We start from the raw sequence: 138,551 nt of genomic DNA, 5'->3' as shown, positions 1-138,551 counted from the left end.
TCGTCCTGTGGGATCTGTCTTCCCTCTCGGGGCTTTACCGGTAAGAACGACACAGTAACAGCGGCTCTTTCATGGGGACGAGGACATACAGACAGACTAGAGTGGCACAGTGTCAGGCAGGTTCTGGGCTAAGCAAATGAGCATTCCCTCTCTGCCCTCGGGGATGGGTAGGCCTCGGTTGAAGACCTGGAGAATGGGTTTGCTGGAGGCAGGGCAGGGAAGGCAGGCTCCGAACGCTCCCTCGGTCGTCCCGGCCCCCTCCCCGCCCCAGCCCTCTGTCAGTCTCCCGGCGACACGTCTCAGAGTACCAGAGCTTGCCAGGCCCCCTGGGACCGGGCCTCATCTCCTTGAATTACAGATGGGGACACAGGGGCCCAGAAGGGGAAAGGACGTGACCGTGGTTGTGTGGTAACTTGGATAAAGGCAGGAACACCCCAGGCCTGACCCTTCTTGGCCTCAGGCCCGTCTGTGGAAAGGGGATGATGGTGGCTTCCCGCCGGGATGGGGCCTGGGCTCCCAGAACTAACGTGTGCAAAGGGCCCCCCACGTAGTAGGTGCTCAGGAAAGGGCTGAGCCTTCTGCTTATCGCGGTCATGCTCACGCACACAGCTGTGGTTAGGAGCGCAGTCTCCGGCGCCACCCAGACCCAGGCCGAATTCCCGGCTCTGCCACTGCTGCTGTGTGACCTTGGGTGAGCGGCTTGGTGTCTCTGAACCTGGGTCTGTTCTGTGAAGTAGGGAAAGCCCCAGCTCCTACTGCCCAGGGCTGCTGGGAGTGTGGAGGGAGGTAATGACTGTGCCATCAGGCTGCCGGCCCCCTCGGCAGCTGTCGTCCTCAACCGCTTGCCAGCCTGTGCCCCTCGCCCCACACCCTGCCATCCGTGCCCACACCCTGCCCCTCCCGCCAAGCTGCGGCCTTGGCCTCTCCTGCCTCCTGGTGACGGCCTGGGCGCCCAGGGCCCTTCACCGAGCCGAGGCTGCCTGTTCCTCCTGGCTCAGTTCCAATTCCAATGGAGGGTCTCAGTTCCACTTGGACACCGTGTCTCCCATAGAGCCCAGGACCATCACACTGGTCAGGGGCCCCGCAGTCTCCACTGCATTATTCAAACGAGGCCCCCTGCATGTTTCCACAGCCCCATCAGAAGTCCTCCTGGGGGCAGAAGGAAGGAGACAGGACTGCGAGGTTAGGAGTGCCACCATGCACCTTATTCATTCAGCCCACAGAACCTTCTCCCCAGGGCGAGGCGCCATTTTCTAACCTCAGCGTCCCTGCACCTGTAGTTCCCCTGCCTGGGACGCCCTTCTCCTTTAGCTCCAGCTGGGACTGGAAAGCGGGCGGCCTAGGTCCGCGCCCTGAACCACTCCAGGGTCCCTCTGGAAGAACATGCATGCGGAGGGACGGCATGGGCTGAGCAGAGCCTTAGGGAAGAGAGGTCGGCTCTCATGGGGCAGAACACGCTCCACTGAAGGTAAAGGCTGAGGCTCAAACAACATTCCCAGGCCCCACCTCGACCCCCACCTGGGCTCCAGGCTCCCAGCTGCTCAGCTCCTCCCAACAGTTCCATCAGAGTCCCAGAATCCTGCCCCATCGGCCAGGCTTGAGTCACCTGCAACCCTGAGCCCACCACGGCCGTCAGGGGCATGGGCACCTGACTGGCCAGGCCTGAGTTGTGGACAGGAAGAGGCGCTTGTCTTAACGGGGGGAAAGACAGCCTCAGCGGGGCGGGGAGGCTGGGGAGGCTGAGAGGAAAGCCGGAGGGAGGAAGGAAGCCGGGCACCAGGGATGGGAGAGGGAGGCGGGGCAGGAAAAGATCCGTCCCCTTCAACCCCAGCCAACTTCTACTCAGGCACGAGCACAGAAGCCGGATGTCAGGGGACAGACGCTGCTGGGCTGTGTGACCTCAGGTAAGTCACACCATGTCCCCGAGGCTCAGCTTTCTCATCTGTAAGATGGGGGCAATAGTGGCACCGAACCCTTGCGCTGTTACGGGAGAGTTAAGGGGCTTAAGCCCTTAGTTAAGGGCAGTTGATATTTTTATCCTCGTCCTTCCAAGTTCACCTTTCAATCCCTGCGCGCCGGGTGACCCTGGCTCAGCACCAGACAGGTGGCAAAACCCCTTTCTAGCCATCATCCGCGGGGGAGCCCCCAGGCCCTGGGAGGCACCGCAGACTCCGTCTCCCAAGGCGACAGAAAAGGCCCGGCTGCTGGACCGCCTGCCCGAGGCCCCCAGCTGGTCACAACCCGAGTCCCTTCCATCACAGCAGCTGTTGGAATTGGATAAAGATGGGGAGGGAACAGCTCCTTGCCTGTTTCCCCTCCAGCCGCAGAAGACACCAGAACGATCGCTCCCCAGGGAAGTCCGCGCCAGAGAAGCTGTTAAGAGTAATTCTCACCTCGCCCCCCGCGGGGCCTGTATTTCCCCCCCCCCACCCCCCACCCCCCACCCCCCACCCCGGGGACCCTGCGCGGTTCGCGGGGTCCCTGTCCCACACCGCCGCCCCGTGGCGGCCTCGGGGACTGCAGGCGGCGGGCGCCCAGCCGACGTGGCCCCGGGCGGAGCACCGGCACCCCCTCCCCGCCGGGCGCCCCGGCCGCCGGTCCGCTGGGTCTCCGAGGCTTGAGTCCCGCTCTCCGCCTTCTCTGCGCCACCAAACCTCCCCGCAGCCGTCCTGCCGCCCTGCCACCAACACCCAGCGGGCGCCTGCACGAGGTCTCGGGTGCTCCTCCACCGCCGCGGGGCAGGGCTCGTCCGCCGGTTCCACCCGGGCGCGCACATCCAAGCTCCGGAGGTGAAGGCAACTTCCAAGGTCTCGGAGCGGCACGGGGCGCGGAGAGGACGCAGTCAGGATCTGAGCCCAGGTGTGACTTTGTCCCCGTATTTTGTGTGGGGTACCAGAGTTTGCAAAGTGCTTTCCAGAGACACTCTCCAGCCCAGCGTCGCCCCCACTGTGCCCCACACCCCCGCCGCCCAGCCGTCCGGATCAGACTCGCGGGCTGTGCTTTCCAGAACCGCCGCCCGGACCCCGCAAAGACCACTCGACGCGTGGCTCATCGGAGTTGAGACGGCTGTAAATGTAAAACACACGCCTGATTTCAAGGACTTAGTGTGTTGTTAAAAAAAAAAAAAAATTAAAATAAAATAAATAAATTTTAAAAAAGCATGCAAGGGGCCCAACTCCTGATTTCCGCCCAGGTCCTCGCTGAGCCCGGAGCCTGCCAAGATTCTCTCTCTCCGGCCCCCTCTCCACGCGCCCCCCCGCCCCCCGCGTCTGCCCCTCTTCCTGCTTAAGCTCTTTCTCTCTCTTAAAGAATAAATAAGTAAATAAATACTCCAAAACATGTGTCTTGGAAAGGGTCTCATTCTTCTCGAAAAAAAAAAAAGCGAAATATCTCCAGTAACTTTTTATTACCGATTACATGTTGAAAATGATATTTTAGATACCTCGGGTTAAATACAATGCATAACTAAAGTATTTTAATGTATGTATTAAGTATATTTATTGACTGTATTTTGCTCTTAGGGGCACCTGGGTGTCTCGGTTAAGCTTCCGACTTCCGCTCAGGTCATGACCGTGGGGCTTGATCTCACGAAGCGTGAGATCATGACCTGAGCCGAAACCAAGAGTCGGGTGCTCAACAGACTGAGCCAGCCAGGCGCCCTTCTTTCTACTTTTTTATGTAATAGGTAGAAAATTTAAAAGGACAAATGCAGGTGCTGTTTGAGGTCACATATTTCCACAAGATAGCTCTGGATTAGGTAGACAAAAAGTGCCCATTTCTGCCCCCCCAACCCCCTCCCAGGCGTCTGGCAGCCCTGAATTGTAACAAATCTTTCAAGGGATGCGGGGGACCACCAAAGTCTGAGTTTAAGCTCCAGGAAGGCCTCTGGCGGGTTCACCGTGATATTTCTCAGACTCTTGTATGGGGCCTGGCACTAAGTAAGGGCTCGCTAAATATTTGCCGAATTCTCACCGAATCCTCCTAGTAAGTAAAGGAGATGAGACACTTTACCAAATAGTAATTGTGGGGTTCTGTGCACCAGCCAGAAACCCAGCATTGACTTCTATGTACTAAGAGGAAAGATGGCCCATATATATTGCTAAAGAACATTATCTATGGAATCCCATCAAACAAGCTATTTTTTTAAGTTTATATATTTATTTTGAGAGAGAAAGAGCGTGAGCAGGGGAGGGACAGAGAAAGAGGGAGAGAGAGAATCCCAACCAGGGTCCCCTCTGTCAGCGCGCAGCCCAATGACGTGGGGCTCGATCCCACGAACCATCGTGAGATCATGGCCTGTGCCAAAATCAAGAGTCAGCCACTCAACCCACTGAGCCACCCACAGGCGTCCCCAAAATATTTTTATATGAAGGAGAGATGACCTGATCTCTTCCACAAAGTGCAAAGAAAATGAGATACAGTAGGAACCTACAGATGGAGACTTAATTGACCAATTACACCCTGACAGGTTTTGTTAAGATTCCTGACTTAAACAAATGGAAAAAAAAATGACATTTGATAATGTTAGGGAATTGTCATTATAGGATGGTAATGGGGTTTGGATTTTTTTTTTTTAAGTTCTTGTAGAGATACATCTTCAGGGGCTCCTGGGTGGCTCAGTCGGTTAAGCGTCCGACTTCCGGCTCAGGTCATGATCTCGCCGTTGGTGGGTTCGAGCCCCACATTGGGCTCCGTGCTGACAGCACGGAGCCTGCTTGGGATTCCCTCTCTCCTTCTCTCTCTGGCCCTCTCCTGCTCACATTCTCTCTCTCTCTCTCTCAAAATAAATAAACTTAAAAAAATTTTTTAAAAAGAGATACATCTTCAAATGTTTAGGGATTGATTTATATGTATGTGGGATTTGCCTCAAAATAATATGGGATGGGAGAGCTAAAATCGTTTGATGTGGTATATGTCTAAGCAGGTCGGTGGGTACAAGGAGGTTCACTTTATGTGACTGTGTACTTCTGTAGTTGTTGAAAAGTTTCTATAATATAAATACTTATAAACTAAGAAATCGGGTCACCTCTCACTAAGCCAACTAGTAGTAGTTTGTTTGGAGGCAAATAAATTGTCCTTCTTTGGAAAAAGATCAAAATCAAAAGACTTTTCACTCTATTAATAACAGACAAATGAGGCTTCAAGGCAAAAGCATAATTATTTTTTAATGTTTATTTATTTCGAGGCAGAGAGAGAGAGAGGGCTCATGCATGAGGGAGGGAGGGAGGGGCAGAGAGAGAGGAAGAGAGAATCCCAAGCAGGCTCCAGGCTGACAGCAAGCCTATCACACAGGGCTCGATCTCATGACCTGTGAGATCATGACCTGAGCCGAAATCAAGAATCAGATGCTTACCTGACCAAGCCACCCAGGCGCCCCAAGGCAAAGGCATTATTAGAAACAAAGAAGGAATATATAACTCCAAGAAGATTGAACAGTTCTAAACTCATACACCTGGCAACATAACCTCCAAACACATAAAGCAAAACAAGGAGAAATTGGCAAACCCACTATTCACAATTAGTGATTTTATCTCAACACTTTCGATGACTGATCTGTCAAAAAGAGAAAAGAATCACTAAGGATACAGAAGATATAAACAAGACAGACAGCCAGTATCATTAGTAATCAGGGAAACATAAATTAAAGCCACAATGAGTTGGAATTTTACTCCCACTAGCTTGGCAAAAATTATAAAGTCAACCAGTTCCGCATTTGGCAAAGGCATGGCTCAGTGAGGACGCTCACCCACTTTGGGTAGGAGTCAAAACTGGTTCAATCTCCTTGGAAAATAGGTTAGCCTTGCAGAGGGGCAGAGAGAGAGAGAGAGAGGAGAGAGAGAGACTCTCAAGCAGGCTCTGAGCTGTCAGTGCAGAGCCCTACACGGGGGCTCGAGCTCACGCACCCACGAGATGGCGCCCTGCGCCGAAATCAAGAGTCAGACACTGAACCGACTGAGCCACCCAGGCGCGCCTGGATTGTTCTTTAAATTGTTTACCTTTTGCATGCGTGTCTTACCATAAAAACGCTACGCCTGTATATTTGCATATACCACATCTGTATGTAAGGGCACAAGAGGTTGGAAGGAGACCCCAGACTGTTCACAGTAACTTTGCCTATAGAGTGTTGGGGGGGGGGGGGGGAGGATGGGCAAGCAGAGAATTCATGCTTGCTTCAAATATTTCTGGATCGTTTGCAGTTTTTTCCAGAAAGCAATTGTGAAGACACAATTAAAGCAAACGAAGCAAAAGAAAACCCAAATAACGTTACCACGAGTGGGGGAGAAAACGGGGCACCGGGGCATTTTAGGAGGCTGACTGGTGGGTTTGGGAAGGGCTCGCCGCTGTCTGGCGAGTCACGTGATTTCCTGAAGGCTCCGTTTCCTTCTCTGTAAAATGGGCCTCCTGCGGTCCCGTCTCATGGGTCATGGGGTCTCTGAGGGACTGGGATGCGATGGGATGGGTGTAGGGCTGGGCTCAGCCCTGGGCACAGGAAACGCTCCTAAGCGGGGGGTGGGGGATGGGGGTGGGGGGGCAGGCGTGTTTGGGAGTCTAGCAGAGGGGATGGAGGGCAGGACTGGGAACGCACTTTCAGCTGGGAGGTGCGGAAGGCTTCTGAGGGAGGTGATGTGTGTGTGCCAGGCCCTGGGGACCCGGGGAGAACGTGCAGATGGGACACGAGAACGGTGTATCTGGCTGGAGGACGGGGGTGGGGGGGGGGGGAGTGAGGAGGAGGGGCTTATACAGGTCCGGGGATGGGGGCAGGGCTGGGGGATGAGGTGGGAGGGGAGAAGCTTTCCTTAGGCCCAGGCAGAAAGGAGCGTGAGGGCTAACGGAGGCTTCCTGGGGAACCAGAGAAATCATGCAAATATATGCAAAAGACCCTGCACGTGAGCCCGGCTGGTGGCTGGTGGGAAGAGGCCCCAGCTGGCGATTTTGTTCCCGAAGTGTGGTCCCGGGCCACCTGTGACAGAATCACCTGGGGAACGCATCCTGGTCCCCTGCCACCCCCAGACCTACAGCTTCCATCCCCCGGGGGGGGGGGGGCTGCAGCCCAGGAGCCCACGTGTCTAAGGAGCTCCCCAGGTGATTATTTACTTTCGCATTCATTTATTGAGCAAGCACACGGTCATGCATTATAATTATAGCCCCTCGGAATATATGCGCCTCGTAATGCATGATGTAAACATTCAAACAGAAAAGTGAGTCTCCTCATTCTCCGCCCCGTGCCCAGAGGCAAGCACCAGGACTGTTCCCCTGTGTCCTTCTGGAGGCTACTCTTCACACTCCCATTTGATCCCCTCCCTGAGCCCCCACTTCCTCATCTGTATCGGGTGGCAGTGGCTCCCGGATCTCAGGGCAGCAATGCTGTGGGTCAGGAGTCTCGCGCAATGGAGAAGATCAGACTCTTCAATGCGCGCTGGTTTCCTTCCCGAAGAAAAGGCTGTATCTGGAGCAGAGGTGATGGGAACAGGGAGATTTTTTCCAACATAAGCTGGCCAGGCTTGGGGCCGATGGGTGTGAGTTCAGGGTGGGAAGGGGGGGCTTGTTAACTCTCCCTGCTCTCAGGCAGAGATCTCTCTCCGCTGGGGTTTTGGGTGCTCCGGGGCCTGGGAGGGCAGCTGTGACCCCCGGCAAAGACGCACCCACTCCCCTTTGGCATTCAGGGCCCCCCAAGGTGGGAGGGGAGCCCAGTAACATCTCCACGTTCACTCTGGGTCTCTCTGAATCAGCCTTCACTTTCTTTTTCTTTTCTTTTCTTTCTTTTTTTTTTTTTTTAACGTTTATTTTTGAGAGAGAGTGAGAGACAGAGCACCAGCGGGAGAGGAGCAGACACACACACACACACACACACACACACACAGAATTCAAAGCAGGCTCCAGGCTCTGAACTGTCAGCACAGAGCCCAACGCGGGGCTTGAACCCACGAACTGTGAGATCATGACCTGAGCTGAAGTCTGACGCTTAACCGACTGAGCCACCCGGGTGCCCCTAAGCAAATTTATTTTAAAAGGAAACTCTCTTGGGGTGCCTGGGTGGCTCAGCAAAGCCTCGCTACTTTAGTCCAGCACGTAATTCAGCCGGGGCCTGCACCTCTCCAAGGCAGGGCGCTCACCAACCCTCAGGGCCACCTGTTCGAGTGACACGACGCCCCAGAAGCATTCCTGGTTTCCCTATTCTAAGTGACCCCGTTCAAGGCACTTCTAGGGGTCGCAGGCTCAGGCCCGAAGGTTTCGGACAGGGACAGTCAGGGCTCGTCTTCTCTCAGTGAGCTGCCCCGCGTCCGCGGGAAGCTTGGCACCGAGGAGTGCCCCAGCCCTCCCCCTCCCCCCCTCCGCGTGACCCCGAGCGGGAGGCACCGCGGCGTCCCGGATGCAGCACCCGCAGCGGCCACACGAGGGCAGCAGGCGAGCGCCCTCCACGCCGCCCGCCGCCTGAGTTCTAGCCCGGGGCCTGTGCCTGGACTCTTCAGAGAGCAAAAGCCTCAGGGAGAGGACTTGGGCCTGGGTCTGGCTGTTACTACCTGCTCTGGGCAGGTCACCTCATCCGGGGAGCCTCAGTTTCCCCATCTATCAAATGGACTAGGCTGCCTCCAGGGGACTTTTTTTGACCCTGGCAATCCCTCAGTGAACGTTAGTAACAAACGGAGAGGGGCTCTGTGCCTTGGTGTCCGGGCTCAGACGGTGGGGTCCTGCCTCCAACAGACAGAAGCCTCTTATCCCCAGGTGGAGAAAAGCTGGGAGACGGAGGGAAGTCCCTTGAGGTCACACCTGACCCGAAGCCCCGCCCGGGGCCTGTGGGAATCCCCAGGTACAGATGAGGAACCCGAGCCCCCAAAGGGGAAGCGATGTGCCTGTGCTCTCACACTGAGGACAGGGCAGAGGTGTGCCTCTGTCTCTGACCAGTGCTCCCTGGACCTTTAAGGGACGTTTAAGTCCATTCTGCACACAGAGGGACGAGGGAGAGGCTCCAGAGGCCCCGTGGGAGGTCCTGGACTCAGGGGACAGCCCCCCTTCACAACCTCTGCAGTGTCGGCCCTGCCGCCCAGCACCTGCCTCCCACCTGGTCCCCTTCCAGCTGCCTCCTCATGGCCAGCCTAACACAAGCCCCTTCCATCCCCCGCAAGAGGGAGGACAAAGCTGGGGGCGCCTTTCAAAGCCCCGAGGCATGGCCCCTCTCACGCGCACAGCACAGCAGCTACAGGAGGCAAACGAAGATACTAAGGCTCAGAGTAGCTCAGAGGCAGGCCAGGACTTGAACCTCCCTGTCTGCAGGCCTGTCTACACCATCCAGCTGTCATACCTCAGGGCAGGAGAGAAAAGGCAGAGGGGATATTTGCCGAGCCCCTAACCACAAGCCTGGCCCTGCCCTGGAGTGCTTGCCTTACTGGGTGCTCCGGTCCCCGTGGGACACAACACCAGCACCTGTCCCACTTACAGACGAGGATGGGGCCATGGCCACTACGAGTGAGCAGGCTGGAACCATATGACCCGGGTCAGCCTGGCTGACACCTGGCACTGAGCCTAGGGTCTGCCCTGTCTCCTGGGCAGGGGCCCAGCGGGCTGCTTCCCCATGTGGCCTCAGATGGGGCACAGTAGGGGAACAGGTTTCTAGAGTGGCCTGGGTGAGTCAGAACACCTCCCGTGCCTCAGTTTCCCCAGGCCTACCCACTCACAATGCAAAAAGTACCAAAGAGAGCCTCCCAGCTGACCCGGGGTAGCATGTTCCAGACAGTGCCAGGGTTGGGGGAGAGCATCAAAGGCCAACCCTCCAGTACCCCCCCCCCCAGGTTATGGGGGGCGGGAGGGAAGGCCACAGAGGGGACAGCCAGGGCCACCAGCATCAAGGACCATGGGGAGGGGCGCAGAGGATGAGAGGCTGGTGGCATGGTGGCGACAGCTGCGGTCCCCCCCCCCCCCGCCACCCTGCCCTTAGACCCAGGCAGTGCCCAGCCTTGGCAGAGGTGGTAAAAAATGTGATCCCGGTCTGCAGGGACCGCCCTGGTCAGAGAAATGTGTCAGCGGGAAGGCTAGAGATTCCTCCCCCTCTTCATCATCACCGCCATCATCATCATCATCATCATGGACTTCCAAGAATTTCAAAGAATTTCCTCCCCTGGCCCCAGTTCAAGGCCACACTATGGAAGCAGAAGTGCTGGGTGAGAAGCCCTCTGGAGCCCCCCCACCCCCACCCCCGCTGCGGTGGGTGGAGCAGGGGGAATCCTGAAGCTCATCGCGTGATTTTCTGCTTGGGAGTCAGGGAGACTTCTCAGAGGGAGTGGCCTTTCCCCCGAGCTTTTTCTTTTTTTTTTTTAACGTTTATTTATTTTTGAGACAGAGAGAGACAGAGCATGAACAGGGGAGGAGCAGAGAGAGGGAGACACAGAATCTGAAACAGGCTCCAGGCTCTGAGCTGTCAGCACAGAGCCCACGCGGGGGCTCTAACTCACGGACCATGAGATCATGACCTGAGCGAGCCACCCAGGCACCCCCCCCCCCCGCCTGGAGCTTTTTTTAATGTTTATTTATTTTCAGGACTGGGGGGGGGGGTGGAGATAGAGAATCAGAGTCGGGGAGAGGCAGAGAGAGAGGGAGACATAGAATCGGAAGCAGGCTCCGGGCTCCGAGCCATCCGCCCAGAGCCCGACGCGGGGCTCGAACCCACGAAGCACGGGATCATGACCTGGGCTGCAGTCAGACGCGCAACCGACTGAGCCACACCCAGGCGGCCCCTCTGGGCTTTTAGAAACGGGTCGTATGGTTGCACTCGCATGTGGTACCCAGAGGAGGCAAATTTGTAGAGACAGAAAGAAGGGTGGCGGCCCCTGGCTGGGGGGGACGGGTTAGTGTTCGGTGGGCACGGAGTTTCAGTACGGGAAGACGGTGATGGTGACAGGGGCACGGCAGAGTGAATGAATGTATTTAGTGCCACTCAAAAATGGCTAAAATAGGGGCGCCTGGGTGTCTCAGTCGGTTAAGCATCCGACTTCCGCTCAGGTCATGATCTCACGGTCCGTGGGTTTGAGCCCTGCATCCGGCTCTGTGCTGACAGCTCGGAGCCTGGAGCCTGCTTCGGATTCTGGGTCTCCCTCTCTCTCTGCCCCTACCCCTGCTTGCACTCTCTCTCTCTCTTTCTCAAAAATGAATAAACATTCAAAAAAATTTTTTTAAATGGCTAAAATGACAACTTCATTAAAAAAAATTTTTTTTGATGTTTATTTTTGAGAGAGACAGAGGTGAATGGGGGAGGGGCAGAGAGAGAGGGAGACACTGAATCTAAAACAGGCTTCATGCTCTGAGCTGTCAGCACCGAGCCCGACTCAAGGCTCGAACTCCCGACCCGTGAGATCATGGCCTGAGCAGAGGTCAGACACTCAACCGACTGAGCCACCCAGGCACCCCAAATTGTTTTCATTTAAAAAAAAAACAAAACAAATTGCAGGAAATCAGGCAGGCAGAGCAGAGCAGTTTTGAGCAACTTCTCAAAGTTGTAGAAGAGGAGGGAGAGTGTGTCCCCAAGAGGCAAGGGGACTGAATTGGGAGCACAGAGTGCAAAAGGGGAAGGAAATGGGGCGCTGACGGGGGACAGGCAGGCAGGGCACGGCTAGCACACTCCAGACTCCCTTGTCACTGTCATGCAATGTCCCAGCACCTCCCAACCCATCCGAGACCCCGACCATCCCAACACAGAGTCACGCTGGGCAAGACACTCCATGCTCCCGAGAGCACGGTCATGGTAACTCAGGGAGTCTTAGAGTCCTCCTGCCCCTACCCCAGCTGTCACGCACACCCTTGGCCTCTGGGAAAACCCTCGGTCCTGTCCTCTGCTAAAAACCTTCTGGGACCCCCCATAGTCTGCAAGATATGACCCAGAGGCTTTGTTCTGGCATTTAAAGCTCCTGGCCCCTGGCCCCAGCTGACCTCTCCCGCCACCCCGCGAGGGCCAATGGGCCCCACCACGCGCAGGACCCTATGCTCGCCCTGTGGGCACCCACGACCACCTCGAGGAGCAGCAGACTCACGGGAGCCCACGTCCTGCCGTTCCTTCCCTCCCTCCTTTGACTCTGGCCTTCCTGCCTCTAGGAATGGCCCCTCCCACCCTCCAAGGCCGACCTTGCCCCCACTTCTGGGTGCCTCCTTCGACTTCCCCCAAGGCCCCGTGACCTTCCACTGGGCAGAGCCGGCTCCCCACAAACTCCAGGCTCTTCCTGGTGCCAGCGCCCAGTAGGGGCTCCGGCACAATCTGCCGAGAGGTCTGTTTAAAGCGGGCTCCCTGTCCGCCCTCTTAACTCAGTGGGAGCAAGTGGGGCTGGCAGAGAGTTCAGAGTCTGGAACCCTGGGTTCCTGCCCTGTCCAGATTTGCTGTGTGACCTCAGGCAAGTGTCTCCCTTCTCTGGGCTTTGGTTACAACCTTCTAGGAAATGTAGCCTCCTGAGTAGTCAGTGCCAGGGAACACGTTCGGTCACAGAGTAGTAGAGGTGGGGCCGAGGGCGTCATCAGAGCCATGATCTGAGGGTGGGGCTCAGGTGGTGAGACAGCCAAAGTCACCACCGCCACAGGGGAGTTTTCTGGGTGCTCACCCCCACCCCCCAACCCAGAGCTATGCTCGGCGCTTAGCTGAGGCTGCCCTGCCCTGCCGGAATGTCAGGGAGGGGCCAGAGCTTTGTCCCTACCACCAACACCACCTTCATCGTCATCATGCCCAACTCCATCATCATCAAGAAGTTCAAAGAATTTCCTTCTCTTCAGGGCATCTCTGGCCAGAGACGAGCCAGCTCTCTGTATACATAGAGGGCTGGACGAGAAGACCTTCCCAGGCCACTGGAATTGGGGCTAAAGGGAAGCGCCTGTGTCCCTGTCCTCCTCAGGCATGCGAGCGAGGGAGGGGACCCCGCTTTACTGACCAGGTGCTGGGCTTTCTCTCCATAAGCTTCCAGGAAGGATTCTCTGCCCATCTTACGGACGGGAAAACTGAGGCTCGGAGAGGTCAAGCTTGCACAGTTGTAAGTGCACGAGGTGGGGCTTAAACCCAAGTCCTCTTGCCTTCTGTTCGCTCACCGCGATGCTGCTGGGAATGTAGAAAAAGCGAGAGAACCTGCCTCTGAGAGCTGCTCCTTCCACATCCCCGAGCGTCCATCCCCCCTGCCCGTGACCCGGTGTGCTGGGAGGCCGGGGCAGTGCGGCAAAGAGCCAGGCTCTGGGGCCTCAATGCCCGGGTTCACATCTAGCTCTGTCTCTTACCCGCCCCGTGAACTTGAGCCCCAGCCCCCAGGCTGGCCGCAGGGCTAAGCGGGTCAGTGTGTGGAGAACGATTAGAACAGAGTCAGGTACACAGCGGGCCCTTGAGAAGCATCAGCTGACAGAATTCTCTTTTTCCAGCCGGGCAAACACCTCCTCGTCCTTCAGTATCTTCCTGACCACCCTCCGGGGCCCAGCCCAGGGCTAGCCCCTGCACGCCCTCAGGTCTGCTGCTGGTTGAATAGGCGACTCCACGTCAGTTTCCTCCTCCCACTACTGCTGGCCATCTCCTCACCTCCCAGGACTTTGTGGAATCTTCCCTGACCTCCTGCTGCCCCATCTCACAACTCCCTGAACCTAGATTCTCCCCAGTCTGCATCCCTCTACCCTTCAAGCACAGGGTGAGGCTCCTCCTATAATCTCTCGACCACACTGCACACCTCCTGGCCTCAGTCCTGCTCTCTAGGAGCCTGGAGTCCTGACCTGCCCCACCCACCGGCTCTGTGATGTTGGGCAAGACTCTGCCCGTCTCTGAGCCCGGGGCGGGGGGATGTCAGCTGTACGAGGGGGAAGAGAACCCACGCCTCAGTGGATGGCTCTGGGTATTAAAAAGAGAGGGTGGGGAACTCTTCGTAAACTGTAGAGGCCGGTGCACTTTGGAGATCTGTATTAGGGGGTGCTAGATGCTAGATTAGGGGGGTGCTGGGATATCATTCCACCATGGGTTAGTTAGAAACCCACCCCCCCCTCAGAAGAACTAAGCTGAATGTCCCAGCTGAGTGGGAGGGAGGCTTGTGTCCCGTGGCCTGGGACCCAGAAGGCCTGGGGTGAATTCATTCCGCCCCTGGCCTGAGTCCTTGCTCTGGGCCAAGACATGTGCCAAGCATTGGGACCAGGTGAAGCCACAGTCTGCGTCCCACAAGAGCAGGGAGCCTTATAGGGCAACAGTTCTGGTAACCCTTCCCTACCGGCCAGTGTGAACCGGGAAGCCGGGGCAGGGAGGCATGACTGCTGTGGAGGGCAGAGTGTGGGGGATCCTAGAGGACTTCCCAGAGGAAGTGGCCCCAGGACCAGACTTGGCAGGAAGCCCCTGCTACACGGAGTGAACCTGACTGGTAGGAGCCTCCAATGCCCCCAGCACTCCTTGGTAAACTCTAGAAAAGCTTCAGAAGGAGGCAAATTAAGTCTTGAAAGAAACTGCCATGATCCAATCGGAAAATAATTTCGTTAATTTAGTTAAAGAACCACTTAATTGCATTTCTTTCCAAATCCATGCCTACTCAAAAAGCTAGTGAATCCAGCGTCTGCTACATTTAAAGTAAACTCCCAAATCATCCAAGGAAGGGGCCAGTTGAGTCAAGCCCCTGGTAAACCTAGCCCAGAATCATTCCAGTCCTATGACTGCTCATTCAATCGGCTTATCCTTTTTTTTTTTTTTTAATAAAGTATAATTCAGGCAAACAATAGTACACTTCGGTCAAATAACCAGAAAGTTCAGGATGAAGCATGGCCGGCACCAGTTGAATGAGAAATCCGTCACGCCTGCTGGCCAGCTGGGGCTGGCACTGTGTGGTGACAGGGCCGATAGGAAGGTCATGAGCCATGAATGTGAGCTAGACGTTGGCTCCCCACCGCACCCCAGCCTTGTAAGCTCAGGGTGTCATTCTCCGGCTCTGAGTCTCAGTGGCCATATCTGCAAAATGGGGAGGCTGCCATGAGGATTAAATCAGGAGACCAAGAAGGATGCCCTACCAGAGGACAACCCTTCTCTCCTGCCCTCCTCCACCCTGGGCCGCCTATGAGAGGCACTTACAAACTGGACACCCGCGGAGCCGCTCTCTGTAAGACGGACCCTTAAACTTTGAATTGCATGTAATTTTTTGGAATGGAAAATCTTTGCACGTGGATCAAAGTCTGAAAGTTACCAAAAGGGGTACGGTAAAAGTTTCCGTCCCGTGTCTTGCCCCCAGCCCCCCACTTCCTCTCCTGGAGGGGACGGCCACTCAACAGCTTCTGACACGGCCGGCCAGAGACACACGCGTCTGATAGAAACAGAAGAAGATGATGTGCGTTCTTTCTTCTCCCTGCCTTTTTCCATAAAGAGACACCGACGCAGCACAATACTTTGCGTAGCCCTTTCCCCATTTGTAAACAAAGAGCTTCCTCGTTTATGTGACTTCCTTATGGTCCCTTGGATTAATGTTCTATGATTTACTTTCTCAGCCCTTTTACTGATGGACAAAAGGTATTTCCAACCCCCCCCCCCACACACACAAACACACAGACTCTGCTATGAATAACGCTTTCGATAGGCCATTTCCCTCCTGCGCGATTATACTTGTAAGATAAATACCTAGATTTGGAATTCCGAGGGCAAAGGAAATGTGCAGTTGTCAATTTGGTAGATGTTACCCTCCTTAGAGGCTGTTCTCATTTACTCTCCCACAAATGAAGGTGCCAGTTCCCCCCGAGACTTGCCGTCAGCGTGTTCCCAAAATGTTGTAACTTTCCTCACCTGCCGGCTGAGTGTGGAATCTCTGTGTAAATTTTAATTTGCATTTCTCCTATTTTGTTTTTTTCTTTTTCTTTTTTTTTTCAACATTTATTTTTGGGACAGAGAGAGACAGAGCATGAACGGGGGAGGGGCAGAGAGAGAGGGAGACACAGAATCGGAAACAGGCTCCAGGCTCTGAGCCATCAGCCCAGAGCCCGACGCGGGGCTCGAACTCACGGACCGCGAGATCGTGACCTGGCTGAAGTCGGACGCTTAACCGACTGCGCCACCCAGGCGCCCCAACATTTCTCCTATTTTGAATGAGGCAGCAGTCTTGACCTGGGTTTCGGAGACCTTTGTATTTCCTTTTCTGCAAATAGTCTGTCTGTATTCTTATTTTCTTATTGATTTCTAGGTGTTCTTTATATATGAAGGACAGCATGATTTGCACATTTTTTTTCCCCTTCTGGAGGGCTGGACTAGGTGGCCTTTCTCCTTTCTAGGGCAAGAGCTAATGACCCCCAGGTCTATCTCCATCCGTTTTTCTTAGGCATTTGAGGGTAGGGACCATACCTGGGTGCAACATCCAGGCCTCACAGTGCGCTGAACACTAATCTCCAGACTCCTATCCCAGTGCTGTCTGTACTCCTCACTCTGTAATAAGCCTGCATATTCTAAGTATGTGATGGGCCAAACCACACCCTCTCTTCCTCCTTCCCAAAGACACACATTTGTGAGAATATGTCCATGGTGAGGAATGGAGTCTTCGACTACAGCCCAAGTCACACCTCAGGCCTCATTCGTACGGTGGGCTCATTCCACTGCCTTTAGTCCCCGTGGCAAACTCCTACACATACTTGAAGGCCCAGATCCAGTGACGCTTCCTCTGGGAAGACTTCCATGACTCCCATATCTTTTTCTCTTATGGTTCTATACACCTTGTTTGTGTCTATAGTTAGCAGAGCAAGAACTGTGTTTTCTCCCTTTATCTGTCGTCTCAAATCTCCTGACATGGATTACCAAATGACTCATCAAAGAAAGGCAGGTTTCTTCACCATTTTGGGCCTTAGTTTTCCTCATTTGAAAAGGGAGATCAGGGGCACCTGGCTCAGTTGGTTAAGCACCTGACTTGGGTCATGATCTCATGGTCCGTGAGTTGAGCCTGCATTAGGCACTTTGATGGCAGCCTGAAGCCTGCTTGGGATTCTCTCTCTCCTCTCTCTCTCCCCCTCCCCCTCCTTGCTTGTGCGCTTTCTGTCTCTCTCTCTCTCAAAAATAAATAAATGTTAAAAAAAAAAAAAGAATAGACTTAGGCTGTGATTATCAATGGATGTTAAAATCACTGGGTCAGATGTTGATGGGTAACTTTATAAGAGACAACAAGGCTAACAACACCTAAAGCCGCCGATCAACGTTACCATCACTACAAAGTAGAAGAAAGAGCCCGATAGCACAGCTCTTATGCACCAGGAAGCTCCTATGCAGAGCTCTTATGCACCAGGAAGAAGATGACGTCATCTGTGGAATATTCTTGATAAAATAATTGTATCCAAATCCAATCAAGCCTCCAGCCTCAAAGTCCACATTTCAATGACCAGTTTCTAGGAAATATGGGGGATAGTGGAACATGTTAAAAGACACCACAGGGATGCAATCAAGCAACTCCAGACTGGGAAACTCAGTCTGGAATGTTATTCAGCCATGAAAAGGAAGGAAGTACGGACAACATGCTATGTGGTTGAAACTTGAAAACATGATGCTAAGGGAAGCCAGACACAAAAGGTCTCATACTGTATGATCTCATTTATAGGAACTATTTCCCATAGGCAAAAGACAAAAGTAGATCAGTGGTCCCCGGGGACTAGGGGAGGGCAGAAATGGGGAGTGACTACCAGTGGGTAAGGGGGTTTCTCTTTGGGGTGATAAAAATGTTAGAGAATTAGGTGGTGGTAATGGCTGCAAACCATGTGACTCTACAAAAAGCCACCAAATTGTACGCTTTAAAATGGTTCATTTTGGGGCGCCTGGGTGGCTCAGTTGGTTAAGCATCCAACTTTAGCTCAGGTCATGATCTCACGGTTCGTGGGTTCGAGCCCCGCGTCGGGCTCTGTGCCGACAGCTCGGAGCCTGGAGCCTGCTTCGGATTCTGCGTCTCCCTCTCTCTCTGCCCCTCCCCCACTCACGCTCTGTCTCTCTCTGTCTCAAAAATAAATAAAAACATTAAAAAAAATTAAAAAAAATTAAAATGGTTCATTTTATGGTATGTAAATTATAGTGCAACGAAAGAGAGAGAGAAAGAGAAATGTAAGAGATATATCAACCAGATATAATAGGTAGTAGGCCTTCGGTGGCTCGTGATTCAAACAAACCAACTAGAAAAAGACTTTTTTCTTAAAGTGTTTCGTATTGGGGCGCCTGGGTGGCGCAGTCGGTTGAGCGTCCGACTTCAGCCAGGTCACGATCTCGCGGTCCGTGAGTTCGAGCCCCGCGTCGGGCTCTGGGCTGATGGCTCAGAGCCTGGAGCCTGTTTCCGATTCTGTGTCTCCCTCTCTCTCTGCTCCTCCCCCGTCCATGCTCTGTCTCTCTCTGTCCCAAAAATAAATAAACGTTGAAAAAAAAAAAGTGTTTCGTATTTATTGTGGGGGAGGGGAGGGGAGAGAGAGAGGGAGGGGCAGAGAGAGGAAATCCCAAGCGGGCTCCACGTGGTCAGTACGGAGCCCAACAGGACACGGGGCTCAAACTCATGGACCATGAGGTTATGACCTGAGCCGAGATCAAGAATCGGGCACTTCACCAACTGAGCCGCCCAGGCGCCCCAGGAAAAAGACGTTTTGGAGGCACATTAGGGAATTTGAACAGGGACTGCCTCTTAAATAATTTGATGAAAAAAACGGTGTTACTATTGCTAGGTGTAGGGAGGGTATTATGTGTGTGGGTTGTTGTTTTACAAACTCTTCATCTGTTAGAGGTAATTACTGAAGTATTTATAGGTGAAATAATACATCTGGAATTCCCTTTAACAAAATGTAGGTGAGGGATGGATGAAACAAGAGTGGGAAATATTGGTGTTTGTTGAAAACGAGTGCTGGGTGCATGGGTTTGTTACACTATATTCCCTCAACCGTTCAGTATTATTTAAAATATCTAGGGGCGCCTGGCTGGCAGTGAGGCATGAGACGCTTGATCTCAGGGTCATGAGTTCGAGCCCCATATTGGGTGCAGAGATTACTTAAAAATAAATAAATAAATAAATAAATAAATAAATAAATACACTTTAAAGAAATAAAATAGAATACCTATAATAAAAGGCAAAGCAATAAAGGGGTCGGCTTTTGCTTTCTTCTTTATGTTTTATGGGTCTCTCCAATTTTCTATAATAACTATATATTGCCTTTATAATCAGAAAAATATATTCAGGCTACAACTAATCAACGAGGCTGAGTTAGCTGACCTCTCAACTTTGGAGCTTGGTCTCTGGAAAGCTCTATCTTCCCTGGGTCCCACCAGTGTGAGTCAGCCTCAAAGTCTCCCAGGCAGGAGGGAAGGACCCACCCACAGGGAGGAAGGAGGGCATGCTGAGACTCTGTGGTTCCCTGTCACAGTGTTTCTCCTCTTAAAGCCCAAGGATGGACAAACCCTCTCCGTGGCTCCCTTTAGCCCAACTGAGGCTGGTAGCCCTTTTAGCCTGGTGGCTAATCAGGAGGGTGCTTAAAAGTGCCCCTTGGCCTTGAAAGAGAGAAGGCATTTCTGACCTTGAGAAACAACCTCTCAGACCTTGGTTTCCTCATCTTGTATCATGAGGAAAATAGTAATTCCTATTATTCAGCGCTATTGCAAGGATTACGTGAAAGGGGCTTATCCTAGATTCTAGTAAGTGCTCAATTAATGAGAACGTTTTATGAAATAAAGGAGCTTTGGGGAACCCGGGTGGCTCCGTTGGTTAAGCGTCCGACTTTGGCTCAGGTCATTAGCTCACGGTTTGTGGGCTCGAGCCCCGCATCGGGCTCTGCGCTGACAGCTTACAGCCTGGAGCCTGCTTCGGATTCTGTGTCTCCCTCTCTCTGCCCCTCTCCTGCTCATACTCTGTCTCTGTCTCAAAAATAAATAATAAACACTAAAATAAAGGAGCTTTATAAAAGTGATATAAGCCCATTAGAAGAAAATGCAGGAAAATAGAAGGATGAAAAAGAAGCCTCATAGTGCCCCCACCCAGAGAGAACCACAGCGAGAATTTCTTTCCAGGCTCTTTCCTGTGCGTGAGATTGTGTTCTGCGTTTAAGCGCAACTGTAATCCTGCTGTCAACACATTTACATCCTGCTTTTCTTCTTGTAATAGTATAACACATTTCCTCATATTATTATAAGGTGTTTGTAAACATCCCTTTTAATGGCTGTGTAATATTCCACTGTGTGTTTGTGCTGGTCACCCCTGCCCTGGGGTTTTGGACACCTACACTTATTTCCAATTTTCACCATTATAAAGAACACCACAATAAATAAATAAATAAAGCAAGCAAGCTATAGGAACACGTCGATGAACATGTATTCTGAATGACTTCCTTAGGTAGATTTTCAGAAACAGAATTGCTCAGGGTGCCTGGGTGGCTCAGGTCGTGATCTCACGGTTGGTGGGTTCAAATCCCCCGTGACGGGCAGCTCACAGCCTGGAGCTTGCTTTAGATTCTGTGTCTCCCCCTCTCTGCCCCTCCCCCACTCTCTCTCTCTTTCTCTCTCCCAAAAGATAATACACATTAAAAGAAAAAAGAAAAGAAAAGAAATGGGATTGCTGGGTCCAAAGGTGAGCACATTTTTAAAGCTCTGGATAGGCGAGGCTGGATCGCCTTTTCAAAGAAGCGGTGCCCTTTCTTTTCGCCACAGCCGGCAGGTTGGCGTTTCCAATACAGAACTTTGCCAAATATAAGCAATCTCGCATGATATAAAGTAGATGAAAACAGTTTTCTGACCACAGGTGTCAGATGCCCGATTACCTTTTCCTAACCCCCAAGGGCTGGAATCACATTTCTTGGTTACTCACCATACACCCCCCATTCTGGTTTCCTTGGCGGAAGGGGTCGGAGGAAGGGTCCTGGGGAAGCACCCAGAGGGGGGTACAAAGAGAAGAAAACACTCGGGGGAGCAGAGACTCCCTCTGTCCCTCGGACGTCACTCCTTACTTCCAGTGATTTGAACCTGGAACCTGCGGACCTAACAGTCCCTGTAAACCCGGGGTGGTGGTGGAGGGGTGGGGGTTGGGGGGGGGGCACTAGGGATCCCCGCTCTTTCCAGGCTTCTCAAAGGGACCCTCGCTTTGGAAAAGTAGTACCTCCCCTTTCAGCCCGCCCACCCCCGCGGGAGCACTCGGAGGCTCCCTTTGGTCGGTGCGGCCGGTGGCTGGGGGCTCCGCCCACGTGGGGCGTGCGGGGCGGGAGGAGTGTCCCCGGCAGCTCACCCCGCAAGCACGACAATCACCACCGCCTGGGGCCGGGAAGCCGGGGCGTGGCCTGGAAGCCGGGGCGGGGCCGGGAAGCCGGGGGCGGGGCTGGGAGGGTGGCGTCACGGCCCCGCCCCCGGCCGGCTCCCTCCTTCCTGCGAGGCGCCGCCGCCGAGTCCTCACCTGGAGGGACAGGTGTGCTCATCTCGCGTCTCGGGAGGCCGGCCAGCGAGTGTCAGGTGAGCGTTAGCAGGAGCCCCGGCTGGGGGCTGGGAGGAGGGTCCGGGGCGGGGGGTCCTCACCGGACGCAGAGGAGAGCCTGGTCAAAGCAGGCTGGTCAGAGAGTCGGAGCTGTGCGTGGGTCTGGGGAGGCGCCGGTTGCCCCCAAACTCCTGCGATGCCTCTTGGCTAGAGTCACGTTGTACTGAACATGTAGGCTTTGGAGGGATTGGAAGGAGAGGAAGTTGAAGTGGAAAACAGCAGGTTTCCAAGTATTTCAGCCACAAAGCTATCATTTTTTTGGACCTGGTATCTTTTCTTCGTTTGAAAAGTAAGGCGCATGGATTGACTGTTGGGCAAATGGAGCAAAGTAGGAAAGAAATCAGCCGTGGTCCTAACACACGCACGAAACGACTGTGGATATTGCGGTGTATTTTCCTCCAGCGTCTTGTTTGTGTGCACGATCGTGTGACTATAATTTTATCACACTGTATTTACAATTTTTGTGTCTTGCTTTTCTCCTCTTTACATTGTGTCATGAGCATTTTCTCGTGTTGTTATTAGTCATCTGTGTGTGTGTAATCATTATTTTTAATGGCTGCATAATGTTACATTTGAGGGAGGGGCCGTGGCTGGGTGCTCCTCTGAACCCTTGCAGGAAGGATTTGAGGGGGAGACGGGGAAGTGTCAGAGGAAAACACGGGCTCTGGCTCAGGCCAACCTCCACCTCCAACACTGGGATCTCGAGAATGATCTTTGCATCAGTTTCCACATCAGGGAACTGGATTAAGTGAGCTAATTTATGTAGAAAGCCTCCCACATCATCCCCATGGTTCTGGAAGAAAAAGGGTCCACATGTTTGTGAGTTTGGAGGAGGGATTTGGGCCAGCCAGAGCTGCTGAGGGAGTAGACGAAGAGCTGAGGACAGGCTCCCCAGAATGGAGATGTCTCTGGGTCTGGGGCCGATGGGCTCATATCCGCTGTGTGGGGGCCAGGCACAGACAGGACCCTAAGGCAGGGCTGTGACCTCCAGGCTCCTAGAAGGGTTCAACCCCTTGGGATAAGCTTCCGGAAGGGCTTTGAAGTGAGAGGACTGGAAGAAAAGTAGGAGGGGAGGGTGAAGGTGGAGCTTAGGAACCAACCCCTGGTACAGATAAAGAAACTGAGGTTCAGAGAACAGGGGATCTGTTCAGGATGCACACAGGAAGCAGTAACAGAGTAGGTGTAGACCCAGGGCTCCTAACCCCCACCCTCACCCCCCCCCCCCCCCCGCCCCAGGGATCTCTGCAACAGAGACTACGGGATGCTGGGGGAAGGAGGAGGTCAGGGTTGAGTCATCACTGCCCTTGGACTAGGCTAAGGTATGCCTAGAGAAAACAGAAGTCTGTTCTTTGGCCTCCGTTTCCTCATCTGTGAAATGGGATAATAACTCCCCCCCCACCCCCACCCCCCCCCTCCTAGTACCCACTGCCAAGCTTGTCCATTGACGGGTAGCCAGGGCCTCCTTCCATTTTTAGGGCCTGTTCAATCTCTGGTCATACACCCCCCCCCCCGACCCCCTCATCTTCATGGCCCCCTGGCCATCTTCAGAGGGGGATCTGGGTACCTGTCAGCTGAATCTGGTGAGTACCTGTGGCCACATCTTGGTTAGGATGAGAAATTCCGTACCTCATCTGTTTCTAGGCCCGAGAGATTTTGCTCTGTGTTTCTAATTTGGCCTTCCTGGAACGTCCCCCTACAGCATGCGACTGCATGGTGGGAGTTTCCCACGTGCTAAAAAAATCTTGTAGTGAGGGTCCCCGACCCTCTGAAGCCACCTCTTTCTGCCCAGCCTGTCACTCTAGGACAGTAATAAGGCTGTCAGCCTCCCCTAGCAATTTTAGCAGTCTCCGTCTTAACCCTGGTCACACTGATTTCTAATGACTTCTTTTGGGTTCTGGGTCTCCTACAACTGATGCACTTCCCTAGGGCACAGCCCACCCCAAGGCCCAGGCCAGTCCCAGCTCTGTTCCCTGCGACTGCATCAGTAATAACTGTATCTGTCATTCAGGTGCCAGACTCCGGGCTGCAGGCTTTATGTGCATCAACTCTCGTAATCCAATGGACCTTCCATGTCTTTCTTTTCTTTTTTTTTTTAAGCTTATTTATTTTTGAGAGACCGGCGGAGCAAGTGGGGGAGGGGCAGAGAGAGAGGGAGACACAGAATCCGAAGCAGAATCCAGGCTCCGAGCCGTCAGCACGGAGCCCAAGGCGGGCCGAGCTCAAGAACAACTGTGAGATCATGACCTGAGCCGAAGTCAGCCGCTTAACCGACTGAGCCACTCAGGTGCCCCTCATGTGCGCATTGTAAAACATACATGAAAATAGAATATTTGGAAAGCTAAGATTGGAAACTTAAATAAGAATACAAATTCTGATCTTTCTTCCCACACCCCAGTAGATTGCCTAGGGAACTTCCTGGGCGCTGGCATCTACTTTGGAGACAGCTCCGTCAGTGGTCACCAGAATCCCCTGGAAGCTTTTCAGCGTAGGTGAGCAGACTCACGGTGTCCTGAAGAGGAAGGGGACCCGTTCATCGGGGCCTCAGATCCATGCAGGTTCCTGTTGGCGTGCCCCGTGGGAAACGAAGGCTGAGTGGGGTACAGTCCCTAAGGCAGGGTGAGGCCCCGGGGTGGGTCTGAAGGGTAAATTGGAGTCCTTCCTAACCTTTGTGAATATTAAATCACGTTCTGGGGGCGCCTGGGTGGCTCAGTCGGTTGAGTGTCTGACTTCGGCTCAGGTCATGATCTCACAGTCTGTGGGTTCGAGCCCCGCATCGGGCTCCGTGCTGACAGCCCAGAGCCTGGAGCCTGTTTTGGATTCTGTGTCTCCCTCTCTCTCTCTGACCCTCCCTCGTTCATGCCCTGTCTCTCTCTGTCTCAAAATAAATAAATGTTAATTAAAAAAATTTTTTTAAATCATGTTCTGGTACACTCTCTCAGTCTCAGGTTTCTACCTGTAAAACAGGCGGGGTGATCTCCCGCTCATAGGCTGGCTGTAGAATCAAGCACGAGCCAATGAAAAGTGCCTATTGTGGTGCCTCCCGGTCCAGCAAATTCGAGTTCCCTCCCTCTCTCCCTCTTCTTCCTTTCTGTGTGCAGAACTCCAAGCTGTTCTGAGCAAAACCGGTGGATAAATCCCATATTTAGCTGCTTGCGATTAAAGACCCTTCGTGCCTCCGTCTCCCTCATCAACCTTCTCCCCCCGGGGAGGGGGATCCTGGGTGCCATTTGACTGGTCTCCCTACGGTGGCGCCCCCCCCCCAGCTTCAAATGTCTGAGATTCCTACCGTAGCGTCGGGTTGGCTCGGGCTGTTCCTCTCCACCCTCCAAATCTCCCCACCTTCGAGCCCCTCCTCCTTCTCCCTTCCCCAGGGGCAACTCCCCAATTTCTCCAGGGAAGGGGCTTGGTGGGCAATCTGGTTAGAAGAGGCCTCAGGGACTTTTCTGGATGTTCATGCATGTAGCACTTCGCATAAAGTTAGAAACTCCCCCGTTGTGCATTTCACAGGATGCCCTCCCCGGGTGCAGGGTGAGAGGGGTGGCCGGCCACCCCGTGGTGCCACCCCCCCCCCCCACTGACCCCAGGCCACGTGGACGTGACCTGTGGTGCTCACTATCTAGCAGGTCCTCTCCGGGATCCTTCATCCATCTTTTTTCCTGCGTATACCCAGCTGCCCCAGGATTGTCAATTGAAGGCGAGCAGGACTCGGTGTGGATCTCTCAGGCCCCGTGAGGAGTAGGCATCAGGAAGTGTTTGTGGACAGACGTGTGACATGGTGAGATGATGAGTCGCCCCAGCTATGCTGAGTCGAGAAGTGTTGCTGTGGGAATTGGGATCATTAGCCGTGGCAGTCATCGTAATTCCCGCGGCCCAGTTAATGAGTGGTTGTGCGTCCCAGAGATGGGATTCCTTGGATTCCCAGAGGATGGAAGGAGCACGTTTTGGAGAGAACCGGCCACAGTGCGAACGGGGAGGTCGTGTTGAGCCGAGGGGCAGCGAGGTGACAGGCCGAGTTGAAGGAAGGATATAGACAGAGGCGGGAGAGCAGGGGTGGGGAGAGGTGAAGCCGGTGGCCCTTCGGTGATGCTGGGGTGCCTGTGCCTATAGCGACCGGCGTTCCCAGCTCCTCTGGGAGTTGATGCCCCCAACAAAGACCAGCAGCACAGGGAACACTGAGAGAGGCTTTGCCCCGGCGGAGGGGGGGCGGGAACAAGAGCCCACCCCAAGAAGGGGTGGACGGGGTGGGGAGGAACCACAGGATAAGTAAGGCCTGTCCCTAAGGGAAGGCTGTCAGGCATCGGCTGGCCCAGGGATGGAAAGTGCCAGGCCCTCGCCTCCACTCCTACAACCACACACCCACAGCAGAATTTGCTCATTGTACAAGTATTTATGGGGCACCCATTACCAATTGGACACCCACAGGAGCATATGAGAGGATTTCTCTCTCCTGGAGCTTATGTGTAAGGGCATTCAAAATAAACAAGTTAATGTTTTCAGCCTGTGGTAAGTGCCATAAAGAAAATAAGATGGGGACGCCTGGGTGGCTCAGGCGGTTGAGAGTACGACTTGGGCTCAGGTCATGATCTCGCAGTTAATGAGTTCGAGGCCCGCGTCGGGGGCTGTTCGAGGGCTGACGCTCGGAGCCCTGGAGCCCGCTTTGGATTCTGTGTCTCCCTCTCTCCCTGCCCTCCCCCGCTCACACTCTGTGTCTGTCTCTCAAAATAAATAAATAAATAAACATAAAAAATTAATAAACAAAAAAAAAAAGAAAATAAAAGAAAGCAGGATGATCCAGTAGGAAGAGGCAGAGGGGAAGGAGGCCTGCTTAAGATTGTGTGGTCAGGGCACCTGGCTGGCTCACCCGGTAGAGCACGTGAGTCTTGATCTCGGGTTGTGAGTTCGAGCCCCTTGTTGGGTGTGGAACCTACTAAAAGACGGTGTAGTCAAAGAAGGCGTCTCCGAGGAGGTAACTTTTGAGTTGTGACTTGAACGCCAGTCATTGTGTTCAAGCCATTGAAGATCTGGGGGGAGATAATTCTAGGCAGGAGGAATGGCAAATGCAAAGGCCTTGAGGCCTTTGAAATGCAAGAAGAAATGAAAAAAGATAGTTTGAGATGAGGTCCGAGAGGCAGGCCGGGGCCAGATCATAGCAGGCCTGGGAAAGAACGTTGGATCGCACGCTAAGGACAGAAAATACTAGTGTATTTTCGGTAGCCGAGGGGTGTGATCTCCCAGGTAACAGACCACTGCAGTATCCGAGTGAAGGATGTAGACAGTGAGAGGTGACTGGGTTCAGAGTACAGTTGGGAGGTGTTGCTGATGGGATGTGTACAATGTTTTAAATATGGGAGTGGTGGGGGGAGAAAACCCTTTCCCTCTGAGCCCACATGTGTGTGACCTCGGGATCTTCCTCAACAGAGTGCCCCAGATGTGGAATGTGTAGACCTTCCCCATCCAGTCCAGCCCTTAGTTTATAGATGGGGAGACTGAAGAAAGGGCCTTAGAGCTCTCCTTGTCCAGCCCCTCAGAGAGGGGCTGCGAATTCTCCAAATTCCTGCTGAAATCCGGTGGCTGAGCTGGGACTCAAATGTGGGCTTCCTGGCCCCGGGTCCAGGCCTCTTGCTACCGTACCCGGCTGCCTCACCACCGAAGCTGGAGGAGGAGGAGGAGGGAGGAACCACTGCCGGAGAAAGACCAGGCATGGCGATGTGGTGAGATCACCAGGAGAAGCATCTAGAGCCAGTGGAGTCTGGAGAGGCCCGGGCCAAGTCCCTTGCAGCTGCCCTGAGAGCAGTCAGAGGTGGGCGGAACATCATGGAAGAGTCTGGGGGCAAGCTGCCAAGGCCTCGCTGGGCGAGAAGAATGCACCAGGGCAGCATTTTCAGGCTGGCAAGCTGGAGGAAGACCCCTTGGAGCCTGTGGTGGGTCATCGACCCTCGGGGGTCTTGGGAGAGGCACAAGTAGCAGCTAAGAAGAGGAAGACTCAGAAAACGCCCTGCAGGGGCATCTGAGAGCCAAGGCCATAGGTGAAGACGCAGGGTGGGCAAGGCCAGTGGCTCACCTGGGCCCCCCTGCACGTGCATACCTCCGGCCCACCTCCACTCAAGGGGACGACGGGGAGGGCAAGGGAAGAAGAAGCCGGAGGTGATGCAGCCTGTGTGCTAGAAGTCCGAGTCAGGTGGTCTGGATTTCCCTCCCTGCCCACTCCTCACAACATTTTCAACATCTTCCTCTCCCTCAGGGCCTCTTCTGGGCTAACTTGCCTGTGCATCATCATCTGTATTATCCCCATTTTACAAATGAGACTCAGAGGTTAAGGAACTTTCCTAGGGGCACACGGTTCAAAAGGAGCGAAGTCAGAATTCGAGGCCAGCTTCTTAACCACAGTGGGCTTCCGTCTTGGGCTACCTTTGTGACTTCGAGCGAGGCTCCCTGGGGCTCATTTTCCGCCTGTAGAATGATCGAGCTGGAATCAAGGAGCCCCCTCGGGCTCCTGTGGCTCTTGGTGGGGCCCAGAATTGCTTTTCTAGGAGAGGGGCTCAAGAGTCTGATGGAGGGGCCGGGGACTCGTCTCCGCCCCGTGTTCTCCACCAGCTTGGGAGAAGTGGTTAGGGGCGCAGATTCTGCCGGTCTACTTCCTCTGCTGAGGATGGACGTGTAGGTTGGATGACTCAATGCGGGTAATGTGTCCTATAGAGTGCCTGGCACACAGTAGGTGCTCAATATGTGTAGCTCTTGTTTTGTCAGAGAGAGTGAAGGCTGTCTCTTCACAGACTATTCATTCGCTCATTCAGCAAATATTCATTCACACCTCCTGTGTGCCAGACGCTATTCTTTTTTTTTTTTTTAATTTTTTTTAATGTTTTATTTTATTTTTGAAAGAGACAGAGCGTGAGCCGGGGAGGGGCAGAGAGCGAGGGAGACACAGAATCGGAAGCAAGCTCCAGGCTCTGAACTGTCAGCATAGAGCCTGATGCGGGGCTTGAACTCACAAACTATCAGATCATGACCTGAGCTGAAATCGGCCGCTTAACCGACTGAGCCACCCAGGCGCCCCGCCAGAGACACTATTCTTAATTTTTTTTTTTCAACGTTTATTTATTTTTGGGACAGAGAGAGACAGAGCATGAACGGGGGAGGGGCAGAGAGAGAGGGAGACACAGAATCGGAAACAGGCTCCAGGCTCCGAGCCATCAGCCCAGAGCCCGACGCGGGGCTCGAACTCACGGACCGCGAGATCGTGACCTGGCTGAAGTCGGACGCTTAACCGACTGCGCCACCCAGGCGCCCCCAGAGACGCTATTCTTGATACTGGTGACCAGTGGTGTCCCCAAAATAGCAATAATGTCCTGCCTTCATGTAGCTTTTATTCTAGAAGGAGACTCAGACCAAAAAAAAAAAAAAAAAAATTCAAGTAAGTATCATGTAGAATACGTTATAGAGAGATATGTTATATAGAGAATATGTTAGAGAAATGATACATAGAGAATATATTAGAGAGAGATAAGTGCCAGGAAAAAATGAAGCAGAGAAAGGGGGAAGCAGTGCCCTAGTGGGGTCAGGATCTTCAGTTAGGAGGACTGGAAGATCTCTCTGTGAAGGGGGTGAAAGCCAAGACCTCAGGGAGGTGAGGGAATGAGCCATGTGGGTGTCTGAGGGAAAAGCATCCCAGGCAGCAGGAACAGCCAGGGCTAAGGCCTCGGCACAGATTGCATAGGGCCATTTGAAGGACCTTCCCTGATGTTTAGTAAACCCCAGGGTGCCCACAGTCAAGACTCAGATTACAGATCCCTTTGGTAGGACTGAAAACTTCCCCCCCATCTCTGGTTTCTTCTGCAATATTGCTTTGTGGTCTGGCAGTTCCAGGGCATTCCTTGAGATCCCCAGCCCGGTGCTCCAGGGTGTCAAGGAAACAGTAGGGTCAGATTGGGAGAGTGCTGGGGAGTCTCTCCTCCTGACCCCAGTGCAGAGCAGCCAAACTCCAGGGTGGGGCCCATGTGAGCTGGGACCTATGGTTCAAGGTTGATTGCATCTTCTGGGTGAGTGAGTGGGTGTGCAGGGAGCGGACTGGGGTGAACTCAAGCGGGCCACACCTTGGGTGTTACGTCCCAGGAGGAATCATTGAGAACCTAGTATGAAGACAGAAGTCAGGCCCAGAGGCTGCTAGAACTCCGTAAGCTTTCTCCCCCCCCCCTTGGAACTGCCTCCATTCCTCCACTCAGTTTTGTGTCACATCTCAGTTTCTCCTTAGAGCTGAGCTGCAAAGCTCTTTAGAAGGACCCTGGGGGGCTAGTCTTCTAGGAGTTTAGGAAAGAGGAGAACTGGGGCCCACACATAGGTAATCAGAGTCTGCGTGTGGGCGGTGGGTGGAGACAGCAGGAGAAAGCCTTGGAGCAGGCCTTAGGGGACAAGTAGATCTTAAGACTGGGTGGCCCAGGAAACTGACCAGGATCCTTCCGTGGGGGGTGGGGGTGTGACAAGATTGGACAGGGAAACTGGGACTTTGTGGTTAACGCGTGCCCTTAGGCAAGCACTGTTAAGAGCCTCAGATGCGGGCTCTGTGCTCTGTGCTGTGTAAACTCAGGGAAAGAATAGAGTAGGATTTAATCTGTTGTTGTCTGAGAGGTTAACCACCTCCCCCAGGGCCAGGTGCTTCGTGGATGCTAAAGCCGGACCAGTCCCTTCCTGGAGAGGGAGGCCATAATTGGGAAGCAGAGCCCAGGTCGGAGGGGTGGGCGGTGACACAGGGGTGCATTCCACCCTTGCTCAGTACTTCCAAGGGCCCTCTGCCTGGGGCCCCAGGCCTGGGCACCTTGTGTCACTTTAGGAGAACCTGCAGCCCCATGGGGCTGGCATCCTTGGACACTGGAAACAGAGCCTCTGGATTCAGGGTTGGCGAGATTGAGATGAGAACAGATGACAAAGGGCATTGGTATGTATCACAGGGTGGTGGCTGGCCTCTAGGACAGGGTCACACTTGGGGACTTCTAGGGGATGAAGGAAGTCATAAAAATGGATACAACAGACTCACGTGAGGAAACGAGATGGGGGCTGCTGCCTCGGCCAGCTGAGTGTGGTCACAGCCCGGTGTGAGTTTGGACCCAGAGTTGCCCGTTTTCCCAGGGCTTCAAGAGAAATAGGGAATATGGATCTGTAACATGAAATCGGCCTATTTACAATACTGGTTATCAATGAACAAAACAGTATAAATAACAAAGAAACACCGTGCAAGTCCAGCAAAGCCCACCACCTTCCCTGGTGACCCCCTGCTCTGGCAAAGGGTGCGTTGAGGTCAGGTCCTCAGCTGACTGCTGATCTCCCCTGGGAGAAGGTTTGTTGTCACTTTCCTGCTCTCGGAAATGACCTCATGATAGACTCAGTCTTCCAGGGACATCGGGAGAACAGAGCTGTCTCTTTGGCTGTGCTGTGTGGTCCTGAGCAAACCCCTCCCCTCTCTGGGTCCCATTTCCTGCTGTGTGATAGAGAAGAACCTGGTCTGCCGGGCTCCCACCAGTTTGGACAGTGTGTGACTAAGTCCCTCAGGCTTGAGGGAAGATGCAGTTATTATAGAAGTGACTCTTCCCCGGGAACCATGCTTCCGGGATTGGCTACAGTGCACTCTGGCATTTTGCGTGTCCGCAATCACAGTTGTGCCTGTGAATGGATGTGTGTCATAATTTGGAGCTGTGCATGGCGCAGTGTCAATATCGTCTTAATAACTTTGCCCTAGAACCTTTCATTGGCTACCCTGGAAGCTGGTGAGAAGCCTTAATTAATTCTCCCAGGGACCTGGGGAGCAGGGTCTTCTTCCTGATTTGCAGATATGGAACCCCAAGCCCAGAGTTGGGAGGTGCCTTAGCTAACCTTGCACCACTGGCGCCCCTGACTCAAGTGTTAGTTCCGCGGCAGTGTGTGGGGTTCCTCATGAAACCAGTGAGACCAGGATTAGGGTTTGGGGGTCTGTTTTGTACCCATCACAGTTTGAGCTGCTGGAAAAGCAGGGAGGGAGACGGAAAAGGTCTTTGCCTTTGATCTTTCTATGGGTGGTGGTGGTGGTGGTGAGGATAGCTGAGCCCTGGCTACCTCCCTGGGTCTTTTGTCAACATCCCTATCTCTTGCTGTCCTGCCAAATCATTGACCCCTGAATTAACCTGGACTGTGTCCTCTGCAGTCCTCAGAGCCCCCGAAACATTCTCCTCTGGTTTGAGAGGAGAGAGAACCGAGCAGGTGGAAGAGGAGGCTCTGGGTCTAGAAAACCCCAGCTTTTCGTGCGCCCGCCTCCTCCCCACCCCCACCCAGCGTTTTCCACCTGTGCCCCAGACTGGATCAGGGTGTCGGTGTCTGTGTGTTCGCCGGCCCCACACGTAAGACCGCCTTCCCGCAACGCGCTCCTCGCCAGGCTGGGGGACTGTGTTTCCCTGCCGCGCCCCCCTCCCCCCACCAGCGTCCCCGGGAGCCGAGGGCGCGGGCCCTTTAAATCCTCCGGGGCGGCGGCGGCGGGCCGGGGATGACATCAGCGGTCGGGCCCGGGGCTCAATGGGAGCCGGCGGGCGCGCGCCGGGCGGGAGCGCGCGAGCCGGCGGCGGGGGCGGGCGGGCAGGAGGGCCCGGAGGAGGGAGGTGGCGGCGGCGGCGGCGGCGGCGAGAACCTAGAGCCAGAGCCCGGCCGGGGCCGAGCGGAGCGGAGCGCGGCGGCGGCGGCGGCGGCGGCGGCTGGGCCGGGAGAGGCTGGCGCGCCGGGCGGCTCCGCGAATCCTCCGGCATCCGCCCCGGCGGGCCGCCCCCGCCCGCGGCAGCCCCCAGAGCAGCGGCCCGGTACCGGCGCCTTCCCGGCGGGGTAAATATTGGGGGGCCGCGGGCCCGCGGAGGGGCGCAAACCCGGGGGGAAACGGGGCTCCCTCCGCCTCTTTGTTTTTGCGCGAGAGGGAGGGGAGGGGAGGGCGGACACACGCGCGTTCGCACTCGGGTACGGGGAGGGGGGGGCAGCCCGGGCGCCGCCCGCTCGGCCCGGCGAGGACAAAGGCGCGGCTGGGGACGAGGAGGAGGAGGGTGACTATTATTTTGCAGGCTTAACCGGGGGAGGCCCCCCCAGTCTGGCCCGCCTCCCCCTCCCCCAGCTGGACCCTTCAAGGCCCCAGCCGGCCGAGAGGCCACCCCGGGCTGGGATTGGGGGGACGCTGCCGGGGGGAGGGGGAGGTCCGGGACTAGGGTGCTGGGGCCACCCTAGACTGTTGATACTGTTGATTCGGGCTTCTCGGCCAAACCCTGGGCTTCTGTGTGTTTCACTGGACAATCAGCAGCGCCTCCCCCCTTCTCTCCCGGCTCGGGGCTCCGGACCTGGGGGTCAGCGAGGCTGCTCCCGTGTGTTGGATGGGGGTGCTCGGGGTGGGGGGGGGCGCCTGGGGGCCCTGAGGTGATGGGGTGTGTGGTCACTCAGCCACAGATTCTGTTTTCCTTTGTGGCGAGAAAGAAAGGGGTGGGGGTTATTTATCAGATCGCATTCTCCCGTTTCTGCTGGGAGAAATCCATGTTTTGCGAGTCTCCGTGGACACAAACTATGTTTTGTCCGGGTCTCTCTAGAGAGAGGATTCCCAAGCTCCTCTTCACGCCCAAACTCAAAGTGGGGTGAGCCCCCTCCCCAACTTTTCCCTTAGTTCTCTTGCTTGTGTTCTCAGCACAACCTTCCTGGGCACAGCCTTCCTCAGGGAGAAGGATTTGGGGAGAAGGCGATCCAGAGTGTCTGAAGTTACGCCCAGCGAATGCCTGTTTGGGGGCTCCTTTGCCTTACTGTCTAGAGCGTCCCTCCAATTTTTATTTTAATGGTCCAGTGATAAGGGCTCTGGCTGGGGGTGAGGGGGTATCAGAGAGTAAGAAAACTGTCCATGTGCTCTGCTGCTTGGTAGTTTGTGTAATTTTTGTTTAACCAGCTGAAACTCCGGATTTGCGTCTGCCTTTTTTTTTTTTTTTTTCTTTTTCACTTCGTTTTTTCCACCCCCCTCCCACCCCCCCCCCCCATGGGAGAATCGGCAAAGAACTGGAAAGCTTCTCCTTTTCCTGACTCTATCCTTTCTCCTTTCCTCTGGGCGGCTCTTTAGGGGACAGTGCTGGGACAGTCTAGGCTCTCTCTGGGGCCCTGCCCCCCGCCCCGGGTCTGGGTGGCTAGCGCCCAGCCGTGGTTTCCTGCAGGGCTGTTGTTTGCACCCTCTCTTCTTCCCTTCTCTGCCCACAGCCCGGTGAGTGGGGAGGGGCTGGGGGGTCATGTGCAGTGTATTTATGTAATTTATGTAAGACACCCAGACGGAGGGCGCGGGTATTTATATAACCTGGCGTGGGTATTTATGTAATATAGGATGCGGGTATATTTATGTTTCTCTCCTAACCTGCGGCTTTCCTGGCTGCCATGTGTGGTCTCTGAATTGGCGTTGGCAGAAAACGGACTGGGGGGGCAGTGTTTGTGTATGTACACACCCGTGACCCCCCCCCCCGTACCCTCCCCCTCTGTGCGGTTCATGGTGTGCGTCTGCTTTTCTTTCTTCCTTTGGTGGGTACACACAGGTCGGTGTGTATGTGAAATGTGAGTTTTCTGCAAATGTGGAGAGTGTTCCGCTGGCAGCCGTGGCACCTCAGCCGGGACTGGCCAGGCGTGTGGGCAGAGGCCCTTGGTTGAGAGCCCAGAGTTTGGCTGGCATGGGGTGGAGGCTACTTCCTTGTGGCCACCGGGGGAAGGGCCAGTGGCGGCTCCCTGGGAGTTAGGTGCCAGGGCTGGATGTGTCTCCTGGGCAGGAGCTGTTGGCTTCTGGCCTCTGCGGGGCCAGAGAGCTCCAGCCTGGCCATCTGTGAACTAGATCTCGCCCATCTCCCCTCCCAGGTGGGTCTGGCTTTGGGGATAGCGTTTGGCATAGGAAAGAGGCAGGGCTGCTGTGCCTGGTACAGCTGCTTTTCCGTCTTCCTGCTTTGCTTCCCAGGCCTGGCAGGAAATCAGTCCTGATTGTGTCAGGTGGGGCAGCGGGAACCCCGTCTGGGTCCGAGGTGAGGAGACTGCCACCAAGTTGCTGCTGGGGAGTGTGGGGCAGGTGATGTGGCCTCCCTAGTTCCCTGTCTGCAAAGGGAGACCCCCCCCCCATATGAACACTCTGAGACGTTAGGGATCCCCCGTCTTTCTCCCCATTTGATAGTTCACCATCCCCTCTCCCCTAACTGTAGAAACCATCTCCTGGCCTTTGAGTTTCTTCTTCTGCAGGCCAGGATCCTGGAGGGCACAGGGATGGCCCCTGTGTCTCATGGGCTTGGGCACAGGATGGGGCACAGGAAGGAGGGGAGCTGCTCACATCAGCATCCTTCCCTCAGACCTCTCCTCCCACCCCAGAGGCCAGTGGCTAAAAACCTGGCTTTGGTTGCCTCAGTTGCTCTGTGGGGCCCTCTGGGGAGACCCTCCTTCTAGTCTTGAAGGAAGCCAACCCCAAACTGTCCATCCCCAAAAATACGTGCAGCGAGACCTGTGTGAGGTGCTTGGTGTTGTGGGAGAGGGAGGTGACTGGGTGTTCTGGCGGCCCCCTTTCCTGGCTGCCCCCTGAGTTGGGGAGGAGGCCCCTCTCCAGCAGGGCACACTGCACACTGGCAAGTTCTGGCCTCTGGAAAGACCAGGCCAGGCCGTGGAGGCCTCGTGTCCGGTTCCTGGCACTAGAAGCAGAGAAGGTTAGGGGTGGGGGCCGGGGTTAGGGTTCACCTTGTCCTTCCGTCCCTGGAGGTTGGAACTTGCCGGTGGTTGCCATGGTAGCACCCCCAGAACGAGCAGCTCCTGTGTCCCCCCTCCCCCATCACCCCCTTTGTCTTTGATTTTCCTTTCAGGGTCTTGGCCCTTTGTGACTGGCCCGCACCTGAGAGGCTCTTATTGGAGGGTCCCCAGATGCATGTCCCCCGAGGAGATGCTTGCTTGGCTCTTTCCTCCCGGGCCTTATCTCCACTTCCGCCTTCTGCCTGGCCACCCTGACATGTGTTCTCAGCCCGCCTCCGCTATTGCTCACACGTGGAGGCCATCAGGCCACCTGACACCTGGATGCCCTCGGGCAAAGCCAGGCCAACTCTCTTCCTGTGCAGTGGGAGGGAGAATGTTGGTCTCCCGAGTTCCTCGTGTCTTTCCCTGGCCTTTGGTGGGGGATCTGGTGGGGTCTAGCGGCCTAGGCTCCCTTCCCGGCTCCCCGCTTCCCTGACCCGTGTGTCTCTGCTTCCCTCCGCAGCGAGAGTGAGTCATGGAGCTGCGTGTGGGGAACAAGTACCGCCTGGGACGGAAGATCGGGAGTGGGTCCTTTGGAGACATCTACCTGGGTAAGTGTCTCTGGTTCCGGCCTAGTGGTTTTGGGGCCCTGGGGACAGCGCCGGGGACAAGCAGGAGGGAATGTGGCAGGTCTTCAGGCTCTGAAGCCAGAACTTGGCCTCAGGCCTCCCGTGGCATGTTTGGGCCATTTTGTCCCCAGGGCCATCCCAGGTAAGGAGGGAAGCAGCAGGTTGTGGGGGAGGCAGGCCAGGGGGCTCCTCACGCAGTCAGGGTGGGGTGGGGTGCCCACCTGCTGCAGGCTGGGCAGAAGAGGGTATTTTTAGCTCTGGTTTCCAGCTGCAGTTGACCTGGGTCTCCAGCCGGGCGTGGGAAAGGCCGGGCTGGGGTAGCACCCCTGTTTCTTGCCTCCTGGGAGAAGGATGCTAATAGGCAGAGGAGGCCTGGGCCCCCTCCCTCTGCTTGGGGGGCCCCCTGGAATTCAGCCCAGGCGGGCTTCGGAATGACAATGACGCAGGCTCTCCCGGTAACCTCTGGGTGGGGGTGGGGGGTAGGGGTCTGGCCATAGCGTTCTGGATCTTTCTCTCCGATGTGCTTCCTGTTGAAAGTGAGTTTGTTCCCGTGTTGTCATTTGAAACGAATCGCTCACCCCGTTCCCTGACCTGGCAGAAGAGGGTCTGGAGGGGAGATACTGTGTGGGTAACCTTGAATGGGAGTTGTTAGAGCAGGGTGGCCAGCCCCTGGGGTTTATCCTCATTCCTGTCCCTCTTTTCCTCCTTGGAAAAGCAAGGTAAATAATTTCTGTCCTGGGCAGAGAAAAGAAAGCATCAAGGCAGTGTGCTGTGCTCATCGGTTCTGAACTTGGGGAGGAGGGGGTTTCTCTCACCCAGTGGTCTGGGTCTCTGCCCTCTTGGGGTACGGACTCCTTCTTGGTGAGCTGCTGCCTCCCCCATCGGAGGGGACAGGGAGGGGACGTTCTCTGAGCATGTAGTTGGTTCTGGGCAGGGTCCTAGTTGAATGTGGTCGCCCCGCACAGCAGCAGCCTCTAGAGCCGTGCTGTCCCTTCCGCACACATCAAGAAGCAGGTGCAGTACCATTGATGGCAGTACCTGGCCATCAAATTGGCCACCCAGGGTTTCTCTTGAACACTAGAAAAGGCAGTCTTTATACCCCACATGAGCGAGAGGGTGTGACAGAACATGAGGGGAAGACGTCAGACAGACCCGAGTTCCAGACCTGGCTTTGTGCAGCTGCAGGAAAGTCGTGTGGCTGCTCTGTGCCTCAGTGTCCCCATACGGGAAGTTTGTGTGATGTTGAGGCCTGGCTGACCAAGAGCAAAAGGCACGGGGAGTAGTTTTTGGCACACGTGCACATCTGCTTCTAGGAAGCATCCAATCCAGGGCCTTCTCTTTGCAGAAGGGAACAGAATGGGGAGAGGCAGGCCAAGGTCATTTCAGAAAGCTAGTGTCCCTGGTCCATGTGGTGGGACCTCCCTGGGGGCAGGACTTCCTGTTTATCTAGTTTATTTTAAAAACCAGACCCAGATTTGCTTCTCTTTGGACAGGCCCTGATGTAAATTCTACCAGGGTGCTTCTCGTATGCCCTTGAACAGGTGATGACCTCTGCCAGCCTTGGCTCCCCTGTCAGTAGAACGGGGTCATGAGGCCCGCAGGGTGGTGAGAAGTCACGAGATCAGAGTGTGCACAACGCCTGCACGTGTCGGCCCAGCGGTAGTGTTTTTATGTTGCCCCCCCCCCCCCCCCGCCAGCCCTCCGTCTTTTTTGGGATTTGCTACTGTCCAAAGGATTTGGGTCCCCTTCGGCCTGAGTGGAGGTGGGGAGCCCGTTCTGCCCTGAGCAGCTGCCCTGTCCAGCCTTTGCTGGGTGCTCAGGCCGAGGGGGTCCTGGCATGACGCCGCATCCTGCTCATTCCTGGGCTCCTGCTAGTGTGGGGACAGTGGCGATTGTAGGGCCTCCCCGGCTGGCCTCGCTGGCTCCCTTTGTTCAGAGCTCTGGCTGCATTCTTGTCGCTGGTGCCTGTGCCAGGGCCTGACTCCAGATGGCCTCTGCAGGTGGGGTTGGGTGCGGCCTCCAGGCCCTGCTTTCCAGGATCACCCGAAGGCGAGTGCTTTGTGGATATGGCTTCGAGGCCTGCAGCTTCTCTTCCGGTCCCGCCTCCAAGTATCACAAGGGGACAACCAGGAGAGTGGGACCAGCTTTGTCAGGGCCTCAGGTCAGCTACACGGGGTCCAGAAGTGGCCGAGACTGTGCCCACTCTACCACCACTGGCTGTGCGCCCTTGAGAACTCCCTATGCCTCTTAGTCTCTGCTCCTCGGTTCTCAATGGCGAGGGGACGGTGCTCCCCAACAGGTGCTTGTGGGGGTGCTTTCTTCTGCACTTCCAGTCCAGCCAGGTCCCTGATTATACATGTGAGTCTGTGCTGGGGAGAATGAGCCCCCACGTGAGGTTGGTCACCCCCTCTCCCCACCCAGGACTTCCCCAGGCCCCAGATCCTAGGGCTGGCCGGCTCCAAGCCCTTCTCCGTGTCCCAAGTTTGTTTTCCAGACTGGCCCATCCCCCAACAGGGCCACTCTATCCAACTGCTGGGTCACCTCCACCACCCCTGCTCTGGCAGTGTTCACTTAGAATTCTCCTCCATTGCCTCCACAGAAGGTGAGCGGTGTTCATCCAGGACAGGGCTGCCTCAGTGGTCCAGGGCTCACTGTGTATGTGTCTGTCGATTGAACGACTGAGCTGCTAGACAGTTGGAGTAGAGAAAAAAAAAAGAGTCTTTGGGGACTAACATTTAAATCCTGGCTCTGCCCCCAGCTAGACCTATGACCTCGGGCCAGTTACGTCACCTTACTGAGCCTCAGTAGCCGAACGAAGGGAGCTCAGAGACAAGGCTTGCAGCTTCCTGATAGAACCCAGAGGCAGCAAAAGGGGCCTTGTGGTGGTGGGAGCCTTTGGGGGCAGGCAGCTGTGGTGGCTTTCCAGCACTCTGCAGGGACACGAAGCCTTGGCCTAGGAGCGAGGTCCGTGTCCTGGGGAAGCGAGCGTGGCATTTAGTCTTTGACCTTTGGTGTTTTAGTTTCTGTGGGTGTCAAGGAGAGATACAAACAGTAGTCCTTGTGGGACTGCAGGAGAGTTCAAAGGAATAAAGGGCTCCTTCCCCTCTCCCTCCTGCACACATCTGCTGAATCATAAGAGGCCCCACTTCCAAAGTGTCAAGGTCTCTGCCTCCTGCCTGGCTGGGACCACAGTCAGCTCTTGCCTGGACAGTTAGTTGGAGCGGCTCCTTCTGGGGCTCCCTCGCCCCTCACATGCCCTTCCAGTCCTTTCTAATATGACGGTGGGTCCGAACGAGGCCGGGGGGAGTACAGATTTATTTGTCCCACAGGAGACATTTGGCAAGATCTGGGGACATTTTTGATCGTTTCAACTCGGGGAAGAGGAGGGTACCGCTGGCAGCTGGTGGGTGGAGGTCAGAGATGCTGCTGACGGCGCAGCAATGCACAGGACAGTCCCCACAGCAAAGAACTGCTGGGCCTCAGGTGTCAGTGGGAAGGCCGAGAAAGCCTGTAATAAAGGCATTCATACCTGGCCTGCAGAGTCTCAGGCTCATGGCCAGGATCTTAGCCTGGCATTTGAGACCCTTCTGATCTCTCCCTTGCTCACCTCTTCCCGTGTCTTCTTCAGCTACCTCAAGCTCTGGCTGCACCAAACGACTCAGAGTTCGCTGCACCCCACTCCCGTCTGGCCTTTGCAGGTGCTGTGACCTCCCTCTGGCACAGTCCCGCTCATGCATCGGGAGCCCTGGCGGCCTTTCCTCCCACTGGCCTGCGCGTGGTTAGGACCCATGTGGGCTCACCTCTGAAGCCCGGGGGCCGGTACTTACCAAACCCAACTTTTGTTGAGCACTTACTGCGTGCCGGGCACTCAAAACACCCTCTCCCGTGCCACATCCTTACTGTCCCCCAGACACGTGTGTGGCTGTCCCCAGCGATGACTGTTGCTATGCCAGAAGCGCTTTACAGTTTGCAAAGTACTTTTTCTCCCGTGGCTCCCTGGATTTGGTCCTCTGTGTTCTTTTTCATTTTAATTTCATTTTACGGGGTTCAAAAATGAAACGACACAAAACCAAAAACCAAAACACAAAAGCATGCGAAGTGAAAGAAGCCAGTCACAAAAGATGGCACGTCGTGTGATTTCACTTACACGAAACGTCCAGAATAGGCACATCCATAGACACAAAGGAGATGAGTGGTTTTGCCCAGAGCTGGGGTTTGGGGGAGATGTGGAGCGAGTACTGAGGGGTACTGGTGTTCGGGGTGAACTTGTGAATATGCTAAAAAACCACTGCATTGTATACTTCAGAAGTGATTGGAAGTGTGTGAATTCTGTTCCAACACAGGTGTTGGGAAAAGTGACCACGAGGAACCTGGTGTCCAGTGCGGTGTCCTTCACCCTTCCGGGGCTAGGGGTCGGCGTAGCCCTGTAGCCCTCCCGGGTCCTTACTGGTTTCTCACGCTTCTTTGCAGTGTTCTCTTACGTAGATACAACCAAACACAGATAGGGACAATTTCCCCACCTTTCTTTGTTTGTTTGTTTTTAAACTGGAAAGAGCAGAGAAGACATACTACTCTGTACTTTGCTTTTTCACTTCCTGTATCTTTGAGATCTGTCGGCTTGGGCACAGAGAGAGCTTCCTCATTCTTTTTCCATTGTATTCTGGGTTATTGGGGGGCCCTTCTTTCTTTAACCCGTGGCCAGAATGATGGCCATCTGGGCCGTGTCCACGTTTTGTTGTTGGAAACAGCTCACCACGGACAGCCTCGTCCCGGGCCTCTTTTGCACTCGCCAGGGTGTGGAGTGCACTCCCGAAGCGGGAGCGGGGATGCACCTGGGGCACAGTGCCCACCGCCCCACAGCTCTGCCGGGACAGCGCACGCGTCTTACTGTTGTGGCATTGCCACCGGGCAGAGGTGGGAGTGCTTTTTCAGGACCATGTGCGTTTCTCTTATAAGGGGGCTGAGCATCTTTTCATAAGAGTACGCCATTTTTATATGAATGGTTTCCTCCTCTCCAAGTGTGTGTTCAGATTCTTTACACTATTTCCTTTGAGCCTTGAGTCTTTTTCCTACTGATGCGTAGGAGCTCGTTAACGTAGTAGGGCCACCAGCTCTTTGCCGCTGCGAAGAGTTACAAGTATGTATTTCTTAGGACTTTGTTGCTGGTATTTTTGCCACAGAGAAGGGATTCCCTTTCTGGATGGGACAGAGCCCCCCCCCCCCTTTTTTTTAATGGCCTTCGGATTTTAAATCAGGGATTAAAAGGCTTGCCTACCCCAAAGTTAGAAGGCAGTTCTCTCTTCTATTCCTCTAACGTCTCATTGTTTTCTTTTTTTTTTTAACTTTTTAATATTTTTTTTTGTTTTTAAGTAATCTCTACACCCGAAGTGGGGCTTGAACTTACAACCCCGAGATCAAGAGTCACATGCTCCACTGACTGAGCCAGCCAGGCACCCCTCGATGTTTTCTTTTTATTAAGCGTCGAGTAGGCACAAAGGAATACGTACAACAGATATGCATGGTATTGGGCACCCTTCCCCTCGGGGGAGGACGCGCCTGTCATCTTGCAGGCCCCTGGCAACCCACTGTATCCCCTCCTCTGCTTTCCCCTCGCAGAGCGAACCACTGACAATTGAAATCGTTCCCTCTTGCGAAAGAGTTTTATCACGTTTGTATCCCTAGACCTGACACTGCTCAGCACTGCACGTTTTGAACTGTGCCTGCCTTGTGCTGTCTTCCTCTTTTTTCAGTTGAGGTGAAATGCACATAAGAAAATCAACCGTTTTTAAAGTACACAGTTAAGTGGCCGGTGGGACGTTCCCAGTGTCGTGCCGCAACCACCATTCCCACCTAGTCCCGAAACATTTTCATCACCCCAAAAGAAAACCCTGTACCCATTAAGTAGGTACTCCCTCTTTCCCCCTCCCCCGACCCCTGGCAGGCACCAATCTACTTCCTGTCTCCGCAGATTGACCTATTCTGGACATTTCCGATAACGGAATCATGCAATATTTACGCTTTTGCGTCTGGCCTCTTGACGTAGCGTGTTTGTAAGGTTCATTAGCGTTGCAGCGTGAGTCCGGCCTTCGTCCCCTTTTTGGGCGGGTTAACATCCCACCGCGTGGAGAGATGCATTCAGTGTGTCCACGGGTTCGGTGCTGGGCACTGGGTTGTGTTCACGTTGGGTTCCTGTGAATGGTGCCGCCCCTTGCTCTCCTGTACTGAGTGTGAAGATGCCGGGAGCCGCCCGCCAGCCTTTCCTCTGCACTGCCCTGCGGCATTCCTCTCTCTGAGACTGCGTCCTGACTTGGCCGTTCTGAGGTTGGACCTTTGGCTGGTTTGGTGGTGTGCACATTCTTGTCCTCCTGGGGGCTCACATGTTTCTGGAGGGCACACACTCAGGAGTGGGCTTGCTTGGGCGAGGGTTTGTGTGTGTTCAACTTTACTAGATGAAGAAATGTCAACCTGGTTTTCAAAGTGGCTATGCTTGGGTGCCTGGCTGATTGAGTCGGTAGAGCATACAGCTCTCGATCTCAGGGTCGTGAGTTCAAGCCCCACATTGGGTGTAGAGATTACTTTAAAAAAAAAATGGGGGGGGGCCGCCTGGGTGGCTCAGTTGGTTAAGCGTCCGACTTTGGCTCAGGTCATGATCTCATGGTTTGTGGGTTCCAGCCCCACGTGGGCTCTGTGCTGATAGCTCAGAGCCTGGAGCCTGCTTCGGATTCTGTGTTTCCCTCTCTCTCTACCCCTCCCCTGCTCATGCTCTGTCTCTATCTCTCAAAAATAAATTAAAATGTTTAAAAAATTAAAAAAAAAAAAAAAAGGCTGGGGCGCCCTGGTGGTTCAGTCACTTGAGCATCTGGCTCTTGGTTTCAGTTCAGACGGTGATCTCATGATTTGTGAGTTCAAGCCCCACGTCAGGCTCAACGCTGACAGCCAGGAGCCTGCTTGGGATTCTCTCGTTCCTCCCCTCTCAAAATAAACTTGAAAACAAAGTTGGGGGGGGGGGCAAAGTGGCTATGCTCACCTACACCCCCCACCTTTTTCTTTTTTCTACACACTTTTGCTTCACTTGGGCTTTCTCCTGGTGTGCGGTGTGAACTATGGTGACTTTTCTCAGACGGCCAGCCGGCTCCTCCTTTCCCCTGACTTGAGACTCAGACCTTCCCTCACCCTAAATTCTTCTCGTGGTAGTGTTCTCCTCTGGACTTTCTGCTCGTTTGTGTCTTAAGACTACACTGTTTCAGTGGTTGCAGCTACAGTTATAGTGGCCCATCTCTCAAGTCTAGCCCCCAGACCTCTAGCTCAGTCCACTCAGTATTGGAGCTGGGGAAACTGAGGCAAGGCACAATTTGGATTTGGGTCTTTGTTGAGACAGAGCCTTGCCCTGCCCGCTTCTCTCCTTCCCACACTGACATCCCACTGACCTCACTCCTCTCCGGCTCAGTGGCTCCCATTCACCAGGATAAAATTCCTTTTACGTGACACGTCTCCCTTTACATCTGGCCTTCCCGCTGCGCCGGCCTGTGGCTCTGTGACATGTCTGTAGTTCTTCCCATCCCTCCCCTCACACATGCTGCCTTTCTTGCTCTCTGCAGTCGCCTAAGCTGGGCTGGTTCCTGCCCCTGTGCCCGCAGCCCCTCCACTTCCCTTGGATGCGGTGCTGGGCCCTTTGCCACCATTCCGGCCTCCCCCGAGGGGTGCTGAACTGCTCCGGGGCAAACACGAGTTAGCCCTGGCCCGGGGCCACCTGCCTGGCCCAGCGTGACCTGGGTCCCTTGTGCTCCTCCCCCGCCCCTGGCAGGTGCCAACATCGCCTCTGGTGAAGAAGTTGCCATCAAGCTAGAGTGTGTGAAAACGAAGCACCCGCAGCTGCACATTGAGAGCAAGTTCTACAAGATGATGCAGGGGGGAGGTGAGAGCTGTCGGGGCCTGGGGGCGGAGCGTGAGGAACTGGGCATGAATATGCGCATGCGTTCACAGGAGGGCCTACCCTGACCCCCCCCCCCCCTCTGGCCCTCAGTGGGAATCCCGTCCATCAAGTGGTGCGGAGCCGAAGGTGACTACAACGTGATGGTCATGGAGCTGCTGGGGCCCAGCCTGGAGGACCTCTTCAACTTCTGCTCCCGCAAGTTCAGCCTCAAGACGGTGCTGCTCCTGGCCGACCAGATGGTGAGCCCCCACCTCCCCTCCCAAGCCAGGGACCGTGGGCTCTGCTGGGCTTGCAGCTGCCCTCCCAACCGCTGCGTCCCCACCGTGCCACTGGGCACAGGGTGCCAGCTCTGCCTGCTGCCTCTGGAGGCTGCCACAGCGGGAGGCAGTGACAGGGCCATAGGACAGGCTTGGTTCCTGGACCGGGACCAGGGGTCCTTGACCATTGGCTATAGAATGGAGGAGGGCGTTAAATGCAGATTCCCGGTCCCACTCCAGAAATCCTGGGTTGGGCTCTTGGGGTAGGACTCTGCTCTCGGGTGATTCTAAAACTAGTGATCATACAGACCTGGGTCCCGCCCCGCTGTGGTGACTGTAGGAGGCCGCTAAGCCTCTCGGAGCCTCAGTCGTCTCAGATGAGAGTCTCCCCTTGGCTGGGTTGTTCGTTGTGGGGTCACATGGGACTCCACACAGTGCCTGGACCAGAGCAGATGCCTACTGATGAGCTCTCCTTGGGTCCTGACGCCCTGTTAAACTCAGGGGAGGAAAACTCTTTAAAAATATAAAAGCACAGAATTTTGGACTCTTATTTTATTTTTAAATTAGCTCTGCGCCCAACGTGGGGCTCAAACTCACGACGCTGAGATCAAGAGTCGCACACTCTGCTGAGTAAGCCAGCCAGGTGCCTCAAAAGCGTAGCATGTTGGACCCGGAATGATACACAGACCTCTTATTAGGCAGGGGTCAGGGTCTGCGGCTGACCTACCGAAAGTCTGCAGGCACCTGCAATTTTGGTCTAAATGTGTGTGTGCAGAGGAGAGTCGTCAGGTTCTCACGGGATGTGACACTCAATAAAGGCTTAGGAAATACTCAGCCATGCCAAGGGAAGCTGTGGATTTTCAGAAGCCTGAGGTCCAGAGAGGGGACTGACTAGCCAGAGGGTGTATCGTACGCGTGTAAGTCAACTTACCTTTCTGACCTGATGTTTAAAGGAAGAGAAGAGTCTGTGTGTCTGCCTGACTTGGGTGTCCTTTGCAAGCTGGGGGACAAATCCTGTCTTTTAGACTCCACCTCTGTCACCACTGTCGAGGCTTCATTGGCTCTTCTCCCTCTCCCCCCTTCCCCCGTCATTTGGTTGCCAGAACACCCTTCGAAATGCTTCTCTGACTCTGGCTTCAGGCAGCAAAGGCTTCCATGGGGGCCCAGATGCCTTTCCAGGTTTCATTTCCTGTCTTGCTCTCTTTCCCCATCTCACAACAACCTCGGTGAACTCCTCTTTCAGAATTTCTGTATCACTTCCTCCAGGAAGCCTTCTCTGACTTGCCCCTGGAAATCGTCTTACATAGTCGCAGACAGATCTTTCTCCCCTACCCGGGGCAGGGACCATGGATGTGTTTTCTGTCCCTGCCACCCCAGTCCTCCGCCCCCAATCCGGGGCCTGGCGCAGAGTGCTTGGTGAAGGCCCTTCCGTGGACCGCTTGCTGAATGATTTGCTGTCCCCTCCCCAGATCAGCCGCATCGAGTACATCCACTCCAAGAACTTCATACACCGCGACGTCAAGCCCGACAACTTCCTCATGGGGTTGGGGAAGAAGGGCAACCTGGTGTACATCATCGACTTTGGCCTGGCCAAGAAATACCGGGACGCCCGCACCCACCAGCATATCCCCTACCGGGAAAACAAGAACTTGACTGGCACTGCCCGCTATGCCTCCATCAACACCCATCTGGGCATCGGTGAGTGTCCGAGGCCCAAGAGCAGTGTGCACCCATGGGCTGCTGGCCGGGACCCTGGCTTTCTGTGGCCTGGATTTACCCCTCACCACCATCCCCCTCCCCCCACCCCGGCCTTTTTTTAAGTTTATTTATTTATTTATTATTTTTTTTTTTTTTTAATTTTTTTTTCAACGTTTATTTATTTTTTTTGGGACAGAGAGAGACAGAGCATGAACGGGGGAGGGGCAGAGAGAGAGGGAGACACAGAATCGGAAACAGGCTCCAGGCTCTGAGCCATCAGCCCAGAGCCTGACGCGGGGCTCGAACTCACGGACCGCGAGATCGTGACCTGGCTGAAGTCGGACGCTTAACCGACTGCGCCACCCAGGCGCCCCTAAGTTTATTTATTTTGAGAGAGAGATTGAATCCCAACTAGGCTCCGTGCCATCAGCGCAGAGCCAGATGCAGGGCTCGAACTCACAGACTGCGGGATCGTGACCTGAGCTGAAATAAGAGTTGGACGCTTAACCAACTGAGCCACCCAGGCACGCAGTTCCCCCAATTTTTGCCCCAAAGTCAGGTCTTCCCCTTAAGAAGAAGAACTGTGGCGTAGCGAGCGCCTGAACGTGCCTTTTTCATCCCCACGGCAGCCTTGGAGAACGGGTGGGGACGGTCCCCTTTTACAGTGTGGGGAGCGCGGGCTCACAGGTGCAGCACAGGTTGCTTTAGGCTGTGCAGCTTGGTACGAAAGCTGGATTTGATCTCAGCCCTGGGTGATGCCACGCTTGTGCCCTGCCCGCAGAGTGGGCTGGCGGGGAGGTACCAGGGTACCCGTTATACATAGTTACTGATTGAATAAGTACCTGGGCTGGAGAAACTGCCCTTTTCTTTCCTTTTTTTTTTTTTTAATGTTTATTTGGGTTGGGGGGCAGTGTGTGTGAGTTGGGGAGGGACAGAGAGAGAGAGGGAGACAAAGGATCTGAAGCAGGCTGCGTGCCAACAGCAGAGAGCTCAGACCATGAAGCGCGAGATCATGGCCCGAGCCGAAGCCAGATGCGCCCCCAAACTGCCCTTTTCTGCAGAAGCGTTAATAACCTGCACCTGTTTGTGTTGGGGTTGCAGCAAGTGAGCGTGAGGGGGTGCAGGGGCGGTGCCCCCCCTGTTGAGGAGGGTGTCCTGGAGGAGGGGATCCCGGCCCAGGCGGACCCTGCCCCTCACCCCGTCCTCGATTCCATGCAGAGCAAAGCCGTCGAGACGACCTGGAGAGTCTGGGCTACGTGCTCATGTACTTCAACCTGGGCTCCCTGCCCTGGCAGGGCCTCAAAGCGGCCACCAAGCGCCAGAAGTACGAGCGCATCAGCGAGAAGAAGATGTCGACGCCCATCGAGGTCCTCTGCAAAGGCTACCCCTGTGAGTAGCCCAGGTGGGGAAGCGGCCAGCCTGGGGACCCCCCGAAGGCCTCTCGGAGGGGAAGACAAGGCCGCGCAGCCCACACCGGACCGCTGCTGCGCCCCCGCGCCAGAACCGTTAATCGCATGCGCTCTGTCGCTGCTCGGGCCTCCTCTCCGGCCTCTTCTCGCAAGGGCTGCGTGTTAGGAAAAGCTAGTTCGGCCTTACCCCGGGAGCCTCCTTGGCTACCCGCATAGAACATGTCCCTTCTGACGCTTCTCCCCAAACGTGTGGGGTGTTACCCGCCCCTCGAGCAGTTCTGTGCGACACCAGCTGGGTGTCCTCTAGTGTAGCTCCGTTCGGCCGCCGTCCGCCTGGAGGTTCAGGGCTTGATCCCACGGGCTGTCCTCCTCCTCCCACCTCAGATGCCACTGACAAGTCCAGGTTGCCACCTGCGCCGTGTGTCTGAGGTTCCCACGCCCTGCTCTTCGGCTGGGATTAATTTGCTAGGGCGGCTCGTAGGAGCCCGGGAAACTTACCTCGTCCGCCACTTTATTAAAGGCTGTGCCGAAGGGTGTGGACGAACAGCCAGAGGAAGGGGTTCATAGGACGAGGTGTGGGAGGGGCCCGAGCACAGGGGCTTCTGTCCCCAGGGAGTCTACGTGTGTCACCCTCCTGTATGTGGATGCGTCCACCTGGAAGCTGCCCAGACCCCACACCGTTGGGGTTTTTACGGAGGCTTCCTCACGTGGGCATAAACAGTCACTGACTCTGTTTCCAGCCCCCTCCCTTCTAGAGAAGTGTTTGGGGAGATGGGCGTGAAAATTCTAAGCTTTCTAATCGTGGCTTGGTCTTCCCGGTGGCCAGCTCCCATCCATCCAGGAGCCGCCGGGAGCCCGCCCAGAGTCGCCTCATCCGGAACAAAAGATTCTCCTAGTGCTCTTAGCGTTTAGGGCTTCCCCGGGGTTTTAGGAATCCTGTGCCAGGAACCGGGGGCAGAGCCCAGTGTACGTTATGTTTTCTGTTCTCTCACGAGGGGCTCTCCCCACCCCTGCTGTGGGCAGGAGGAGGTGGAAGTTCTCCCCCTGTGGCTTAGCGCACGTTGGGAGGTCCCATTGATTGGGCTCTTGGCTGTCCGTTGGGCTTGACAGCTCTTGGTCTGCTATCTGCAAGGCTCCCAGAATGGTCGGCAGGAGCAGGCAGAGCGGTGACCTGAGGCCCTGTGGGGCCTGCTCACCGCGGGGGGACGCTCGCCCCTAACACACGCCTCCTCGGTCTTCGGAGGCTCTGCCCGCGGGCAGGGACGGGTTTTAGTGCCACCCGGACGCCCGGAGTTCTGCTCTGGTGCCATCTTGCTCCCCCCCCCCCCCCCCCCCGCCTTAGGTGGAAAGTATTTGTGGGGACGGTGGGTGGGTGGGACGACACAGGCTGCTGGGCCGCCCGGGAGCCCGGGCCTCACCTTTTCTGTGCCTTGTGACCCCCGCCAGCCGAGTTCTCAACATACCTCAACTTCTGCCGCTCGCTGCGGTTCGACGACAAGCCCGACTACTCCTACCTGCGCCAGCTCTTCCGCAACCTCTTCCACAGGCAGGGCTTCTCCTACGACTACGTCTTCGACTGGAACATGCTCAAATTCGTGAGTCACGTGGAGGCCAAGGCGGGCTTGGGGGACTGGACGGGGAAGGCCCTGACTCACGAGGCCAAAGTGACCCAGTGGCGGGCGGGGCTCCCGAAAAACGGGAGCTATGAGCTGGACAGCGCAAGCGACCTCGCTGGGGTCCTGGAGTCCCCGCGGCCCCCCCGCTCCGGCCTCATCTGTGCTGACAGCACGTGCCGCTGTGGTCAGCAGGGCCCGGGCAGGGCTCCACCTCCCACCAGACCCAAGAGGACCTGGCTGGGCCTCGAGTCCCTCCTGGGTGCTCTCGGTGGGGCGTGGGTGGCGCTGGCGGGCCCCCCCGCTGTCCTCATTGTCGCCTACACCACCCTGCTCTTGTTCTGCACGTCCCAGGCGGCTGCCTTCACCGTGGCCCCTCTGGCCAGCCTGGACCCATTCATTGTGGTTTCTTTCTTCCTGGTCATGGGACCCTGGGTGTTGCTAGGCGGTTGCTCTGTCTCCCTCTCTTAAGGGTCTTGGGGGTAGGGTGGGGAGAAGCGTGCGCCAGCCATGCCCCGGAGCTCCGGAATCTGTGAAATTGTGTGTCTTGTTTCACATCTCTTCTGGAAAAGGGGGCTTCCTCGAGCCAGGCTCAGCCCCGTGACAGCGAAGCTATTGCACTGCCCTGCCCCCGCCCCTGTCCCTGTGCCGGGCCCACGTACCCACCCTCTTACTGGTAAGGACCCTCTGAGGCCTGGCCTTTCCAAGATTTACCGCTTGGCTGGGCAAGCACAAGAGGCTGAGCCTCTGCTGTGCTCTCTGTCCCTTCCAGGTGCCCGGCGCCCCTGGGCACCCAGGGCCCTCCAGATAGGCCCGTGGAGGAGGTGGAGGAGCTGCCCCCCCAAAACTACTGGCCCGTGGTCTGGACTCCAGGGCCCCAGTTCTGACGTCACCAGGTGTGTCTGAGCCCATCGGGGCCAGGCCTGAGGAGGTGTCCCTTGGCGTGGTGGGGTGCGGTGGAGAGGGGGTGGTGGAGAAGGCCCTGCCGGGAGCTTCTTGGGGATGAATCAGCAGCTGCCTGACGAACAGAGCCTGAAGGAGGGATGATGTTCACCCGCCCCGGAGGGCCTGGTGGGAACGGGCGCCGGGAGCGGCTTCAGCAAGACCCTGACGGTGGCCTCTGTATCGAACCTGAACTCATTAAACGCCCCCCACCTGTACTGCGCTCCATCCTGGTGTGCCTGTCCTTTCGTGGCGGATCCCCTCGGCTCGCTCTGCCAGACGCTCAGGACGCGAGGCCTTATTCTCTTGGACGCTGGGGTCGGCACTGGGTCTCGCGCCCCTCTTCTCTCTGGGTCTCAGGCAGTGGCCTGGGACCGTTCCCTGAGGAGTTCGACAGAGGTCGGGCAGAGAACAGCGGTCTCACAGGCCAAGGGACCCGAGGGGTAGGGGTGGGAGATGGGCAGTGGGGCACCTTACAACCCAGACCTTGCAGCCGGGAGTGTGGCCGAGGGCCGGCTCTTCTCGCCGGAGGGCGTTGCTCAAGGCATCTGGCCGCCGGGCACTCACTCATCTTTGTGGAAAGGCATTCCTGGGTCTGGTTCGGGGATGGGCTCGGCCCTTCCTCTCCGTGTAGCTCCAAGAACGGGTTTTACATTGTCTAGGCTTGTGCCAGGCAGTATGGTAGCCCCTGGCTCCGTGTGGCTGATTTTTAATGAATTAAAACGAAAGCTGAAAATGTAGTCCCTCAGTTGCATTTGCTACATTTCAAGCCCTCTGGAGCCACAAGCGGCTGGTCAGTGGCTACCATATCCAGCAAGGTGGACGTGAACCTTTCCGTCATCACAGAAAGCTCTGCTCTAGATGGCTCCTCACAGAACCTCTCGTGGGACCATCTGGCTGGCAACATCTCACGTCAAGCCAGGCCAAGAGCACCCTCCCCGCTCACTGCTGCCACTCCGAGCCCTTCCTGGGGTCCCTTTAGAGGCAAGCTCTCGAGTCGGAAGCTGAGCAGAGGTGCCAGCAGCCTTACTCTGCACCGATCTCTGACTCGGCCTGGGCTGGATCAGCGGGCCCCTTTGACGCCGTCACCGTGGTGAACTCGACCGTCTTCACCTGCCCTTTGGCGGAAGCATCTGCAGACCTGTGACGGGGACCTTCCGTGCCTTCACCTCAAGGCCAGGCCCCCCGGTGCCGTTACCAGCACCTACCTGCAGACCGGACACCGTGCTGGGCACAGAGGGCCACGGGAAGGATCTTGCCCTTGACTGAGAGCTTCTCTCCCTGAAGTGGCCGCCTCGTTCAGCATCAGGGCCCTGGAATCCCTGGATACCTGGAGCCTGGGACATTGCTCTCAGCACACAGAGCCGCTGTGTTCCAAGGTCCAACCAGCAGGCCAGGAGGATACTCCATATAGCCAAGGACAGGGGTCCACACGACAGGGCTGGATGCTTGTGTGACTTTGATGTTGACCTTTTGTGTTTTCTGTGGGCAAATAAAAGCCAAGAAACCTCCCCGGTGTGCATTTCTTGAGGCATCACTGGTTAGGTGGAAACGTGGAGAATAGCTCCTCCTGCTTCGGGCCTGGCCTTGACCCGAGACCGCTGGGGTCACAAAGGGCAGGGTCTCCAGCCCTCTGCTCAGTCGGTCGCCCCAAGGCTGTGCCCCTCTGAAGGGACCACTTGACTTCATCAGCCTCAGTTCCCCCAGGCAGGGGATGAACACATCCCTAGCCTGCCCTCAGGAGGTTTCCTGAGCGGTGCTGCGGCTCTTCTCACAGGCTTCCTCTCGTTCTGGCTGAGTTGCTCTCAGCCAGCTTGTCGCTGAGTGGGCAGGAGCCCGGGAGTGGAGAGGGGGTGGAGACTGGGAGTCAGGAGGTTGAACCCTGGTGGTTCCAGGCCTGCCGGCACAGGCCTGTGGGCGGGCGGGCTGGGCATGCGCATCCCTAAAATGTCCTACAAGGTCCTCTGGGGTGCGGAGCGCAGAGCAGAGCCGGGTGGCAGAGGCCTGGATTCAGATCCCGGCTCTACCCTGAGCTGTGACCCCACGTAGGTCATCAGAACTGCTTGGGCCTCAGTTCCTCACTAGGATTCAGGGATCATTCTGATCCCTAGTCCCTACCTCTTGGAGTTGCTTCAAGGCCGCGGCCGTCCCCAGCCGTCATTTCCCAAGGACAGCAGGGCCTTCTCGGCCATTTCCCTGGGAGAGACACGGGGTTGCAGGAGCCTGCACCCCGTGGCCTGTGAGCAGGCCCCCCCACTCAGCCTGCAGCTCTCTTCTCCACAGATGCGGCCCCCCTCCTGCCAGCCCCCTGCCCTTCCCTGTGGACGACCCCAGGACCAACTAGGTAACGCGGCCGGGTGCCGCTCCCACGCCGGGCTCCTTTCTCTGGGCCTTTCTCCTTTCCTCCTGCACTGGGCGGGGGCAGCAGCTGGAGGGCAGGCCCTGGGGGCTCATGTTCCCCCTTCTGCCCCAGCCTGCCTGTTGGGCCTCTATTTCTTCTATGGGGCATCTAGCCCGTTCTTTCTCGAGCTCCCCCTGAGCTCTTGTCTTGTCCCAGGGCCGGCAGCATCTGTGTGAGTCCCTGGGCCTCCCCCACAGCACCTGCCAAAAGTCACTGCCAGGTCCAGGGACAGGGGAAGAAGAGCCTTTGACAAGATCCCCTGGCTGGCGCCCTGGTCCAAGTGCTGGCCCTGCCTTTAGCTAGCCTGTTACTCCTTCTCTGGGTCTCTGAACACCTGCTCTGCTCTGTTTGGAAACCTGGAGGGGCCAAGGGCTTCTGAACACAGTAGGGGCCCAGGTTGGGAGGGCCAAGGAGTGCCCTTGGTCTTTGTGGGGCATTAGCCCTCTCGGCTCTGCTTCGGCCCCATGAGACCAGGGCAGAGTGACCTCCCTCTGCTTCTCAGACCCAGCTTCCTCCTCCTTGCGGGCGGTCGTGTGGCTTCGTTTCTCTGTACTGTGTGATCGCGGGTCATTCCCAGGCTTCTCGGGCTTCCTGCCTGGTGGGGAGGAGGTTGGACCAGAGGGTTTCTGAGCTGCGTCTCCCCCAGGTGCCTGCCTGGCCTCCTTCCCTGTGCTCTGCCCTGCGTGAGTGCCGGATCTCAGAGCACCCTGAGCTCACAGGGGCTGACCAAGTCTCATCTCCTCCCCACAGGGCGCAGCCCGGAACCCCGAGGACGTGGACCGGGAGCGGCGAGAACACGAGCGCGAGGAGAGGATGGGGCAGCTCCGGGGGTCCGCCACCCGGGCCCTGCCCCCTGGCCCGCCCACGGGGGCCACCGCCAACCGGCTCCGCCCTGCTGCCGAGCCTGTGGCTTCCACCCCAGCCTCCCGCATCCAGCAAGCTGGTGAGCGGGGACCTTTGTGTGGTGGGCCGGACCCGGGGGGTGCCGGGGGCACCCGGGGACCCGGACACTGAGGGTGGCTTCCCCCCGCCTCACCCTCTAGGCAATACTTCTCCCAGAGCGATCTCACGAGTCGACCGAGAGAGGAAGGTGAGCATGAGGCTACACAGGGGTGCGCCCGCCAACGTCTCCTCCTCCGACCTCACTGGGCGGCAAGAGGTCTCCCGGATTTCAGCCTCACAGGTGAGCCGCCCTCTCTGCAGTCCTCCTGCACCTCACCACTACGCCACAGGGCCTTGGCCTGGTGGGAGTCCGGGCCCGGGCTTCTGTTCTCCCCCCTGCGATAACCTTGGAGCAGCCCCTTTTGTTGAGCAGGGACTTGGCTTCCTTTAATCACTCTGAGGTCAGCTTAGCCCCACTGACCAAAGTAGACTGAGGCTCAGAGAAGTAGGTCGCCCCAGCAGGTGGTGGAGCTGGGATCCTGCCTTCACTACCGGGGCCCGGCCTGGGTGGGCAGCAGGGGAGCTCACAGAGCAGGGGCTCGTGGTCCCTGCCATCAGGAAGCCTCCCTCGGGTCAGGGTCAGCACAGGAGTGAGAGGTGGGCAGATCCCGTCTGGTGGCCTCACTCAGGACCATGTTTGGACTGGGAAGGTTAGGAAGGGGCAGTCCGCGGTGGCCCAGGGAAGGTGTCTCGGCAGAGTGGGGCAGGATACCTCCTCTGGTCCTTTTGTCTGCCGTGGGAGGGGCTCGGTGCGCCGCGAGCTGGGAGTCTGGTGCCTTGCCTCTCTAGGCAATGTTCTTGGCTACAAAGCAGCTACATCCTAAGGTTGTTGAGATCACACAGCCCTGCCCTTTGCTCCAGGGGCAGGGGCTGGGGCCGGGGCGGGGGCCGGGGTGCGTGGAACTCCACAATGGGAAGAGATTTGCCAGGTTACCATTACTAGCAGCTGATCTCCTCCCCCCGCTGTGCCTCTCCTCCCAAAGACAAGCGTGCCATTTGACCATCTCGGGAAGTGAGGAGGAACCGCCATCCGACCAGTATTTGCTTAGGTGAGTCCGTATCTGCTGTGGATGCAGCCCAGCCAGGTCTAGAAACGCCCCTGGCCCCAGGAGGAGACGAATCTATGTTGTGGGGTACGGCGGGGAGTGGCAGGGACCCCTAAAACCAAGAGCTCTCAAGAGAATTTAAAACCTCGGAGCCACTTGATTCAGGCTTTCAGTAGGCCCGGCCCACACCAGCTAATTTCTGCCAGAAAACTCTTTGCCGTTAGGCCGGTCATCCATCTGCCCACCCCGCCTCCCCTGCCCGCCTCTTTGCCCTAAAGTTGTCCGGAAAGTTAGTTCCTAGCAGAGAGAGTCTCCGGACCCAAACCCTGACCTCCCCTGGGGCTTTAGTCCTGCCTGTCCCAGCCCTCGGGCTGTTTTTAAACACTTCTTTCACACAAAGCACTAGAATAGGGACTTAGGAGTGCTTAGGAGTCTACGTGCTGGAATAGAAGGCGCTTGGTGGCCTCCACAAGCCCTCTGGCCAGTGTGAACCTCGATGGGAGTTTATGACCATGTGTGGTCTTCAGGTGGTGGACAGCAGGCCTCTGCTCTGGGGCCTGGCTTGGGGAAGGGGAGGTGGAGATTCTTTGGGGGCATGTGAGGGGAAGGTCCCAGCTCCCCGGGGAGTATGTACATTTCAGGGGGCTCCGCCAGCTTGGCCTCACACCAGGACGCCCTGGGCGCGATTTGCTTTGCACAAATTCGTTCCAGAGACCGAGCTGGGACCTAAAACAGGGCTTACCTTCGTCGGATCTCAGGTCCAGGGACCAGTCCTTCCGTGGCAGGGTGGGGCAGATGTGTGGCCACTCAGCAAGAGAACAGAGGAGGGAGAGAGATTGTGTTCTTCCTGTGAAAATGGAGCACCCGCTGTGTGCCCCAAAGAGGGTCCCGTTCAAAGCCTCAGGTCAAGAGCGCAGGAACTGCGGGTGGTCTGGCGGATGGGTGGCCAGAGGCAGACATGCGCCTGATCTGTCTTTTCTCCTCCTTCTAGTGTCTTCACTGTATTTTCTTTTAAAAAACAACAACAACAAAAAGATGGGGGAAAAAACCACTCAAAAGAACAAAAAGGAAAAAAAAAACTCAGCATAAAACCGACGATGGATTTTGTTCCTTTGATTTTTTTTTTCTTTTCTTTTCTTTCTTTTTTTTTTTTTTTTTTTTCCTGCCAACGGCAAGAAGATGGGAAACCTTCAGCACGGCGGATTCTTGTCCCTCCGCATTTGCCACTGTCCACAACCTTCAGGCTCCCAAATGCTCCCCCAGACACTGGGCTCCACGTGCCAGACGCCAAGGCCCCGCCCCAGCCAACACAGACACCAGCCGGGAGGGGAGATCTCTGTGTTGGAGATGCAGACGGTCCTCCGGTGCCATCAAGAGATGGCCTGAGGAGCTGGGGGAACGGTTTGGCTGGTCGGAGGCAGATCCCACTGGGTGCTCTTGAACCTCAGGACCCCAGGAGACATGCACAGCCCCTCCCGCCCTGCAATGACCGTGGCCGAGTTTCTGCGTTGGGCTTTTACCAGCGTCCCCTGAGCGTTTGGGTCCCTTCTTTGCCTCTCCAAGAAGACTTTGAGGACTGGGTCTCAAGGTGGTGGGGGCCGAGATTCCTTGTGTGCGTGTGTGTCTGTGTCTGTAGCTCCCAGGACAGCAGGTGCCCCGCCCCACCTGCCGGGCCAACGTTTTGTTCTCCTCCTAACAAGGACACAGCGACCTCCACGTCCCTCAAGAAGGCCAGCGGGTCCTCGCCACCGCCGACCCCTGAGACTGTCATCAGCCTGGGGCAGCCCCCTCCCACTTTCCTGGTCTTAGGGCAGAATCCGTGGAGACTGCTTCCAGAAAGCATCTGGCTCCTGGGTTATAAATGAATTCTCCGGTCCTGACACCCACTGGGGTCCCACCGTCCCTGGGTCCTGCCTCTCTTGAGGAGGAGCCTGGGGTCAGGGCTGGGCGCTGGATTTATCCACTCCTGGTTAACACCTGTTTTTACTTTCTTTTTGTTTGTTTTCTCCATGTGTGTATTTCCTAATTTATTTACCTCTTTTTCCCCTTTTTTCTTTTTCTTTTTTTTTTTAATTAAAGAGCAAAGCTTTTTATTACTTTGTAATTTAAAAAACTGAAAAAAAAATACTGAAGAACTTTGGGGGGAATTTTGTACTTTTTTCCTGTGTAAATATTGGACTTTTTTGAGCTTTATTGTGGTTGTTAATTTGAAGTAATAAAGTAGAAAAGGATAAAGTGACATGGGCAGCCCTCGGTCCACCTCTTTGCTGGGGCGGGGCGAAGGGGAGTCCCCCCCCCCCCCCACCGCCCTTCGGCAGCAGACCTGGGAGCCGGTGTGGCTGGCAGTCATAGGTGCCTCCCTGGGGATCTTTTAAATCAATCTGAAAAACTGCAGACGCCTGCCAGCCTGCCCGGGGCCTCATTCAAGTGCAGATTCTGACTCCAGAGGGTTGGTGTGTGGGGACTGAGTGTCTGCCCCCTCACAAGGTCCAGATGATGCCTCTGGCCCAGGACCACAACTGCAGAGGAAGGTTGAAAGCTCTCTTCACAACCTGATCTTAACCTACGCTAGAATTCTGAGTGAGGTCCTATTAATCTCCCTGCCTTCAGATGGAAAAACAGAGCACAAGTAAAATAACTTGCCCAAGATCACACAGCTAGCTCTCCAGCAGCAGAAGCAGGATTTGAACTCCACCATCCACCAGGGAGCCCTGGGAGTGGGGATCCTGGGGTCGGGTTCCAGGGCCAACGGTGGCCAGTGACCGTGGGAGGCCTGCCTGGGAGAGTCAGTGGCCCCCCAGCTCTCTGTGTGCTCCCCTCAGGACCTCTCAGGCTGCATATCTGACCTCAAACAGTAAGTGTCGTGTTCTCAACTACAGGCCCTGAGGGAAAACCTGAGGAGCTAATATTTTTTTATAAAAAATCTATATCCTGGGGCTCCTGGGTGGCTCAGTCGGTTGAGCGTCTGACTTCGGCTCAGGTCATGATCTCGCGGTTCGTGGGTTCAAACCCCACATCGGCCTCTGTGCTGACAGCTTGGAGCCTAGAGCCTGCTTTGGATTCTATGTCTCCCTCTCTCTGCCCCTTCCCTGGCTCACAATCTCAAAAAAAAAAAAAAAAAAGTTAAAAAAAAAGAAAATATGTATCTTTTGCAGCAAAAATCCTAATACTTAATAACACTAATGTGTTGTTGTATCCTACAATATACGTGAGTTTCAAAATTATAATGAAAATTCTTTTAGGTTTACTTATTTAGAGAGAGGGTGAGAGTGTGCACGGCAGGCAGATGGGGGGTGGGCAGAGAGAGAGAGAGAGAGGGAGAGAGAGAATCTAAGCAGTCCGCTCTGCCAGCACAGAGCCCAACAAGGGACTTGAACCCGTGAATCGCGAGATCATGACCAGAGCCGAAATCAAGAGTCGAACACTTAACCATCTGAGCCACCCAGGCGCCCCTCAAAATTACAATTTTAATATTACTGTCAAATATATACCTGTGGAGTAAAGAGGTGTGTTTACAGTTTTCGGGGGATTTTATTGTCCTTGGAATGCATTTCACTAAGGATGTATTGTAAGAGCACAGTGCCCAGAAGTAACTTGAAATTATCCTTTTCTCTGTGGTTATTGCATTGATTTAGAAAAAAAAAAATTTATTTTTTTAAACTTGCATCCAAATTAGCATCTAGTGCAACAATGATTTCACGAGTGGATTCGTTAGTGCCCCTTCCCCATGGAGCCCCTCCCTCCTCCCACAACCCCTCCAGGACCCCTCAGTTTGTTCTCCATATTTATGAGTCTCTTCTGTTTGGTCCCCCTCCCTGTTTTTATATATTTTTTGTTTCCCTTCCCTTATGTTCATCTGTTTTGCCTCTTAAAGTCCTCTTATGAGTGAAGTCATATGATATTTGTCTTTCTCTGACTAATTTCACTTCGCATAATACCCTCCCGTTCCATCCACGTAGTTGCAAATGGCAAGATTTCATTCCTCTTGATTGCCGAGTAATACTCCATTGTATATATATATACCACATCTTCTTTATCCATTCATCCATCGATGGACATTTGGACCCTTTCCATACTTTGGCTATTGTCGATAGTGCTGCTATCAACTTGGAGGTGCATGTGTCCCTTCGAAACAGCACCCCTGTATCCCGTGGATAAATGCCTAGTAGCGCGATTGCTGGGTCATAGGGTAGTTCTATTTTTAGTTTTTTGAGGAACCTCCATACTGTTTTCCAGAGCGGCTGCACCAGCTTGCATTCCCATAGAAAAAAAAAATTTGATGTTTATCTACTTTTGAGAGAGAGAGGGAGAGGGAGACACGGAATCCAAAGCAGACTCCAGGCTCTGAGCTGTCAGCACAGAGCCCAACGCGGGGCTTGAACCCACAAACCGCGAGATCATGACCTGAGCCAAAGTCGATGCTCAGCCAACTGAGCCACCCAGGCACCCCTGTATTGATTTTAACAATGAGTTAGCGCTCTTCCCCCATCCTCGTGTTTTCATTTTATTTTGGAGTTGTTACATAGATGAAAGTCAAGCTATATAAAAAGTGAGAATCGCTCCTGTTCCTGTCCCCTCACCCTGTTCCTACCCATGATCCTCGCTGGTTTCTGGCTCATCCTTCCCGTTTCCTATTCTGTGAGCTAATGTAAAAGGGAGCAGGTGGTGCCTGACAGTCTCTGAGGAACTGACATTTAACTGAGACCAGAGGTGACCAGGATGCGTCAACCATGCACACGGTTTATTTTTATTGAGTTCGCCAGATAATCACCCGGAAATTTTGCCCAGACTGGAGGGGGCAAACATGCCACTTGGTGAATCATTTTCATTCATGCAACAAACAAACATTGACTGGGCTTGTGTGGGAGGGAGCCAGGGAAGCCAGGTGCTGAGCTGAAGCAGAGTAGAGTGCTGGGGTGAGGGGTAGGGAGCACAGGGCTGGAGTCCCGAAGGCCAGCTTGGCCCCTCTGTGACCTTGGGCATTGTCTGGGTCCTGGTTTTTCTGTAAGATGGGGGTGATGATACCTGCTTCAGAGGGTGATAGGATTAGGTGAGATGACAGAACAACGTACGGGTTCTCCATGCCAAGCCATGTTCCCAACCCTTTGCTCCTAACGATCCTATGAGGTTGGTGGGTAAGGATGCCCGTTTTGTAGATGAGAACATCGAGGCTCAGAGAAACCTGCCTGGCTCCGTAGCCCATGCCTTTAGCCTTCACTACAGCCAGGCACTTTATATGTGCTCAGTAATGGTGACTATACATCTCAAACGTGAGGTGTGACCTTGGCTTCCAGGGACTCACAGCTTAGGGGAAAGACTCAGACAGACCTAGCAAATGGTTCATCCCAATCCAGAATCCGGTGTGAGATGTTCAGTGTGAACAAGAGACAAAGGAGGGAGGGGAATGTGTCTGGTGTCCTCAAGGAAGGTGTTTCAAAGATACTTGACCTGAGCCTTGAAATGTAACAGTTTGTCGAGGGCAAGTCATTCCTGGCCGAAGAAATAGCATGTGCAAAGGCCCAGAGGTATGAACTAGCTTGATATTCTAATTCCAAGCACAGGGAGGGGCGCCTGGGTGGCTCAGTCGGTTAAGCATCCAACTCTTGTTTTAGCTCAGGTCGTGATCTCACCTTTCATGGGATCGGGTCCCGAGTTGAGCTCTGCACTGACAGTGTAGAGCTTGCTTGGGTTTCTCTCTCTCTCTCTCTCTCTCCCTCACTCTCTGCCCCTCCCCCACTCATGCTCTGCCTCTCGGTCTCTCAAAAATAAATAAATGTTAAAAAATTAAAAAAAAAAATAAAGAATTCCAAGCACAGAGAGGAAGGAGGAGATCCAAAGATCCACTCCACAGCAGCTGATGCTGGAGGACACAGAGGTGATTCTGTAAAAACTTGGGGTGCAGAAAGCTGTTCTTACTTGCAAGCAACTCATTATTCTTGAGCCTTGGTTTTCTTATCTGTAAAATGGGAATGATCATGCCATACAGAAGCTGTAATTCCCCACAGGCCCGACCAATTCAGTGCCTACTCTCCTGCCTGACTTCATCTGCCAGCACCTACAATGTGAGACACGCCTGATTAGGGGAGAGGATCCCCATGGATGTGAACCTGAGGGATGTGAATCTGGCAACAGTAGACAGGGAGAAGGGTTAGGGAGCCATGCCAACAACCCGGGCAGGAGGCATCCAGAAGGCAAGGATGACTGAACCGTTTCAGAACACGGTCTGTTTTTAGCTCGCTGAGAGAGGGAGAGGAGTCAGGAGGCTGCGAGGTTGCCTGCTTGGACGCCTGAGAGCACAGCAGGAACACCGACAGAAAGCTTGAAAGCAGGCGGAGCTGGAGACGTGCGTTCTCAGAGTTCCAAACCCGGGGCCGGGAGGCGGCCAGCGAGGTGGGGGGAGCAGAGCTGGGGGCGGGGCATCAGAAAGGAGGGCGTGGCCAGCAGCCAGCCGCGAAAGAGCAGCTGAATGGGTGAGGCTGCCGAAAAAGAGAACTTCTGGCTGACCATTTTGAGTTCCTTAAAAAAGGAATATAATTTAGAAAAAAATGCACGTATCTTAAGTTTACAGCTCCATTGTTCTTCACCTGTCTCTACACACCTGTGAGATCACCACCTGATGAATTGTAGGCGACTGTCAGTACTGCAGCGGGCTCCCTCCAGCCCCTTCCCATTCAGTGTCCCCCACTCCCGTACAGACACAGGACGCCACCTTTCCGGATTCCATCAACAGGTGATCTTCTGACTCCAGGAGGTGGGAGGAGGCAGTGCGCGCGCAGGAGCCCCCACGGGAGAAGGAAGGTCTGGGCCCAGCACCTCCTCCGGTGCGTTTTGAGGGTCAGAGACTTGTGCACCTGTTTGGAGGCCGAAGAACCCTTGGGCGGGGGCGGGGGGGGGCGGTGACGGGCTGCAGAAGGTTTAGAGGAGCGGGGAGAGGAGGGGACAGAGGGAGAACCTGGTCTGGGACAAAAGGACGGGCAGGGCCTCTACGGGACTCGGTTCGGTCACTTCCCCTGTGTGGCTGGTCACCCGCAAAAAGCACAAGCCCCTGGTGTCACTGCGCTGCTCCCTCCTAGACGGTGGCCTCCCGTCTGCATTCCTACCTACAACCCAGGGCCTCCCACAGGGAGTGGACCCGGCGGACCCCTGTGGCCAGCTCCAGGGGGAGGCCACTTCGGCAGGGCTTTAGCGAAGGGAAGAGCCTTCTACTCCAAGATCCTCTCGCCCTCTGCCGCTCCCCCAGCCATGCCCTAGCTGAGAAACAGATGTGGGCAGGGTTGGAGCTAAGAACGCCGAGCCCTGCGTCACATCCTCCCTCCCAGAGCGCACCACACAAGCGCCCGCAGAAACGCGCCCGTCAGTCCGAGGGATGAACACCTTCCGAGCTCCCGCCTCGCCCGGCCCGATCCCCAGCCTGTACGACTCTCTTACTCACGCCACACTTCTCTGGGGCCGTGACCCTGCCGTGGGGGAGAAGGGGTCTGGTGCGCACGATCGATGTTGCCGTGGTGACACCTGTCCCCTCCCCTCCTCCTCTCCCTCCGGCCCCTCCCCGCCTCCTCTTCTTTCAGCCTCTCTCCAGCAGCTTCTGGGCCCTCCCAACTGCCTCCTGAGGTTCAGGAAGCTGCCCTTCGGGGCCTGGCTTCACCCAGGCTGTGCTGCCCCTGCAGGAGAGGCTGTCGGGACAGGGGAGCAGCCCAGCCAGCTTCCCCGGGGTGAGCAGAGTGGAGGGCCCAGCCCTGGGGCACAAGGAGGCTCCCCGGGGACCCCTGGGGACTGTAACCTGGCCTCCTGCAGGTCCCGGGGGAGAATAGCACCGGAGGTAGGGGCGGCCCCTTTGAAGTTGTACCCAGTCACTGTAGCTCCGAGGCTGGCACAGCCCAGCCTCTTGCTTTCTCCTCTCCTCCCTCTCATTAAAGCCTCTCTGAAGAAACCCTGGACCCTGCCTCCCTAGCTCCCCACCTGCAGTGAACCTCTCTTTCCCAGTGGCAGCCCTCCAGGGTAGCTGGCCGCAGCCTGGGATTTTGTAGAGAATCTGACCCATGTTCCTAGGAACTCCAAGGAAACTGGCAGTAAATCCTTCTCTCTGGCCTGCTTTCATTTGCTTGTTTGTTCGTTCCAGCTAGGTAAATTAGAAGTGGGACTCGGCCTCACCTACATGGGAGGGACAGGGGTGTGTGTGTGTGTGTGTGTGTGTGTGCACGTATGTGTCTCCGCTCAGGCTCTTTTCGCGGCAACCTGTAAATCATCACCAGCCACATCCCTGATTTATACACACACACCCCAGATGGCATCCGAGAAACGGCCTTGCTGATGGCCACCGATGCCCTGAATGTCACCACCCCTACAAGAGAGGCTGTGCGAAGTCGGAAGCATTTTCTCTTGCTGCCCGATTTTCCTAGACCCCTTTGGGCTGGCATGGGTCCCGGGTTCATGTCACAAACATCCTGTGTGCCAGGCTGCTCTGGTGTGACCTTGGCCTCTCTGTGCCTCAGTTTCCTCATGGCAGTCACTGCTGCTTGCTGAGATGACAAAGAGGTTAGTGCATTGCTGGCTCCGAGTAAATGCTCAATAAATAGTAGTTGTGATAAAGGTGATGGAGAGCACACCCCCGTGTGTCAGGTGCTGGGAATGCAAAGATGATTACGATCCGGTCCTTTTTTGCCCTCCATTTATGGGAGCACTATTCTCCTGACTTCCAGAAATTTTCTGTGCATTTTAAATCATACACACACACACACGCATACGCCCCCCCAATACATATGCCCATATGTATTTGCATTAAATGTGACATCCAGGACTCACTGTCCTTTGTGATATTTTCTTTTTTCCACTTGATGACATAGCCAGCGGAACTGATATTTTATCAAGGACCCGAGAGGAGGGGCAGAAGGAAACGGGGCGGAGATAGGAGTCAGGAACATGTTCCCGGTGATGACAACAACAGCCTCAAGGCCCTGACGCTGCTAGAAATAGAATCACTGATGGCAGATCAGAATCAGCCCCGTAGAGCTTGTTTTTGTTTTCAGTTCCAGACAGGAGTTTCAGGAAGGGCCTTCTTACTGTTTCTATTTGTAGCTACTAAAAACAGCACACACTGAGTGCCCGTAACATGCCAGGTCCTGTGCCAACAGCCTGACTTGTGTTATCTCATTTAATCCTCCCATCAGCCCTGCAGGGATGGATGGTACGGTTAGTCGACCCATTTTACAGAGGAAGAAACTGAGGCTCGGAGAAGCTAAGTGATTTGCTCAAAGTCTCGCAACCTATCCGCGGTGGAGCTGGGATTTGAACCCAGTAGTTTGGCCACTGCACAGACCAAAGGCCTCAGAAAGAGCCACCCCCTCCCGATGGCTCTGTCCTAGTTCCCTCCTGATGGCTCTGTCCTAGTGCCTTCGGTGTCTGCTGTTGTTGTCCTTTCTGGGTGACGCTGGGAGAGCCACTTAAACGTTCTGAGCTGCTGAACGTCTGAGGGTTTTCCTCCCCAGACATCCCCTTTTCCTTAACAGACCCTCCCTTCCCTCTCAGTACTTTGGGTTCCTTAGCGGCTGACTCCACCCCCTGGCTCTGGGGGAGGGCCATGATCTAGGCCTGGCCAATTGGAGCACTGCATCTCCTGGCTACAATCATTGGCTCAGAGAATGGAACATGACTCAAGATGGGCCAATCAGAGGCAGTCCTGGGATAAAACTTTTTGAGACTTCTTGAGAAAAGAGGTACTCTGCCATCGTCGCTGCGGGGGGCAAGAATGCCCGAGAACGAGGTCGGCGCGTGCGCGCGAACGTACACACACACACAGACGCACACGCGACAGAGAAATAGTGTCCCAATGACCCTGCGGGAAGCCTCCGGTCCGGCTCTGCCTTGCACTTCCTAATTGAGCCCATAAATTCACGTTCTTTGTGTAACTTGAACTGGGTTTCAATCTCTTGGCAAACAAAAGGGTCTGATTCAGGTAAAAAGTTAGCTGGGTCTTCAGTGTGGACGGCAGCGCGACCATCAGCGGTGTGCACAGTACTGGGCTGACATTTTCACATACATTTATCAGGACAATTCTGCCAGATGGGATGTTCTTACATTCCACCTACTTACTGATGGGGAAACTGAGGCTCCAAGAGGCAAAGCCACATGCCTAAGGTGCTTTGCCTGCCACACCATGCTGCCTTTCCAGGGCACCAGGCCAGGTCCCCCACAGCATCCTTGGGGACAAGTTGGAGACACAGAGGCTGCAGGTAACCTGAGTGCTCTGGGCTCTGGGCCGCTCATCAGCTTGCCCTGCTGAGGCCTTCGCTCTTCCCGAATCTGCACTCCCCTGCCAAATGCTAGGAGTGGGTTTTGGATGTGGAGATAATCCAACCAGGTCCCTACCATTGAGAGGTTCTCAGATGCACAGTGAGAAGAAAACAGAAGGAAACAGATCATTTATGTAAATAACCTTTGTTCTTATTTCGGAAATATTACGAACAAATTTTGGAAAATACAGGGAAACAAGGTGGCTGGGGAGGGGGAAGGTAACCAAACCAATATTTATAACCCTGCCACTTAGAAGGACCCACTGTTGCCCTGCATTCAGCTCTCTGCTGTCAGCATAGAGCCTGCTTCAGATTTCAGGTCATCTGTCTCCCCCCCCACCCACCCCGCTCTCTCTGCACCTCCTCGCCTCACGTTCTCTCTCTCAAAAATAAATATTTAATAAAAGGACCCACTGTTGACATTTTGTCATATTTCCTTCCAATCTTTCTTCTAATCTTTTTTTTTTTTTTTTTTTTTTTTACAGAGTTCAGACCAGGTTGTCATGCAAATGTATTACTTCCTTTTTACTCATTATGATTCCTAATCATTTCCCCACGTTATTAGAAATGTGTAAAGAGGCTATTTTAATACCTACACAATATGCCATTGTATGGATAGGCCGGAATTTACTTCACGATTCTTTGATGACTTTCAGGTTGTTTCCAAACTTTCTATTGTGGAGAAACGAATTCAGACATGGGGGGGAAATAGGGGAGGGATCGAGAAGGAACCAAAAGATGACCTCTGGTACGGTCTTTGAGGGAAGAGTAGCTGTTTGCTGGAGGTGGAAAAAGGCATTCTGCCCTCAGTACCCACTGGGCAGGTATAAAGATGACTGGTGGGCGGGGAACTGTTATAATTGTCCAGAGATAAGGGGACCGGAACCAGGGCAGTGACCCCATGCGTGGAGGGGAGAAGGGACCGACATGAGCAGCATCTTTGAGCCTCCGTGGATGAGCAATTGCATGGACTGGGGAGGAGGCAGAGGGGGTGAACACTGATCTTCATTTTGGAAAGCCTGGGAGAGAGAAGGAGGAAAAGCAGAGAGCAAACAACCAGGGTTCCCACTTCCTCCTGTGAACCTGCCGTGTCACCCAGGCCAGGTGACTTTCTGTCTTCAAGCTTAAAAATACCCACGACTTGTCAATGACCCCACCAGCCTAGGGCCTCCGTAACTTGAGACCCAAAAGTTAAGTAAGTACCCTTGATGAGCAGGGGCTGAGAACCCGAATTTGGGTGCGGTTTGGCCCAAACACTCTGAAGGGGTTGGCGGAGGTCGGAATGTGTCTGCTTTGTAAGCTTTCTACGCTAAGCATGAGAAATAGTGAAACCGGGACCAGAACTTTGCCCTGGAGAGCTGGAAAGTCATACACAGATGATTATAACGCAACCAATAAGGCTTGTTCTGTGTGTTGGGATAGCCGCGAGGAACTTCTTACCTGAGGCTGGGAAAGAATTTTTTTATAGGACTCTTTCTAGAAGGTATTCATTAGTGCTACAGATACCTTTTGAGCGTGTTCTCTATGCCAACCCCAGTATGAAGTACTGGGATTAGATCAGGAAACAAAAAGAATGTACATCTTTGTCCTCATGGAGCTTTTGTGCTACTGACGGAAGACAGAGAAACAGGCAAACTATCTATGAAGATAGAAATTAAGTGATAAGGGGAAAAATAAGAGCATAGTAAGAGGGAAATCAGGAGTGCAGGTGAGGGACTTGGCAATTTTATTGGTGTGGTCAGGGAAGGCCTCCATGAGTGAGGAACATTTGAACAAATCCTTGAAGAAGATGAGGGAGGGACCATTTGGATATCTGAGGGAACAGTGATCCTAGCAACTGGAACAGCTAGTGCAAAGGATTTGAGGCAGAGTGTGCTTGGCTTGTCCTAGGAACAGAAAGTGGTCAGTGTGGAGAGAAAGAAGAGGTGGCAATGAGGTCGGACAAACCTTGGTGGATAGAATGTCAAATCAAGCGAGGCTTTGTGAGGATTTGTAAGGACTTTTGCTTTTACTCAGAGTAAAATGGGGGAACAACGGGGGTTTTTTGAGCAAAGAACTCCCATGTTCTGACTTGGGTTTTAAAAGAATCCCTCTAGGGGTGCCTGGCTGGCTCAGTCAGTGAAAAGTGTGACTTTTTGAGCTTATTTATTTATTTTGAGAGAGAGAGTGTGTGTGCAAGACCGCGTGTGTGGGGGAAGGGCAGAGAGAGGAAGAGAGAGAATCCCAAGCAGGTTCTGCTCTGTCAGCACAGAGCCCCATTTGGGGCTTGATCCCATGACCCATGAGATCATGACCTGAGCCAAAATCAAGAGTCCGACGCTGAAATGACTGAGCCACCCAAGCATCCCTAAAAATAAAATCTTAAAAAATAATAATAAAACAAAAGAATCCATCTTGCTCCTATACTGATAGAGACAGGGATGAGGTTGGAATAAGAAAACAGGTTAGGAGAACATTGTGATAATCTTGGTCAGTTTGGGCTGCTGTAACAAATTACCATAGACTGGGTGGCTTATCAACAACAGAAATTTATTTCTCATAGTTCTGGAGGCTGTAAGTCTGAGATCAGGGTGCCCGCCAGCACGATTGGGTTCTGATGAGAATCCTCTTCTGGGTTATAGATTGCCAACCTTTCTATTCTCACATGGCAGAAAGGCTAGAGGACTCCCTGGGATCCTTTTTATAAGGGCACTAATCCGACTCATTAGGGCTCCACCCTCGTGACCTAATGACTTCCCAAAGTCCCCACCTCCAATACCATCATACTGGGAGTTAGGATTTCAGCATATGAATTTGCGGGAGACACATTCAGTCTATCACAAGAATATTGCTGTGATCCTTGGCAGAAACTGGATGAGGGTGTTAGCAGTGGAGATGGGGTGGAAGAGATTAGAGTCTAGATATATTTTGCAGGTAGAGCCAAGAGGATTTCCGGCTCCAGTGGGTAACGGAGTGGAAGGAGGGATTCGGGGATGACTCCAGGAGTTCTGCCCTGAGCACTGGAAAGACAGGGTTGCCAACAGAGAGGCTGCGAGGGTGTGGGTTTGTATGTGTTTGGAAGGCACGCTTTGAGATGTCTACTGGACCTCAAGTATGAGTTTTTTTGTTTACTTATTTATTTATTTATTTTGAGAGAGAGAGAGAGGCAGTGTGAGTAGGGGAGGAACAGAATGGGGGGAGGGAGGGGGAGAGGAGAGAGAGAATCCCAAGCAGTCTCCTCACTGCCAGGGGAAAGCCTGCGGCGGGGGTGGGGGTTGGTGAAACTGAGCCACCCAGGCGCCCCATCAAGCATGGAAGTGTTGAGTAGACTGCTCAGGAGAGGAGTCTGGGCAGGGGATATAAATACATTTGGGGATCTGAGCACACCAACGCCAGAACTTGATTGGATTTTTTTCAGTTAAGTGGGTAAGGTGTAGACCCGGCAGACAGCAATGGGATAGGCGGCTTGAATGACCTCTGAAAAATTTTGCCGGTTAGGCTGCCTAGAGACAGGCGGGGCAAGAATGAAGCGCCTCTGTGAATTGGCACGGGAAGAAAAAGTCTCGTTCTCTGCTCTGCAATTTCATCTCGCGTGATTGCATATAGGACTTCAGTACACGTTAATTCCGCATTTCCACAAGCATCCTCCCTCGACAAATAGCCATTATATATTGTTCCATCTTCAAAACAGGCCCAAATGGAGGTAATTAGGGTTAAGAGAAGTGAAGCGCCAGACAGCTTGCGAGGGTCGGGGACAGACCTCGGAGCCCACGGCTCTGTCTGTGCACCCTAAGAAGCTCTGTGGTGGGCAGGGTTGGGGGGGGGTCGAATTGAGGTGGGGGAGACAACTCTTGAGGGTTTGTTTGCGAGCGCCGGGAGAACCTAGGTCTGCCGCACCACCCCGCGGAGAGCTGGGGATTCCGGGCGCGGCCCCTTTAAGGCCGGGCGGGTGATCTCAGCGGCGAGTTCGCCGCCCCGCCCTCCCCGGAGGCGTGCTCAGCGCGCAGGCGCGCCGCGGCGGCACTCCGCTGGGCCCGGGACCCGCCGGCGGCGGCGAGACACCGGGGCTGCGGCGCCGCCCGCCCGTCCCGCCAGGAGAGTCCAGCTGCCGCGCGCCGTCCGCACACGCCACCGCCACCGCAGCCATGGGCTCCTGAGGTACCCAGCCTGGCCGGCCTCGCGCCGAGGCCCCGAGGGGGGTGGCTGCGGACTCCCGGGGGCGGGGGCTGCTCGGTCTTGGAGAGGCCCGCGCGGGGAGCGCCCCACGGGTCGCGTTGGTCGCAGGTCCCGGGGGGGGGGGGGCGGGGAAGGCACGAAGGTGGCCGGCCCGGCCGACGAGGGAGGGGGCGTCCGCCGCCCAGCCCGTCCCGCCCTGCGCCCCCTCCCCGCCCTGCAGGGTCGCCGGGCTGCCCGTGGGTGTGCCTTGGCCCCCTCCTCGCCAACGTGGCAGGCCCTCGCCTGGAGTGTAATCGGACCTGCCTGTGGGGGTGGCGGGGGGAGAGGGAAGGCCGATGGACAGGCCCTTTGCAAGTGGGGTTTGTGTGTGCCCGGTGGGTGTGCTGGCGCCTGGCACCACCGAGCGGGGGAGGCATCCGTGCCCTGTGAGGGTGGCTGTGATCTGGGAGTCTGGTTGGCCTGGCCAGGCCTTCGGGGATGCTTGCATGGAGGGTGTACACGCCTTGCATAGGAGCCAGCTGCTTGGAGGGGCACCGAGGCTAACCTAGGGCTCAAAGGATATTTGTTTCGAAAGGGACCGTAGAGGCTGCTTTAGGGTGTATGTATCCATCCCATGGGTTGTACATTTCCTCTCTGGGCACACTGCTCAGGTCTAGTGCTAATTGACTCCAGGCCATGGCAAGGCAAGAGGCTTGAGGGAGGGGCATGGGTATCTGTTCCCAATTCACGTTCTCCCTGGGGTTGTGCCAGGCCAGATAGCATATACACGTATGCACGGGTGTGCCCGCACGCCCAGGGCACCATGGCGCAAAGCAGGCGTTTGCACGCCTGATACCTGTGTGTGAGGTGAAGCCCATGTATTATTTATCTGACTGCCGGGTGTTTCGAGTAAGGAAAGAAGCAGCAATCTGTGCCCTGGAGGCCTGTGCGCTGCGGAGCCAGCCAGGCAAACAAGTTCACTTGCACCTGCAGGGGAGATGCAGGTCTCAGAGGTGTGACTTCCTTCACGGGAACCGTGGGGTGGGAGGGTCCCAGCAGCCCGAGCCGTGTGCCCATCTGGTCAGCCCTTGGACCCAAACTATTGATGCCCTGGGCTTCCGGGAGCTCTCAGGTTGGTGGAGGGAATCAAACTTCGAAACGAGTAATCACAATGAAGTGAAAAATAGAAAACAATAGAGGGGGTGCAGTGGGGCTTCACTGCTGGAAGAGGGGGAACATGGCCAGCAGCAAAGATCCAGCACATGCGGACGGCTGAGCTGAAGCTTGAAGGATGACGAGCACGCGTCTGATGCTTTGGTGTTTACCACATATGTTTTCCCAGTGAATTTTCTCAGTGGCTGTGTGAGCACAGAGCCGTCGTCATCCCTGTGTGCACTTGAGGAAACTGAGACCCAGGGACAGCACATGACTCACTTGTCTGTGGTGCATGGCAGACCTGTGTGGAGTTGTCCTTGAGCCAGGACCTCTCTTGCTGCCAGAATTGGCTGCCTGGTAGCTGATTGAACATCTACGTGCTGGGCACCGTGCTAGGGGCGCAGGTGTCTGAACATGAATGGGGCCTGGGGCCTGGCCTCAGTCCTCCCGGTCTGCTGGGGAGATGGGCATAGACAGTGACCCCCATTCAGACACCAGGGCCCAGTAGCCCATTCGGGTGGAGAAGGCACCGAATTCCCACCCCACCGAGGACCACAGACAACCTGGGGTACCTTCGTGCGCCCTTTGGGGTTCTGGGTGTGTTGTAAGTTGCTCCCACTTGGTGGCGGGCTATACAGAGAGCCCCTTCTAAAGCTCTCCAAGTGGGCGGGAAGGAGACCTTGAAGGCCGAATGGGTGCCAGTGAGCTCCTTGTCCCACTTCACTCGTGTCGGCCGACTCCTGTGGAGTTTGCTCCCCGTCTGCCTTTGAGGTTTTGCTCCTGGTTTCTGGCGGGCCAGCCCAGCTCTCGCCCCAAGAGGGGCTCAGTGCTATTTCCAGTCCCTGCTGTGCTCATTTCTCCCCGTACATTCCCTGGAGTGGAAACAGCCTCAGTCGGGCAGAGTACAGCCCTTCATTGTTTTGAAACTGAGTTAACAGCGAATGCCCTTCTCGCTCCGTGGGGCATTTAGGCTGGGAAATTGGTGCGCGAGTTGTGGAAGGCCCGCAGCCGGGCCCTGGGAGAGCTCTGTGTGAGGCCTGCCGTGGGCCTTCACCGTGGCGGTGGTGGTCAGCACTTGCTGAAGTCCTACTGTGTGCGGGGCTCCTTGCTAGGCCTCAGGGGACAGAGGCCTGAATGGTGCCTTCTGAAAGGCTGTGGTTGGCTGAGGGAGTCCAATGTGTAGCAAATATGCAAGACAGTGCTCTACTTGTGGTTGAAACAGAGGCCCTAAAGGGGTGCAGAGGACAATAGGAACAACAGCTTGTTTATTAAGCACTTACTGTGTGCCAGGCACAGTTCAGAGTGCTTTGATGAATTACTGTGTTTCATCCCCCCACCACCTGGTGAGGTGGGATCAGTTACCTTCCCGCTCTGCAGAGTCAGCCTAGCGGGTTCAAGCGGTGGTAACCCCACGGTGTGGGTGTGCCAGAAGTCTTCTAGAAGCCAGAAGGTTGAGGAGCCCCTGGGCAGAGTGTGGAGGCCTGGGATACCTCGCCTCCCAGACCACAGTGGCCACAGTGGGCCTGGACATGAAGGTCTTTGAAGGCCCACCCCCGCTAAGGAGTTTGAACTTGACCCTCCCCCCCCCCAGCCCCCAGTGTGGTCAGCAGGGAGCCCCCGGAGGTTGCAAAAATGAATTGAGGTCCCCAGCCGTGGGTTACACACGTGAGGGACAGCGTTACCATCTTTTCTCCTTCCCTTATTCCTGCAGAGAACTCCGAGAACACCTGACCTCCCTGTCTCCTTTTTTGCTTTTCCTCAGGACGCTTTTCCCACAGGCATCCTTTTTATTTTAGGCCCAGCTGCCTTCTCCTTTTCTTCCAGCAGCTTCTGGTTTTGACGACCCCGTGTGACCCCGGATAGGCTCTGGAGCCCACTGTTGTCTTGGTGTCTGCCCTCCAACTGGCTTCTGGGACCGGCTGTGAAGTGGCTCCACTGGACCAGAACCCGAGTTCTCCCTGGCTGTCCCGGGTCTTGTGGGTCCCCACTGACTTCTCAAGCCGTAGATCTGGAATGAGCGTGGGCAGCTCCCTTTCCCTGTGGAGAGCTATGGTGGGTGTGCCTCCTCCACAGGCCCCCACGCTTGCTCGGCAGCGCCATAAATACAAGCGGAGGGGAGTGGGGACGGAGCAGGAGCGGGAAAGCTGGGCTTAACTACGGGTCCCATGCGTGAGTTCACTGGGGAGATGCCTGCTCTCCCTGCCTGCTGTGCAGGATGTCCAGGGGCCAGCATTCACGCAGCTTCTCTAGACCCCAGGCCCCGGGGCCGAAAGATGAGGACCCATGGCGGAGGCACCCGCGTCGCATCGGGCGTGGGAGCTTGGGGTATAGGACACGAAGGGAGGAGTCAGAAGATTTCTGAACTGGCTGCCTTGGGAGAGGAGGCTGAGAATTCAGTAAGGGGACGAATGGGCACTGACAGCACAGGGGAAAGAAATGCCCCTTTGGGCACAGGGGTGGGGGGTGGGGCGCGGCTGAGCAGTCCTGGTGGCCTGGGAGACCTTCAAATCGGGAGACGTTCAAATCCTCACTCTCTTGTTAGCCCTGCGGGGTCTTGGGCAAGTCGCTTACCAGGTTCTAATTTCTGTTCTTTAAAAGTGGGGGGAAATGACGCAGTTTCCTACATCTGTAACGCGGGAGTAAAAATAGTGCAGCCGTCACGCAGCTGTCGTGACCTCATGTCTGCACGGAGCTCAGCACGGCATGTGGCACATAGTACGTGCTCAGTGAACACTGGCTTTTATTGTTACGTTACAGGCTGCTCAATTTATTTACGCAAGAAGTGTTGCTGGGGCGCCTGGCTGGTTCAGCGAGGAGGGCGTACGCCTCTTGATCTCAAGGTCCTGAGTTCAAGCCCCACCTTTGGTGTGGAGCCTATTTAAGAAAAAAAAAAAAAAGTATCTAAAAAAACCAAAGAACTGTGTGTCAGTGTGTCAGCGCAGGGAGCTGAGTCCTGCTGGGGAGAGAGACGGCAAACAGGAGCCATGACAGTTGTCGTGGGCACTCTGAGGGAACATCAGGGCACACCTGCCTGGGCAGGCACTTTTCTGATGAGGTGCCATTTAAGCTGCTGTCTCGGGTAAGGAGAGGAGGCGGGTTCCAGGCAGAGGGAACAGCATGTGCAAAGCAGAGGTCTGAGTTCCTGTCTGTAAAGTTATTTGGCACCGGGTCTTAGCACCTGGTGGACCTTCAATCAGTGATCATCGAATGTGATCTTCTCAGCCTCAAAGAGGACAGGAAGGAGAAGAAGTAAAGCGGGAGGGCGCTGCGGAGAGAATTGGATGGTCTTGAAGTTTTGGGGTTACTCCCGTTCCCTCCCCTCTGCTTCCACCGGTACCTGAGTGCAGTGCCACTAAGCTACCAGCACCCTCTACAGGGACCCGTTCTCGGACCCTGCTTTGTCTCAGGACTGGGCAGGGGAGGGCGGCGGGGAAGACCTCAGGCAGAGGGAGTTGAGATGCCAGAATTAGGTTGCACACCCAGGCAGCGTTTGTTCACATTTCTGTTGCTCCTGTGCTCGGGCAGAACTTGGGAGGATGATGTGTGGCCTCTGGTTGGTCGTTTCCAGTCTCGGGTGAACGATGGCTCAGTGTCTGCACAACGCCTTGCACAGAGTAGGTGCTGAATAAGTTTTCGGCCGCCCAAATGAACGACTGCGTGGGTTAATGTCATTGCCACTCAGGATAAAGCTGGAATTATTCTCGAGAGGTGACGGACATTGAGGCCAGGATTAATCAGAACAGGATTGTTGATTAGAGCCAAGCTTCCATCAGGAGCCGATGGGGCACATGGGAGGTCTCGGATCCGGGAGGTCTGGGGCCTGTGCTGAGAGGCAGGAAGCCCCGCAGTCACCTCCTTTTCCTTCTTCGCTGGGGCGGAAACCAGAGCGGGAAGATCCCACCCAGAAAACCTTTGTGCCTAACCTGCCTCACTTCCGCCTCTACTATGTTTTACAAAGTCACACGCGAGTCGTTGAGTATTTAACGGAAAGTTTGCAGGGGTGATCTCTTTCAGCCTTTGAAAACAATAGGCTTCTCTTGGTTTGGACAACAGTATACTTGTTGATTGTAGTGAACTTGGAACACAGAAGATTAGTGGGTAAGAATAAACATCACTGCCAGTTTCATAACCGAGAAATAGTCACTGTTGACGTGGGGGCATATTTTCTTTCTAGGTATAATCCGGAATTATCTCGTTGTTCACATAATGCCAGCTCATAAGCATTTACCCATGAAATTAATAAGTTAGCCATAGATATAAAAAAAAGTTAGAGAAGTTAAAAAACAGAACCCCTGGGGCGCCTGGGTGACTCAGTCAGGTAAGTGTCCAACTTCGGCTCTGGTCATGATCTCAAGGTTTCGTGGGTTCGAGCCCCGCGTCGGGCTCTGTGCTGACGGCTCGGAGCCTGGAGCCTGCTTTGGATTCTGTGTCTTCCCCTCTCTCTGCCCCTCCCCCGCTCATGCTCTGTGTCTTTGTCTCTCAAAGGTAAATAAATGTTAAAACAAAACAAAACAGAACCCCTGCTGCTGTATCTGGTATCTGTGGGAAAGATGATGTCCCCACCCTTTTTGCACTAGGATGGCACTATGACTCTAAGTGCCAAGCAGAGAACTGCATGGAAGTCAGAGAACTGGTGACCTTGGGCAAGTCCCTTGCCCTCTGTGGGGGCTATTTGTACCCGCTCTGCTCACCTGCCGTGTGCTGCAAGGCTCAGGTGAGGTCTGTGGTTATAAAGCCTTGAGCTCCCCAAGGGGAGGGCCTGATTTAGAGTAAGAGCAGGTCACGTGAAGACGGGGGTGTGTGTGTGTGTGTGTGTGTGTGTGTGTGTGTGTGTGTGGCTTCTTTTCCAACCTGCAGTTTGCTTGGTGATCCTTCTGAAGACTTCGGTCTCCTCGCTGGTGACCTGTGATCTGTGCAGTCTTGTGCCTGCGTCCGTGGGCGGTCCCTGGATAGCAGGGACAGCCACCCCCACCTCAGGGTGGGTGGGGTGAAACCTCTACAAGTTACTGCCTCTGTCACCGCGAAGGGATTTTCAGATCAGACAGCCTCCCTGCTCTGGAGGTCATGGTGGAGTTTGGTGCTTTGGTACTGGATATTTTTCTCCTGCTACAGCTTCTGTGGACGGCCTGCCCCCGGGGAGGCCCTGCCCCGCCGGCAGGTGGCCGAGAACCTGCACTCTGCTGGGCCGTGCTGTTCCCCAAAGCCCTCTGGGTCACCATTTACAGGAAGACTCTGAGGGAAAAATAGCTAACTCCATGGCTGCAGAGCCTCCTGGTCTTTGCCTGTAGCGCTTGGCTTTTTCATTCTAGAACAAACAGAATCTGGGATCCCATCAACAGTCATTTGGGGAGCCTGCAAAGCACAACAGTGGGTATTGGTGAAGGGATGTGTGCGAGGGTATCAATATTAATCAATATTAACCTCCTTTAAAAAGGTTTCCTTATTTCTGAGAGCGAGAAAGAGAGAGCGTGAGCTGGGGAGGGGCAGAGAGGGAGGGAGACAGAGGATCTGTCTGGGCTGTCAGTGCAGGAGCCCGACGTGGGGCTCAGACTCACGAACCGTGAGATCACGACCCGAGCTGAAGTCGGACGCTTAGCCAACTCAGAGCTACCCGGGAGCCCCAGCATCTTAACACCAATGTTACTAATCCTCACCAGAATTTGTGTAGGGCTTTGCAGTTTGCAAATCACATTCCACATAAATTATTTCTTTTAATCCTCCCGGTGGTCCTGGAGCCTTGGAATTATTGTGCCTATTTTGGAGCTGGATAGACTGAGGCTCAGAAGGGTGAATTTGCCTGAGATCCTGTGGAGGGAAGCTCACAGGTTTTCGATTTTAATCCTGCGCCCTTGCCGCTCTGAGTGGCCCCCCAGCACAGCTGTGCTGTGAGACCCTAGATTTACCAAAACAGTACGGGTGGGCTCTACAAAGAAAGGTTGATGCGCTGTGCATTTGTTAGAAGAATTTTAGCGGCAGTAACCTCAGTGCATTTGATTTATAGGAGTTCCTGGCCCTCCGGTCCACTGGAGCGGAGCACGGGCCGGAAACAGGAAGGTTGGTGAGGGTTCTTCCTCTCGAATGCTGTCTTTGGTTTGCCAAGAGGTATCTCCTCCTGTGTTGGGGGTAAGAGACCATTTCCTTCCCACTTCTCCGTAGTTGAGCTGGATTGGTGCAGGGGGGAGGAAACCCTGCCCTGCCCGCTGTGTTTACCCAGCTGTCCTCACAGGGAGGGCACTAGGCATCCGGAGGCCCGCCTCCATCCTCCGCCGGCTGCCCACTTGAAAAGGAGGGTTTAGGTGGCCATTTTGGTCAGACACATGTCATGTCACAGGCCCGTGGTAGACACAGCAGTGAATGTCGTAGAGCATGAGCGTGTCTTGTGTGGCTGTGCCGTCCCTGCGGCCTGAACAAGGGAAGCACCAGGCGCTCGTCACTCGTTTGGGATGGCCGGGCTGGAGACGCTTGATCCTCTCGGGCTCTCCACTCCCACCCCTTCCCGCCAGGCCTGCTCTGCGGCCGGCTCCTCCCCTGGGCCCTGGCACCTATGCCCAGGCGGACCACTTAAGTCTGGGTGTTCGTGGTGACTCCGGTCACCGTCCACCCTTCCACCTGCCCTGGGGCCAGGGCATCAGAGCCTGTCTGCGCTGGGAAGGGCCGAGGGGCTGAGCAGCTCCGGCCCTTCACCCACAGGTGAAGAAATACACGGGGAGGAGGGCGCTGGGCGAGCAGAGGCCGATGCGCTCTGTCTGCCGAACGGGGCTTTGCTCTACCGTTTCGTCATCTGGGCACTCTTAACAACTACACGTCGTCAGTGTTTTTCCTAACAATTAGGCTTATTTCTTGATGAGGATTTAAACAGATCCCGTCTCTCTGGCAACATTTTCAAAGTCACTTGTACGCGTTCACCCAGCCGTTTGGACTTCCAGGAATTCACCCTACAGGTGTTTTAACATGGGGGCGAAGTGATCTATTGGAAGATTAGTCATTGCTGCCTATTTGCACTAGCAAAAGATTAGAAGGAGCCTAGCGTCCATCCACCGAGGGCCGGGAACAAGTTATGCTGCGTCTAAACCATGGAATACTGTGCGGCTGTGGAAGATAAGGTTGAGACTCCCTGCGTGGGTACGGAACCGTGGCCGGCATAGTCTGCTGTGAAAGAAACGGGTGCAGGGCAGCGTGTCCGGTGTGCCTCCATTTGTGTAAGTAAAGTGCACTTGCTTATGTGCGTACATGAGGTCTCGGGGGGTCTGCACCGAGTCGGTGGTTATGGTGCCTCTGGGTTCGGGCTGGTGCTGGGAGGCTGTTTGCTAGAGACCCTTTGAAGCATTTGCATGCCGAGTCATGGCGATAGACGATTTTTTTTCAAAAAATAAATTAAGGAAACAAGAACCGCAAGAAATGTATCCTTACATCTCGCCCGGTGCAGGAAGGTCAAGGGTCTGGCCACTCCCTCAAGGACCTGCCAGCCTCACTCAGGCTCCTACCACCATCTCATCAAAAATGCACGCTTGGAGCCCCGGGGCTGGCTCGGTCTGTAGAGCATGCGACTCTTGATCTCAGGGTCATGAGTTTGAGCCCCGTGTTCGACACAGAGTTTACTTGAAAAACAGGGGCGCCTGGGTGGCTGAGTCGGTTAAGCATCCGACTTCGGCTCGGGTCATGATCTCGCGGTGCGTGAGTTCGAGCCCCGCGTCGGGCTCTGTGCAGACAGCTCGGAGCCTGGAGCCTGCTTCAGATTCTGTGTTTCCCTCTCTCTCTGACCCTCCCCCACTCACGCTCTGTCTCTCTCTCTCAAGAATAAATAAACATTAAACAAACAACAACAAAACAAAACAAAAAATGCATGCTTGGGTCTCACAGAGGGGACCAGCCGTGAAGGTTTGGATGTTTCTTGGTAAATACGACCCGAGCCCCAGCCCTGGAGAAACTAGTCACCCCCTTCCTCTGAAACACTGCTATTGGCTGGCTTCTCATTTTATTATTATTACTATTTTATTTTTAATTTTTTTTTAAATGTTTATTTACTTTGGGGGGTGAGGAGCAGAGAGAGAGAGAGAATCCCAAGCAGGCTTCACGCTATCAGTGCGGAGCCCAACGTGGGGCTCAGTCTCACAAACCACGAGATACCTGAGCTGAAATCCAGAGTCAGATGCTTAACTAAGCCACTGGGGCACCCCTGTCTTGTCAGTTTAAATCCTTGCTCCAATACGCTCGCTTCTTAACCTCTGAAACTGGCAGGGGCTTCCCCACTGACAGCAAAATAAAGTTGAACTCAGCCCTGGGCCTTCTAGGCCCTCTTTCCTGGGCCCCTTCTTGAGCCACACTTGACTAGTTGCTTTTTCCCCCGTGCGCCTCCCTGACTTCCCACCTCCACGCCTCTGCCGATGTAGGTCCCTCTCCCTTCCTGCCCTTCCCTCCCTAGCAGTCTCCGTGTGCCCGAATCCTGTCTGCCTTTCAAGGCCTGGCTGCATTTCCACCCCCGTGGGGCCCTCTGACCTCTGTGGCTTCTTTATCTGTTTCTCTCGGCTGACAGGTAAGCCTCTTGACATTGTGTCCTCGGTATCTGATTCCCCGCCCGGCTGTGGGCTCCTTTAAGGCGAAATCCAGGTGAGATTGGAAGCTGTTTGGGGCAGGGCCTGGTTCACCCCTGCGAACCTCAGTGCAGCCAGGCTGAGCAAAGCAGGGACATCGGTCTCGTCTCGGGCCGGAGTGCCTGCATGCGAGCTTTCCTTGCGTCCTCACGAGAACCCCTGGGGTGCAGCTGCCATCATGCCCCCTTACAGATGAGGAAGCAGGGCAAGCAGCAGGAAGCTGGATTTGGGCACCCATCTGGCCGCCTCCAAGTCCTACATTGCGTCAATTTTTTCTGTCTCCTCCCCCAAATCACGAGTAATACTGATACCCTGGGCTGACTCACAACCTGTCGCCCTGGCCACAGACGGCCTTGTATTATTTGACTATATTTTCTTCCCCACCTGACTATGAACTCTTAAAGGATTAGAGTCTCGTCTGAGATACCCTTTGGACTTAGCACACAGAAGGTGCTCAAAGATAAATATTTTTGTACTTAAAAAATTTTTTTTAATGTTTTTATTTATTTTTGAGAAAGCACAAGCAGGAGAGGGGCAGAGAGAGGGGGAAGGAGGATCTGAAGCGGGCTCTGCGCTGACAGCAGTGAGCCCGATGTGGGGCTTGAACTCACGAACTGTGAGATCATGACCTGAGTTGAAGTCAGATGCCCAACCGACTGAGCCACCCAGGTGCCCCAATATTTTTCTACTTTTAAAGTTTTTAAGGAGGTTAACTTACTACATATAGTAAAATACATTAGTCTGGGCACCTGGGTGGCTCAGTCCGTTAAGCGACTGACTTTGGCTCAGGTCATGATCTCACGGTTTGTGAGTTCGAGCCCCACATCGGGCTCTGTGCTGACAGCATGGAGCCTGCTTTGGAGCCTCTGTCTCCCTCTCTCTGCCCTTCCCCACCCCCTCTCTCAAAAATAAATAAACATTTAAAATAAATAAAGAAAATACACTAGTCTTAGACCTGTAGCACAATGAGTTTGTACATCTGTAAGTACCCATATAAACCATGTGCAGATCAAAGTTGCAGAACATTCCCAGAGCCCAGAAGCCTCCCAGGGCTTCCTCCCAAGGTAACCACTACTCACACCTCATCGCTAGTGACTCGCTTTGCCTGGCTTTGACCTTTCCAGAAATGGAATCTCATAGAAATACTCTGAGATTCGTCCAGATTGTGACCAGCAGTCCTTTGTTCTTTTTGCCTGCTGTGTGGGGGCCCACCGTTTGAAATTATCACCATTTAGTTATCCACTCCCCTGAGGATGGGCACTGGGCTTGTGTCCCACCTCTTGCTGTGAGCACAGGGCTGCAGTGAAGGTTCTTGTTCTTGTCTGCGGGACACGTGCACTGGTCGGGTGAACCCCCGGGAGGAACGCTGGCTCCCCCAACTTGGCACGAATTTGCAGGAGTGAAATTCAGGTTGGGATTTCTCACGGAGACACCTGGGATAGGAGCCGGGTTCCTTGCTCAAGGCACCTCCCGGGTCGGGGCAGGTTCAGGGGTCTTGCTTGGACAAGCCTGCTCACACGGGACAGTAGGACAGTTGAGGTTCGTGTGTGTGTGTGTGTGTGTGTGTGTGTGTGTGTGTGTGTGTGTGTGCGTGCGCGCGCGGTGCTGAATGGGGTTTGATCTGACCTGGTATGTATTAAACAGCAATAACAACAACTTAATTACAAGGCTGAACGAAGTCAGCCCTTGCTGACGAATTTTGGATGGCCCTGTTCGCTTATATTTCTGCTCCACATGAAGGATAGCTACAGGATTGGAGGATTTTTCTCTCGTGGTTGGGGGGTTCGTGGGAGCTTGGCCCCGGGAGAAGGGGGAGAGACGAGGAGCCATTGGAGTGGCCTGGCTTGTGGGTGTTGATGAAAGGGAGTGGGGCTGAGAGGGGACCCTGCCCCCTCGTGAGGGCACGTGACCCTCTTCCCAAAGGCTGCCCAGACAGAATTGGCCAGCTCCGGCGCTCCGTTCCTCTAATCCCCTCTGGTGAAGGGCCAGGCTGCGGGCTGCTGACCTGCTCTGATGTGGGTCAGCCTCCCCCCCAGAAGGCAGCCTCCCCAACCCCCTGGAAGTTCACAGAGCCAAACAGCCCCAAGAGGGAGGAGGGCTGTTGTCACTGGCAGGTGTTAGAATGGGGGCAGAGTGGCCAGTTCAGATTAGCAATTCCTAAGTTCTACTAGTGAGCTATGCTAAGATGGAATGTTTCATATATATCATATATATATATGATATATATATGATTATATATACATATGATTATATATACGTTTATAAATATATAGGGGCGCCTGGGTGGCTCAGTCGGTTGAGCGTCCGACTTCGGCTCAGGTCATGATCTCACACTCCGTGAGTTCGAGCCCCACGTCGGGCTCGGTGCTGACAGCTCAGAGCCTGGAGCCTGCTTCAGATTCTGTGTCTCCCCCTCTCTCTGCCCCTCCCCTGCTCATGCTCTGTCTCTCTCTGTCTCAAAAATAAATAAAAAAATTAAAAAATATATATGTATTTTGTTTTTTTGTTTTTAATTTGAGAGAGGGAGAGGGGCAGATGGAGAGAGAGAATCTTAAGCAGGCTCCATGCTGAGCTTCCAACATGGGGCTCAACCCCACAACCCTGGGATCGTGACCTGAGCCTAAATCAAGAGTCAGACTGAGCAATGCAGGTTCCCCTACATACATACATACATATACATACATATATATATGTGTGTGTGTGTGTGTGTGTGTGTGTATAATATATATAAACATAATATATATAAACTTTATATATATATAATATATATATATATATATATAATATATATGTATATATAGAGAGAGTTTATTCTGAGCGAGAGCAAGTGTGTGCAAGGAGTGGGGAAGGAGGGACAGGGAGAGAGAGAGAGAGAGAGAGAAAGAGAGAGAGAGAAAATCCCAAGCAGGCTCCTTGCTGACAGCAGAGAGCCTGATGTGGGGCTCCACCTCATGAACCACGAGATCATGACCTGAGCCGAGCCAGATGCGTAACTGACTGACCCACCCAGGTGCCCCTCCATATATATATTTTTTATTTTATTTGTTTATTAAAAGAATTTTTTTAATGTTTATTTTTGAGGGAGAGAGAGCGAGACAGTGTGAACAGGGGAGGGGCAGAGAGAGAGAGAGGGAGACATGAATCCAAAGCAGGCTCCAGGCTCTGAGTTGTCAGTGCAGAGGCCCACACGTGGGGGCTCGAACCCACGAACCGTGAGATCACGGTGTGAGCCGAGGTCGGACGCTTAACCGGCTGAGCCAGCCAGGAGCCCCACCCCTATATATTTTTAAAAATGAAATATATTCGGCAAAAATCCCTCTCCCAGGCTGTGTTAACATCCTGGGGACGAGCGTGTGGACAGGTTGCCAGCTTAGCTTGGCCTGTGGGTGTGTGTGGCAACTGCCCGGATGAGCGCTTCACGGCTGCAGCTCAGAAGGGCTTGGGTCTGAACCTAACGAACGAAAATACGATCTCAGGAGGTTTAAAACAGAGCAAACAATCAGAGACAGGAGGACAAGCCTGGGCGTCAGAGACTGCCGGGCATGTGAACCCCCAGCCTGACCGCAGGATAAAGCGGCTCTTAAATAGGAGAGTCCTTGTAAGAGACAACATGATACAGGGCCGGACCCAGCGCTGAGGGCTTTCCTGTATTAACCTGTTTGTTCCTCACGGCTCTCTCTGAGGCGGGGGTGACCGCAAGCCCATTTCACAGCTGAGGAAGCTGAAGCAAGGACACAGAGCTAGTAAGTGGCAGGGCTGGGGCTCAAGTCCAAGCGGCCTGAGTGCAGAGCCCGCAGCTCACTGATGGCACTTGGAAATCTGTGGATCTGATGGTGCGGCAAGGGCAGTGTCTGCGGCCCTTTAGCCGGAAGCTCTGGGCAAACCGCCTTGCCCCACTCCCCCCACCCCACCCCGAGCCTTTGTTTCCTCATCTGTAAACCGGGTGCATTACTTTCCTAAGGCTTCTGCAAGAGAATGCCAGAAACTTAGAGACTTAAGATACGAATTTATCATCCTGCAGTTTTGAGGTCAGAAGTCCAAAATGTATTTCACTGAGCCCACATCAAGGTGCCGGCACAGCCATGTTCCTTCGGGAGACTCTGTTTCCTTGCCTCCTCAAGCTTCTAGAGGTCACTTGCGTTCTTTGGCTCATGGCCCCTTCCTCCATCCTCAAAGCCAGTAGCCTGGCACCTCCCAGTCTGTCCGCTCTGCGTCCACTGTCACACTGTGTCCTTCACACCCTCAGCCTCCTGCCTCCTTCTTGTAAGGGCCCTCGTGATTATATCCCGCCTCCGCAGATAATCCGGGAGAATCTCAGGGTCCTTAATTTAGTCACACCTGCTGAGTCCCTTTTGCTGCGTGAGGCAACATATTCCCAGGCTCAGGGGTTTGAGATGTGACATCTCGGGGCGGGGGCGGGGGGGCCCAGGAAGTCTGGGGGTGGGGGAGTAACAGCAAGGTGTCCCCTCCAACATGAAGTGAAATACTCTGAGATGGTGAGGTGTTCTCTGAAATCCCTAACTCCCAAGGCAGGTGACTGATCTCACACACAGCTTTGTAGCTTTTTCTGGAAGAGGTGGGTATCTTCAGGAGGGAGTTAGCCAGAAGATGTCTTGCTCAGAGAAGGATGGGGGTAGGGGCTGTATCAGGGGAAGTGAGCATCTGTAGCACTCAGGGTGGTTTCCTAAGCAGGCTCCACGCTCAGCTCCGGGGTGGGGGTGGGGGGCTCGATCCCATGACACTGGGATCATGACCGGAGTTGAAATCAAGAGTCGGGGGGCTCGGGGCACCTGGGTGGCTCAGTTGGTTAAGCGTCCGACTTCGGCTCGGATCACCATCTCACGGTTTGAGTTCGAGCCCCGCGTCGGGCTCCGTGCTGACAGCTCGGAGCCTGGAGCCTGCTTCAGATTCTGTGTCTCCCTCTCTCTCTGCCCCTCCTCTGCTCACGCTCTGTCTCTCTCTGTCTCTCAATAAATAAACGTTAAAAAAAATAAAAAGAAAAGAGTCAGGGGGCTCGATCCCATGACCCTGGGGTCACGACCTGAGTCGAAATCAAGAGTCGGACGCTTAACTGACTGGCGCCCCGAAGCCTGGCTTTCTGACCCACAAGGTGAGTTCTGTCCAGCCCTGTGGCTTGGTGACCGCCCCCCGCGGGGCTCTGCTTTCTAGAGCCCCCTGTGGCCTCCCGGGGAACTGTACCCCCGCCTGGATGCCCCAACTACACCTCACGCAGCTGTCAGGAAGGCCTTGTCAATCTGGAGAGCCACAGGTGGTCAGTCAGGCACTGCCTGTCCCCCACCTCGTCCCCCCTCCCATCTGTAACAGGGGCTGGATGCAGAGATTCTGCCCCGGGCGTGCTCCTGACCGAGTGCCTGCCCACAAACTGTCCCATGCCTCTGTTCATGTTGTTTCCTCTGCCCCCTAAGCAATCGGTCAGTAAGTACTCTGCCAGCATGGCACACGGTCCCTGCCCTCATGGAGCCCAACTCACAGGATGTTAAGGGAACAGATTAGAGCAAACTCTAATAGGTTATAGAAGGCGATACCTGTCGAGGCTGGAGGGGACAAAGATCCGTGGGTGGGAGCAAGAGAATGCTCCACGCCCCAGGGCTGGGCATGGTGGTGATGGAGGGCATCACAGAGGTTCAGAACTGGAACGAGCTGCGAAGGGCAAACACCCATTCAGCTGTTCCCTTATCCATCCCAAGCGTGGGAAGTGTGAACTACGTCCAGGCCCTGAGACCGGTGCCAGGTCACGATTACACGTAAGACATGACCTCTGAGCTCCTGGAGGTTGCAGGCCAGCTGGGGAGAAGACAGGTAAGAGTGAACCACCCAACGGAGGCTCCTCGGTCAGTATTCCTGCCCCAGGGGACTTCTAGCCTCATTTGATTGGGAGCTTCCTTTTTCTAGAAGCAACCGGAACATCGCTAGATTGTTCCAGTTGTAAAAACATCTCCATCTCAGCAGACCCATCTTTTGCTGCTGCCACCAGGTGGACTGGGGGTGTCTCCTGTTGGACCTCATCGAACACGTCCCTTTGCCCTGGGTGGCGGGGCCTCTCCACTTTGGAAGATGGGTGTGGGACAGCGTGATGTAGCCTTCATCCTCTGCCCTCACCCGGCCCCGTTCCTCTCTCCAGCCAAAGGTCCAGGTCCTTCAGCCAATGTCTGGAGAGTGTCCAAGGTGGGGAGGGGACCAAGTGATGGCAAGCCTGTGTGGTGTGCAGCAGTCAGCTGCTTCACGGGTTCTTGTCTTCCACATCCCTACGATGGTGTCTGACACAATGCCAGGCTAGAGACCGATGACCCAGGCGTGGGGAGACAAGAAGTGTCCCCGCTGACCTCTTAGTGCCACGGAGCGAGCGCAGTGTGGCTCAGCAGGCATGGGCTGGCCCTCGGGTGAGGCCGTGATGCTTAGGATGGCTTGTGAGTGAAGAGGCAGCTCTCCTTAAGAGGACCAGGGCAGAGTGGAAGGCAAGTTGGCACAGAGGCTCAGGCCGTGTGTGTGCGGGGACCCTAAGGGAGGAGGCGGGGGGGGGGGGGGCGAGGCTGGGACTCGGCTGCCGGGGGCCCCGGGCTTCTCTGCAAAGGAGTCGGAGCTGCAGCCCGCCCACGTCACATCCCGACTCGTTCTCAAAGGACCTCAGGTCAGGAGGAGGGACACGGTCACGTTTGAAAATAAGGGCAGAAGTAGACCACGCTGATTCCTGCTTCGTCGAACATCAGCCTCCCTGCAGCTCTGGAGGGCAGCCCAGGCCCCCACCTTTCTGGAATCCAGAACACTCAAAATCCCAAAGGTTCTTCCAAGTGTGCAGCAAACTAATTTTGTGGCAAAAATCTGACCTGAATTGATGTGAGACTAATTATGGTCTTTAAAAATATCTCCTGTTTCTCTATGGAAATACTATGTGTTTGATTTTTGGGTGCTGCCCACACCCCTCTGGGGTGCCATTCTATGCACACCATATCCAGCACTGTAATCCTTTCTAAATCTGAAAAAACTCTGAATTCCTAAACTCTTTTGGGCCCAGGGGCCCCGGCCACAGCATGGTGCACCCAGCAGACAGGTTCAGAGACACCCAGGCACTTGCCCAGTCACAGCTGGGTGGTGGCTCTGGGATTCCAGCTGTTTCCCTGACTCAGAGCCTAGGACAAAGTACAGACCGTGGCCTGGCTGCTTCACAGCCTGGGGGTTGCGTGTCGGTGCGAGGACACAGGCGTGGAGCGACCTGGCCGGCAGGTGGCTGCCGGGAGAGAGGCGGGCCCAAGCCAAGACTTGGCTTTGTGTCTGACTCAGCCTGGGTTGGAGGGAACAGGTGCGACCCCAGGAGAGGCCTGAGGACAGAGAAGCAGAGGCATCGGGGAGGAGAGGGAGCCCTGTCGGCGACTGGCTACACTTTTCAGATTCACGCCTCCCTGTTGGTAGAAAACTTTATGGTTCTGGATATGCACCCCCAGCGTATGCATATTGCTACGTACATGTATTGCCTCGCTGTGAGACCACGTACATCCTAAGACCTCCACCAAAAAATCAGAACCAAAGCAGGAGCTAAAGATGGGATACTTTTTTTTTTTTTGGTGGTACAAAAACCTTCTGGCTTCATGTGCTTGATTATTTCTGGAAAGTGTGCTTTAATGCTACAGTTGGAAGGTCTGGCTCTGTGTTCAGTTTGTTTAGATGTTTGGTTTTAATGGCTGCCCTCTCTGAAAAAGATCCCTGCCTGAGACATGTAGCTGTGCACAGAGGAAACGCATCACTGGCTCTCTTTCTAAATTGGGTTACTCATTTTTCCACCCTGTCCACTGCGTATGCGGAGGATTTGTTGAGATTTGGCTGGTACATTTCCATCCTTCCTGATGCCAATCAGATGTTTTTGTAAACTAAATGGAAGGTATTTTATTTTAAAGTTCTTCACACATGAGTCCAAAACCCACTCCAGTGCTTTGGAAATTTTTAAACAGATTAGAAAATTCTGTTACGTAGGTTTTTAGGAGTTCAGGTCTGAGAGTTTTCTAAGTTACAGACTTGCATTGTTTTCAGTAACAAATCTCTATGGCAGTGGGAACATTCCCAACATTTCCGAATATCCTTTTCCAGAAGGCTCCGCCAGCCTAGGTTGCTTCTGAAAGAGTAGTTCTTCTCCCATTTGTTGTGATAACACGCCTTTCCCACAAAGGGACGTGTTAACCATGCTTAAAGATGGTTCAGAAACTTAACTGGGAAGCATATTCCTGATAGCCCGTGGTCACAGAGAAAGAAGGACAAATATGGAATTTTTTTTGTGAACGAAAGAGGTGTTGAAGTAGGCGGTTAGGTCTTTTTGATTGCTTTTCTACAAGATAACCAGTAAATCTCTGAAACAGATGATTTCCTGAGTCACTGCCCATCTCATTACAAATTTTGTGGAAAATTCTGTTCTACTGTCTAAAGCGTTTTATTGTGGAAAATTTCAAACACACGGAAGTAGAGCAAATGATAGAATGAATTTCTGCCTGTCAGTCCCTGCGCTTCAACAGTAAGGAATGTCCTGCCGTCTGGTTGCCTCTATCCCTCTCCCCCTTAAAAAAATTGTTTTTAACGTTTACTTATTTTTTAGAGATAGAGACAGAGCATGAGCAGGGGAGGAGCAGAGAGAGAGAGAGAGAGAGAGAGAGAGAGAGAGAGAGAGAGAGAGAGAAGAGAGAAACAGAATCTGAAGCAGCCTCCAGGCTCTGAGCTGTCAGCACAGAGCCTAACGTGGGGCTCGAACTCACAAACCGCGAGATCATGACTTGAGCCGAAGTCAGATGCTTAACCGACTGAACCACCCAGATACCTCTATCCCTCTCCTCCATTTACAGAGCGAATCCCAGAAGTCCTGTCACTTTTTACCCTTTAATAATTCAGTATGTCTGTCTTCTTGATAAAGACTTTTTAAAAAACTTGTTTTATTTTGAAATAATTATAGGCTCACAGGAAGTTGCAAAAAATAGTATTCAGAGTACCCTGTGTCCTTCTTCTCTCAGTGGTGACATCTTGAATTGCTGTAGGACGGTGTCAAAACCAGAAGTGGACATCAGTATGGTACTATTAACTATACCACAGATCTCAGTCAGTTTTCACTGTTCGTGTGTGTGTGTGTGTGTGTGTGTGTGTAGCTCTGTACAGTTTTATCACCTGCAGACTCATGTAGCCGCCACCACTGTCAAGGTAGAAGGGATCTCGTCACCCGCAGGGAGGTTCCTGTGCTGCCCTCTATTTGCGCACACACCTTCCCGATCTGTTCTGCATCTTTATAGATTTGCCATTTTGAGAGTGTTCTATATAACGGATCTAGACAGGATGTGACCTTTTGCGGTTGGCTGTTTTCACGAAACAGAATGCCCTTGAGCTCCATCCAGATCTCTGCCTGTATCAGTAGCTTGTTGCTTTTTATTGCTGAGTAGTATTCCATGGTCTGGACGTACTGGAGTTTAACCTTTTGCCTGTTGAGGGGTATTTTGATTGTTTCCAGGTTTTGGCAATTACAGACACAGCTGCTGCAAACCTAAGTGTGTAGGGTTTTGTGCGAGCATATGGTTTCACTTCTGTAGGAGAAACATCTAAGAGTGATCACTGGGTTGTCTGGTAAATTGCATGTTAGTTTTATAAGAAACTAACTGGTTTCCAGAGTGGCTTTACCATTTTATGTTCCTAACAGGAACGTATGTAAGAACGAGTTTCTTCCTCATCCTTGCCGGTGTTTGATGTTGTCTCCCTTTTGTATTAATGTGTGTATAGTGATGTCTTGTGGTTTCAGTTTGCATTTCCCTAATTGCTAACAATGTTGAACAGCTGTTTATGTGTTTATTGTCCATGTATCCTTTTTTAAAAAGTTTGTTTATTCTGAGAGAGACAAAGACAGCACAAGTGGGGAATGGGCAGAGAGGGAGATAGGGAGAGGGAGAGGGAGAGGGAGAGAGAGAGGGAGAGAGAGAGAGAGAGAGAGAGAGAGAATCCCAAGCAGTCTCCTTGCTCCCAGCACAAAGCCCACAAAGCTGCAAGATCATGACCTGAGCCAAAACCAAGAGTTGGATGCTCAACCGACTGAACCACCTGGGCGCCCCTCCATGTATCCTTCTTGAGTGAAATGTCCATTCATACCTTTCGCCCATTTTCTGATTTCTGTTTGTTTGTTTGTTTGTTTGTTTTACTGTTGAGCTTGAACATTCTTGCTGTATTCTAGATGCTTGCCATTTGCTAGATATGTATCTTCTAAAAATTTATAGCCTTGAATTTTAGATTTAAATCTGTGATCTATTTTGAATTAATTTTTGTATATGGTATAAAGGCTTAGGTTAGCGTTCATTCTTTTTTTTTTTTTTTTTTTTTTTTTTTGCCTCTGGATGTCTAGTTGTTTCAGTTCTGTTTATTGAAAAGATGATTCTTCTCCCAGTGATAAGGACGTTTTTGTACCTGCCCTCCACGATCTCACCTAAGAACGATCTCACCTAAGAATTCCTGTGTGTTACCTATTTCAAAGATATCTTTTCTTCATTGGTTTGTTAGCCTCAGGACCTAACAAAGTCCACACGTTGTATTTAATTGTATCTTGAGTCTCTATTCTGTAATAGCCCCTCAAACACCTTTGATTATAAGCCACCGATTTGTTGGCGAAACCAAATCATCTGACCTATAGACTGTCCTGTAGTCTGGATTTGCCCGCTGCTTCCTCGAGATATCATTTAGTCTGTCCCGCTACCCTCTGTATTTCCTAGATACTGGTCGTAGTTCTAGAGGCTTGTGTCAATCCCATTTCACTTTTGGGTAAGGGTCCTTCTCGGGTGGTGCTCTGTGCTCCCTGTGCATCCCGTCAGGAAGCTGGAAACTTCTCGCTGCCCCATTTTGGGGATGCTGATCTTGACTGTGGGTTCAGAGTTGGACTTCCTCCAGCTGCCTGGTGCATCCCTTATCAAGTTCTCCATCAGCCTGTTAGCCAGGGGCTTTATCATCCATTGATGACCCATGTCTATGTCTAGTATTTGTTTTTGGAGTTGCAAAATGGTCCTTTTTATTCTGTTATTGTGTCTCTCGTTATTAATGGGCCTGCTCTAGAGTAGGACACACCCTTAGCATTCATGTAGTTACCCTGAAGTATTGTGCATAGGGAAACTGAGGTTCTTAGAGATGAAGTCACTTGTCCACACTAGCCGATGGTGGAGTCTGGCAGGAATCCTGTCGGGTGACCTCAAAGCTGAAGCTTGGCTGTGCTCCTTAAACACTCTGCCCCACAGTCCCTGTCACCTTGAAGCCTTTCCTGACCCTCTCCCCCCAGCCTTGGCCGAGGCAGGTGACGCTGCCCGAGTGTTTACTTCAAAGCTGCTGTGAGAAAAAACACGAGGCGATGCTTGGGAAGATGATTTGTAAACCACGAGCGCTGCCTGGCGTCAAGGAGGTGGCTGGGAAACCCAGAAGCGCGGCGAGCACGGCCGGGCCGGAGAGCCCTGCCAGCATCGGCTGCCCCTTCCTGCCAGGAGGGTCTCGGGCCTGCTGGGAAGGGGCTGTGTCCCGGAAGGAGGCTCTGGAGCCGAGGGGGCTGCTCACGCGGAGCCCCCACCTCCGAAGGCGCGGGGGCCGCAACGTATACACAGGACCTGGGTTTGAGTCCTGGCCCTGACGTTGGGGCGAGTCCCCCACCCTGCTGAGCGGATCTCCTCCTCCTGTGAACTGACTGACAGACACGGGGAGCGTGAAAGAACTCGGCATGCCGTTGTCTCTCCGGGGTCGGAGAGGGGGGCGCTCGAGCGGCCCTGAGCAGAGCCCCCGGAAGAAGCTGGGCCTGGGGCCTTCGCCCGGCTTGCCCGGCTCCCATAGCTGAGGAGCCGTCCTGGCGCGTGTCCCCACCCCGTGAGCAGGGTCAGCTCAGCGGTGCCCCTATGCAGGGCCTCTCAACGCTGCCTTTGGTGGTGAACAAAACAGCCTTTGACCCACCCGCCCGCCCTTGCTTGGAAGCCGCAGGTTTAAGAGTATTTGTACTCCCTCCAGGCGCCTCCCCCCACCCAATTCCCAGCGTTTATTCATTTAATTTGGGATGACAGACAAAGATGATGATTTACAACCCAAATCTTCTTTTTTAAAGAAGTATTTCTGGCACCGGTTTCCAATTTTGCAGCCATACTTACAGGAGCTATTCTTAGACTTGTCGCTGTTTCCTTTTCAGAGCTCGCCACTGCCACCGGTCTTTATATAGACACCTTCTCCAGTTTGGAGTTTCTTTATATAGATGCCTTCTCCACTTTTGATTTTTAATCTGGATTCATCTCTTGGTCAGTGTGTTAGAGATCACTTATTTGCGCAGGAAAACAGAAATGCAAAGGGCTCTCGTAGGGTAAAAACTCACAGCTAAGAGCAGAGGTGGCGCGTACGGGGGGCGGGGGTTCTGGAGACGTGGGAGAGGGGCCGGGGGCAAAGCCAGGAGCGTGCGGACACAGTAGGCAAAGAGCCTCTTCGTGCAGGGTCAGGCTGTGGGCCTGGGTGCACCCAGGGCGCCTCTGCTGCGGGGAGATGGCGGCTCCAGGGTGGCTCTGACCAGCCCGTCAGCAGCCGGCAGAACCGAAAGGGACGCCTGTCAGGGCCGCGGGGCTCCGATGCCCTTGGCCACTGCTGTGGCCAGCCTCTCGAGAGTGGCTTTACTCTTTGACAGCAGCTTTTCCTTGGGGGCACCCGGGTTAACTTTTTAATGCGAAATTGTTCATTTGTTACCAGGGGTCTTAGAGTTGCCGCCGGGAAGGGCAGCGGACGGAGAGCCTGCGTGGGGTAACCGGATGGGACCCTAGAACGCCAGCCTGTGTCCCATCCGCTCCCGTCTTTATTGTCCCACCCAGAAGCTCCCGTTATGCCAATCTCCTCAGCTGTTTGCTTCTCCGTGAAAGCCTCAAAAATGGTTTTTTTTTTTTTTTTTTTTTTGTAATAAGGACTGCAAATCAACAGGCAATTAAGTAAATGGCTTTGGTGCTGAGCTTGGTGCTGGGGACTGAATGATGGAAATGTGGTCTTGCCTCGAAGAGTGGACAGCCCCAGGAGGAGAAGCACACGAGCAAGTGACAGGGCTGCATGTTACACAGAAGCCCAAAGGCATGGAAAAGGGATCGACGTCCCTGATGGGGGAAGGAGGGCGGGCAGGCATTTAGGAAGAGTGATCCAGAAAACTGGATTAAAAGAGCAGTTCGAAGGCCCACAAGGTGGGCCGCAGAGTTTCTAAAGCAGCACACACGGATGATGAACGGGCGTCAGCCATTAGGGAAGTTGGGGAGAAATGGCAAAGAAAAGGCACAGCCCTCTGAAGAGATAAAGAAACAAAGTGATCTTGCTAGACTGGGAAGCGTGCAGGTGTGTTTATCGAGCGCCTGCTGTATGACAGATGCTGGAGAGCCCACTGCGAGCAGAACGCAGGCCCTGCCCTCGGGGCGCTTATGTTCTGGGGAAGGAGGCAGAAAGTTAGCAAGTACATGAGCAAATGTACACTTTGTCAGAGGGCGTCAGGTGGGAGTGAGTGCTCTGGAGAGAGATCAAGCAAAGAGGTGAGGAGTGCCTGGGGTCGGGGAGGCGTCACCATGTGTGAGCGGGTGGCCAGGGCAGAGACCTACAGGCAGTGCAGAAGCGAGCAGTGTGGCTGAGCAGAGACAGCCGGTGCAAAGGCCCTGCGGCAGGAGCAGGCTCGGCACAGTGGAGGAGCAGCAGGAGGCCCGTGTGGTTGGAGTGGAGGGTCAGGGTGAGAATTGTAAGGAGGGGAGGTGAGAGCCTTGGGGAGCCGTTGGCAGTCTTGTGGACCATTGGACAGATGGCAGCTTCCGCTCTGAAGGAGATGGGACCTACCGGGGAGTTTTGAGCAGGGGGGGCCCAGTCTGGCTAACGGCTGAGAAGCCTCATGTGGCCGCCGTGTGTGGGGACTGGACAGTAGGGGCAAAGGCAGAAGCAGAGAGACGGCCCAGGAGTCTGTTTCATGAATCCAGGGGAGACACGGTAGGGGCTGGGACCATCGTAGTGGCCGGGTCAAGGAGACACGTGGTCAGAGTCCAGTTACATTTTGAAGGTGGACAGAAGAGACCCGGAAGATGGTTTGCGACGCTGCCACTCACCCGGGAAGGAGGCTAACAGTGCGATTTCCTCTCTTTAGGCCAGCTCCTCGCTTCCCGCAAGAGTTTCTCTCAGGGACCCCCTGCTGCCAGGCACCATGACGGTGAGGGGGGCCGCACTGGCCCCGGATCCAGTGTCGCCCACGACCGTGGCAGCCTCGCCCAGTGTCTCTGTGACCCCTGAGGGCAGCCCCACGGCCATGGAGCAGCCTGTGTTCCTGATGACAACTGCCGCGCAGGCCATCTCTGGCTTCTTCGTCTGGACGGCCCTGCTCATCACCTGCCACCAGGTACCCAGGCCGGTCAGGAGCCTTTGAGCCAGAGAGCCTCTGAAGGCCCTCTGGAAGGATCCTAAGAGGTTTTCTAGCCCAACAGAGTATGAGGCCGAGCTCTGCTGCAGTAATAAATAAGCTGAATCTGGGGGTTCCACCAGGTAGAAGTTGATTCTCGTTCATGTCCCGATCGGTGCGGCTCAGGCCCCACTGTATGGCTCCCACGTCCTGCAGCTTCACGGTGTCATCCGTCTGACGACTGGTTGTGGCTCTTCAACCGTCTCAGTCCAGAAAGGACACGCGTCACTTCTGCTCACCTTGCGTGGGGCAGAACGTGTGCGGGTTCCATGTGCAGCCTGAGCTGTGGGGGGCCCTGCGCGGACACATGGACGTCAGCGGCCCCTTTGCAGATGAAAAACTTGAGACCTCGAGATGGGAGGGGGTGCTGGCCTACTCCCGCACAAGTTGGTGGCAGCACCGGGAGAGAAGCCAGGTCTCCTGTCCCCCCATACGCGCAATCCCCACAGGAGGCTGGTGTGGGCCGAGACCTGGCTCGGCCGTCCGAGGAAGGAGAAGGTTTGAAGAGGGGAGGCTGAGCCCATTCGGGTCCCCGTCCGCTCCTTACCTACTGTCCTGAGTCCCTGTCCCTCCTCGAATGCGTTGGCTTCCAAGGCAGTTGGCTCGTAGCAGATGGGGAATGTTTTGTTCTCTTCCTCCCGAGCCCAGGACTCGGCGGGGCCAAGTGTGAAGTCACGAGAGTTGGGACGGGACTCTGGCTGCTGGGACTGAGGAGGGTGGCCAGAGCAGTTGTTGGCATTTGTGTGTGGCTTCTGTTTTCCCCCGCTTTCTAAAAACTGCGCTTCATTCTCCCAGCTTCCCAGTGAGGCAGGCAGCGCTGCCTCTGTGTAACAGATGGGAAAGTGAGACGCAGGATGACGTCACTGCAGCCGCTCAGCCAGAAAGCGCTTCCACCTTCCATGGAAGCGAGGGTCCCGTCTGTCCCACACACGGGGTGGACGCTGCTGCCCTGAAACCCCTGGGACCAGGCGTCAGGGAGGCCGGGGTGGAGGCGAGGAGATGTAAATATCTCCTCTGTGCCACTCGCCTGAGGTTCCCAGCCCGGCTGTGCACACGGGTCCCCAGGGAGCTTATTATGACTCTAGACTCCCCGGCCATCCTTGACTCTGATCAGTGCAGCCTTGGGCATGCTCTCACGGTCCCCGTGTCTGTGAGTCTGGCCTGGGCACCGCTGAATGCGCCCCTGCAAGGTTTATGCGCCCTCTGGTTTGATGTTCAGAACAGCCCTATGGGGAGTTTCATCATCGAGGAGGGCGCTGAGGCTCGGGGTTCAGCAATGTTCACAGGGCTGGCAAGCGGCAGAGCCGGAGGGCAGAGAGGAGGAGGAGGGTGGCGGCGGTGCTGCCGTGACGGTCGGGGGGGGGGGGGGGCCCGACTGAGCCCGCCCCCTTCCGCCCCCAGATCTACATGCACCTGCGCTGCTACAGCTGCCCCAACGAGCAGCGCTACATCGTCCGCATCCTGTTCATCGTGCCCATCTACGCCTTCGACTCCTGGCTCAGCCTTCTCTTCTTCACCAACGACCAGTACTACGTGTACTTCGGCACCGTGCGGGACTGCTACGAGGGTGAGGAGGGCGTGCGGGGCGGGGCGGGGCGGGGCGGGGCGGGGCGGGGCGGGCCGCACACCCCTCCCCCCGGGCTCCCAGAAGCCCCCCTCCCCGGGTTCCTCCAGGGCCTGCCCCTCGCTTCTCTACCCACTTCAGGGCTTCCAGCCAGGCCCCAGTTGACAGGGGACAGCACACGTGGTAGCACTCTGCCACGTGGCTCCCACAGCCCCTTTACAGGTTACCTGCAAGCAGGGACCCCGCCCCTGGGTCTCCTTTCTCAGTCCGGCATCTCTGATAGGGGTGAGCGGTCAACAAGTTGTCCGTTCGTAGATAGAAACCCCAGGTACGGATGGGTCAGGGGTTTAGCCAGGGGCCCATGCAGGGCAGTAGCAGGGGCGAGCCTCCCTCCCCCACGTGCCTTAATTCTGAGGGCTTTGTCCCGGGAGCAGGCTCTGCTGTGCCACCCAAGAAAGCGACCCGCTGCCTTTCACGGGCCTCGGGTCTCGTGTGTGGTATGGAAGCTCTGGTGCTGAGCTCCAAGCACCGGCCAGGCCCCCCTGCTGGCTGCTAGGCCGAGAGGAGGAAAGCCGGCCCCTCGGTGCCTGCCTGACCGGCCACCGGACGGGGCAGCTCTCTGTGAGGGCCTGGCCACAGGCACAGGGCAGACAGGAGAGCTCATGCACAGGGCAAGGAGGAAATCCCTACTCTGCGGGCCGGGAGGTGTGGGGAGCCGGGCTGGGGGCTGGCCACGGCCAGAAGAGATTAGATTAAATTAGATCAGATTCTCTTTTTTACTGTGGATGCACAAAACTATGACGTGACTGGAAATTGCAGGTTAGAAAATCTCTCTGTGGAGGATGGGTGAAGGAGGGAGAGGCCAGAGGCCCTGAGACAGGTCACAGGCCCATGATCCCTGGGCCGGCATAGGCCGGCAGGGGTGGCGGGAGGGGGTCCTTGAATTCAGGATCCCCCACTCTGATGCCCTCTGCCCCTCCTGTCAGGGTCGTGCATTTTTCTCTTTCCTCCCGTATCTGCACTGTTGGTCTCAGGCAGAGTGACCAGATGTCAGGGTTCCTCATGTTGAGGCGGGGCAGCGCTGACCACGACCAGTTGTCCACGTCCCTGACTGCGCGAGGGCTTTGCCTCGGGCCCTGGGCTCCGTGGATATTGGAGTGCAGCGTGCTCACCCCCGTGGCATCCGAGTCTCCCTTCCTGTCCCACTTTGAACCCGTGTATCCCTGAGGTCTCGTGGGCCTCAGGAAATGCCTTCGGACTTGGCAAAGAAGTGCGGGCGCCTGACAGGAGCGCTCTGGGCCCCTCCTGCCCCTCCAGCCACAGACCTCGCCCTCACCTGCCCCTCCAGCCCCACCCTCGTGGCCTGACCGTGCGTGCCTGCTTTGCCCTCTTCTCCCTGAGTAGCCTCCGCTCCTGCGAGAGCAGGAACGGGCAGAGAGCCCAGGTGGTAGGGCCAGGCCAGGTGCTCACTCAGCCTGTGTGTTTTGAGTGAATAAGGGACTTTATCAAACACCTGCTGTGTGCCTTGCATTCGCGTGGGGTCTCACCGAATTCCCGGGCTGGGATCCCTGCCTGGCTCTTGCAGCTGAGAATACTGAGGCCGGGTGGGGACCCGCTCCGGGCATAACTGGGGCTCTAATGTCTGATGTCCCTGGAAGCAGCAGAGTCCAGGGAATCCTCTGGGTCCCCGGGGAGCTGCCAAGGCTGGTGTTGAGAATCCTTTTCTGATCACAAATGTGTGCCCGGGGGCAGCCTCTGCCCGCTGGTCCCCTCAGAAGCAAGAGGGTGCTCCCTGCCGCGGGGTCCTCCCCTGTGCGGTCAGGGGGCCGTGTAGTCTCCCTCCTCTAAGGGGCCCAGAAGACTAGGCGCCTGGCAGAAGAGGAGCCTCAGTACCATCCTCAGAGACGGCGGCAGATGGTTGGCTGGGTCCCCCCACTCCAGAAGCCTCTTTGTTCAGGCCCCTCCTGTCCCAGCCTTCCTCCTGGTCCACTTAAAGGTCCTGGTAAGAAGTCTGCCTCCCTGCTTACCATGTCTCCTAGCAACGCTATTATCCCCTCGCCTCTCCGCCTCTCCCAGGGAGTTTACAAACAGTGAGGCAGCTGCGGGGAAGTCCAGGCCGCCCCAGGGTTCACCAGCTTTAGTGTCTGGGTTGGTGGGCTTGGCCTTTTCTGCACCTCTGCTCAGCGTCTGGGACCCCCTCCCCTTGTCCTTTCATCTGCAAGATCCCCTGCAGAGTGGGTGATAAGAGTAGGTCCCTTAAAATTCAAAAAGAGGCCCCCCCATTCATTCCCCTCCCACCCTTCCTTCTCAGTACCCCCCCGAACCCGGGAAGGGACAGAGGGGAACAGGAGTACGGCTCTGCTGGGCGACCCCTATTTCGGAGCCAGGCAGCCCGCACCTCACTGGGCACTGCACAGATATTGGCTTGTCTTTTCTTTTTACTTTTTTTAAGTTTTTTTTTATGTTTATTTTTTGAGAGAGAGAGAGACAGAGTGCAAGCAGGGGAGGGGCAGAGAGAGAGAGAGAGAGAGAGAGAGAGAGAGAGGAAGACACAGAATCCGAAGCAGGCTCCAGGCTCCGAGCTGTCAGCACAGAGCCCGATGCGGGGCTCAAACCCACGAACCGTGAGATCATGGCCTGAGCCGAAGTCGGACGCTTAACCAACTGAGCCACCCAGATACCCCAATTGTCTTTTTAACAAAATTAAAACAACTAAAATTTTAACTCTCATAGTGCACACAGTTGAAAGATAAAATCACCCTGACTCCTCCTCACTCCCAAGTTCACTGCATTTTCAACTCTGTAGACTGTTTTTTTTTTTCCTAGAATAACCTAAAAATATGCTTATACTATTGTTTCTTGATCTTTCAGTTTTAGATAGTGCTACATGGTGACCTCCTATTGTACAAGGCTTTGATTTAGGCACCTTATCCCCCGCCCCATCCACATGCACACACACACAGTGCTCTTTTCTTCATTGTGACTAGATCACCGTTTCTTCTAAGTCTGCATTCAGCATTGGCTTTATTACCTGTCTGTAAATATTGATCACAGCTGAGCCTGAGTTCTGAGACTACATATCCCTGTATAACTTTTTATTTTCCTCTGGTTACTGCTTGTCTTGCTTTTTGGTTTGCTCTGCTGTGTATCTATCATTAATTTGTTCCCAAATGCTTCAGCTGAGTAACAGAAACCTCTCCTCCGTGCAGACACAGCAGTGAATCTGTTAGCTCTGGGTTTCCCTTGCTGGCACTCCCCCGGGCCTTGCTTTTCTTGCTCTGGTCTGGACTGGCTCCTGTCTGGCCTCTTGCCACTCAGCTTCTGTCCTGGGTCTCTCCATCACCATCATTCTGGAATCCTGCTTGCCTCCTCTGCTGAATCGCCTGTTCCCTGGATGCCATTTTTTCCCTTATTTGTGGTCTACTCCCCCTTTTTTGGTCAGTACATACCTTCCCAGAGCTTCCTGGCAAAAAAAAAAAAAAAAAAAAAAAAAAAAAAGTGCCTGAAAAGCCTAAAATCTGAAAATTATCTGTAACTATTTTTACTGTATTGTCCTATTTGGAGTTTGACGGGAATCCAGTTCTAAGTTGGAAATCATCCTCCCTCTGAAGTTTGAAGACGTGTTTCCCCCTGTATTTTGGCTTTCAGTGTGATCCTTAATGCCTGTATGTGACCTACTTTTTTAAGGCTTGCTTTTGGGACCGTGCCTTTATCCCCCGTATTTGAGAATCTCCCAGGTAACGGGACGTTCCTCGTGTGGGGCATCTCGTGGGCCCTCTCCGTGTGGAAACCCCTGTCCTGAGGTTCTGGGCAATTTTCTTGTATGTTTCTGGGTAACTTTCCCCCACCACTTTATCCTCCCTTTCTGGAATTCCTGTTTGTAGGATGTTGTGCTTCTGGATTGAAGCTCGGAATTTCTTTATAATTTTCAAGCTGTTTTTTCGTTCTGTTTTCAAGGAGCTGTTGTTTTGTTTTGTTTTAATCTTTACCCTTGAGCTTTTCTATCAAAGGCTTTATTTATTTATTTATTTATTATTTTCTTTAATGTTTATTCATTTTTGAGAGAGAGAGAGAGAGAGAGAGAGAGCTGAGTGTGGAACCTGCTTGAGATTCTCTCCCTCTCTCTCCTTCTCTCCCCCTCCCTCTGCCCCTCTTCCCTGCTTATGCGCACTATCTCTCTTTCTCTCTCTCTTTAAAAAAAAGGAAAAAATGGGGCTTAAAACTGCTGGGCCTCCCAGCTGGGTAACGTGATGTGCCCTCTGCCATTTTTATGCAGGGGAGCAGCGCAGGGGGCAGGCACCAAATGAAGACTTTTTGATTCTGGGCCTGTTTCCCCAGAGAACAGTGTTCTCGCTTCCAGCCTGGGAGGCAAAAGCTGGGCAGGCTGAGTTGAGGGCGCAGATGGGGCAAGGGACCTGGCATCACGCCCGTCGCATTCAGGCGTTGCCCACTTTCTGGCCATCTCGATGCCCTCCGCTGAGCCATGTTCTCCGAGGACAGAACCGTCTCCACCTGCTCTGAAAGTACAAACCCAGTAGCTCCGTGCGGAGGCTTGTAGCTGAGTTTCCCGCTTGCGCCCTCACCCACAGCCATCAGAACTGCCCAGCGTGTCCAGTTTTAGGGCTTCTCCGGGGTTCTCGTTGGCCTCCCCCCATCTCCGGGTCGGTGACCACACTGTATCTTCCAGAGCTGTGGGCAGCATCTCTGGTCGGCTGTCTCCTTGTGCGTGAAGGTTTGTACTCTCCCCTCCCCCACCCCCCGACCTGTTCTCACTTCAGCGGCGTTTCACTGGAGGGGGGGGGGCGGCAAGTAGAACTGAACCCCGCAAATTGATGGCAGTATTGCTGTCTTCCAAGGTGGGGGTTGCATCTCAAAGAAGTAAATGGCTCACCCAGGGTCACATTTCTCCCATCTGGCAAGGGCTGTGATTCACGTGGCGCTAGATTGTGCCATCGGGGCAGGGAGACAGAGGAGGGCAGAACGAGCCCCCTGCATGTATGTAGTGCTCGTGCTCAGGGCGAGGGTAGCCCCTAATGATGACTCTGAGACCGCCCTGGGGAGCTCTGTGATCAGGGGTGCAGAGGGGCCAGAGCTCAGAGGAGGGAGACCTGACTTCTCCCATTGCTTTATGCAAGCACTATTTTCTTTCTTTTTCTTTTTTTTTTCCTTTAAATTTTTTTTTACGTTTCTTTATTTTTGAGAGACAGAGAGACACAGCACAAGCAGGGGAGGAGCAGAGAGAAGGGGGACACAAAATCTGAAGCAGGCTCCAGGCTGTCCGCACAGAGTCCGACGTGGGGCTCGAACTCATGAACCATGAGTCTGTGACCTGAGCCGAAGTCGGCTGCTCAACCTAAGGAGTCACCCAGGCGCCCCAAGCACTGTTTTCTTAATCCTGTTTGTGTAGCATTTCAGTTTTACCACCTGTTTTTCGTTACTGTTAGCTCATTCTCCCCTCCCAGTTACCTGGTGGATATACGATCATCCCCATTTTACACGTGCGGAGAAAAGAATTTGAGTCAGTGAAGAAACTTACGATTACCTGGAGAGTAATTGCCAGAGGCCAGACTCACCCCAGGGTCTTTGGTCCCCAGAATTGCCCTGCGTGTCAGCCTGGGTGGAGGAGTGCAAGATGGGTTTCTCTGGTGGAAAATCATGAGCTCTGGTTAGGAGAGGAGATTTTACGTGCCTGGAAAGAAACAGTTCAAGAATGATGCTTCATCCACCCTGTTTCAGATTTTGGACAAACGTTGCTTCCTGGAATCCGGCCCAAAGTGAAATGCCTTCCTAGGCAGAGAGAGTACAGCAGGGTCACCCGAACCCAGCCGAGGGCCACACACGCAGGTGTCACGAGAGACTCACCGGCCGGGGTGCTGCCAGGCACTCGCTGGCTGTGGTGGACCAGGGGTGGCTGTCCAGGGTGCTGCCAGAGCCAGCAATGACAGGAGCTGTCGATCAGAATGAAGAAAGGTATTGAGAGGAAACCAGTCAGAAGAGGCATCAGAAACGGTGATCTGGATGGCAGGAAGCAGCCTTAAGCAGAATTGAAAGGACAGAAAAGCCACAAGGGAGTTGGAGAGAGCTGCTGTTGGAGCAGCTCGGGGCAAACCCCCGGCCCACCATGGCTGCAGCGAGTGGCATCCATTCCTGTCCATGGTGATCGTTGAAAAAGAGGGGGAAGCATGTTCTGAAGCTCCTATTTCCTGAGCACAGAAGATTCTGGCCCAAAGTGGTCAGAATTAAGTTTTCCAGGGGCGCCTGGGTGGCTCAGTCGGTTGAGCGTCCGACTCTTGATTTTGACTCAGGTCATGATCCCAGGGTCTTGGGATCAAGCCCTGCATCAGGCGCCATGCTGAGCGTGGAACCTGCTTAAGATTCTCTCTTTCTCCCTCTACCCCTGTATCCCACTTGCATTCTCTCTCTCTCTCTCTCTCTCAAATTGAAAACACAAATTTTTTTTTTCAGTTTTTTTATTTATTTGAGAGCGAGAGAGCGAGAGCTTGTGAGCAAGTGGGGAAGAGGCAGAGAGAATCCCAGGCAGGTTCCGTACTGCCGGCGCAGAGCCCAACGTGGGGCGGCGAAGAAGGCTGGGCCACAGGGCCAGCTGTAGGTGCTGCAGGTGCATGGAGGCGGCGAGTTTGGAACAGCAGTAGGTTGCCCCCAGGGTCACCGAGGTTCCGCACACGGAGCGTGGCACATCGGAGGTGTCTAGTGAGTGGTTACTGAACGAACAGACAGATGTGCCCGTTTTGACCTGTAGCGGGGAGCTTGTGAGGACTCCTGTCCAGGCAGCTGTGGGTGAGAGAAGCCTCCAGTGAGGAAAGAAGGGCCCGGGTCTCAGGGACAGAAGGGACCTGTAAAGACTAGGTCTCTTAGGAGTCCTTCATAATGTCTGCTAAGAGACTCCTCAGCCTCTGATTGCACAGAGCTCACTACCTTTCATCTCTGACGATGGCCTGTTGGCAGTTGTTTCTTACACGAGGCCGAAAGCCTAGGATCTGCCCCCTGTCAGACAGGCGGGTCCCGTCTGACTCTCTGGACCACGTCATGTCCTTTATACGAAGAGAGTGACCGTACTGTCTTTTCTCCGGGCCTCAAGGCTCTAGTATGATCTTGATTTCATCTCCATCTCCATCTCCTTTGCTCCTGCCTGTGTACCTTTGCCCCAGTCCATTTAAGATTTGGTATCTAGAATGGAGCAGAAAGTTCCAGACGCCTGATGGTCCAGGGCAGGACAGAGAGAAGGACCATCCCTTCCCTCGTGCCGGATGCTCCCCCTCTAGACCGGAGGGCCTGGTTTGTGGGTCCCTTGGTCGCTTATGTGTCCGCGGGGCCGAGCACAGAGCCTGGCACCAAGCTGTCGTTAGTATTTAGGGAGGCATAGAGTCACTTTGTGTCTCTGGGGCAGAACCGGAGCTGTGGTCAGAAGGGCAGGCGGGCAACAGCCTGTTGCCTAAGAACTGCACCGCTGACCCCCAACTCAGCAGTTTTGCTCTTCTCAGGCCCAGGGCCGGCATGTTTTCATGTTTGTTCGGGGTGGGGGGCGGGCGGGGGGGGGGCGGTGGTAAAGTTGTCCACTGAAAATACCCTCGCTGGAGTGGGGGTAGTGTTTTGCCTAGCTCTGTAATTTCCTAGGAGGGGATTGATTTGTGCAGATGGTCAATGGGTGCTGATGTGGGCTGTTTGAGTCATCTCGAGGAGATTCTATCTCGTCTCCCTTCTCTAAGAGTGCATTATTGACTCACTAATGATTCTTGAAAGGAAACCGTCAGCGAATTGGTATTTTACAGACCAGCTGGCCCTAGAGCACTGGTAAAAGGTCAAGAACCTTGAACTGAGAGAGAGATGGATGAAATTTGATGATTCTAGCCAGTCGAACACAGGGCTGGCTGTGGATAGACAGCTCAGCCACGTAACTCAGGAGGGTGCTGACGTGTGTTGTGACACAGGAAAGGATGTGAGCTCAGACACCAAGGTCCTCTCAGGAGTGGGTTACAAGACGGCCTGGCTTTGGAGGGTGGTTCCGGGCAAGGGGGCTGATGAGCCTCTGCCCCTGTGGCTTCTCTTGAGGGTTTTTGTCTTTGGGAACCAGAGTCTGATTGCCTGGCGCGGGCGCAGCTGCGCAGCCCAGGAAGGGTGAGCTCCGTGGGTGCACAACGGGGTGCAGGCCCTGTGCCGGCCCCGCCTGCCCGCCTCTCCGAGCTTCACCCCAAGTTAAGGCCCATGTCCGTCCGTCTCTTCTTTCTGTGCTGATTGAGTGTGAGTGCCAGGCCCTCTGGTAGTCAGGGGTAGGCCTCAGTTCCTGCCTGCAAGGACTTTACAGTCTCGAAAGAGCAGTAGGTAACACACTGTGGATTGCTCAGTGTGAGCTCGGCCTTACCAGAGGAGTCACACTCTGCCCTTTCCTCACAGCAGCCCCACAAGGAGGGAGCTGCTGTTTTCCATGGCTTACAGATGAAGAAAGCAAGGCACAGAGCACTTAAGAAACCTGCCTGAGGTCACACAGCTCATAGGTGGTGGGCCCGCCGTCTGTACCCTGGTAGCCTGGCCCCAGGGTCCACGGCTGTCCTGCTTCATTATGCTGCCCCTGAACAGGAAGGATCGGACGGATCAATAGGGAGACTGTGGTGTGCGGAGCGAGCCGGGCAACGGACAGAGGGCTGCCAAGGGAGAGGTGGCACCTCAGGGCCTGCCCCTGGGAGTTAGCAGAGGCGTCAGAACAGGCTGCCACAGAGGTGTGAGAGCCCATTGCACATCCTGGCAATTCCAGGAGTGTTTTTATATCACACACACACACACACACACACACACACACACATGCATGTACATACACACACATATAACTATATGCACACTTACATGTGTATGTACATGCACATACGCATGTATGTACACACCCACATACATATATGCACACACACATATCGTGTGCACATATATGCACATATGTACACACGCACAAACATGTGCATACACACATGTATACGCATATGTGCCCACATTATACACACGTACGCGTATACATATATGCATACACATACATGCATATACACAAATATACACACATTTATGTATATGCGTATACACAAAAAACACATGCATACACACATACATACACGTAAATAGACACATACACATGCATATATACGTGTACACATGTATATTATATACCCCCCTATACAAATATGTATACACATATATGCACACGCATTATATGCATGTATGCATATTTATACAACACACACGTATATACATATATATACACACATACATATATACACACACATATGTATATGTATACGTTTACTATGGCTGCATAAATAATCACCCCAGACAGACTAGTGTAAAACAACCATTTCTTTTGTTCATGGACAGTGCAGTTCAGTAATTTGAAAAGGGCACAGTGGGGATGGTCTGCCCCTGTGCCTTGCTATCTGGGCTTCCACTGGGGGACCTTCAGCTGGGGTGGGATCCGAAGTCCGGTTCACTCATGTGTCTGGCAGTCGATGCTGGCATCGGCTGGTCCTCAGTTCCTCCTGCGTGAGCCACTCTGGGTAGTCTCACCACGTGGGCTGGCTTGGCCTTCCTTGAAACGTGGTGGCTGTGTCCAAGGGCAGGCATCTCCAGAGAAAGAACCAGACGACAGAGGCCTCCTCTAAACCCGGCGTCAGACGTCTTGGAGTATCGCCTCTGCTGTAGTCACCGCAGTACCCCCAGATGCAGAGAGAGGGAGGAAGACCCTGTCTCCCCACAGAGGGGTGTCAGTGTCCCAGGGTGTGGCCATCTTTGGGAAGTACCATTGGCCACAATGTAGCTGGACCCAGCTTGGAATGGACACATCCAGTCTACTTGGCCTTGTGTGGTTTTGGACATTAGCAGACTGCTGTCAGATTTGGCTTGACGCCCACCCTCTTTTAGCCCCAAAGTTCTTGTCACTGAAGAGTGCTTTGGGGCTCGGTGGAGATTTCTGCAGTCCCCACGTATCCGGAGCTGCTCCCATGCCAGGCAGGCAGCTTACAGCGTCCTCCGCCCTATCCAGGGATGCTAGCCCTCACGGAAGACAAGCAGGTAAACAGTACTGGCCACCTAGTGAGCACTGCTGAGTGCCAACCCCTCTTCTGAGTCCTTGGCGTACTCAGACCACCTGGCAAGGCAGGTACCTTTACTGTCCCCATTTAACAGATGGGGAGACAGAGGCACAGAGAGGCCCACAGCTAACCGGTGGCAAACCCGTGTTGCAAACCCTCTGCTGTGTGTCCATAGAGGGACGGTCACAGCACAGTGTGGTGGGTGCTGTGGGTCGTGTATATTGGGTGCTACCCATCCCAGCTGTGAGCCCTTAGTAGGTTAGAGCAACTGAGTGGTAGGAAGCACCTCAAAAATACTCCTTTTCCCAACTGCTGGAGGCCACTGTTTGCCTATAGCTCTGTCACCAGGCTTGGATGTGCTCCAGTTCAAGGTAGTCCCGTGTTAGTGCCGAGCGCGGTGTCCTGCTCTGGGGAAGAAGTGGGCCCCTTCCAGGGGCCGCAGTCCAGTGACAGCAGTCAGGGATCACGCTCAGCCACACTGCGGGGCGGGAAGTACCGCACAGCGTCTGCGGATCAGCAGTTCCGTGGGTGAGAACGCACCAGCCTCCGTGGCGAGGGGCCAGAGACTTCTCAGGGGGTCTGATAGGTTCCACGGGGACCAGGAGCAAGGAGAGAAGGGCGCCCCAGGTAGGGGGATCGGCAAGGGCAAAAGCATGGAGAACATCATAGCCTGCCGGGAAAGAGGGGTATCTAGTTGCTGGGAAGGGTGGGCGGGGGCCAGGTCGCTGTGGAAAAACCTTGAACGCCAAGCCAAGGGCTGCACCGGGAGCCTCAAAGCCTCTGTACTACGGGGGGACAGCAAGGAGCAGATGAGAAGGAACCCTCTGGAGGCAGGGCCACTGGTACCCACCCTGCCCTTCCTGTCCCCTGATCCCATTTGGACCCTCAGTCCATCCTTTGCTGTGTGCTCTGGAATTTCCCCTGCTCTGCTCAATCTTCCTCCTGTGCCTTTTCCTTTCGGCGGCCTCTGCTGCGTTCCTCCTGCTCCTCTCCGCTCTCCCTGTCCTTGCCCCTGGTGCGTCCCCAGGCTCCTAGCACCCGGCAGGCTGCAGCCTTCATCTTGCTGGCCCCGCAGAAATCCTCTGACCAGGGGACCCGCTCACAGCGTTTTGCTAGAATTGTAGCATGGACGACATACTTCTGTGCCGTCGGTCACTGTTGCTGAGTTGTGTCTTTGCGGTGACATCGAGCCGCATCCAGAATGAGCCGGCCCAGCTTCCCACGACGTTTGTGCACCCGCAGAGTTGATGGTGACGTGGGCACACTATCACATCACTGCAGGTTGCTGAACGGACAAAGGTGCTCCTGTCTCAATCTTGTAAAAATTTCTCCTGAGATCCCTCTAGAGAATGTTTTGTGCTTCTTGTGTTGTAAAACTGTGATCCGGCACCACACAAACGGAAAAGTGTCTGAAACTAACAAGCAGTCATGAAGCCAGTACCTGTTGAACCCCAGAATGTGCCCGTGGCTGGCTCCCACCAGCCCTGTGAGCCCGTCCTGGTCTCCCGCTCCTGCGGCGTCCCCACGCAATCCAGAACTTTGTGCCGATTGCCTCCCTGTGTTTCCGGTACGATCAGCAGCGTCATGTGCGCGGCCCGAAACAACATGACTTAGCGTTGCCTGATCTCGGTCACAAATGGAATCCCTGCGTGGGTCCTCACGTCCCTGCGGCCTTGCTGCCCCTGACTGGGGCGCTTTCGTCTCCGCGGCTGTTTAGAATTCCACTATCTGTTTACCCATCCTGTTGATTTGAGTGGTTTTCTCTGGACGCTTTTCACAGCCTTGGTCATCTATAATTTCCTGAGCCTGTGCTATGAGTACCTCGGGGGAGAAAGTTCCATCATGTCAGAGATCAGAGGGAAGCCCATCGAGTGAGTATGAAGTCTCCCTGGAGCCCCCCACAGCACCCCGTTTCCTGGGCCTGTCCTGGCGTCAGCTGGATGCACGGACCGCCTCTGCCCTCGACCTGGCTTTGAGGCGCCCCGCCACACTTCCTGAGCCACACTGTTCACTGGGACTCGGGGGAGGAGGGCCTCTCTCTCTCTTCCCGTCCCTCCCCGTCTGCCTGTTTTTCCCTCTGGCGGTTTTTCCCTTCACTGCTTTTTACCTTGGTTTGTTGCTGCCCCGGCCAGCGTAGCCCCGCTCCCTCGAGCCCTCCCGCAGGCGCACGCACCTCCCTTTGTCTCTCCGTGTGCTCGGCCTGGGCTCTGTGCCCCGTTCCCAGCCCAGGCCCCTCCACCCGGACTCGTGTGTATGTGAGGGAGGGCGGCCTTCCCCAGCCCCACCATTCCTGAATCCTGGCTGCCTGCCCGCCAACCCCCTTCTCCGCTTGTCTCTTCCAGGTCCAGCTGTGTGTATGGCACATGCTGCCTCTGGGGAAAGACTTACTCCATCGGATTCCTGCGGTTCTGCAAGCAGGTGTGTGCCCCCGCGGCCGCCCCGGGCAAGGGTTACCGGCCAGGGACCGGGAGCCCCTGGTTGTCAAGTGGCAGAGGCGGACGTAGGGCCCTGGGGACCCACTTGCGGGGCCGCCACCTCCCAGCCCCGGCACCCACTCCCCACGCTGGCAGGAACGCACGCGCGTTCGCAGGGTGTGCTCCAGGGCGCAGCGGCGGGTGTCCTGAAGATGTCTGGAACGGCCCTGGGGCGCGAAGTGGTCCCATACTTTTGCTCACTTTGACCAAGTCTCGGTGGCTGGGGGGGGGGGGGGGATCGGAAAGCGCGTGGGGATTCTAGAATCTCGGTTTGAAACCTCTCCTCAGCTGCGGCTGGAGGCCAGGAGGGCTTCTGCGTGAAAGATACATGCCAAGACGGGCCTGTGCAGTCTCTGGTCTGTTCCCCATGTCTCCGTTGGCAGACCACCAGCTTCCGGTTTCCTCGGCTGCCTTCCCTGTGGTCTCGAGTAGCCTGGGCGGAGGCAGTGTGGTGTTGTGGTTAAGTGCATGGGCCTGGGTGTCTGCCCATCTGAGTTTGATTTTCAGCTTTTCCTCTGGACTGTGTGACCTTGGCTAAGTTATGTAACCTCTCTGAGCCTTACTTAGCTAGCTTCTCCTTCTGTGAAATAGGCATAATGATACTTCTTGAGGGCTGGTTGAAGGAACAGGTGCGGCGGTGGGTACAAAGCAAGCGACACAGACTGGCACGGAGCCCGCTGTCTCTTGTTCGGAGAGGTGCCACACGTCGCCAGTATGACCTCAATTTAGTCTCCCCTTTGGTGCCAAGACCTCTGCCAGCCCCTCCAGCGTCGCCTAGAGAGTAGTCGCAAGGGGAGATGAAAACCACAGCTGATCACTGTGGCCACCAGAGGGCTGGCCTTTCCGCTCCCCTCTGTGCAGGGCGGGTGGGGGCGGGGGCTGCCTGCAGTGTGGACATACCCACAAAAGCACCTACCTGGACGTACCAGGTCTACACTGCTGCTTCCAGCTCTGCCTTCCCTTGGGTGTTCTAGATCCCCAGTCTCCCTCCTGGGCCCGGAGGGCAAGAGTTAAAACTGTCCTGGGGTCACGGTGGGTGGGGCCTTTCAGAGCCATTGTTTACCAGCCTTCCAGCCGCCCAGGGCCCAGCTGTGACTCACTGCCTTCTTTGATGAGTATATTGTGTACAAAGTTTTGATCCCATGATCGCTAGCTTGCGTAGCCTTGTTATAAATGATTCCCCAGCCCTGTGGGTTCGGACGTCCTGCTGACTTTCCTGGAGGTGGCAGGGAGAGGTCGTAAGAGGAAAGAGGATAAAAACAGCACCCCTTTCGCTTGGGAGAAAGTTTCCTCCCGAGAAACGCAGGGCCAGCACCCAGTATCTGAATCTCCTGGAGAGCCGGTTCAGGGTAGAGACTCTCTGGCCAGCCACCCCCACCCCAGCCTGACGGAGAAGGTCTGTTAGGGAGCTCCGGGCCCGGAATGTGTTTATAGCTCCGCGGGTGGTTCTGATGTCCAGCCTGGCTGGGAACCACTGACTGATTTCGGACCCGATCCAGGGGTGTGGTTGAGCGAAGGCTCTGCGGCCTCTTCTGCCCCTTCAGCTTCTCCGTGCCTTGGTTTCCCCAGCTGACCAGGACGGCACCGGCCTGTTGGCGGGCTCTTAATTCTCCCTGGGCACAGACTGCTGTTCTTTCCTCTTCCCCGAACGTGCTGGTCCTGCTCCCTCAAGGTGTCAGGGTTGGCTGGTGGCAGCATCGCACCTCTGTCCCCGTCACACGTGCTTCCCCACAGCTCAACCCTCCCCCTTCCCCCGGGACTCCCCACAAACTGCACTCAGGTCCCCGACGGGGCAGAAACTTTGGGTTCAACAAGTTACTGTCCCTGCCCCAGGGTCCTTGCCCGGCTTCGAGCCACACTGGCTTCTCCTTTTTTTTTTTTTTTAATGTTTATTTTTGGGAGAGAGAGAGCAAGCTGGGGGCGGGGGGAGCGGGGCAGAGAGAGGGGGGCAGGGGGTCCGAGGCAGGCTCTGCACTGACAAGCAGCGAGCCCAGTGTGGGGCTCAGACTCACAAACGGTGAGATCATGACCTGAGCCAAAGATGGACGCTTAACCAACTGAGCCACCCTAGGTGCCCCTGGCTTATCCTTTTAAAGCTGCTCCCACCTCTACCGAAGGGGCCTTGTGGTTTGGCCTTAGGTTTATTGATTTCAAAAGATCGGTGATTCTGGTGGTTTTATGGGCCCCCTGGGTTGTCCTGGAGTTTACTGGAACCTCTGTAGGGCCCTGGGAGGACCCGGTTTAGGAATTCTGCCAGTGGCCTAGCAGATCAGTGGAGGCCTTTATTGAACACAGAGAGGGGGGAGAGCTCCCAGAAGACGCCGATGTGTCCTTCAGCCCTGCGGCGTGGCGCTGGTTACATCCGTTTACCAGTGAAGTGGCCGCTCAGAGGCTAAGTGACCGCTCACTTGAGCTTCCCCAGATGGTAGCGAGGCCAGGATTCAGACTCGGATTCGGGACTCCAGACCTTGTGCTTTGGGCTGCTCCCTTTGTTGTGCTCCTGGAGGTCCCCTCCAGCCCCAGGGAGACCCCCAGCTCGGCATAAACCAGCATGGGGCCAGGAGCCAGACCCGGGGGTGGATGAGGAGGCCTCGAGCGGGACCCTGGCCCCCTTCCTGCCCGCTGTCCATCACCAGCATCTTCCTGCTTGCCTGTGTCTGCTCTCAGCCTCTCCGTCTCTATAGGAGCTGCGTGCTCTGCTGTCCTCGTCTCTCTGGCACGTTCCTTCTGACCCCTTTTGTGAGGAGCCCTCTCTGATGGGCTCTTCTGTGCTTCTACGCCCCTCCAGTGGCTGTCCTCTCTTCCTTCCTTCCTTCCTTCCTTCCTTCCTTCCTTCCTTCCGTCCACTCGCACAACTGCCTTGCTGACCCCCATAGAATCAGCCTCCCCTTCCAGAAGCCAGTCCCCTCGGGGCAGGACGTGGGGCCCCCCCACCCCGCCCCCCAGCATCCAGCACAGGCCCAGCTGGCCGGAGGAGTGCTTGTCACACAGTTCCTTCACTCATCCTCAACTCTTGACCTTCTCCCCCACCAGGCCACCCTGCAGTTCTGCGTGGTGAAGCCACTCATGGCTGTCAGCACCGTGGTCCTCCAGGCCTTCGGCAAGTACCGGGATGGTGACTTTGAGTAAGCAGCGGGTCCCCCTGAGGGGCGTCGGGGGGAGGAGTGCGGGTGCAGGAGTGGGTGGGCCTGCCCAGAGGCTGATGCCCTGCCTTAGGGAAGGGAGTGGTTGTAGACTGGCTGCACGCCCATGACCTTCCTTAGAGGGGAGGCCAAGCACAGCACGGCCCTCCTCACGCCTCCCTGCACCCCCGAGTTGCAAGGCCCAAGCCTGGCAGTGACAGCCATCACACCCGGCCCCGCCTGCAGCCCAGGAGCCAGCCCTCCGCACACATCCCCTTCACGGACGGCCTCCAGAGTGGTGCCCCAGGGGTGGGTCAAGAAGGGACAGCGACCACCCCCAAGGCAGGGAGCAAGAAGGTCCGAGCCCTGAGAGGCCTGTCATGAGTCCCCGGGTAGAAGACTTCTCCCACGCGGATTTCATTCCGTTTTGCGGGTTAGTGACGGTGCCCGCGTACCCAGGCCCTGTGCTTGCAGACGCTTTGTGCAGACCCGCTGTACCCCGCGTGATGGCCCCACCGGGGCAGGTGAGCAGACTGAGGCTCAGAGGGGGACGTGACTTGGCTCAAGAGAAAAGAGCAAAGCCGAACTCCGTGTCACTCTGACGCCTGTTGCCTGACCGTCGGGATGAACCCCCGCCCCCGACCCTGGTGCTGTTGGCTTCCGTGTTGGTGTCCCCACCAGGAGCCTGGGCACCAGAGCCGCAGGCCTGCAGCCTGGACACACCTGTGAGCAAAGCAGAGGCGGCAGGGCCGGCTGCACCCCGGGTGCACACCCTTGCACGCCTCCCCTCCTCCGCCCCCTGATGTTTTGGTCGCTTTGAGCCCTTTCTCAGTGGCTCGTGGGGCACAGCTTGGGGGCCACTGCTGAGAGCCGCCGTGGGGTTTGGCATACTGGAGGGGTAGAGGAGGGAGGGAGACCCCTTGTCCCTCAGAAAGCTCTGTCCAAGCCAGAGAACACTCCGTGTTCCCCGCAGTGTCACCAGCGGCTACCTCTACGTGACCATCATCTACAACATCTCCGTCAGCCTAGCTCTCTACGCCCTCTTCCTCTTCTACTTTGCCACCCGGGACCTGCTTAGCCCCTACAGCCCTGTCCTCAAGTTCTTCATGGTCAAGTCCGTCATCTTTCTCTCCTTCTGGCAAGGTGAGCCTCTTCCCAGCCCCTGTGAGGCCAGCCCATGCTGCCCTGTCCCCTAAGATATGTCCCCTCCTCCTGCTCTTTGTCCCAGTGCCCATGGGGCCTGTGCTGTCCCTGGATGATCCCAGCCTGGAGCCCAGAGGGTCTCTGTCCACTGGGCACCTCCTGGCCATGGGGGACCTTCGGTGGGGCCACTTCATGGATGGGGGATCCAGGGAACCCCATGTAACTGGTGACATCTCAGTGTTGGTGGCCAGCAAGTAGCCAATAGAGTGGGGTTTCCTGAGGCCTCAGCTTGGTGTTGGCATCCCTGACCCACGGGAGCAACCGTGGACCCCGGCTGTCATCCTTCCCGGGGGGAGTGACATTCGGGCAGTGCTCCAGGGAGGAAGGGGGGACCAGAAGAGGGGTCCAGTCTAGGGCCACATGCCCATGCTTCCCCTTCCAGGCATGCTCCTGGCCATCCTAGAGAAGTGTGGGGCCATCCCCAAGATCCACTCGGCCCGCGTGTCTGTGGGCGAGGGCACCGTGGCCGCCGGCTACCAGGATTTCATCATCTGTGTGGAGATGTTCTTTGCGGCTCTCGCCCTGCGGCACGCCTTCACCTACAAGGTCTATGCTGACAAGAGGCTGGATGCGCAAGGTATGAGCCAGGGTCCTGGAGATGACTCCCCGGCGGGAGAAGCCTTCCCCGGCCCCGCCCCAGGGCCCCTCCTGCCCCCCAGTGTCTGACAGGTGGTGACAGGTCAGGCGTCTCCAGCTTACTTGTGGGAGAGGGGACACAGGTCGAGGCTCTTCCCCCCCCCCCCACCGCCCCCAACCCAAGGTCGCAGGGACGTCCTGGAAGCTGGAGACCCACCTGTCTCTTGCAGCAGGCCTGGAGTATGGAGACCCCCGAGAGGCTACAGCACAATATCCCCACGGGAAGGCCAGGGTGGAGACCCTAGAATAGACAAGTTCCTCGGGGTTCCTCACGCCGAACGGGGCTTTGCGTTCTGTGCTGTAATTGCCTCCTCTCTAAAGTTCTTTTTAGCCCGGTTTACTGCTAAGAAACACGCTCAGATGATAATCGATTTTAACAGCTTTCTTTTTACACCTGCCCGTCTTCCTCTTTGTTAGAAGAGGTTGGCACCCGCCGTTGTACATTAGAATGCCCCGGAGACCCTTTCAGAATCCCATGTGTGAGCCCACCCTCCGAGATCCTGCGATAATAAGTGGTCTGGGCCTGGCGGTAGGGGGTGCTTCCCAAGCTCCCTGGGGCCTGGGGTCAGGGGACCTGCCTCTGGCTGCCGCTGGGCGGGGGGGGGGGGGGGGGTGGCCAAGGGGGGTGGGAAGAGGAGGCCGGGCTCGCCTGAAATGACTTCTGCGGGTCTGGGGAGGGGAAACTCCTGGTCTAACACGTCCACCCGGAGGCTGGGCTGCTGGGCGGCTCCCTTCCATGTGGCTGGAGGGTAGAACCCCACTTCCCCAGGCCTAGCGCCCAGGCCCACCACAGGCCCCGGGAGTGGGGGTGGGGAGGGCGGCAGCAGAGCCCCTCGGCCCCCTCCCCTTCTTCCTGGCTGGAGAGAGACCCTCTAGATGCCTGTGGACTGAACCGCACACCGGGTCGCTCAACTCTTACGCGCCCGACCGTGTTCTCCCAGCACACTTGCCGGCCGAGGGCTGTAGGCACCCCTGCTCGGTGCCAGGCGCTGTGCTGGCCATGCCCCACTGCTGCCAGCTGGTGTCCCACCCGCTTCCCGCTGGGCCCCCCCCTGGAAGGACCTGACAAACACCCACCCAGTGTTGAGAGCGATGTCCCTTGGACTTGGTCCCGACAGAGCCTGTGCCCTTAGGAAAGTCAGCATTGTGCCTGGAGCCTGGGGCCATAGCAGAGAACCCTTTCTGGACCCTTGAGGTTTTAAAAAGGCCCACGTGGTGGCTCTGCCGTGGCCCTCTTCCCACCCACTGCTCCCAGACATCCACCCCAGTGAAAAGGAGCGTGGCTAGAAATCCGGCTCTAGCAAAGACCCCAGGCCAGCCCTACCGGGGAAAGGCAGGACCCCACCTCTGTGCTGGGCCCGGGCCTGTTGCCCACCCGCTAACCCCTCAGCCCTCCAATCAGGCTTGGGTCCAAAGCCGCCTCGACTGCGGGTTCTGCACAAGTAAGCACCCCCCCCCGCCACCCCCCACCGGAAGCGCGAGCCCTGTGGGAGGAGTCATCCCTGGGAGACATGCCCTGCCAGGTGCCAGGCTCCAGGGGGCAGCCGGGGCTGCCCGGGTGCTAGGTGGGGCCTGGCGGGGAGGCGGGAAGGGCGCATGGTTCGGTGTGCCGGCCTCGGTGGTGGGCAGACGGTGTGACTCAGCCGTGTCTCTTGTCTTCTCTATTTCTCTGGCTTCTCTCCCCCTCCCCTCCCCTCTCCGCCCTGCTTTTGCCCCGGGTTTGGCCGCGGGCAGTACCAACATACGGCCCTTACGGTAGGTTCTGCTCTCGGTCTACGCGTCTGTCCTGCACGTCAGTCCTGGTCACTGTCACCAGCATGCCTCTCCCCCTAGCCCCTTCTCTGTGTCCCTGTCTCCCCGACAGGCACCCCCCGGGCAGCAGAGCTCAGAGCACCTGCCTGCCAAGGGCTGCGCTCTGTAGAGTTTGCCTGCTTCCACTCTGGGCTCTCATTGTTCCGGAATGTGCCCTGCCGGGTTCCGGGGGCTTGCGAATGGGAAATCTATGGCCGAGAACATGAAGGTGGAAAGAGCATGCCAAATTTGAATTTGGAGACCCGGGCTTATCCCTTACCTCTAGGTTTTATGGCCTGGGCCAGTTCTCCCCCCTTAACCCACGGGGACCGTTCATTAGAGAGGGAGTCGGGAGGAAGCACGTCAGGGCTGGCGGCTTCCGCCCTCTCGGAGGGGAGCCGGTGAAGACTTACGTCAGCCCCTCTGTGGGCCCGGGCCCCTGGCCGCCTGCCCTGACAGAGCTGGTCAGGCAGACTCCGGTGCCCGTCCCAGAGTGGAGCTGGGCCCCTCCCCCAGCACGCCGGCCTCCCGGGGGCACGCCAGGCCCCTCGTCTGCCGGATGCCATTCTCCACCCTGGGTCCTTTCCCGCCAGCCGGGCTCACGGGCCTCCGGTGGCCGCTTAGCTCGGCGCCCCCTCTGTGCCCTGGCCAGAGAGCCGTTCCTTTGCCCGTGCCTCCTTGTGTCCGGGACCCCGTTCTCTGCTGCAGGAGGGGGCGGGTTGGGTGACAGAGCCTTGGGGTGGGGGTCAGTCCCCGGACCAGGGGCCTCCTGCTGCCCCAGCCCCTCACCCCTGCCTCTGGGCTCCCACCCTGCAGGCCGCTGCGCCCCCATGAAGAGCATCTCGAGCAGCCTCAAGGAGACCATGAACCCGCACGACATCGTGCAGGACGCCATCCACAACTTCTCGCCGGCCTACCAGCAGTACACCCAGCAGTCCACCCTGGAGCCCGGGCCCGCCTGGCGCGGCGGCGCCCACGGCCTCTCCCGCTCCCACAGCCTCAGTGGCGCCCGCGACAACGAGAAGACTCTCCTGCTTAGCTCTGACGACGAGTTCTAGGCGCGGCTGCTGGTGGGGAGGACTGGCGCCTCGGCTCAGGGCAGGCCGTGCTCCCCTCCGGCCTCACGCCCGGGCCGGGAGGCAGGCTGGCACGGCTTTGGCGTCGCCCGTTAATTTATTGGACCAGAAACACTCACATGTCGCTTCCAAAAGAACAGCCAGAAGCTGTCTGCCCAGGGGACAGCCCCGGCTCACGACGAGCCTTCAGGAATATTTATACAAGGCCACCCCCGCGCTGCTGGGCGAGGGACAGAGGATGCGAGGAGCGACTCCCGTGCCCCCGTGGCTCGTCCTGCCGTGTGGCCGTGGTGGGCCGGCGGCCGCAGCCCTCTCAGCCCCGACGACGCGGGTCACGCGCTCCCCCGCGAGACTTCCAGCCCTGCCCCCAACACCGTGCAATACTCTGACCTGGGCTCTTTCCTGCCTGCTCCCTCCCCTGTGCCCTCTGTCCTTGCTAGATTAGCCTCACCTCGGGCAGGAGGGGGAGGAGGGAACCCAGACGCTCCCGGTGGCCTCTCTTGACCCAGGGCCTGCCTGGCATGCTGCAAGGACCAGAGCGACACCAAGAGCCACGAGGCCCACGTCAGAAGGGCGCTCCGGTGCATCTGGGCCCCTCCTCTGTTGACGAGACCTCTCCAAGCAGGGGTCTCCGGGCCCCTGGGTGTCCTCTCCGTGGCGGCCCCTCCTGCCTGCCTCGTGCCCCTTCCTCCTGGCCTGCGGAGGGCAGCCAGCAGCCCAACTGCCCTAGCTCTTGGGGTCTGTCTTCTTGAGAGCATTTTGGGCAGGGCCCTTGCTTCCCGGCTGCTCAAAGCGTCGGCGGCTCCCAACCCTCCTTCGCGGGCTGAGCAGCGAGAACCTCCACAGGGTCCTGGCCTCTCCCTAGGGCTTCTCCTTCCCACCTCAGGGGAAGGGTCTGAGTTTCCACATCTCAGACCAGCTTCTGGAGGAACACGGTCCTGTGGGAGGGAGGACGGAAGGATGGGGCATGCAGCAGGGAGCTGGGAAGTGGGAGTGGTAACCCCAGACCCCTCTTCCTGGCGCCGTATCCACACAGGGCCCGGTGTCCTGCCTCGGCTGGCCCCTCGGCCCATCTCTTCTGTGCCTTAGTCACATAACGAAAGCTCCCCCTTCCTAGGCCCTCAGTCTGTCTGGCCGCAGACAGCCCCTGGGGGCGCCCTGTCAAGCTACCGGCGCTCAGGATCCTGCAATGCGGGGCCGCGCACCCTCGGACGGGCCTTAGGGGCGGCCAGGATCACCGGTCCCCTCCCCTCGCTCACCTCCACGCCCGTACACCTGGAGCCTCCTAGGGCCGGACCCCCCGCCCCGCCAGGCAGGCAGGGCTCATGCCGGCCACTGTCTTTCTTCGGAAGAGCCTCTGGACAGATAACGATGTAACGATCATACAGGCGGAGCCTTCTGTCCTTTGACACCCAGAGGGCGCTGGGGTTTGGGCTGTAACAGCCTGGAGAAGGTGACAGGGTGAGGAGGGCCCTGCCCTGTGGCACCAGAACTTCACCGTGGAGTCTCTTCCTTTTCGTTCATTACTGGAATGAACTGTGCCAAGGGTCTGCTGGGATGGGGGTGGGGGTGGGGTCCACGACAGCCGTCTTCCCAGGCTTCCTTTGGCCCTTGTGACCCAGCCGGCCCCCAGGTCACAGAGGCCTGCGTGCAAGGGTCCCGGAGGCCAGCTCTCGGGCCCTGTCTGGTGGGCCTGGCTCGCTGGGACCAAAGTGCCCAGGAAGGCAGCGAGTGGGAGCGGGCTGTCTGAGGAGAGTCTCCTCCCCCACTCCCACCTCTGCTTTCGCGAATCTGTTTCTCTGACTCTCCCTCCAGGCCAAACTCCCTGCCGACTCCCTGCCCCCTCGGTCTCTGCCCGCCCTGGCACTGGCCGGCTGGCATGGTCCGCGGGGGGACACGGAGGGGGACTCAGCGGCAAGGAGCTAGCGGCCCCCCGGGGAGATGAGGGCCTAGGAATGCGGGCCCGCCCACTCCACCCCTCCTTCCTAGGACGCATAACCTACCTGTCTTTTTTGTTTTTGTTTTTGTTTTTTTTTTAAATTTTTTCCCCCAATAGAGTAGCTCTTTGTACATAAAAGATACTTGAAAAATTAATTGTATGATGTATGAGAGGACAGAGTCCCCTAGTTTTGTATCTCGTGTATGACTGCCATGAGTTCCACCAGAAAGCCGCTCTATTTTGGTCTCTGACATTTTAAATGCGTGACAGAAGTGAGCAAATAAAGTGAGAGATCTATATATGAGATAATATAGATTGTATTGAAATCTCTTCTGCCTGTGGGTGAGGTTTTTTTTTTCCCTTCCTCTTCCCGGCCTCCGTGTTCGTGCTTGGGGGTGGGCCGAGTGGTCGTGGGCAGGGGTATCCTAGGAGACGGGATGTGACGTGTAGGTAATGGGGGGGAAAAAAGCCCACATTGCCAGAGGCTGACACTGGGGTCCGGGCTCCCACCGGACCAAGTGTCTCCTCCTTCTCCAGCCGGTGGGACACGGTGGCAGCTTTGGTCCCAAGGGGCCCACCCTCCCCACCCCACAGGGCTGGTGCGTGCAGAAGCTCCCCCTTCTGTCAGCCAGCGAAGGGGGGGCCTAAACGCTGGCAGCCCCATTCCTGCAGGTTCCCCCCAGGGGTTGAAGGGATTTCCAGGGCAGCTGTTCTTCCCAGGCTGTCTTCCTGCCTCCCTGAGCCCACCCTCCACCGTGGGACCCTAGGTACCTCCCCCTCGGGGTAAGGAGGCCCGGAGCAGGGCCCGCTGGGCCTTGGCCTACCAGGCCAGGTGCCTAGCCTCAGGGGGCACCACCGGCCTTTGGGGAGGAGGAGCTGGCCTGCTGACAGGAGCGCTCAGGAATGCGGCGTGGGTGGGGGGACTTCCCAGCCAGCCACTAACCTCCACTTGTCCCAGCCCCTGGCTTCCTGCTGCCCTTTCGCAGGCCTGAGCTCGGCATCCCGGGGTCAGGGATCAGGATCGAGGGCCTCAACCTGAGAGGGGGAGAAAGGCCCGAGGTTGGAGCCCACCCATGGTTCGGTGGTTCGGCCCCTCCCCGACTTTCAAAGCGGGCAGCTTCCCCAGACGTGTCCTTCCCCGAGCCCAGCCCTGCCATCTGTGTGGACAGAAACCCTCCTCGCTGCAGCTGTCTGTGCCGCTGGAGACGTTTGCTCTGCATGTTCCAGCCTGCAGCCCCCTCGGGTGCCTTCGTCCTACCCGTGGGCAAACCCAGGTTGCAAGAAGCTAAGTAAGTCACCAGAGGTCACGCGGATTCAAACCCCGGTCTCCCTGACCCCTCCTTCTCAGGGTGACCCCGAAAGGCAGGTGGATTGGGTTGAAATTAATGACAGCGAGTTCGGAGCCCAAGACGAGACACAGGGTTGCCGTTTTGGCCTGCAGGCTGGGACTGAAGAAGCCACTTCTCTCTCGGCCCCCCTGTGCCTTCCGGAACATGGGGAAAATATTTTCTACTTGGCTGTAGAAAATCAGACCTCGGTGGGAAAGTGCTGGAAAGATTACTCTTAAATCCGGGAATTTTCCTCTGGGCGGGACTGTTTATTCACTGAAGGGATGCCAGGGAATTTAACCCTACATTTCATTGTCCTCCTGGTATTTTCTTCCCCTGGGAGGCTCCAGGCAACCAGACGGAAGAACCAAGGTTTTGGCATCCGCCTGCCCTCTGAGCTCCCAGTGCTAGTGAGCGAGCGAGGGCTGATGGCACAGTTTCTTCACTTGCGAGTTGGAGCAGAGGGTCCCGGATGGGGTTGAAAGCTGGACTCCAGGGGCGCCTGGGTGGCGCAGTCGGTTAAGCGTCCGACTTCAGCCAGGTCACGATCTTGCGGTCCGTGAGTTCGAGCCCCGCGTGGGGCTCTGGGCTGATGGCTCGGAGCCTGGAGCCTGTTTCCGATTCTGTGTCTCCCTCGCTCTCTGCCCCTCCCCCGTTCATGCTCTGTCTCTCTCTGTCCCAAAAATAAAATAAAAAAACGTTGAAAAAAAAAAGAAAGCTGGACTCCAGCTTAGGCCCCTCGTTCGGAACCTCTCCCACCACCCCCTCCCCCAAAAGACCGTAGCCCAGAGACGTATACTTCTCCGTGGAAAAAGAGAACTCGACTTTATTCAGAAAGTCTACAAAATACAGAAGGCGGATAAGTCGCTTACTGTAAGTCAGAAAATAAATAAATTCTAGGGGCCGGGCGAATTTTTTGCGTTTTTTTTTTTTTTTAACATTTTTTGGTCGTTGCCATCCGGCTCTCCCTAAATATAAGATAAAATGTGATTTATTTGCAGATATAAAATATAAAGTCCAGCGCAGGGCCACACACCGCTTTTCCCAGGGAGTGGGCGCTAGGTTTCTGGCTGGGGAGAATAACTTAGATTCGTGCAATAAATAAACAGCGGGGAGGGACAACCGTATTGTGGGGCGGGGCGGGGGGGGGGGAGAGGGAGGCGCAGGGAGGGTTGGGGCTGGGGCTGGGCTTCCCAGGAGAATGGCAATCAACGACAGTGGCCAGCCCCTAAGCCACGGTGGACATTCCCAGGGGGAGGGGTGGGACTCTTCCCTTCTCAGGACCCCCACCCCTGGCTGCAGGACTTGAGCATCTGTCTTCCCACCTGCCACAGTGGGTGGTCACCTCCTTGGTCCCCTTTCTCTTTGGCTGGCCAGCTCCTTCCATCTCTTCCATCTGTATCACCTTCTCTGGCCTTCTACTTCTCTTCCCCTAACTCACAGAGGCGGCTCCCGGGTCAGGGAGGCCCTTCCATCACCCTTTCCAGGCCGTGTCCACAAGCCCCCTGCCAACCCCCGGCGGGATCCCCTGGCTGGAATCTCGGGGCAGCAGTAAGAAAGCCTAGCTTTTCCAGCTCAACCACTAAGCACAGATGGCCTTGGGCACTGGCATGTCTGCTGGAGGACTGTGTCCCCATCTGTTAACTGACCTTCCCTTCTCAGCCCCGGGAGAGGACATATTCCTAAATCCTGGGGGGAGGCGGGGCTGTGGCACGATCTGAGCAAACAGTTTACACAATGAGGGGTGGCCCTCTTCTCCCCGACAGCCCTTCTCTAATCTGCTCTGTATTCCATCCTCCCAGTCCAAGAAGGCAGGACTCTCTCCGCCAAAAGAGACCCCAGGCGCCAACCCCACCCTACCATTCTCACCAAAGGTGCCCCACCCCAGGGCCACCTATTGGGTCCCGGTTATAGGGGCTACAACGAGGAAGACAGCAGGCTCGGGAGGGAACATGTGTTCACCACAAGAGCTGGTGGCTGCAGAGAAATGGCACCAAGGGACAGAGACCACGCTTAGGCACTTTGGGAAGGAAGCGGGGGTCGGAGGGGCGTGGCCTGGAACGGGCGTGGCCGGGCGGGGCGGGCACTAGGAGCAGGCGGCGGGGGCGGGGCCGGGGGCGGGGGCGGAGGCGGGGCCCGGGCCGGGGGCCGACTTGACGATGGTGATGACGCTGGCTGGCGCCACGAGCGCGGCCGGGCCGCGGGTGGCGGCCACCGAGCGCGCGAAGCCCTGCAGCGCCTCGCACTTGCCGCGCAGCGCGTCGAGCTCCAGGCGCATGGCCGCGTTCTCGCGCGCCAGCTTGTCCACCTCGCGCTCCAGCTCCGACTTCTGCTTCTGCAGCTCCTCCTTCTGGCACACGCGCTTCACGCGGCAGCTGGCCGCGTAGCCGCGGTTCTTGAGCGTGCGACGTCGCTGCTTGAGCCGCGTCACCTCCTCGGCCGAGAGCCCGCGCAGGTGCCGGTTCAGCTCGCGCACCGACAGCCCCATCAGGGCCTCGTCTGACAGGTGCGGCGTGTTCTCGCTCAGCTCACGCTTGATCTGGGGACAGCACGTGGAGCGCATGGGGAAACCGAGTGACCTGCTCGCCCCACCCCACCCCCCACCCCCGCCCCCCAGCCACCTCCCTGGGCACACAGCCTGTGATCAGGCCTCTTGCTTTCCAGCCCACGGCCCTTCCCGGGGCCTCACGAACACCTGAAGCCTGCTGAGCCCTTGAGGATGCCAGTAACTGAAGAGGCAGTTGGGATGGGCCAGCCTAAGCCAGAAGCGAGGGGGAGAACAGGGACAACAGAGGCAGCATCCTCACCTTCAGGGCTTTGCTGGATAAGGGGTCCACAGACATGTTTGCAGAAGGTGCCCTCTGAGCTGAGACCTAGGAGAGAGAGAGGAGACCGAGGTTACTTTCTCTTCTACTTGGAATAAAACTCAGACTCACTGCCTCGGCATTCAAGGCCTCTGCTGTTCAGGAAGTCCTGTCATACCACCTTTCTCTGTCCCAGGGGCCCATTCCAGCATCAGGACCTTTACACTTTCTGCTCTCTTTACTGTTCTCTTGCCTTTCATCTTCCCATACCAGCCATCCTTCCACATGGGGTCCAGATATGTCTATTTGATTGTTTTTAACTTCTCACTGAAGTATAACCTACATACACCAAAGCACCCAAAACATATGTGGGGCACCTGGCCGGCTCAGTCCGTAGAGTATGTGACTCTTGATCTCAGGGCAGTGATTTCGAGCCCCACGTTGGGTATGGAACTTACTTAAAAAATAATAATAAATAGGGGCGCCTGGGTGGCTCAGTCGGTTGAGCATCCGACTTCGGCTCAGGTCATGATCTCATGGTCTGTGAGTTCGAGCCCTGCGTTGGGCTCTGTGCTGACAGCTCGGAGCCTGGAGCCTGCTTCCGATTCTGTGTCTCCCTCTCTCTCTGCCCCTCCCCTGCTTGCACTCTGTTTCTCTCTCAAAAAGAAATAAACATTTAAAAATAATGAATAATATAAATAAAGAAACTTAAAAAAAAAAACCAAAACACCCAAAAAAAACAGTCCCCTCCTCCCTCTTCCCCAGCCCAAGCTTTCCTCACCAAAGTTTGTCTTGGAGAAGCTTCCTCTGCCCGGCAGCCGCGAGCACGAATTCAGCACCACCCTGGTCAGGCAGGGCAGTCAGACCTCAACTGAGGAGGGGCCCAGGGGCCTTCAGTGTATCCTCCATAGGCCTGAAACCTCCGTGTTCCTTCGGCAACTATTTATCGAGCATCTACGGTATGCCAAACACTGACGTGGGGGAGATATGGAGAATGCATTCCGGAGGCCAGTGCCCACGAGGGTGACGGTCTCCCCAAGCCCCCTTTTAAAACAGCAGTCCTCTCTGTCCCTGCACATCGGATCTTCTCCCCCATTCGTTGTTAGCCCGCACTTCCTCATCTGTTACCATCCACAGGGAGGCAGTGGGGGGGGGGGGTGAGGAGCACAGAGGACAGGGCGGGAAGACGCCCTGTGACCTCAGATGCAGCACCCTATCAATTCTCATTAGCAGTACCCAGTACGTCCGCAGGGGCAAATGAGGGCAAGCCCTGGTTTCTCGAGCTTTCTGAGGGACACACCTCACAGCCTCAGCTCAGCCTCTGATACCTTCCCACGGGCCCCGAGAAACGCAAGTGCCTGGACCCGGGTGCCAGACACACCCGGAGCTTTTTGATGGCGGTTCCACTCACTACCTCCGATTCTGGTAGATCGGGTAACTGTTCTGTGCCTCAGTTTCCCCCACAGAGTGTGTTAGGTCACTCATGTTACTTCTCCCTCGGGACCCTCCCGTGGCCCCCATCTCTCTTGGGAGTCAAAGTCAAAGTCATCACGATGGCTCACAAACCACTGCATGATGTGGCCCCAACACACGCTTCTGACTTCAGCTTCGGCTCGGCTCCCCTTCCCTGGCGCTGCTCCAGCCACACCCTCCTCCTTGCTGTTCCTCAACAAACCACGCCCACTCCTCCCCAGGGCCTTTGCACTGCCTGTTCTCCTGGCCTGGCTTTCTCTTCCCCTAGATGGCCACAAGGCTTGCTTCCTCACCTTCGGGGCTCTTTTCAAATCTCACGTTCTCACTCCATTTAGAATTCCCAGCCCTGGATACACACACACACACACACACACACACACTCTCTCTCTCTCTCTCTCTCTCTCTCTCTCTCCATTTCCCTTTCCTACCTCACGTTTCTTCATGGTACTTTCCACTATATGTAATTGTTATGACATCTATTGCACATATAGGTTCAGTGTCTGCCTCCCCATTGGAGCGCGAGCTCCACGACAGCAGACATTCTGTCTTGCCCTCTGCCTGCGTGCCAGTGCCCAGGGCCTGGCACACAGCAGGTGCTCACGTATTCCTGCCGAACTACCGTTGGAACTCTCACTGTGACTCAGGCCGACGTGCAGAGAAGCCCCAGGCTTCTCTGGAGCCCCCCAGCAGCTCCTGGGGCCCGCATAGCCAGGGGCTCTGGCACCCCGGAGGGAAGCAAGGAGGGGGACAGGAGGGGGAAGGTGGCACTTGAAGAGATCCCCTGAGAGGGGCAGCCACCGTGGCCGTTGGGCTGGGAGGGTCCTCAGAGCCACCCAGGCTCCTTGCGGTGTAGCTGAGTCCCAGAAAGTCCCAAGTAGGACCCTGGCCTTTCACCGACCCTACCCTGAGACCCTCCCAAGCCACCCCTGCCAATCCTGCCCTCCAACACGGGCCTCTTAAATAGCCTTCCCGCCACACACACACCTGGGAAGGGCCTAGAATGCTTCTCTGCTGGCCTCCGCTCATCCTCTTCACAGCAACTGGACGTTCTTTCCACCGTGTGACCACGTCACCACCCAGATGAAAACCTTCCATGGCCCCTTACTAGCCCTGAACAGGGTCCAGGCCCACCTGCGCGGCACCTGAGGCCCGTCTGCCATCACTGCCCGCCCCCATCTGGCAGCTCAGAGTTTCTTTCACTTCCTCCCTCCCACACCGTATGGCCCCTGGGCAACCCCACGCCCCGTGACACGTCTCCCCCTGACTTTATCTGGCAGACTCCCACTCATCCTTCTGCCCTGGGCCCAGACAACTCCTCCTCCAGGAAGCCCTCCCTGATCCGTAAGAACGTCATGGGTGCCGCCCACCCTCGCACATCCCCCCCCCCCCCCATCTTGTGATCGCCTATTTCCTCGTTGTCTCCCCACCTGACAGGGAGCTCTGCGGCAGAAACGGGGCCGGAGCAGTTCTGGGTGCCGAGGCCACCAGCCCCGGGCCCGGCAGGTAGCAGGCGCTGGTGAGACGTGGGTGGGTGGTCTGACACCACGACCCGGCTTGTCAGTGTCCGAAGCGAACGCCAAGCCCGAGCCTAGCTGAACACGGTCCAGGAGAAAACCTCCCCGTGCCCGTCTCCAACTCTTCCCCCGTTCTACCTGCCGCCTTCTTCTGCCTGGCAAGAATAGAACACAGAGGCTAGGGAGACGGGAAGGGAGCAGAAGGGATTCTGCCCTCACGACGCTGGGCCCCCAGGTGGGCTATGGGAAGGAAGGAGCACTGGATGGAGTCGAGCCTGGGTTTGAGTCCCGTCTCTGTCTTCTCCGGGTTGTGTGGCCTCGGGCAAGGCACTGCACCTCTCTGGGCCTCCACTTTTCCTACTGTGGGATCAGAACGATACCCGCCGAGCAGGGTTTTGGAGGAACCAAGTGGTATAGAACGCAGAGGTCAGTGAGCACCTGGGGGTCATTAGAATCGCTGAGTCCGTCCAGGAGGGGTCAGGCTGGTAGCCCGCACTGGGACCTTGCTTTGACTCAGGGTCCCCAGGCCGGCTGGGGTCACACGGGAAAGGCCCTCGGAGAGCACCCAGCCCTGCATCCTCACTTCACCCACGAGGAGGTGGAGACCCACGGAGGGGCATCTCTTGCCTGAAGTCACACGGCAGGTGAGTGGCTGCCTCCCCCCCAAGTTGGCGGGGGCCGGGGGGGGGGTGGATTCTGAACACGTGTAAAGGACCCAGAGCTGGATCCGGACCCCGTTCATAGGACCTGACGGCTCTGTGAGGTTAATGCCCAGAGAAGTCAGTAGGGTAGTCCAGGGTCACCCACAGAGAGACCTGATAGGAGAGGTGAAGCAGGTTAACTGAGAGCCCGTTGGGTGCTAGGTGCTGAGCCCTGGGTGCTGTGGCTGATGCGGAACCTCGGAAGCACGGCCTGACCCACAGACAAGAGGGGAATCTCTGGGCCTTGGTTTCTTCACTTGTAGAGTGGGGACAATCATAACAGTCTAAGCACGTAAGATACAAGAGACTTAGACAAGGTCAGGAGCTGCAAATGGCTGGCTTACCTCCCCATCGCCCCCACCCCCTCCACTCTCTCTGCAGGCATCACTAATCAATCACAGCACTGTTCCCCCACTGAGCTTTGGGGGGGGTGGCGCCTGGGTGGCTCAGTCGGTTGAGCGTCCGACTTTGGCTCAGGTCATGATCTCGTGGTCCGTGAGTTCGAGCCCTGCGTCGGGCTCTGTGCTCACAGCTGAGAACCTGGAGCCTGCTTCAGATTCTGTGTCTCCCTCTCTCTGACCCTCCCCTGCTTGCACTCTGTCTCTCTTTCTCTCAAAAAAAAAAAAATAATAATAATAATAATAATAACAAATAAACATTTTTAAAAATTAAAAAAAAAAAAAAAGACAGCCTCAGAATCCTTCTCAACACGGGGCGACTGGGTGGCTCAGTTGGTTAAGCGACTGACTTCGGCTCAGGTCATCATCTTTCACTTTGTGAGTTCGAGCCCCACGTCGGGCTCTGTGCTGACAGCTCAGAGCCTGGAGCCTCCTTCAGATTCTATGTCTCCCCCTCTGTCTACCCCTCCCCTGCTCATGCTCTGTGTCTCTCTGTCTCCCAATAATAAATAAGTGTTTAAAAAAATTAAAAAAAAAAAAAAGAATCCTTCTCAACACAACACACGCCCAAGAGGCGGAAACTGTTGGCCATCTGCTATTCTATAGAACGGCTGAAGTTCCCATCCACTCAGCTGACTGGGATTCTAAATACTTTCAGTTTCTAGGGACACTGTGAACCTGTTCTTCCCTCTTCTCCTCCTCCTTCTCCTGCTCTAGCCTCAGCCCCTTCAAGCAAATCCTGGATGTCAGCAGAGGCACCTTTGTTTGCCCAGGAATGTCCCGGCTCAGCAAAGTCAGGTAATCACAGAGGGAAAGTCACAAGAAGGGGGAACTGTCTGATAACCTCAGGCTTTCACTCTCCAAGCCCAGGCCAGGGGTCACAGGGCTCTAAGCCAAGGGGCGTGGGTCCTCCGCCAGGCTGCCTCGGCCAGTCTGGGGGACCCTGGGCCGGAGACAGCAGCAGGTCCAACCAGCTCTGTAACTGAGGCAACCAAGCGACTGTTTGATGGCAGTGATGGGCTGGGACCCAGGGGTCCCGATTCCCAGGACCCCCAGCTCGGGGCCCTTTCTTCAGTGCCGGCCACCACATCTCCCCCCACCTCCTCAGTTTCTCCTCTTCTTCCCTCGGAGGCCAGCAGAGTTGACCTCCAGGGTCTGCAGGTTCCCCACATTCTTTGGGAGGCACGAGAATGAGTTTACGCTCGGGGATTGATTGACAGCTGCCTCGCCCAGTCAGCAGCTGCCAACCCCGCTGCACCCGCCCCCCTCCCGGGCCCCGGGTCCACTCCAGAGACATCCTGCAGACGGCCCACCCACTGGCATGGGCTTCTCTCCGGTTGCTGAGCCATTCTGCTTCCTCTGTGAGGACAGAGGGAAAAAATGTGTTTTCCTGGGCCTGGGCCGCCAGCGCTGGTTGGAGCCTCCTCCCTGCTGGAAGCCGAGCAAAGCTGGGAGAGCCCAGCACCCCATGGAAGCAGGGCCCTTGCATTCGAGCTCTGGTTCTGCCACCCCCTCACGCTCACCAGTGTGACTTCAAATCCGTCCCTCCCCTCTCTCTCTCTGGGCCTCAGTTTCCCAACATGCCGAACTTCCCCCAAGCCCAATGCACCTCCCAGCACTGATGATTTGGGAGTTTTATAGAGTGTCAGATTCTGGTCCAGAATGGAGCTCCAAAACCAGCAGCAGAGTGGACGCCCTGGGAAAGGAAATCAGTGAAGGCTCCCTGGAGGCAGGGGCATGAGAACACAAGCTCGGAGACCATCGGCCTTGACCATCCCTCTGCTCCACCTGCCCAGCCAGGGACCACTTCCCCTTTCAGCTGAACCAGGACTGCAGCTGCCTCCTCGCTGGCTTCCAGTCTGGGCTGCCTCCACGGCCGGCCCTGCCATCTGTCCCGCACCGAGTGCTGCCCGAGGGTCTGCTCACTTTTGAGGGGCTGCTTCAAGAACCCTATAGCCCACTCGGGCTCCCTGCTTCACTGGAAGTTTCCCAGGCCTCGTTTTCCAAGTGCTGTGGAGTTCTTTCGGGACACGGGCCTAGTGTTCATTCCTTCATTCAATCAGCAACCATCCAGGAAGCACCTACTCTGTGCCAGGCTCGGTGCTGGGTCCCGAAGGCCCAAAGATGAATCACAGTCCCTGCCCTTAAGGGCCTCGTAGATGACCAGCACGCCATCCGAGAACCCAGCTCACTGGTCACCTCCTCAGGGAAGCCTCCCTTGATTGCCCTGGCTAAGTCGGAGCCCTGTTTATATGCTTTCAAATCACAGTGGCTGCTGCCCCAGACTACCCATCTCAGCCATGGTTCTGCATCGAGTTTGGTAGCTCTTCCTTCAACTTTGGCTCCCCCTCCTCGATTGGAAGCTCCAGAGGGATCTGATTTGCTCACCATCTAATCCCCAGCATCTGGCCCATGACAGGCTCCATCGCTGGGGGGTGCCTGGTTCCTGTGCTCCTGGCTGCCGCCTCCCTCACCCAAACCCTATACTCCCGGACCTCCCTGGGTCCAGCCTGGGGCTGTTGGCTCTTCTTTTTCTCCCATAGGCTGCAGGTGGAGGCTGCCACACCCCACCCCACCCCACCCCCCTTCTACACCCATCCTGCCGCCCTGCATGTTGCCTAGTCCCTGCTGCAGATGGAGATGCTGAAGTTCTGAGCTGTGGAAGCAGGGCTCACCAGGGCTCAAAGATTCAAGGTTAAAAGTTCGTCCGGTTCCTCACCCCCTCAAGCTCAATCACTGCCCCCCCACCCCCACCCCGCGGACGATTCTGAAGCCCTGTGGTGGGAGGGGGAGGGCAGAATAGGACCAAGGACTCCCTAGACCCCATCCCGTGCCACGAGGCTGGTGCGGCCGGGGGGGTTGAGTTCCGGGCCCCACCCCTCATACGTTGTTCAGGACCAAGATCACCTGTTCCACTGCCTGTTGACCATGCCTAGCCCAGGGTGAGGACTCCGGGTCCTAGGCCTGGCCCAGGCCCTCAACTAGCTCCTCAGGTCCAGCCATCCATAGGTCTGACTAATCCCACCTGGGAACTGAAACCACCAGGAGAGCAGAAACCAGCTCCACCCCAGTCTCCCGGTCTCACCCTCCCCAACCCAGCAGGTACAACCTCCAGAACCAGGACCAGCCAGAGGAGCCACCAAAGAGAGGAAGCCACGGATTCCTTCCTACTTCCCAGCTTTGTGGTGGGTTTTCAGGCCCTTCCTGTTCCTCCCGAGAGGGAGGGGATGAGCAACCCTGGGGAGATGAAGGAGAGTCCCTAGGGTCTGCCTTCCTGGGGCAGCTGGAAAACCTGGGGACAAGGACAGAGGCATCAGGGTGCTGGGGCGGGGGAGGGGTGGCCCACTCATCTCACCCCCCAGCCCAGCCGGATGGGGCCTTTGATACTTTGCCCCACCCTAGGGCTGCAGGCGCCGGCTCTGGGCGGGGGACAAACACCGCAGTCACATGGCCGTGTCCCTGGGAAACTCCGGGGACAGCCAGGGCCTGGCCGAGGTCTGGACGAAAGGGGACAGCCGGAGGGAGAATTCCCGTACCCCCGTGTGACCTTGGAACTGGCCACTTCCCTCGGTCGGGTCCTTATTCCACATTTATTCATGCGGGCGCACTCTCTCCAAGGCACACACAGGCCCCGGGGTCTTCACCCCCCTGGGAGCGCGCGCGGCGGACACACCACACACACACACACACACACACACACACGCACGCACGAACCGGGCAGGATACGCGGGACACTGGCCCGGGAACACATACGCACGCCCGCCTTCGGACGTAAACAAACCGCGCACGCACTGCTCGCGGGCACCGGTCCAGGGACTGTTCTCACCGAGTCACGTACGTGCACACACCGCCCCCGGTCCCGCCTGGGCGGACGCTGACGCTCGTCGGCCTGCGCTGCCCCTTCCTGCCCCGCTCGGCCGCCTCCCCGCGCGCTCCCCCAGAAGGGGCCCGTCACCACCGCACCCCGCCAAGCTCGCCTGGGCCCCGTCTCGGAGCTCCCGGACCTCTGGCCCCCGCCCCCACCCCCACCCGCCAGCCGTCCGGGCGAAGGACACACCAAAGCGCCGACGGAGCGGGGCCCCGGCGCCCCGCCCCGGGCACGTTCCCGGGCACGGAGACCCTGCCGCCTCGGGTTTCGCGCGCCCGTCCCCGTCTCGGACCCGCGTCCCTCACCCGCGGCCGCTTCGCCTGGCGCCCCGTGCACGCGCGGCTGCCGCTGCCGTCCCGGCGTTGCTGTCTCGGCCCGCGCCCTCCTCCTGTCCGGTCCCCCTCCGGTCCCGACCGCCGGTCGCTCCGAGCCGGGCTCCCGAGAGCGCAGCGCCGAGTTTTGTTGTGGGGCGGGCGGCGCGGGGGGCGGCGCGGAGTTGTAAGGCGAGCTTCCCGGAATTACTCACTCACAGGATTCCTTTCATTCATAAAAACCCAGTCATGCGGTGACGTCACCGCCTGGCGGCCCCTACGGCCCCGGAGCGGCCTCCCGGCTCTGGGCCCCGCCCCCAGGCGGCCCCGCCCCGATCGGGCCCCGCCCACACAAGGCCCGATCTCCGGGCCTCCGCGCCTCCGCGCGGCGGGCGTTCTCGACCCCAGTCAGAGGCGGCTGGGTGCGTTCACGTGATACCTCGCGAGAGCCGCGTGGGCGGAGGTGTCGTTTGTCTCGTTTTTGCAGTCGACAGCCCCGTACCTCTTCTCCTTTCACCCTACACCCTCTGCCTTGATCTCATCCAGTCCCGTGGTTTTAAACGCCATCCATATGCCCAGGATCCCCAAAGAGCTTCTCCAAAGAGTTCGAGACTGCCCACTCTGCACCTCCACCCGGGTGCCAGAGGAGGACCGCAAAAATCCAATTCCTGACCACCAACACTACCTCAGCTCCCCCACACCCCCAGACTCCCCGATTTCAGTTGTTCAAGCCCGATTCTAGGAGCTTTGCTCCATGCCTCTTTCTCCCTTCCTCCCCACCAGTCAGGCTGGCTCTCCCTCCGACGCCGCCCTGCATCTGACCACTCTACTCCATCCCCCGTCCCCCCACCTGGTCCAGGCACCCTCAACTTACCTCGACAATGGCAGCAAGCTTCCTGATGGCCTCCCCACTTTGCTCCCAACGGCTTTCTTCACGCACCAAAGTTCTTCTTAAAACAAGGATCAGATTGTTTCACACACTTCCTGCTCTCTGGCTTAATTCCCTCACCGGCTTCAGTTTGCATTTGAAATATAAACTGTACTCCTCCTTTTGGTCTATAGGGCCCTAAGCCACCTGACCTCTACCCAATTCTGCAGCCTCCCCTCCTTCCACTCTCCCCTCACCCCCTATTCTTCAGTCACACTGCCCTTCTTACTGTTTTTCAAACACGCCTAGCGCGTTCCTACCACAGGTCCTTTGCACAAGTTGTTTCCTCTTCCGTTCGCTGCCAGGCTCTTTCTCATCTCTCAGGTCGGCTTAGATGTCACTGTCTCAGAGAGGCCTTTCCTGACTGCCCTAGCTAAAAGAGCCCCCACTTCTGAAATAGGTTTTTATATTACCTTAATATCTCCTATAGTTGCTCACTATGTAATGTCTGTCTCCCCAACCAGAATGTAAGTTTCTTGTCTACCTTGTTCATCACTGCATGTCCTGAGCCTAGAACAGTGCTCAGCACATAGTGAGCCCTCAACAAACATATACTGAGGACATACATGAGTGGAGGCTCAGAGAGAGAAAGTGACTTTCCAAAGTCACCTAGCTAGGAAGTACCAGAACTGGAATTTGAATCCAGACCTGATTGATTCCTGGTCCAGACGTTTGGCACTATACCCAAATGAGTGGGTCCCAGTATAAACGGGAGGGATGTATTCAGTGCCTGGAGCTCCACTCAAAAGGGGCAGTTTGGGGGGCACCTGGGTGGTTCAGTTGGTTAAGCATCCGACTCTGGATATCGGCTCAGGTCATGATCTCATGGTTCTTGGGATCAAGCCCGGCACTGGGCTCCAGAATGAGAGAGCCCTTGTTATGCCTTCCCGCCTCTGGGTCCAGGTCCATCAGGGATGGGGACAACTATCTCTCACTTCCTGAAAGCCTTGGGTTTCCTATGCAGATTGGCCCACTAGCTTCCCAAGTGACCAAATGTTGTGGCGAATTTGACTTGACGCTTAAAGAACCACACCCCCCAGCAGATTGCCCACTTGCCCTACATCTACACGTCTCACAGAGCCCCTCATGTTACCCCTGGGGTACAAAAGTTCTTGATTTTACAAACTGCGCCCTTGTGGCTGGTGGTCTTTCTCTCTCCCCACCTCCATTTTCTAAGAGCATCTCAGGCCATAGTAGTGAATGAACTAGTGAATGAATCCCCGGTGGCCTGCACGACACCCCTGGACACCATGCTCCCTGAAGCCTTTGCTCCCATCCCCAGCCTGCCCTCGTCAGGGGGTCAGCACTTCAGTGCCCACACAGCAGAGACTGCTTCCCCGAAGACATGGTTCCCTTTCTGGTCAAGGTGGAGTGACAGTGTCATTTTTTATTTTTTATTATTTTTTTGCTAATTTTTTTTAATGCTTACTTGTTTTTGAGAGAAAGAACATGAGCGGGGGAGGGGCAGGAAGAGAGCGGGAGACCCAGCATCCGAAGCAGGCTCCAGGCTCCGAGAGGTCAGCCCAGAGCCCGACGCGGGGCTCGAACCCACGCACCGTGAGATCGTGACCTGAGCCAAAGTCCGAGGCTTCACCCACCGAGCCACGCGGGTGCCCCCAGCAACGTCGTTTTTAAAAGCAGCAGCTCTGCGGCTTGAAAGGGGGCTCCCACAGGACAAACCTAGGACAATTTGAACATCGAAATAAATAACAGTAATGATGATCAGAACCCATTAAATAAAAGGAGAATCGATGAGTCTATACTAATGTGAATAAATGAATGAATGGATAGATGAATGAATGAATAAATAAATAAGACAAAGCTCCTCCTTCCAGTAGAAGGAATGACAGGGTGAGAAAATGACCATTAGGCAAGCATTCTAGTAACAATGGATTCCAAGAAGAATCGTCAATGGATACGAAGATTTGATGAGCAGCGTGAAATTGTGTAGCCTCCAAGTATTGCCCTAAATACGATTTTTTAATTAGAAAAGGAACGATAGTAATCCTACAGTGGAGAAACCTGGCCGATACCCCTTTCACTAAGTGATCAAAGTTCCCATCCGCAGTGAGGGGACAAATCGACCCGTGCTTCCCCTAAATGATGCACTGAGAAGGACGAGGCATCCAAACACTCCTGGTGAAGGTGATCGTGAGGAAAACGTGTGACCACCCTAACGCCGAGAGACCGTACGTTTGAAAGAAATGGCGAGATCACGAAAGACGAAAAGAGAGGGCAGCTGTTCCAGGCTGACAGGAGACACGGCAACCGGCAACCGAAGGCGGTGTGGGGTCCAGGATTTCCTGCTGGTATGAAGGACGTTGTGAAGAGAGCTGGTAAAACCCCAGTGAGCTCTGGAGACCAGCTAATAGAATCTCACTGGTGTTAATTTCCTGATCTGGGGTCCTTGTCCTGCCGTCAGGCAAGAGAGAGTCCTCGATTTTAGGAAACACGTGTGGGCATATTTGGAGGGGAAGGGGCTTGCAATTTACTCTCAGATGGTTCAGAACAAGACAGAAGGGAGTTAGAAAGATAATGTGATAAAATATTAACAGCTGGGGGATCTGGGTGGAGCACATACAGAAATTCTGTCATTCCTGCAATTTCTGTTTTAATACCATTTTTTTCCTTTGTTTTTCTTTTTCTTTTTCTTTCTTTCTTTCTTTTTTTTTTTTTAAGTAGGGGCTCTCAGGGTAGTCTGCCGGCTTCAAATCCTGGCCTCCACCCCTCCACGGGCTGAGTGACTTAACCTCTCCCTGCCTCACTCTCCTCCTTTGTAAACTGGGTTTACAAATAGTGCCGACCTCATGGGTTGAGAAACAATTTAATGTGTTCACACTTAAAAGCATGTGGCCCGGTGCCAAGTGCGGGATAAGAGACTGATAGATATTGGGTGAGAGAAAGAGGAGTCCTCCGGGATCCCCTAGCTTCCTCCCTGGGCGAGTGGCACAAAGACAGTGAGGACCCCGCCCCCGGGGCCAGAGACCCCACCTCCTGCCGGCCGGCGGGGCGGGGCCCTGTTGCCAGTTTCTAGGGAGGGAGCATTTCAGCCAGCTGAGTCAGGCAGAACACTGACTGCGAAGCTCCACCCCCCTGTCGCCTGGCCAAGACACCAAATAGCACCCAAGCACATCTCCGTGGGACCCCAGCCCACAGGGCGTGCCTTGCTCAATAGCAGGTGCGCGGTGACAGCTTGACCCAGGCCGGGCTCTCAGCTCACTCGCACCCCTGGCTGACCCCGGTGTGGGGCATTCCTCGCTCCCAGCCTCAGTTTCCCCATCTGCAGTGACAGCCTGGGATTAGGTCAGTGATTTTGAAACAATCTCAAACCCACTAAACTTTCTTCGAAGGAAAGTTGACTCTGCCGTGTGCGTCCCACATTGTAGAACAGCCTGGAGGCTCACTGCCAAGGGGGACCGGTGCTGGCTTTGAGACTCCCGGTTGGTTGGTCGAGTGTTCTCTGGAGGTGCTTCCTGCCCTGAGATTTGATTTCCAGGCCCCTAAGAGCTCCTGTCCCTGGACACTGGGGCCTTCCCAGCCCCCCTTAGGGGGGGCAACCCTCCCTCAACTGAACCAGGTGCCGCATTTCGGGTGCATTCCTCTGCTGGGTGGGAGTGATGTCACAGGGATCATTTCTGGCCCTTGTTCCCAGTTCTTCACCCGTCGCGTGCCTCTTACCACCTTATTACTGCTTAGGACTCATCACTATGTTTAGGGGACGCTTCCTATGTGCCAGGCACAGCACTAAGTGCCTCAGACCTGTTTGCACGGTGTGTATTTCCCCGGATCTTTTCTCCCACTGCTAAATCCACCAACCACCCCCCCCCATCACCTGTGCTTTTATCGCATTTCAGCGTCTTTATAACTTCACTTTCCTTCTCACAAAAGCCCTCCACGTGGCAGGCGGGCAGTGGGGCACAAATGATCAGCCTCATTTTAAAGGCGAGGACACGGACCAGTTTACGGGCTCGCCAGCTGCCCAGAGGGGACCCCGTTGCTGGATGTGCTGGGCCTGATTGCCACAGGTCCTCTCCACCATTTGAGCAGCTAGGTGTTATCATCGCCAGACGAGAAATCGAGAAATCTGAACGCCAGGAGGGGAGGCAAGACCACCAGCCCAATATCCACGCGTCCAGTCGGTGGCAGAGGACCCATCCCCACCCCCCCAGCTCCTGTCCACTCTCTCAGCACCGACATCTTCCCCAAGCGGCTGACATCACCAATCCCCACCCCGCCCCCACCTTTTATCCCCCCCCCCATCACCCCAGCCCCCAGCCCCACCTTTTCTTCCCTTTCACACCCAGATCTCTCTCACCCCCTCTGTGCTTTCTTGCCCCCTCGCCTCCCCAGGACCTCCTGGTTACTGAACCCAGGTTCCCTTTCCGTCCCAGTCCTGTCCTTGGACAGCATTGGACCGTGTGGCTCCCTCCTCTCCGTTCTGAAACACTCTCTTGGCTCTGCCTCTAAGGCTTGGGCTTCCCTTCCTACCTTTTCAGTCTCTATCCCTGCTTCCCCACGAGCTCAGTGATTAGTGATGCTCCGAGCTGGCCTCTGATTGCTCTTGCTGTCCCTGGGGAATCTCATTCCCCTTCAAGATCTCAGGGGCCACCGGTGCTGATGACTCCCAGATCGTTGTTCACGACTGCGACATTCCCTAGGCTATCCCTGCCTGGTCCCGCGGAACACGATCTCTTGTCATTTTGTGATTTTTCCAGGAAAATCATATTTGCCTGTAGTCCAGGGCTTCGTCACAATAAACGATGACCTGTGTATCTGGGGCAAGTGTGCATTAAATTGTGAACTCTAAGGACAGGAACAGAAGGACCTTTCGTGTCCCCACCCCGCCAAGAGTGAGGCTGTGCACGTAGTAGGTGCTTTATCCGTACTGGCTGGAGAAACTGAAGTGAGGAGCCCCGGAGAAAAGAGAAAGGGAGGAGACCCCCACGTTAGACCCCCATCCTGAGAGGCTAGACTCCGCACGATCACTGGCACAGGTCCCACATCTTTGCCCGAGATGCCCTCTGCCCAGCCTCTGCAAACCCTCACCAGCCTTCAGGATCCAGGTTCAGGCTAACTTCTTGTCAAAGCGTCCCTGGCCCTCTGGCCCTGAGGCCACGGTCTCTCCTGTGAGCCCCTGAGCTGGGCTGAGGGGCCCCTAGAGCGGGGACGTCCTGGCTTAGCTGGCCAGGACCGGCTTTCCTCCTTGGGATGGGAACACACGTAGCTGCACAGCCCAAGGTCACCTGCACTCATTTCCTTCCAGAAGAGGGTACAAGACCCGATGCCTCCCACCCCCCCCACCCCCGGCATCAAGTCAGAAGCCATGTAACTGGTGTAATCATTACACAGCTGCCTGTGACCTCTGTGCCCTCCAGTCACCTCTCTCATGTAATCAGGGGGATTTTTTTTTTCCCCACGTCGGTTGTCTGCTTGTAACCCTTCCGGGGCTCCCACTGCCTGCAGAACAAGATCCGTATCCTCAGCCTGGCACTCGAGACCCTTCACGCGTGGCCTCTGTAGCTCACTGCCCACTCACCTGCTCACACATCAGATTCCAGGAGCATTCAGCCTCTTGCAGTTGCCCCAAACGATCCGCACAATCTTATGATGTTGACTTTTGCTCATACGGTTCTTTCCATCTGGCATGTTTTTACTTTCTTTCTTTCTTTCTTTTTTTATTTATTTCTGAGACAGAGAGAGACAGAGCATGAGCAGGGGAGGGACAGAGTTAGAGGGAGACACAGAATCCGAAGCAGGCTCCAGGCTCTGAGCTGTCAGCACAGAGCCCCACGCGGGGCTCGAACTCACGGACCGTGAGATCATGACCTGAGCCCAAGTCGGTCGCTCAACCGACTGAGCCACCCAGGCGCCCCATGTTTTCACTTTCTTAACCCAGCTGGCAAACTCCTATCCAACCTTTGAAACCCCACTTAAGAACGGGGGTTAGTGGAGGCACCTGGGTGGCTTGGTTAGGTGTCCGACTCGGCTCAGGTCATGCTCTTGTGGTTCGTGGTTTGAAACCCTGCATCGGGCTCTGTGCTGACAGCTCAGAGCCTGGAGCCTGCTTTGGATTCTGTATCTCCCCCTCTCTCTGCCCCTCTCCTGCTCACTGTCTGTCTTTCTCTCTCAAAAATAAATAAACATTAAAAAAAAAAAAAAGAACAGGGGTTAGTAAATTTTTTCTGTAAAGGGCCAGGGAGAAATATTTCAGGCATTGTGGGCCCTATGGTTTCTGTCACAATTACTCAAAATTCTGCCGTTGTAGAAAGCATAGGCGTGTGAATGAATGATGTGGCTGAGTTCCAGCAAAACTTTGTTTGGAGGACCAGGTGGTAGGGGGGTTATTTTGCCCGCCCCCGTTCAAGAATCATCTCACAAAGCTTCCCACTGGACAGACCTCACCAATGCCTTCTTGCAATGCCCTCTACACCTTACGCGTTCTATCATGACACAAACCCCAACCGTAATGATTCTGCGGTCGTGGTGATTGGATGGGATAACGGGCCATACCGTCGTCTCTCACCCCACTTTCTAGACAGCCTCCTCACCGGCCTCCCAGTCTCTGCTTTGCCCCTTATGGTCTAATCGTGCCCGAACAGATAATGATCTGTTAAAATGTAAATCCAATCAGGTCACGGTGCTCAAAAAACGCTCCGTGGCTCCCCATTTCCCGCCAAGTGAAAGCCAAAGTTTTGAAGCGGGGCTCGATCCCACGACCCTGGGACCACGACCCGAAATCAAGAGTCAGACCCTCAACCGACTGACCCACCCAGGTGCCCCTTCCCCAGCTTTTTAATTATAAAAATGTTCAAACACACAGAAAAGGGAGGGACTAACACGACGGCACTCACATACACAACCCCAGATTCAACATGCAAGGTATTTGGAAAGATGCTAATAACATCATGACACTTCACCCGAAGACTCTAGCAAAACGCACTCCGTGTTTGGCTTTATCTTATCATCTGTCTTCCCACCACAAGACTGCAAACAGCACAAGGGCAGAGATTTTTACCTATTTTGTTCAGTGTGGTTTCCTCAGCACCAAGAACATTACTTGGCACCCAGTGGGGACGTCTACAGAGTAGGGAAAGAAAAGAGAAGACAAGGTCCTGATTCTGCTTCTGCCTTTTATTGACCCGTGACTTGGGAGATCATTTCACACTGCAGAACCTAGGTTTCTGCAACAACAGAGTAGGGGGCGCGCCTGGGTGGCTCAGCTGGTTAAGCTTCCGGGGTCTTAAATTCCACTCAGGTCTCCATCTCACAATTCATGGGATCCAGCCCTGTGTCAGGCTCTGCGCTGACAGCTCAGAGACATTCTCTCTCTCCCCCTCTCTCTCTGCCCCTTCCCTGCTCATGTGTGCGCTCTCTCCCTCTCACAATAAATAAACGAACATTTAAAAAACGCAATAAAGTGGAGGATAATAGTAACTACTTCTCAGCATTGTTGTGAGGATCAGACAAGGTAAGGGTGGAAAACTGCACCATTCGGTAAATTTCAGTTACATTTCCATCCAACTCTGAGGCAGAGGACTTGGTCTAGCCTGATTCTCTGGCTTCTGGGCTCCTAGAAAGCAGACCTTTTGCTCTGCGATGTTTGTAGCTGCCAGCCCCACCGAGATGTTTCTAGCACAGCCCCTCAAGAGAAGTTCTTGGACTTGAACGGCCCCAATGCAAAATCCAACAGAAACCCAACGGAGTGTGTTCCCTTGCCTACTCATTTGCCCCCGGCCCTCCCATTGCTTGATCATTCAGTGCTACCTAATCATCCCCTATACTTCATCTCCTGCTTTATCCACTCCTTTAACAGTTTTCACCGGAAATACCTAGAGGAGGGGCACTCGATTTCATCAGGCCCTGAGATTCTACTTTGTGAATTTCTTTCATGGATCTCTGAGGGTTTCTAACAATTGATCCGGCCTCCCTTGGCCTTTTCTGCATTTCAGGTTCGGTTGTGCGTCTGCGTTGCCAAACTTGTCTTTCAGACCCACTTTGAATACCCGAGTGGGTGTTTGCTGAAGAATGGGACTCGTCCCGCTGAACCTACATGTTTTCTTGGGTCAGATTACTCCGCAGAGGGAGGAATGCCTGGCCTTTTGCAAGCTTCCTGATAACCATCGCCCTAACTCCACTTGTGTGGGGCGTGGAGAGCAAAATATTTGCAGTGAGAAGTCTGAGTCTTCACCTGGTTCTCTCGACTCAAAGCTGAAACTCTTGAGCAAAATTCAAATTGTGGTTTAGGGACATTTTCTTCACCTGTAAAATGCAAACCAGAGGAACTGCAGGGGCACTTGGGTGGCTCAGTCGACTGAGCGTCCAACTTGGGCTCAGGTCATGATCTCATGTTTTGTGGGTTCAAGCCCGGCATAGGACTCACTACTGTCAGTGCAGAGGCTGCTTCGGATCCTCTGTTCCCCTCTCTCTCTGCCCTTCCCCTGCTTGCACTGTCTCTCTCAAAATGAATAAGTAAACTCAAAAACAAACAAACAAAAAAACAAAAAAGAAAAAGAAAGAAAGAGAAAGAAAGAAAAGAAACTACAATTCAGAGATGATGGATGTGAAGTCAAATTATTTTGTAATGGGTATTAGTTCACGTGATCTGCTTGGTCACAAGCAAATCTGTCACTACAACCCAGGCTCCTCTCTTCTCTTCTGTGTCCCTTTCTCAGCATTACTAATCATAACAACGACCATTTGTTGAAATTCCACT

At 55.5% G+C, this 138,551-nt stretch overlaps 3 protein-coding genes across 12 annotated transcripts; 2 read left to right on the top strand and 1 right to left on the bottom strand.

Annotated features, from left to right (window-relative positions):
* The first annotated feature begins 32,168 nt into the window (after window positions 1-32,168).
* CSNK1E (casein kinase 1 epsilon) lies at window positions 32,169-55,036 on the top strand. Of its 7 annotated transcripts, XM_047065265.1 has the most exons (12): window positions 32,170-32,258; window positions 35,659-35,746; window positions 43,569-43,679; window positions 43,788-43,936; window positions 45,424-45,652; window positions 46,871-47,041; window positions 48,508-48,656; window positions 51,900-51,960; window positions 52,768-52,960; window positions 53,061-53,200; window positions 53,943-54,008; window positions 54,997-55,036. In XM_047065265.1, exons 2-11 carry the CDS (start codon window positions 35,671-35,673, stop codon window positions 53,957-53,959), a joined length of 1,296 nt encoding a protein of 431 aa, XP_046921221.1. In that variant the 5' UTR covers window positions 32,170-32,258; window positions 35,659-35,670; the 3' UTR covers window positions 53,960-54,008; window positions 54,997-55,036. The 7 variants fall into 7 exon arrangements, with proteins under 7 accessions (XP_046921218.1, XP_046921221.1, XP_046921222.1 ...); XM_047065266.1 differs by lacking the exon at window positions 51,900-51,960; XM_047065269.1 differs by lacking the exons at window positions 51,900-51,960; window positions 52,768-52,960; window positions 53,061-53,200; window positions 53,943-54,008; window positions 54,997-55,036 and adding exons at window positions 49,247-49,350; window positions 49,447-51,127.
* Window positions 55,037-68,313: 13,277 nt separating this feature from the next.
* Window positions 68,314-116,843, top strand: TMEM184B (transmembrane protein 184B). 3 transcript variants are annotated; one of them, XM_047065209.1, is made up of 11 exons: window positions 68,314-68,431; window positions 91,110-91,269; window positions 92,312-92,560; window positions 94,022-94,187; window positions 106,053-106,143; window positions 106,615-106,690; window positions 109,780-109,846; window positions 110,115-110,301; window positions 110,842-111,011; window positions 111,454-111,648; window positions 114,315-116,843. In XM_047065209.1, exons 2-11 carry the CDS (start codon window positions 91,249-91,251, stop codon window positions 114,554-114,556), a joined length of 1,464 nt encoding a protein of 487 aa, XP_046921165.1. In that variant the 5' UTR covers window positions 68,314-68,431; window positions 91,110-91,248; the 3' UTR covers window positions 114,557-116,843. The 3 variants fall into 3 exon arrangements, with proteins under 3 accessions (XP_046921165.1, XP_046921167.1, XP_046921168.1); XM_047065211.1 differs by lacking the exon at window positions 91,110-91,269; XM_047065212.1 differs by lacking the exon at window positions 110,115-110,301 and having other exon boundaries at window positions 109,780-109,871.
* Window positions 116,844-119,927: 3,084 nt separating this feature from the next.
* On the bottom strand, window positions 119,928-129,862 carry MAFF (MAF bZIP transcription factor F). 2 transcript variants are annotated; one of them, XM_047066244.1, is made up of 3 exons: window positions 129,785-129,862; window positions 120,649-120,714; window positions 119,928-120,380 (listed from the first exon to the last, which is right to left on the bottom strand). In XM_047066244.1, the coding sequence occupies exons 2-3, from the start codon at window positions 120,682-120,684 to the stop codon at window positions 119,928-119,930; spliced, it is 489 nt and encodes a 162-aa protein (XP_046922200.1). In that variant the 5' UTR covers window positions 120,685-120,714; window positions 129,785-129,862. The 2 variants fall into 2 exon arrangements, with proteins under 2 accessions (XP_046922200.1, XP_046922199.1); XM_047066243.1 differs by lacking the exon at window positions 129,785-129,862 and adding an exon at window positions 128,905-129,056.
* Between the last annotated feature and the right edge of the window lie 8,689 nt (window positions 129,863-138,551).

The sequence above is a fragment of the Lynx rufus genome, unplaced genomic scaffold (genome assembly GCF_022079265.1).
Source record: "Lynx rufus isolate CCGP_SWC_20201006 ecotype Redwood Valley unplaced genomic scaffold, mLynRuf1.p SCAF_7, whole genome shotgun sequence".
Taxonomy (NCBI): domain Eukaryota; kingdom Metazoa; phylum Chordata; class Mammalia; order Carnivora; family Felidae; genus Lynx; species Lynx rufus.
This window is presented reverse-complemented; position numbering and strand designations above follow the sequence as displayed.

What these genes read in the sequence shown, in the direction of transcription:
- CSNK1E (XM_047065262.1), top strand. Translation starts at nt 35,671, where the DNA reads ATGGAGCTGCGTGTGGGGAACAAGTACCGCCTGGGACGGAAGATCGGG. An exon ending in CTTTGGAGACATCTACCTGG is followed by an intron (nt 35,747 to 43,568) that starts GTAAGTGTCTCT and finishes CGCCCCTGGCAG; the next exon opens with GTGCCAACATCGCCTCTGGT. An exon ending in CCTCTGCAAAGGCTACCCCT is followed by an intron (nt 47,042 to 48,507) that starts GTGAGTAGCCCA and finishes GACCCCCGCCAG; the next exon opens with CCGAGTTCTCAACATACCTC.
- TMEM184B (XM_047065209.1), top strand. Translation starts at nt 91,249, where the DNA reads ATGTTACACAGAAGCCCAAAG. An exon ending in TGTTACACAGAAGCCCAAAG is followed by an intron (nt 91,270 to 92,311) that starts GCATGGAAAAGG and finishes TCCTCTCTTTAG; the next exon opens with GCCAGCTCCTCGCTTCCCGC. An exon ending in TGCTCATCACCTGCCACCAG is followed by an intron (nt 92,561 to 94,021) that starts GTACCCAGGCCG and finishes TTCCGCCCCCAG; the next exon opens with ATCTACATGCACCTGCGCTG.
- MAFF (XM_047066244.1), bottom strand. Translation starts at nt 120,684, where the DNA reads ATGTCTGTGGACCCCTTATCCAGCAAAGCCCTGAAG. An exon ending in TATCCAGCAAAGCCCTGAAG is followed by an intron (nt 120,381 to 120,648) that starts GTGAGGATGCTG and finishes TGCTGTCCCCAG; the next exon opens with ATCAAGCGTGAGCTGAGCGA.